The following is a 114486-nucleotide window of genomic DNA, read 5'->3' on the forward strand; positions in this document are numbered from 1 at the left end:
CAGAGAGGTAATAGTCAGGCCATGGTAAAACGTACTCACAGCAGATGACAATCCGATCATCTCAGTGTATGGTCCAAATTTACATGTAGACCTAATGGATAATCAAGGAGTTCGAATCTGTATTGGGCATTCAGCAAACCCAATACATCTTTCCAGGGGTGCAGTGCCGCCACAAAAGAGATTCTTCAGTCTTAACATGTGTAATGAAAGAGAGTTACTGAATAAGGCAAACATAACACGAAAAGACAAAAAGCAATAAGCCACTTTCAGTTTCATTAGAGAGACAAGGCAAAGACGGAAAATAATCCAGAATATCCACAAACCAAATGCTTTACAGTCATCCAAGTGGTGTTTGACAAAGGAAATTCCCTAGGTGGAACCATCATGTGCCACAACTAGTGCTCTATATCTACATGACACAATATTTAATGTCTCTACGTAAAGAGAAGGAATATAATAATGTGCATTTGAAGCAGCCTGATACTTAAGATCATGACATTATAAATTTATAATAAGATGGAAAAAAAAATCTACAAGAAAGCCCTTTCATCATCATCTAAGACTTTTCTAACAATATCTATATGGGGTTGGCAAAAATCCATGTTCATAAGAGTTTGGCAAAAAAATTTAATGCAAGTTGCCAACCTGACACAATCCTCTTCCTTTAGTAAAAGTAGTTCAAAGGAGAACATTATTATTTCTATCTATGAAATTGCTAAATTAAGCTTGCGTTTGGATAAGCTTCAGCTCAGAATCAAGAACAGGGACCAATTACCCAGATAAGAAGTTTCAATCAAATGAATTTGTAACCACCAAGAAATGCTATCTATATAAAGCTTTAAAAAACTACTAATATAAACTAGAAACCTGTCACATTATGGCCATCTTAGGGAAACTTGTTTAAAATGTGCCCTTAGCAACTCCGGGTCACGTGTATGACCTAAATTTGTATAATCAAATTAAAAAAAAAAGCTATTACCAATTAAAAGAATTAACTATTTGGTGCATTTAATTGAAGGCAAACACAATTAGCTAATTGAATATTAGGCATCATGATCAATAACAATATCATATATATCTCTACTTCTCTTCTATAATTCTAATTCTCACCACTTAAGGTGTTCATTTCAACCTCAAAGCTAGATAAATACATAAATGGAGTAAACCCAACAACTAAAATTCAAAACTGTCTGTTTTAATTACAATTGTGGCTGTTCCAAGGAAAAAAGTGGATTTCTTTTTAAGGAAAAGATGGAATTGAGAGTTAGAGATTCAATCTCAATTTTCACTATTCTGAGGAGAAAAAGCATATCTACAGAATTAAATACAATCTTCCAAATACTACACCATTTTTCAACATCTCAAAGTTATATTCAAGAAAAAAAAAAAAGAATCGGTAAATCTTACAAGTTCAAGAAAACACTCGTACAAATCTTTAAGAGAAAATGCAATTCTATCCTACCGACCTCCTATCATTTCCGATGATTCTCATTCCTTATCCTCACAAAAAATATTGATAAATCTATTTGAGAGATGATGTAGTGCGATCCGATCACTCTTAGCTGGTACTCACGTGGCACCTAAAAGGTACCTGAGATGAGCAAGAAGAAGAATCCCTGGGGAGTTTACCCGATGGGGATACTCCGATGCTTAAGTTAGTACTATGTAGGAGAAGCAAAAAGGTGATGAAGGCTAAGAGTGCAGATAGCGCGTTCTCACTGTACTTGAGAGATTAGAGGTCTCAAGAAGAACATTTCTCTTCTGCCCTGAGGGCTTTTATAGGGACATTTACGTCAGGTCGGGCACAACCGCCACTGGGCTCCTGCCACAGCCGTTACCTGCTAGGGCTGCGCAGGTGGCCGTTGTGGCGTACGTCTCACCTGGGTGAATGACACGCCTCCGGAGTGACAGGCACGCCCTTGCTTGCTGTGAGACGTGGACACAAACTGTCGAAAGGACTGGGACTGCGTCGTCAGTAAGGGATATGGCATAGTCTAACCAGTACGGTCTATCAGTCGGAAGCTTCTTTGGGCGTGCTTGTGCGGTTCATTCGCGAGCCATTCTGTAGCGAACTTGGAACACTCCAGGGTTATCCTTAGTAGAATTGGCCCTGGGGATGGCTTGTCCGCTTGGGAGCTCGGACGAGCTAATGAATTTAGCTCACGAGCTAAAACTGCCTTGGAGTATCTCTTCAAACGTAGCTCGGGGAGCCCGGGGTTCGCCTCGCGATGAACTCTTTTCACGAGCTACAATGTAGCGACCTGCTTTGTAGGCCCGTTACTTGGTTGTACCTGGTTACAACGCTGAGTTGTCGCTCATGCTGATTCAGTGTCCATATGTCACCGTTTCATAGATGGGGTCAAATCACCCTCCATCAATTGCCCCCCACTCCTTGGGCTAAGAGCGCTGCCTTAGTGCAGGGAGTTTATGAAGCACGATGGACTGATTTGACCGAAATTTAAACTCGATTGACTGCCCACATTAAATGAATTTGCGAGAATTAAGAGATTTTCTGATTTTCATGACTTTTCGAATTCCGAAAATGTGTTGAGGTGGCTTTTAACTCTGAACGTTGTGCGGCCGCGATTACCTTAATTACGGAAGACGTGCCGCCAATCACCTTCGGTTTTCAGAAGGCGTGCGGTCAGGGCGCCCGCAGGCTGTTGGATTTGCCTTGATCCAGACCGTCAACTTGGAAGGGTGGAGACTATAAATAGGGGGGCCCTTGGGCCTTGCTTTCTCCCACACCATCTTGCTGTCCTCAGATTCTGAGGTCGCGCACTTCATCTAGTCTACCCGAATTCCTCAGTTTGCTTCGCTCCGTCTCTTCCAGTGAGTCCCAATTGTTGTCAACCATGTCTGAGTACCCGTACCATACCTACCACAGGGGCGATAGCCAGGACGACGATGCTCCCTCGAGCTCGGGGGGAGCCTGGGAGCAGATCCCAGAGGCTCGGGAGGCCTCCGGCGACATAGCGTCTACTTCTAGGGGGAGGGAGCCTGACACCTTTGGCCCTTAATGACAGCGGAGAGACTCAGATCTCTAATTCGCTACTTTTGCCTCCCTGGGGACCTAGTTTGCAGCCTCCCTACTGGCAACTTCCCTTGGGAGCATGGTCCCAATGACATAGTAATCTTCTAGGAACAACTCGAGGCTGGATTGCGTCTCCCCCTACACCCCTTGATAGTGGAGGTGTTAAATCACTTTAAGTCTCCATTGACCAGCTTCATCCCAATGCCATTCGAAACATGGTTGAAACTATATCTTTGTGTTATGAGTACTGTCTTCCTCTGGACCTCTATATTTTTGTCTCTATCCTCTCTATAAAAAATGCTGCTCCTGGGGTTCCTCCGGAGAGGCACTTTTACTACCTCTCTCCCCGTCGCGGCTATAAGCTCTTATACGAGCTGCCGAACAAGATTCCCACCTGGAAGCGGGATTACTTTGTGGTTCGTAAACCCTGAGGGGTGGCCCTTCCCAATTGCTTGGAGGGGCACCATCCAAGACCCCGGGGCTGAGCTGGACCCCGAAGTTCGGAAAATGATGCTATCTTGGGCATCAGTAGGCTTCCTTTGCTCGAACTACTTGGTCGAGGAGAAGCTCGTGTAGGCCGGCCTGAACCCGGGTAGGTTGTCTTTTTAGGTCGCGTGGTTTCTGTGACGACGTGGTACTCACATTCACATGCATGTATTTCATTCTTGTTGGACTAACACTGATGCTCTTCTTGACAGCCATCATGTTCAGTGCCGATTCGTGCCGCCTTCTCTCAAGCAGCCAGAGGTGCCATGCAAAGAGGACGCGCCCCGACCGGACTCCCCCCTCAGGGAGTACAAAGTTCGGGTCTACCGAGCCAGTTTTATCCTCCCCTCCGCCTAAGATTCCGGCACCCCCTCCCGAGGGAACTAATGGGGTTAACTTCGGAGGGGATGAACTCCCTCAACAGGGGGAGGCTCCCTGTAACCCCCTCCAGTCACGCCCTTACCCCCGGTTCCTAGTGGGGAAATGGGAAGGGGTGAACGATTACCTTGTGGCTCGCCGGAGGAGCCAGAAGGAGATTACTAACGATGAGGTCGCTCAGAGGGGGAGTATGGAGCCCGGGGACCTCGCCGCGTTTGCCTCTGCCCACTGCATGCTAGTAAGTGATCCCTTTCCTTTTCCCTTTTCTTCTCTTATTTTGCTCCTCTCCGCTGTCCTCTGATCTTCTCTTCTGTCAACAGGTGAATTCTACCATCCATGCCATGGCTCTCCGGACGCGCGTCCACCGTGTCGACACCCTCGACCAGCGGGCTGCTAACAAGAAACTCCAGGGCGAGCTCCACCACACTCGCAAGGGGAGCGAGTCGCAAGAGCTGTTCGTCCACTACCAGGAGGCTTAAATCGCCCGACTTTCTGAAGAGAGCGCATGTTACAGGGAGGAATCTTCAAGGATGGCATTGGAGAGGGAGCTCCTCAGGCAGTAGGTGCGGGACTTGGAGTCCACTCTTCTAAATCGGACTCGAAACTTTGATCAGATGGTGGAAGCTGAACGAGAGAAAGCGGTTTGGGATTTTAAAGACTCCCAGGAATTCCACGACCTCCAGGCGGAATATGGTTCAACGCTCTGGGTTTAAGCTTTGCCGGTGGCTGGTTTGGAAGAAGTTCTCCAGACTCAACCTCAATGACATTACGATGAAGGGTCTGTCTCTTGAGACGGTGGACCATGCAGAGGAAGAGGAGCCTGACTCCCTAGAGGATGAGGAGGCAGATCCCTAAGGCGGTGTTTCTCTGGACCTCTGGTGGCTTCCGGGTGCCATAAACCCGGTCTTTCAAAGGTCTTTGGTTGGGCGATTGTGCCCTATGATAGTCAGACTTTCCTGAGTTGTTTAGCTCATTATCGCATTGTTATTTTTCTTTCCTTTTTTTTTTTTGAAATGACAATGAAAGTTCTCCCTTTTTTCTTCCAAGTATGATATGCTATGTTTATCTTTTCTAAGATGATCTCAACACCCAAGCTATGAGGGCTACGTACCCGAAGTAGAACTCCTTGATAATTGTTACCTCGAACTGTTCCTTAAACCATTTAAGGTATCTTTATGGTGCACGACAAAGTGATTACCACGTGTGCCCGAACTATATGCTCGTTGGTTATTCTCTAGTTCGATCATCGTACTAGAACAAGCTATGCTTGGTGGGGTTTAAGCTCAACCTGTTTATACTCGTCTCTTGAAGTTCGCCCATGTCATGAAGACAACTGGGTCTGATTGCGCTGAGATCGTGTTAGATCGACACTTTGGCCCTTAGGCTCTAGGAGTGATTTATAGTTCACTTTTGAAGTTCGTCCGTGTCTCAGAGGCGACTGGGTCTTATTGCGCCGAGATCGTGTTAGCTTGGCATTTTGGCCCTTAGGCTTTGGGAGTGGCTCGTGGCCTACTCAGTTGTTACAGATAGTATCGTCTTAAGTTGACAATATTCCATGCCCGAGGTACTTGCTTCCCTTCGTGGGTCAAATAATAAAATTTTAAAAAATAGAAAATACAAAGAATCCTAAAAATTAAAAAATATATATAGAGAAAAAATTTTGGGCACATATCTAATGTTATATATTTATAAAAAAAATAAAATATTGGGTATATCTCTAATATTATGCATTCAATATATTGAACAAAAATCAGTATTATACATAAGAAACAAAAGTTTCAATGATAGCAATGTAATACAAAATTTAATGTCAACCTAGAAATCAAACTATTTTTCTTTTTGAGTGATGGGTTAGTGGTTTGGGTCAAATGATATCATAGACAAACAAAAATTAATTGTGATAAGTAAAAATTATTTATTAAATGTAAATGAAATATATAATTTAAAGGAAAAATTATAGTCAAAATCGGTTATACATTTAAAATTAGGTTTCAGGTTGATCTAGAAACCAACAAAACTCTAACCGGCTCTACATGGGACTCTTAATCCATGTTGGACACAAACAAATTCTATACCGAAAACAAGCTTTCAATTTCTCTTCTATTCCTTGTGTCTTTCGATCTCCCTCCCTCCTCTCTCACTTTCATAGTCATCTCTCCATCTCTCACTCTCTTAGTTTTGGTATGTAGCTAAATCAAAACCTCGATTTATCTCTCTCTCTCTCTCTCTCATTCTTCATTCTCACTCTCCTTCTTGATTAATATCTCCTTCTCCCTTAGTCTTTCTCTTGCTACCTCTCTCATTTTTTTTTCTTATGAACTTTTATAATATTAATAAGACTGTATAAAAGAACTAAAGAGACCAACCACTTGTACAATCAAATTATAAATTTCTATCAAGTTGGTGTAAATTTCATAGCCAAGAGTTTCTTGTCAACTTTTATAAAATTGGTGTAGTGATTTTTGAACTATAATAAGTTGGTCTCGTGTTCTTTTATATGGTATAATTAATGTCATATAAATGTGTAAGAAAAAAAAAAGAATTGAGGGAGAACGATAAAAATTACGAGATGAGAGATTGACCAAGAAAGAGAATGAGAGAGATTGGGGGAGAACGATAGGTAGAGAAAGAATGAGAGAACGTAAAAACAAAACTGAAAACCATTTTTATTTATTTTCTAATCACACAATCATTGAGCATAGAGAGAGAGAGAGAGAGAGAGAGAGAGACTAAAAAGCATTTTCTTATTTTCCAATCACCCAGCATTAAAGGGCAATTTCAATATAAGTTTTTGTTGTGTCCAACATGGATTAAGAGTCCCATGTTGGCAATAGCCACATAAGCCTCCGATGACATGGTAGGGATTTTTTATAATTTAAAAAGTAGAGTCCATTATCAGAGTTTTGTTGATTCCTAGACTAACTTGTAGTTTAATTTTAAATGTATAGCTTGTTCTTACTATAATTTCCCTAATTTAAAACTAATCCAAAAGCAAAGTTATTTTCTTAAATAGATGGTGAGTCACTGATCCAACTTTTCTAAGATACCCAGGATGTCATAATTGAATAATAAATATTTAAAAAAAAAGATAGAACACCAAAAATGAAAATGTACGGAATTTTGTCAAAAACATTTGAGAATATTTCTAATGTTATATATTCATCATATTAAGTAAAAATAATTGTTAAAATAAAAGTTGTTTTTATTTATGGTAGAAATGGAAACAAAATATACTAATAATAATAATAATAATAATAATAATAATAATAATAATTGTTATTTGGTACAAGCATTTATGTTTATTTTTAATGACATTGTTACTTTTGTTAATTTTCAATTTCTATCTTAATTATGATATATCTAAAATTCACATAATTAATATGAAGAAAAACTTCTCACGTGCAATGCATGTGCTTAATTAGTAGTACTTTAAAAAGCACGAATGGCCTCAAGACTTTTCTAAGAACAAAATTTATCCCTCTTTATTTAAATTTATTGATAAAAAATGGGAGAAAATAGGGTAATCGGTTCTTGGTATTAAATGAGTTTAAAAGAGGTAATTTAAAGATATTCAATGCATTCAATTCTCTCTCTAAATCCAACATTTAAGTTATTAACTTGCATTCATGTACATTGAATCATATATTTAAGTTATTTTTGTTTCCTCTTATCATTAAGTTCTATAAATTAAAATCATACTTAATAAATTAATAATTCCAATAATATAGAAGCTTATACTTCTAAAATCTACCTAGCAAAAATAGTGTTTTCATCTAGGTGGTGGTAAGAAATTAAATTATTTTGGGTCAAATGGGTTAATCCATGTTGCCATGATTAAATAATAAAATTATAAAATAGATAAAATAAAAAAAATAGAAATTAAAAAAATGGAAACATTTTTAAAATACATATTAAACAATAATAAGTATGATAAGAAATGTTTTTATTAATGATGGAAATGGAATGTAAAATTTAAAACCAATTGGAAATAAAAATATTTTCCTATTCTCTCTCATTAAATCCTATATTTAAGATATATATTTCTCATCCTTAAACCTACGATATTAATTTTAATAGTATAAAAATAAATATTTTGAAAAGTAATTTGAAAACAAAACCATTTTCTTTCCTCCCGGTGGTGGAAAAGCAATTCAACCATTTGGGGTCAAATGGATTAATAGATAAATCTATAATTAAATAATAAAAATTCAAATAAATAACTATGAAATGTAAGAAGTATTTTTATTAATGATAAAAATGGAATGCCAAATTCAAATTCTACCTAGAAATGAAATGATGTTATAATCAAATAATAAAATTTTTAATAATAAAAAATACAAAGAATCACAAAAATAAAAAAAAAAAAGATAGACAAAATTTTGGGCACATATCTAATGTTATATATTTATAAAGAAATAAAATATTGGATACACCTCTAATATTGTGCATTTATTATGTTGAAAAAAATAAGTTCTATACAAAAGAAATAATTTTATTAATGATGGAAACGTATTACAAAATTTAATGTCAAGTTAAAAATTAAACAACTTTATTTTTAGATGGTGGGTTAGTGGTTTGAGTCAAATGATACCATAAACACAAAAATTAAGTGTGATAAGTAAAAAATATTTTATATAATGTAAATGAAATATATAATTTAAACAAAAAATTATAGTAAAAATCGGTTGTACATTTAAAATTAGGTTGCATGTTGGTTTAGAAACCAACAATACTCTGACAATCGGCTTTACATTTCAAATTATAAAACCCCCCGGCTATGTCACTAGAGGCTTATGTGGTTGTTGCCAACATAAGACTCTTAGTCCATGTTGGACACAACAAATTACCTATATCAAAAGTAGGTTTTCAGTTGGACACAACAAAAAACTTATACTAAAATTGGCCTTTAATGTTGGGTGATTGGAAAATAAAAATAGGGGTTTTTAGTCTCTCTCTCTCTCTCTCTCTCAGTCATCTTTATCTTTCAATGACTATGTGATTTGAAAATAAATAAAAATGGTTTTTGGTTTCTATATTTACGTTCTCTATATCAATTTCTCTTAGTCTCTTTTCTACCTATCGTTCTCTCTCAATCTCTTTCATTCTCTTTCTCGATTGATCTCTCATTCTCCCTTAATTTCTATCGTTCTCCCTTAGTTTCTCTCCCGCTCTCTCTCTCATTTTTTTATTTTCTTACACACTTTTATAATATTAATCAGATCATATAAAAGAACATGAGACCAACTTGGTATGGTTCAAAAATCATTACACCAATTTAACAAAAATTCACAAGAAGCTCTTGGTTAGGAAATTTACACCAATTGGAGAATGATAAAGATTGAGGGAGAAGGAGATATTGATCGAGAGGGAGAGTGAGGGAGGAGAATGATAAAGATTGAGCGAAAACAATAGAGAGAGGGGGAGAGAGAGAGAGAAGTTTTGATTTGGCTACAAACTGAAGTTGAGAAAGTGGAAGAGACAAAGGGAGTGAGAAATCAAGAGATGACTATGAGAGTGAAAGAGAGAAGGGAGGGAGATCGAGAGATAGGGGGAGTGTTGTTGGTTTATGGACAACTTGTAGCCTAATTTTAAATGTACAGTTGGCTCCAACTAAAATTTTCCCTAATTTAAAACTAATCCAAAAGCAAAGCTATTTACTTATCTAGATGGTGGGTTAGTAATCCAACTTTTCAAAGAAACCTATGATGCCATAATTGAATAATAAATATTTAAGTTTATTTTTAATCATATTATTACTTTTATTAATTTTCAATTTCTATCTTAACTATGATATATCTAAAATTCAAATAATTAATATGAAGAAAAATTTCTCAGTGCAATGCATGTACTTAATTACTAGTACGTTATAAATGTACAATTCGAACATAAACTTACCAATTCACTGATTATTTATTGGTTTTGTCAAGCTTTGCTTACTCAATAGGCGCAGATGTTGATGTGTTTGTTGACTCTTTGGCTTTGATGAGCTTTCAGAGTCTTTCTTGGAGAACTCAAACTCATCCCTCAATCTTTTGGAGCTTCCTCCATCTGTAGGTTGTCCAAATAGCAAGACCACGAGTTAACATCTACGCCCCAAAACGTCCCACAACACATACCCATCGTGTATTGGGAACATCTCTCGATGATGTACAAAAAATGATGATGTCATCATCAGGAGATATTCTCAATTCACGACGGGGATGTGTTGTAGGACGTTGTGGGGCACCCCTTGTGGGGCACAGATCGTATATGATGATATATGAAGCCCATACATAGGGGTACATTTTTGCGTGTTCTCTGATCTCTCAGTACTTCTCTTCCACTTTTCCTTTCGAGGCCCTGTTTGATGATTGTACTTGTTAAAAGAAGTACTTGTGAAGTACTTGTGAAGTACTTCTTAGAAGTATTTATTTTAATAACCCTTTAGGCTGTTTGGTAACCCACTTTTCAAATCACTTATTATGTTTTTAAATACTTATTGGGGTGAGAATGTTTGGTAAGTTACTTTCCCCATAAGTGTTTATATTTATTCAAATGACAATTTTAACCCTCACTTCACTCATACATATATACAATACTTTTCACATGTTATACTACATATTTCAATTGAGAGCCCACATGGGCTGTCATGTGGATCCAATTAATAATAATAATAATAATAATAATAATAATAATAATAATAATAATAATAATAATAATAATAATAATAATAATAATAATAATAGTAATAATAATAATAATAAAATAAATAAAATACTGGTACACATGTCCTTCGAAGAAAGAAAAGAGGTAGATAATTCCCGCCATTTTTTTGTATCATCTATAAAACACGTACTTAGTACTCAGTAGCCACTTTAAGAACTATCTAAGCATGGAGAAAGTGATGGAAGCCCTTCTGATGTCGACGAGATCAATCCCATGGAAACCAATCTCATCAAAATGAGCATCAACATGGACGCCATGTTTCAATAACATCTCCACCAACTCCTTCTGTCTGTCGGTGCTAACATCCCCACCAAACCCCCTCACGAAGCACTTCCCCAACAATCTAATTCTATCAGTGGTGCACCCTTCCACCATGGGGTTACAGAACTTGTGGTCTCGATCCGCTCCCACTGGCAATATCGACTTCCAATTCTGATTCGTCATGGACAAAGGCAATATTAGATCGTTGGCATATTGCAACTTTGATCTTGTCCTCTTTACCCCACCAAACATAGGCTGGCTCAATATCAACCCACATAACTTCACTGGCTCAAGGTCTAGTCTTAACAGCTTTTCAATCGTTCTTCCTCTGAAGCGTTTTCGAAACTCAGAAGCAGAGAGAGAGAGAGAGAGTTACAGAAGAGCAGAGCAGCGTAAGGGTGTAAGGGCGTGAAGTGGATTCTGGAAGGGAAGTGGGAAAGGGATCGGGCGAAGAGGGACCGAGCATGAAGTGGATTCAAGGGGAAGAAGATGGTGAACAATGTTTTTTGGGTGCAGGGGTAATTTAGGTATTATAAAAAATTTATTAGAGACTGATTCGTCCTATTTTTTTGAAGTACTTAAAAAAACCAATTTGAAGCCACTTCATTAAAGAAAAGTACTTCTTTAAAGAAAAATAAAATTTTCCCACTTTTTTACCAAATACCCATAAGTACTTAAAAATCATCTTATGTCTTAAAAGAAATACTCATTGAAAGAATCACTTATTTTTAAGTGTTATCAAACAGGGCCCTAGTCGCTTGGTGGCAGCTTCATCACTCGCTCTTCTTTCTCCAAGGTCATTTTCCAATTTCTGCGTATTGTATAGTTATGATAGAAACGAAGGTATCTAATTGAGCTCGTATCGTTTGTCCCCTAGGAGAGGCTAGGAACAGAAAAATTTCTGACCCATCCAATCAAAATCGAACGCGTCACTCCCTCCCTATTACAATTCAAACTGACAGAATCCAGTCTTAACGACAACCTGGACTCCAAGATATGAAATCCAATTCACCCGTTCAATGCTTTTTTCTCTTTTTCTCATTCTCTCCCTCTGCTCTTCTCCTCCCTCCCCACGGTCCCTACATAGCACTGAACCGCTCCCCCCCCTCCCCAACTTGAATCTCCACCGCCGTTGGAACTGTCGCTGCAACCCTTGCCGCTGCTTCTCATTCCCTCTATCTTCTCTTCTCCTTCCTCCCCACTGCCTCTACATGTACAGCACCGAATTTCCATTGCATGCTACCATGTTGCTAGAGTCTGTTACTTGCAGTTCTTTCGGAGAACAATGTTTGAGATCGGCAACACAACTAGCGTACTGGCAGGTGGTAGACTCCTGTCCATCCCGATGCCCTTTTGTATAACTACTCTCTCCCTCTTTCTTTCTCCTGCTGCAACAGCCAGCTCTCAACTTCTGTTCATTCCCCATCTCGAGCCCAACTCTCCCTCTTCTTTTTTTCTTCCTCCCCCTTCACCTCCGGTTCCACCCTACCATAGAACTCATATAACAGGAGAACGATGCAAATAATATATTCTAGAATGTATTCAAGAATCAAAAGAAAAAAAAATCATCCAATGCAAATAACAGGAGAACGATGCAAATAATATATTCTAATTTCTGCATATGGAACGATTTTCTTTACCATAAAAATTTCAGACTGTGAAGTTGTTGGTTTTGACTGTGGAAGACGCATAACTACAATTTCCCTATTTACCTTTCCTTTTTCTTCATTTTTTGGTAAATTATTAAACATTTCATATTCTCCCAGAAATGGTCATGCATAGGCATTTAGGCAATCCCATTCCTTGCAACTAGTGCAACTCGATCGATTGAAAATAATTCTAATGGGTAAACTGCAGATTGGTACCTATTCAAATTCTTTGTTTCTCAGAAAATGGCTACCCTAGGAACTTTAACGGAAACTCAAAAAGATTTTACAGAAACAAAAAAAGGCGAAGTCTCGTTATAATATGAGGTATACAAATTCAAAGAGCAATGGATAGACATCTATCAAAGGAATTGGCACCGTCATGATCAGAATCCGGTGATGACCTTACAAACATACCCAATTCAGCAACAACAAAACAACCAATACCGAAAGAACATTCAAACCAAACGTCAAACCCACACTTTTAGGATGACATTACATTCCGACGATCTTTCCCCTTCCCTTCGTTCTTCACTTCAGTGATCTTGACCTCAATGTTCTCGGGCTTCTAAACATGTTGTCTTGAGAGACAACAGAAATGGCACCGGTGTTGGCATTTTCTAGGAGCGCAAATTTCCTCATGAACTTGTCGACCCTCCTCTCCTAATATACTTGGCTCCTTCTTTCTCCTTTTCCCTTTTGCGTTCCCCAGCCGTTGATGAAGAGCACATGATCGTCCTCAACCTAAATGTGATGTCACCGAACTTAAGTATACGAGTTGGGATATTCCTTTACGTTTGCCAAAGTAGAAGCCATAGTCTTAGCGTCTCAAACATAAGTGCGTGCAAGAGCGTTAAACGACTTCTCAACTTCATTGGAGACATAGAGCATGTGCTGGAGCACCGAAAACAAAGGATTGTCAAAACCCATGAGCCTCAAATCCATTTCCATTAATTCACGAGGGTTGCAGCGGTGAGACTCAATCTGTGTGTTGGTGATGTGAAGAGGCGGTGAGGCTCAGGCGTAGATTTGTTCATGGGCCGGGCCAGGCCGGGTTGGGCTTGGGCCGGGTTTTTACTCTTCATAAACAGGATTTTGTTAGGCTTGAGCCTGAGCCCGACCCGACCAACGGGCCTACAACTTGGACCCAAGCTTGAAGCCCAACCTAACAGAGGACTCACCGCGTTTGTGTGTGTGTGTGTGTGTGTGTGTGTGTGTGTGTGTGAGAGAGAGAGAGAGAGAGAGAGAGAGAGAGAGAGAGAGAAGACTCACTGCTGGTTTGTCGGAGTTTACTAGTTGCGCCGATGAGTGTTTGTCGGTTCTATGGCTGCCTAAGAGTGTGAGGATGTGATGTGAGTCACTGTGAAGAGAAGAGAGGTTCGACAGTTCGGCTAATTTGAAAGAGATGAATGAGGAAGAGGGGGTACTTAAGATATTAGGGTTTTTGGGTTTAACCTATAGGTCGGGCCAAGCCAGGCTCGGGCCGGGCTATTTTGGCAAATCTCGAGCCCGACTCAAATTTATTGTGGGCTGGGCTTTTTGGCTCGCGGGCTCAAATGTATGTTTAAGCCCGTCTGGGGGCCGAGCCGGGCTGGGTCGGCTTGTCGGGCCATACGGCCCATGAACAAGTCTACTTAAAGGGAGAGAAAGAATGAGAAAGAAGTAGGTTAATCAGTTCTTATCAATTTTTGAAGTTCGGACCGTAGTTAACAGCCTGGACTCCGTCATTTTCGAAAGAAAGAGGGGAGAGTAGTGTGTTCAGCTCTAATTGGATGGGACAGAAAAAATTCAGTTCCCTAGGGATAAATGATTAGAGCCTATCAAATTCGCTAGAGCGACGTCAAGATTTATGCGGAGTGACCCACACTTGCCAATCATTTACTGTTTTTTAAGCACTTATTGGGTGGGGATGTTTGGTGAGCTACTTTCCTATAAATGATACTTTTAGCTCTCATTTCCTTCATGCATATAAACAATGCTTTTCATATAATTATAATATACATTTTAATGAAAAATCACCACATCACCACATCATAACACGCGAGAGCTTACATGGGCCTACACATGGAGTTCTACATGGATAACAACAACAAAAATCATAATAATAATAATAAGAAATAAGAAATGCTTCTAGAAAGCACTTTCAATTTTTCACAAAGTACTTCCAGAAAGTGTTTTTAAGGATAAGTTTTTACAAACTACTTTCAAAAAACACTTTTAAGGCGTAGTTTTCACAACATACTTTTAAAAAGTGCCTTTAAAGACCAGTTTTCACAAATTACTTCTAGAAAGCACTTTCAAGGTGCAATTTTCAGAAAATACTTCTACAAAGCGCTTTTACGGCATAATTTTCACAAAATACTTCCATAAAGTGCTTTTAAGGAGTAATTTTCATAAACTATTTCTAGAAAGTACTTTTAAAGCACAATTTTCACAAAATACTTCTAGAAAGTGCTTTTAAGACACAATTTTCACAAAATGCTTCTATAAAGTATTTTTAAAGAGTAGTTTTCACAAAAAAAGTGTGAATATTTGTAAAAATGCATCTCACTTGGACATGTACAACACATCAAGTGTAATCACATCAAATGTGTATTATATTAACTATACATATAAATCAATAATTGGAAATTCAGATTATTCTAGAAAATAAAACAAAACACCACCAATACCAAATTTCAAAAATAAAATAGGATGACTAAATTATTCAAAAAAATGAAATTTTGGGTCATTCAAAAAAAATATTAAAAACATCACCAACAAAAATTCATGAAAAAAATGCAACATGAATTTAACATCACCAAATAATATAAAAAAAACATAAAATAGGATAAAATGTATTATACAAATTAATAAGAATGCAATAATTGAATTTGGATTATTCAAGAAAAAAACACCACCAATATTTTATTAAATAACAATAGGATAACTAAATTTGGATTATTCAAAAAAATGAAAATTTGGGTCATTCAAAAAATATTAAAAACATCACCAACAAAAACTCATGAAAAAATGCAATGTGAATTTAACAACACCAAATAATATTTACTAAAAAAGCTTCACCATTACATTGAACAAATAAAATTTGCAATTTGAATTTAACAAATATTCATATAAAAATTCATGAAAAAATGCAATCACAATTTTGAAAAAAAAAATCAAATATTCATATAAACATCTAACGAAATATTAATCAAAATTTAATAAATAAAAATCACAAATATTCACACATCAAAATGCAATGTAAATTTAACATCACCAAATATTCATCCAAATTTAGTAAATTTTTTGCATGATTTTTAACAAAAAATGCCCAAAAAGCCTACTTATGCATAGGAGCAAATCCATAGACAATGAAAAAATAAAAACAAGCAAAAAAGTTCGGATTCCTCGTATGAAACCAAAAAAAAAAAATTGAATCAGACAAATAATCATCAAAAAAAAAAAAACAAAAAAGAACACCAAACATGGAGATGAGGAGTTTAGGCGAACTAACCTTTTTGTTGTTGGCAGTTGGACGATGGGATTGTTGCTGTTAAACTGCCAAAAAGCAAATCTGCGAACACAAAGAAGAGAGGAGTTTGACTTAAAAAAAACATGAAAATAGCTTTAAATTGAAGAAAAACTTCACAGAAATATAGAAAAAGGCAAAATGACAAGTCTGCCTGCCGTTTTTCCTCTTCATCAATCATTGCCGATGGACCTGCAACTGAAGGTGTCACTCCCTAGTTTGTTGTGTTCAAATGGGAGGAGAGGGAAGAAAGCCCTCAAATGGGGGTATTTTGGGAATTAAAAAATTAACAGAGATTGGTTCATCCCATTCGAGTGGGAGAAGCACTTTCTAAGAAGTGCTGAAATAAAACACCCTTAAGGTCACTTTTTTAAGAAGTGTTTCTTTAAAAAAAGTACTTCGTCACTTTTTTACCAAACACATATAAGCACTTAATAACCACTTAGGCTTCATTTGGATCCGGTGTAAATACACTGGTGACATTTTATATTGAATCGCATATATAGATGACTGTTACATTTTGAAAACCATGATAAAAAAGTGTAAAGTTTTACATTGATAAAATCGATGTAAAACTTTATGCTTGATGAGGTTTTACATCGACTCACGATGTAAAACTCCACTCCATGCAAATGCCAACAAATCTAAACCGGAGTGGAGTTTTATGTCGATCATAATTACACGCTCCTTCCAAATGCCTACAAAATCAAATTGATGTAAATTTTAAATCAGTTCTTGATTTACATCGCTTCAAAATGCAACCTTAATGTGTGGTTGCAGCTGTTAAAATTACTTTTTAGAAGTGAAATCAAATAAGGTCTAAAGGGAGCTAACAAGAGAAAGGAGTCTCCTCAACTCAGTAAAGGAAAAGGGTAAATTTCTTAAACTACCCTTAGGCTCCGTTTGGTTTGTGGGATGGGGATGAGAAAAAGGGAATATTCCAAAAATATTCATTTTTCTCTTATTTGTTTTGAGGAAAATAGAGGGATGGGATGAGAAAAATGTGCAATGCCAGATCCGAAAATCGTGGAATCAGGGTCACACCAAAACAGTGCGACCCTGGTGGAAAAACTCGAGAAACCACTGTTACCATCGAGGACGAACATGGTGTTGCCATTCGAGAAACCACTGTTACCAAAAATGCGCTGCCAGCTGGAAGTCCGAGAAGAGCAGTGAAAGAACTCCTTGGAACTGGTGCTTCTTGAAGAACGTCTAGATCTGCAACTCCCAGATCTTCTTCTTCCTTCGCCCCCTTCCCCTCTTTGTTCTCCCTCTCCACCTCCCTTGAAGCTGGTAGATCAGTTAACCTGACTCGCGTTCAAATCTAAGAAGGAGTAAAACAATGAGTTCTTCTCAGAAAAGCTTCCGAAAGAACTTGAAGATTTTGATAGCCAAAGTTGAAGAAATGATTCTAAAATTTATTCTGGTGGAGATGACCCTTTCGCATTTTCTTAACAAAATCGCAAAGGTAAACAAAATTTTCTTTATGTTATTAAGAGGGTTAATCATCATTTTCTCTTCACCACATAGCGGAGCTTCTGGGTTTTTATCGGCAGATTGGCAGGAGTCTCTCAAAGAAGATGGTGAAGGAGGAGGAGAAGAAGAAGAAGAAAAAGAAGGGGAGGGACAGAAATGAGGGTAAAATTGGGTTTAAAAAAAAACAATATTATCATATGTGATGAAATATTAATGGATGCCAATGATAAGAGTAGAGTTAATCAATTGTAAGAACAATAGGGATAGCATTAGACAATAGTAAAACACCAAGGTTACTTAATTAGCTAAATGATAAGGATAATTTAAGAAATTTGCCCAAAAAGTCTGCACCCGTTGGCATAGCCTTGTGATAAAACCGAAGCATTCTGCTGTGAACCAATGATAAAGGTTTATTACCGGCATCAAATTTATTTACCGGCGTCGAATATCATCATTGGTTACAGTCCGCTATACAGGTAAATCGTTCAGCTAATCCGAATTCGAAATAACATTAAGGCCACACAATACATCAAGGCCGTTATTTCACAGTTACAGCCCAAGGGTACGACCTCGAACTCAGCTCGCACCTGAAATGTGTTGCACGTGTACCTTGGAACGAGTTGATTTCGCCAGCTTGTCTAGCGATCCAACCGTTCTCAGATCCGGTCACCTCGTTCTGGTTAGCGGTCCGATCCAAAACACCAAGCCCATTTCCTGTCTTCCTGCAACTGCAAGAGAAGAAGAAGGAATCTCATTCATTCAGGTATGCTTTGCCTGACGGTTATTTGAGCTTCTGCTTTGAGGGAAAAAAGTAAGAAAAATCGTTCATTTTTTCTTTCTGAATTTTGTGCATAATTTTTCTTTTTTAAAATTTTCTGTGCCAAAACCCTGGGTTTCAGATATTTGAATGCCACTAGAAAAGAAATTTAAAGCTGGCACAAGATTCTTGTTTTCTGCTTTTCTTTTCACCAAGTTATAATTGAGGTAAAGGAGTAAAGCCTTCATTTCTCTTGTCTTCGGCTAGCGGCCGTGTGAGGAGAAACCATTAAAACTCATGGGAGGGGAAACTTTAATTCTTCCACTTCACTTAGCTCCGATGGAAAAGAAAAGCAGTGTAGAACCTTTTGCTTACTTTTCTCTTTACTCTCTGCATTTATGGATATCTTTGTTAAGTAATTGAGTATGTCACTGCATTTTCAGATCTCCCATGGCTGCAGGGTCGACTGAAAGGAGAAGGGAACGAGGTTTTCTTATGTGCTTTTAAAGGTGAAGAACCTTGAGTGGCGTGCCTTCAAAGTGAAAAGGTAAATTTTATTCAGTTTCAGATTATTGGTCCTTCATTTGAAGCATATGTTCTGCTTTCTTGGTAGTATTTCCTCTGTTGCTAGTCTTTTATTATTTAAAATTTTGATATGTGTATTCATAAAAACCCAAAAAAATGATATTGGAATTTTAAAACTGACACTTCCAAATCTTCAGTTCCCAAGTTTACAACTTAAAGGCAATCAGGTACGTCATTTATGACATCCTTAGTTAACAATCTATAAATATACGCCTGTACATGTGGCTTGTGGGCGGATATGCCATTCTGCACCCACCTCTAATTTTTGTTGCACTGCTTTCTGAATTTAGTTAAATAGTGTGAATGTGCGATTAAAGTCATATTGATGCCTTTAATTGTTTAGAATTGTCTGCATTAATTTTAAGACTAAGAAATGCCCTCTCTTATTTTACACTTTCAAATTTGACCCAGAGCCGAAGGAAATTTATTGTTTTGTCTGCTATATTTTAACAGTTGATTCTTGATTAAGATCTTATTTGCTGAAAAGCAATGAATTCCCCTGCTTTTCTTCTTTAAATTTAAATTCTATGCCATGCAGAGTTCATGCAAAGTCCACCTTGTGGCATGAATGACTACTCATCTCCAGTCAAGGTGCATCAGATACTATAAGTCAGCACCACTTTATTGACCTGGTTAACAGATCTATGAGTGTTCAAGGAACTAAGATGAGAAGATATACTTGAATGAGTTTCTTTCTCTTTCTCAAGGTTATGGAGGAGTCTGACAAGTTGGTTGTGTCAGCTTCATCACAGTCCTTTAGCTCAATGGCAAGCTTATGTTGGGGTTGGATCCTTCTCGTACTTGGTTCAGTTTCATTTTTGGGCTTCTTTTATGCTGCTATCCTATCCAAACTTCTCCCTCAATCTGAAAATCAGATTTTATCAGCCATTCAAAATGACAGGTGATACTTCATTTGCATGTCATTGTTGCGACACCACCATTGGAAATGGTTATGCTGTCATTTCTGTTACAAGTTCTAAGAATGATGTTATTATCTGTTTATGTGATTTTATTCATTTATTTGTCGTTCTGCTTTTTTGCTTTTCTCCAACATAGGATTTGAGTATTTCTAATCAAGGCACACTTAGTGGAGTTTGTAACACTTATTTCTTATCATTCTAAAAACACCTTAGCACTTTTTTTTGGGGGGGGGGGATTATTTTGTTCTGGCGAGCTACTGTGTCTAAATTACTCAAGTACAACTTTACACTGATTGAGTTAGTACTAGTCAAATCTAGTTAACGATAGTGAATTTCTTATAAAAAAATCAGAAACCTGATTTTAAGCTGATAAAATTGGTAAAACGAATTAACTATCTTATTTGAGAAGTCTCTTCTGAATGTAAGGAAGTTCTGTAGGTTCAGGTTTGCTATTCTGGTAAAGCTGGTAACAGTTGATACTGCATACCCTACTAGCATTCATATCTTATCTTAACCTATTACTCTAATATACTTTTTTTAACTTATTTTTGTAGGGAGAGGTAGATGGGGAAGAAAGAAAAGCTAAAAACATTTGAAAATGCAATTTGGTTTAATCATAATTTTGAGCCATTGATCCTATTCATGTACTTCAAAATTTTTATGTGTTTTCCCCTTTAAATAAAGTGTCTTTAAATTGGAATATTTGCATTTACAAATACAGAGTATTTTCTAACAAGCTTTGTTTGTTGAGTCAGAAGGACAAAACTTGTTTCTTTGATTTGACAAAGCAATATGAGTCTAATGTAAGTTATGATATGATCAAATCCATGCTGAAACTTGACTGCATTGTTCAGATTGTATATAACTTTATTCAATGGGATGGTGCTGGGAAGTAAAATGTAAATATTGTCTTATGTGCTTCCTGTATCAAAACAAAAGGAAAATGAAATAGCATTCTAATCATTGAGAAAAAGAAAAAGAGAAAAAAAACCTTGCCATTTTTTATTTGTCAAAGTCAAGTTCCATGTAAACTTGCAACATGCTTAGGTTCCTTTTCAAACTTGCTTTGAAAATTCATATTTATATAGTGTTTTATGAATGGAGAACTCTGAGAGTACTTCATCTTTACTGAATCAGTACAAAATCTCGTTTGAATTCTTAGAATGCAGCACAAAATTCAAATAAAGTTGGGTAAAGTGAATATAAGGATAGAGTCCTATGGCTACACTTATAGAGAAACAAAAAGCAAAGCAAAGATTTTCTTTTCTTAATTAGAATGATTATTCAATCTAGTTAGACATTAAAAATTGATTAGGAGAATGGAAGTGATTAACAGTGGAGCTCCTCTGAGTGTATCTGTTAGTGGGGTGATTCTCAGATGAATTTTCAATGCTCTTGGTGTGCCTATTGATAATTTAAGTCCTATAGTCAATAAATACTTGCACATCTTCTATTCATAGATCTGCACCTTCTTTTATACAGTTTGATAAGATCAGTTGCCACTTCTCATATATAAGATTAAATATCAATACACATTTAGCACAAAATAATACACACAACCTGTTGTTAGTGCACTGAACTATTGGCCATGAGGGGGTATTTTGTGATGCATCTTTCTGTAACCTCCCACTTGTAACTGTAGCTTCAAAGAGACTGTAGAAGGTAGGAAATGTCACAATTGTAACATGATGTGTTGATGGTCAAAGAAAACTGTCACTTAACCAACCAGAGGAAAGGAAAGGAAGAAAGCATTGTTAAGTTTATTCACAGCTTTCTAGGTTGCTTAATATCGACCTATTGGTATGTTTGGTTCATCTGATTCTTATGCTAAGTTTAATATTTCAAATCTCTCTTTACCCCATAAATTTTCTTGGATGATTAAACATTTGCAAAGGTGCACATAGGGTGTGTGTTGGCTTAGAGGGGAGGCTTATTTTGTTGGGGGGGGGGGGGGGTACACCACAACTCACCTGTTTTTTTTTGTTTGAAGGATCAAAAGGAAATTTCATTAAATTGAAAAAAGGAATTACATCCCAACACCATTGGTTGTCATGTTGACACAACAAATACACACTGGAAATCAAACTGAAAAGGAGTCTTCATTACAAGGCTGTAAATCAAGGGTATTCTAGAATCTTTCCAACAAATCAGCTTTGGATACTTGATCAAAATCTGGAAGTCTAAGGATCCAGTCTGAAATCAGATTGCTCACTGCAGCTACCAGATATTCAATGCTTTTTGACCTGTTCTCAAAAACCCTTCTGTTTCTCTCCTTCCAGATAGACCAGCAAACTGCAAATGGAACACAGCTCCAGAGAATCCTAGCTCTCTCTTTCTGCCTCTGAGATTTGGCCATTTGGAGAAGATCTCTGCTGGAAACATTGGTTGGAAGACACTCCTCCAAATAAAAAGGAAAAGAACTTCCAAATGAAGCTTGCTCCACTACATGAGAAGAACAAGTGGGCTGTTTCTTCCTCCTGATTACACAAATAACACCAGCTGGCCAGATGCAATCCCCTAGATTTCAGGTGTTCAGAAGTGAGGATACTGTCATGCACCACCTACCAGGCAAAGGCTTCTACCCTCGGGGGGGCTAGGTTGCCCTACACTCCATTTATCTGGTCTGATCCCATTCCTTCTCTTAATAGTGCCTTGTAGAATGACTTAACAGTGAATCTGCCTTCTCTACATTCTTTCCACCATATACCCTCTTCTGTTGACCTAGTAATGCTGGTCCCTTATAATTTTTCCAATAGCATAATGCACTCTTCCACTTGGTCCAAAAGAAGCTTTATGAAGTTCGGATTCCAAATCAGTTGCACCCCTCTCCACATCTCACCCTAGTGCATCTCAACTGGCTTTTGGTCATGCTTTGATGAGTTAACTTTGGATTTGATGTTCCAAACTTTCAATATCTAATGTACCATATTGTAGATTGTAGCTATGATGTTAGAGCTTAAATAGTTTAACCTATATAAGTCTTAGACCTATAAGGCTAGAGTTTACATGTCAATTACTTAATGCTCTAACCAACTGAGCTATTATAATTTTAGAAATATGGCATTTTGTTCTGGCACACATTTCACCTTGCACCTTGTACCTTACCTTACACCCCAAGCTCTAAGAACCCCTTGTGTTTTATTGCTTCCTTTCTTTTAGAACACTAGAAAGAAGGGAGTGGAGTTATAATCTTTGTTTGAGGGTGTATTCTTCATATTCATACTTTCATATGCCAAAAATATTGATAATTGTTTATTTTTAGATATAATTTTTTTCCTGAAAGGAAGTGATATAGGAGCTGACATGTCAGATCTGAGATTTTCTAAATATATATTGATAGGTAATGTGATTATTGTTGTAAAATTTTGAAGCTTTTTTTGAGTCATTAATAGTTTTCCTAACTGGTTAAGAGTTATTTTAGTCAGTCTGAATTCTTATATATATATATATTTTTTTTGGGGTAAACAGTCAGTCAGAGTTATGTTGGTAGGCCATGATCATGGTCATAATTCAAGCTGGATTTGTTTTATTCCTAGTCCTAAGCCAACTAGGATTTGTCTTAAGTCAAAGCCCCAGTCGTTAGCCAACTAAGATTGGTTCTATTCCTAGTTGGTGCCTTAGTAGCATTTCTTAGTTGATTTTGGAGTAGGAAAACAAGGGAGAAGGACTAGCCAACCTTCCTTTCTTTGCCTATAAATATATGTAAGGCCCTCTCTTTTTGGCATTAGATTATAACATTTAAATTCTTTACATTCAACATTGCGAGTAAGTCTAATTCTCTTGATGGTACTGATTCCTTCTAGAAGCTATTAGTTGCTGATTCCTAATAGTATCTCTAAGTGCCGACTCCTAGAGAAGCCTAGATGCTGATTCCTAGCCTTATTTTCTTTTTCTTATTTTGCAGATCAATCCTGCATTACTTGGTATCAAAGTAGTTAGTCCCTCATTAAGAAGTAATCTGCACTTCCATGAAAATGCACAAAGTTCATCAAAAGATGTCGGTTTGAGTCATTTGACACATTTTCTCATCCTTCCTTTTCAACATCAGGTAATAAAGGTTGAGTGTCTTACTTCTAATATTGTAAGTTATTCTAATTTTCTTGATGGTACTGATTTCTTCAAGAAGCTATCAGGTGTTGATTTCCGAAAGTACCTCTAGGTTTTGACACCTAGGGAATCCTAGGTTTTCTTTCTCTTATTTTGCGGGTCAAACCTGCATTAACGTGCACTCCCTTATTCCAAATAACAATCTTCCCTTCCATGAAACAGCACAAAATCAATCAAAAGATTTAGGTTTTGACTCATTCCTCATCCTCTAAGACTCATATTGACTTGGAGTTGAATCTGAGCTTGGATGTATGGAAAGCATTAGATCTTTAAAATAAGAATGATGTTAGAATCTGAGTACACGAGATGAAAAGCTACTCAGGGTTTCTGAATTTTTTGATATCTTGTCTCAAAATGTTAGTCTGAGACTGAGTAATCACCATTCTTGCATTTTCTTTTTCTTCTTTGGTATTCTATGCTTAGTTTAACAAGATTTAAGTAGGAAAGTACTTGAAACCAATGTGTAGGTAAAGTGACTTGCTCTATTTCAGTAGATATCGCAAAGGGGAATTATGGAACTGTAGGCCACCAATAATGCAGATATTGCACTTCTTATTTTCAACATCAAGATCTTAAGAAATATATTATTCCTGTAAGTAAGATAAAAGAGTATCATTATGTTAAGGAATGATTATTCTTGCCCCCTTCCTCTTTATGTACTTATTTGTGTATATTTCTTTAATTTGGAATTGAAAGAATACTATTGCTCCCTTTCCAGAACTTGTATCAATAGCAATATGCCAGTCAAGGCTTGAACACCTTCCTCTTCTAGTACATTCTCTTTTTCTTCAAAGACAAGTTTTGCTTCACAACAAAAAAAGGTGCCAAATAATTAAGAACTTAAAAAGTCAAAAAGAAGAATACAGTCATTTGCAATTCTGGTGTTTCTCTGTAACATCTACAATGGGCTAAATTTTCTAGGATAGCCCTGACTTTGGCCTTATTCCTAAGCTTCTAGCTCTATATTTGTTGCTAAGGCCTGCCCATAAGCCAATGTCAAGATAGATATTGTTTCTTGTGTTTGTTCAGGAATTTAAGGACTTGAGGCCTGGCTTTTCCCAAAATATGCCGATTCAATAAATTTCCAATAAATTGAATGCTCAAGCATAGAATTGAACTCTACCACTGATCCATTTTATTTCAATTTGCTTTTTTCTGACATGGTTCTTCTTCCATAGCAGGTACTACTGCTTATTGGTTCCCCTGACACTTCCTATGCTTGTGATTGCTGTATATTTCCATTGGTTGAGCATGAAACTTTTCAAGCATGCATGAATTATTCATCCTCTTTGGGTTAAGAACTTGTAACTGGGAAAGTTTTGAATATATGCCATGTTTAATGTTGGCTTCTCCATTCTGGTATAAAGCCAAGTACCAGCATTACATTTGTGTATTTTTAATACCAAATTACCAATAAAAGCTTCTGGTCACCTCTCCTGGATACGTCCATTCAAATTTGTGTGGTAGGTTTCTGGTCGGGAGTGATGAGATGCCCTAACGCCTAGAGCTAATGAAGATACAGATGCTTCTACTTTCTATTGTTAGGTCTGGATTTCTATTTGATGTGAAATTCCTTAACTTTCTGATTCTCTTATTTTCTATTAAACCAAACACAACCTTAAGTTTGAAGTATTCAATTACATTTCTGGCGGAAACTACTGTTTAAAGGGCGGTATGGTAAGTTATTCTATTTGTTGTAGGCCTGTACCCCATATAAATTCGCGTCTGGTCATCCTGTGTCTTGTCATCGTAGAAAACATGGGAAGCTTCATGTATTTGCTGTAGCCCAAGAGTTTTCATTCCAACTGGGTTAGATCAAGAAAAGTGGTCCATGTACTGTTATTTTTGATGCAGGTCTTGGCTACTTTTGGTTGACTTGGGCCAACCATGGGTTACAACATCTCCTATAGTCTCACTAAATGGCCCTGTACCGTACTAATGGCTTGATAAATTGGTCCAAAAATTACTAGCATGAACAGATCATCAATCTTTTCACCACAAAAAGAGGAAAGAAAAATTAATCGTGGATTGACAACGATCTACTCAAAAACACATCTTGAGTAGACTCTTAATCCAACCTAAAAAACCAACCTCGGATCTCTGACTCATTGGAGTAGAGACCTGGGATCAAATCCCAACCTTGGATTACCTCCTCAAGTGACCTTATCACAAATTTTGGATGGGTACCATAGGTACCCTGAACTTTCAATTACAACACTTCGAGTACTTTGAACTCTCAAAAATAGACATTTAGTTCATCCGTTAGTATTATGTTAGTTAAACATTATATAATGCCAAAAATGCCCTTCTAATGTATTTTTAAAGTCATTCTCAAACCTCAAGTAACCAAATGTCCCCCCACGATGATGTTCTTACATGGACAATAAATAACATTTTCAAAATTTCTAATGATGACATTCTTTGGTGATGATTTTACTTTGTAGAATGATTTTAAAAATATATGAGAAGGGTATTTTTTATATTATGTAATGTTTAACCGATGGAATACTAACGGATGGACCCAAGTGTCTATTTTTTAAAGTTTAGGATACTCGAGTGTTGCAATTGAAACTTTAGGGTACCTATCTATAGGGGTGGCCGTGAGCCAAGTTTCTCACGAGCTGTCCAATCTTAGCTTGTGAAAAGGCTAGCTTGGCTTGGTCTAAATCGAGCTTCGAGTTGAACTTGAGCCTAATATAGTCTCATTTGCTAATCGAGCCAAGCTCGAGCTTAATAAAGCTCGGTTCGTGAGGCTTGTGAGACTAATCGAGTATATATGTATATAGGGTGTCACCTTGACTTGGCACTTTGGCCACTAAGGAAGACCTTGGTTCAACGCCTTGGCAACTGAGGGAGACCTTGGTTCGACACCTTGACGTTTGAAGGAGACTTCAAATTGGCACCTTAGCAACAAAGGGAGACCTCGGCTAATAGGGAAACCTCAGCTCAACACTTCAACAGCTAAGGGAGACTTCAGCTCGGCACTTCAACAGCTGAGGGAGACTTGTAATCAAAGGCAACCAAGCTCAAATTTCTGAGCTTTTTACTTGAGCCGACTTCGAGCTCAAGTCTCTAATTTGAATCGAGTTTGAGCTCGAACTTGATAGTTTATGAGCGAGCCGAACTCGAATAGCCAGGTATTCAGCTTGACTGGTCTCGAATGCAACCCTACCTATCTATCACTACCCGGTACCTATTTGTATTTTACCCTTCTTTTCAATAGTTCTTTCATATGAGCTACTGTGGTAAGGATGTACCAAAAAAGTGAAAAAAGAACTACTTTGGTAAGAGTTAACTTTGGCTGTTGTGGGTCAACAACCTATGATGTTGAGAGCATTTTTATGTTGGACACGTTCACCAATTCACAAGAAAAACTTTGGTTGTGGCTATGCTGTTGGGAGCGTTTCTGGGGATGCCACGTTACTATGACAATGGGCAAATTTGTAATTGCCTTCTATTTTACTTTGATCATAGTATGCCACGTTACTATGACAATGTCCACTCTAAAAACGCAGTTGGTTCCCAACAGCCAAAGCTCTCTCCATTCACGCCCATGTCTATGTTTATTGTTAAAAAGAAATAGGGAGTGATTACTATTTTACCCCTTTATGGTAACATGGCATTCCCAAAACTGTTCTCAACATCAGGGCTGTTACTCCAACATGTGCTGGGTCAGAGAAGGCTTTAGCCACAAGTTGCTGTGTCCGATAGTGTGGCCGATAGCCCCATGAGGAAAAAAAAAAAAAAAGAAAAAGAAAAAAAAAAAGAAAAATATAAGCCCAAGCCTGGAAATTCCTAGGCTGGGCCAGGCTAGAAATGATCAACAATAACCGGTGCTGATGCAACTGTAGAGTCATGTTCCATGTGCACAATGATGTTTTACACAGCAGATCTGGACTCAAGTGGGATGGTTTATTCATGGTTCAAAGCATCGATATGATACGCCCGATATAGAGTGTATTGTATCATGTCTTTTGAAAAAGATACAGTCCAAAATGCCTATTTTTAAGTGTTTCGAACCCCCAATTTTTTTAAAAATAAAAAACATGTTAAAAACTTTCTAAAAAACCAAAATTTGAAAAAAAAAATAAAAAAGAATGTTTTGGCCATTTCTATGTACCGATGTGATACGATAAAAAAAAAACTTGTATGATATCGATACTTTGAACCTTGGATTTATTCTTAAACTGTACCATTACCAAGTATGTGACTGATCCTCTTGGTTTACCAATTATTATTATTATTATTATTATTATAGTTGGGGTCCGGGGTTTATCGGGGCCAAGAAATTATTATTATTATTATTATTATTATTATTATTATTATTATTATTATTATTATTATCTATGAAGTAACGGTCGCCTTGCCGGGGCCAAGAAATTTTCATGGGTAGAAGAGATCCTCAAACACCGTATGACGACATCTCCGAAGAGGGTTTTGCAATCCGGCTTATTTCTCTCTATGGCCAATCCAGCATGTCCGGGCATGCCTGCAGGACGTTCGATCAATTACCTGAATCAAAATGCACACGCACGGTGAAATCCTTCAACGCCCTCCTCTCAGCTTGTGCCGATTCTAGGAATTTCGATAAGGCTGATCAGATTTTCCGTGAACTTCCGTCGAGATTGTCGATAACCCCGGATCTTTTCTCCTACAATATTATGATCCGGGCTCTATGTGACAGGGGATCGTTGGATTCTGCGCTTTCATTTCTAGATGAGATGGAAAAGAATGGTGTTGGCCCGAACCTGATTACTTTCAACACCCTTCTGAATGCGTTCTACGGGATAACCGGTTTTCTGATGGTGAGGAGATTTGGGTTAGAATGGAAAAGAGCAATTGTGTTCTAGATGTCCAAAGTTTTAATGCTAAGCTGCGGGGCCTTGTTCTTCTAGGAAAAACATCGGAGGCGGTTAAGTTGCTTGATGAGTTGAAGACTAGGGGAGTGAAAACTGATATCTTTAGTTTCAATGCTTTATTTAAAGGGTTTTGTAATGAAGGGTATTTAGAAGAAGCTAAGAAAATTTACAGTGAATTGGAGAAATGAAGCTTGTGGGTAAGGAGGTAAGCAAAGAGCTTTTTGACATTGTCTTAGCCATATGTGCTTCCCAAAAAGAAGCTGGTTCTGTTGCACATTTCCATGTATTTATTTTATGAAATAATTTGTTTTTAAACTAGTTTCTGATTTACTTTTGAAACTCACAACAAAAAAGTTCAATCAAGTTGTGGATAATTACATGCTAGGATCAGTTTTCATTCTGAATTTGTTTAAGTTTACATAACTCCATTGATCTCAGTTTATCATTTTAAATTTGCTTGTATCTGAATGATCCTAAACAAGCATCAATCTCTCACCCCCCCCCCCGCCTTATGAATTTGCTGAAATATAGATGACTTCAGGTTAGCATTTGCTTGGGTAGTTTCTTATTACTGGATGGAGTAGTTTTAGGGTCGGTTTGCAGTAAAACTAAGGGCTGAAATTAAGTTAGACTGATCATAATAAATCCCTGAAGAAAGATCTGAATTTGATTTGAATTGCCCTATTGAAATCATATAATAAAACAGATTAGTGAAGGTCCGTGTCAAAGAAATCATGATGTATTCTTCAAAACATAAAGTCATGTTTATTTATATGTTATTCACCATGGATCAACACTTGTTCTTTATTTATATGCATTAATGATGGATGAAGCAAAAGGATCTAAATACCAAGGGGTCAATCACCTAAGTACTCCCATGAGTTTTATGAAAGTAAACAGATTAGATAAATAAACATAGATTACATTTGCTTGGTGGGATCTTCATTTCACTTCTTGAAAGGCACCTTCAACTTCCCAACCGAGTACTGAATTATTTCCCTTTTTTATAATTACTAAACTAGTTCAGAACAAGTCATATCTAAAATACTGTTGTCAGTCATATCTAGTTCATATGAACTCAATCACATCTTTTTTTTTTCTTGTACATGTGCAACATGTGCATGTCTTTTACTTTTTGGAAGTTGATCATATTTTTCCATTTTAACCAAGGAGACATCATCTGTAACTCCTCATACAAGACTCTTCACTATTCCGTGTAATCTCTTTTAAGGACTTTTCAGCTTTATGGGTACTTTGTTTTTACAGTTTGCAATCTACATTAAGCACTTTTGTATATAGTGTACCAAATGAGGAAACATATCTTCAGTTGGCAACCCGTATCTGACTAGTTGACTTTGTCCTTAGGTGACAGTGGCACAAACTCGTTTTGGGATCATAAACAATGACTATTCCTCTGAAAATTTTATTATAATTTGTTTTTTTTTTTTTATTTTATCTCTTGTATCCTCCAAGTAATACGGGATTTGCATGATATGTTAGTTCTAAGGAGACTCACTTTCTTATCTCAGGCTTCATTACTTTCACTTCTGCCAAAATACTTAATGAGGATAGCAGGAGTCCCAAAACTGACTGTTAATGTATCAGTACATCTTGTCAATTGGGTATGCGTGCTATTTCCATTTGAAAATCTAGTTAACTTCACTTTCAGTTTGTATTATTTTGACTCCTTAGTCCTTATGGATGCTTATGTATATCTGCAGTTCCATGATAACTTCCATCTTAAAGGCCCAATCAGTTCAGATTTAGATAGATCCTTTAAGTCTACCCTTGCCCATGCCCTTGAAACATGTACATATTAAATTACTGAATTTTATAGTTTATCTACTTATGAAGAATATCAACCTGGCCCAAGCAGTAGTTAGTTTTCGGCATATTGGAATTTGGCATTTGGCATCCAGAACAGACATATATTTTGGGTATTGGGTATTGGGAATTCTAGCTTTCATGTCTTTTGTTTTTAGTTCTTCAATCACAGACACGTGTAATAAGATAAAAAAAATAAACATGGCTTGTTTTTAGCAAGGTTTAAAATGTTGATATCGATGGAAATGTTGCTTAACAAAATATAGGACATATGTTGGAAATGTCGAGGGGAAATATTGTAAAAATTAGAGACATTGTGGAAATATTATGAAATATGTGGAAATATGCAAAGATATTTTGTAAAATGATAAAAGAAGCATTAATACATATTTCTAGACTATTATCTTATTCCCAACCATTATATAAAGCTAAGAAACTAAGATCAATAACAAATTAGTAAATGATGATTTACTGATTTATTATGCATTTTGATGTTTTTACAAGGTTATCTGATATTTTCTTTTCTTATTTTTAGTTCTGATTTATTATAAATTCTAATATATTTATTTCACACTAGTAAATAGAAATACATTTATTCTGATTTTTTAAATATTAAAGTTATAATACATTATGTTTTATTATAAATTTAATAAACTGATTCTCCTTTTTGTAGTATTAAGATTATGATAAATTCCTATTTCTTATAAAACTTAATGAATTTATTATGATTTTTAATACTAAATTTATAATAAATTATGATTTAGTATAAAATTTATTAACTTTGTTCTGATTTTCTATTTTAATTGTAGAATATGGTTTATTATAAAATTTAATAAACATTTTCTGATTTTAATAAATATTTTAAAAAATACTAACTAGTTAATATTTTATTACTTGAAAAATATTTTATGTTTTATATTATAAAGTAATTAATTTATTCTTTTGTTTTTATATTTTGTTAATTCTTTTTATAAATATTTTATTTGAAATATTAAACAGAAATATTAATGTAATAATCTATATTAATATACTGTATTATATTAATATAATATACTAATATATTATATTTTTAATGTACATTAGTCGACATCTTGTCGATATAATAGGAAAAACTGTATTTATTTTGGTTATTTGGACCGATTTGGTCAACATTTCCTAAAAAATAGGAAATGTCAACCGACATAATGTAATTTTTATATTACCATCCATTTTCATGTTGGTGAGCCTCGACATCGACATATGTCGGGTGACATTAGCGACATTTGGCGACATTTGAAACCATGCTTTTAGTTATTCACAAAAATAAACACATAACAGGTTGATAATAAGATAAAAAATGGCAATCCCATTGAATTAGCGATTTATCTCTCAACAATTAAACAGAAATCAGAGTCAGATTATCAAAACATTTGTAGATCCCAAATTCAGCTCCCAGCCCACCTTGGTGAACAAGACAACAGCCTGCAATAGCGCTCATAATTCAGCTCCCAGCCCACTTTCGTGAACAAAACACACTCCACACTTTACTGTAACAAAAACACCTGCATTTGTCCTTAATTTAGAACCATAAGAACCAAGGTTATTAGAAACCACTCCATCACAAATTAACTATAACAAATCCTCTGGGTAGTAGTTCTCAACCCTGTAATTGGTCCCAGCATCAGATCTAAAAAGTCCAGCAGCATTAGAACCATTATCTTGATTTGAGGAATTAAACACAACGTTATTCACACAATCAATCACTTGTTCTTTAACAACATTCTGAAAAATTGAAAGATTCCTAGCCATCCAAATGTAATAGAAACATACTTCCAACAACTCTAGACTGATAGCTTTAGATTGTTCCAACAAACTGTTTATCCAAGGCATTTTCTATGATGCCAGAAAAGGTATGATGTCTGAAAATCTTTAACAAATTCCCCCACTCCCCGCTGGTGAATTTTGATTTGATTAATCACAACTTTTATTTTATATGTTGATTGGTTATTAGTTTTTAAGGCATCATGCCTCTTTGGTATCATAGTGGGACTCCATCTGATTCAAAATGGCATCAAAGAAAAACCCATTTGATGACTCTGAGAGAATGATTCTCCATGAGAAGAAAACCAGCATGCTTTGGTGAAAGGACATATATAAAACAAACGGATAATAGAATTTATCTGCTCAGAGTAAAATTCACACCACTTATCAGACATAATTGTCTGACACAAAAAACTCTTTAGTCCCAATAAATCCTATCACACAAAAAGACCTGAAAATGGGGAGGCACTCTAAGCTTCTAAAGTTTTCTAATTACAATTTAAGGGCATCAGATAAAACCACCTTTCAAGCTTTCCAGATACAAGAATAAACCCATTTATCTTTTTGAAAGACTGGAATTTGACACTGTCCAAGCCAAAACATCTGAATTTCTATTTGTAAATTTTGAATAACAAGATGAACATAAAGCCCGGAATCTGACCTTCATTCACCCCATAAAGCCTGCCACCGTATCCTAAATTAGTAGGATGAACATAACCCATCCTACATCACCAAGCTAAAACCAAATGCTCCAGAAATCAACTTCACCTTCCTTATTCATCTGTTCCGTCAAGATCATCCTGATTGCGCTGGCACATGAGATCCTCACTGTTGGGATCAAGTATCGAAACCTGCTTTCTCATTTGTAAGTCCATAACACCTTCTGGCAAATTCCTCCTCCCCACCCAGAAAAGAAAAGAAAAGAAGAAAAGAAAAAACTCAAAACTCTTACTAGCCTGCACTTCCTTGTTAACCACCTTTAAATTAAAATTTCCTTCTTGACAATTTGTTAGCATCAATTTAGAAACACCAGGCTCCTGACCCTTCCAATTTCATTGTCCTTATCCAGCTTCTGTCTCCTTTTATCTCTTTGCCTAGAGGATTATTCATGCAAAAATACTTGGAGAATCTTAAATTTGGTCATCCTTCACAACACATCAAGAGCACTCCCCTAATTTGTGGTGTCAAAAGACTTTTTCTTTGACTGACAAATATGAAACATCTTTTAAATTCCATATGGACTTTGTCTTTGATGTAGCTGTCATCTGATTCTCACAATGTTCCAATGAAAACCCCCTTTGTATTCCCTCTTGCACACCTTCTTAAAACTCTTCTCTTAGCCAGGTCCCCCTGAGCCGATTTTCAATCTACTAAAAAATTCAAAGCTTGAACCAATCAAGCACTTGTAGCATTCTTAATCTCTTTGCTGCATTAAACAATTTTCCTTTCCATCTCCAATTGTCTACCTATAGATGCCACCCCCTCTCCAGTTCAACTTGCCAAAGAAGATTCTTGAATTGACTTCCTAATCCAGTGCAGATCTATCCCAACCCTAGTATTAAAAACTGCTACAACTTGTGTCAAAGGAATCAGAGAGAAGAAGTCATCACTCCTAACTGTTACAATTAAATTTGTTTCTTGAATTTTTTATTGGGGCTTTTTAATTTAAGTGATTGTTCCATCCCTAAGCCTCTTATTAATCAAATTAGTAAGACAGTATTTTATTTTTTGTTGACATAAACCCTGATTTTCCAAACCTATATAATGCTCTAACAGACATACCAAAATCTTCCCCATGTAAGCCCCTATAAAAACCCATGAAACTGTCAATGTGACCTTGCCAAATACTCTTCTCTTCATTCCCCATAACTTAGATTTATTCCGAAATCTTGATTCCCCTAACTCATTAAATTGCAGAACCTTAGATCACTTTGACCATCCCACATTTAACTATTTACTTAAAAGGACATTGATCAGATGGAATTTTCTCCCAGGAGATTGCATAGGAATACCCATTAAATAGTCTATGCTACCACAGCTGCATTATTATGCAATACTTGTCATATATCCAATGGCTATTCATGAGAGAAGTAGCATGCAGATTTGCATCATAACTGATGTTGAATAAATAAAGGGTTCATGCAAAAATACACCACATTTTGTTATTGGTGATCTTTAGTGCATGGAAAAAAAAGGAACTGAGGTATTCCATGAGATAAATGCTGACTGGACCATGCCATACAAGTCCAAGATCATCGATACCTGTGCCACTTCCTTGGAAGAGATCACCACAAAGCATGACTAGCATATTATTGGTTAATAAGCATATTGACAAGCATATTGCACTAAAGTTATCTTAGAGTCATTTTAAAATGTGCAATAATTAGTGCAATAGGTGATTATTTTGCCTTGAACATTTGATTTATAATAGAGCTCATAAGTCATTGGTGGACAATTGCATAATTAAAAAGGTTTAAAAAGAGAACTGATATCATTATTTACCTTCTCCCTAACTATTCTTATCTGCATTATTATCTAATAAAGAACATCAAAGGAGAAATCACAGATGGGACTACTACATGGGAAAAGACTACAAGCATGTTCCCTAACTATTCTTATCTGATTCTTCGCTCCTGTAACACCAAGTTTTCTTTTATGTTATCAATTGTTTGGTAGGTTCACATAAGTTTATGTTATCAATTGTTTCGTTGGTAGGTTCACATAAATTTATTTTATCAATTGTTTTATTTCTAGTTGTAAATCATGTTAGCATTATGTATTGTACTTGTGTCTTTAGTTGTTTTATATAAGCAAATATTCTGAGTTTTCAGCGCAACAGGTTTCATATAGTTCTTTGTTTATTTATTGAAGCTATGTAGATCTGATGCAATCTATTGGACATTTTGGTTCAGGTTATAATTTATGCAGTGCTGTATTTAAAGCTGAACAGAGCTTAGATGTCTGTTGGAGTCAATCAGGAGAATAAAACACAAAGATTATTAGATATCTTAAATTATGATAGAAGTGGAAAGAAAGGAAGATGTGTTATATTATTTGACAAATTGAATTTTTTTTTGAAGTTCTTGTATTTTTTATGTCAATTGGATGTTGCATTTAATAATTCTTTAGTTTTTTAATTTAATACATTAATTTTGTTTCAAATTACATTTTTATTTAATTTATTTTTAATTATCATGAGATTTTCACTAAGCAGGTATTAAAGTGATGAATTAGTAAAAGTGCTATTGCAAAAAAAATTGTCGGAATAAAACTGATATAAAAATGTAAAAAAACACCTAAGCCGGCGGTCATATAACATCTAACCCAGCGGTTTGAACCACCACCTAAAGATGGCGGGAATGTTTGAAAATAACTAAAGGCGGCAGTCTTTTAGGACCTAAGCCGGCGGTCAAAATTGCAACCTTATTAAGGCTACCTGGCAGTTCCAATAGACCGCTGCTTTTGAACAATTTGAACCACCTTTGCCCAATCATCAAAGGCGGCGGTCATTTTAACCTAAATCGATGGTCCTGATCTAAGGCGGCAGCTTTTTAGGGAGCAGACGCATAACTGCCGCCTTAGACCTAAGCTGGCGGACTTCAATCCTAAATCGGCAGTCATACGTCTGCCGGCTTGTAGTGATAAATAACTGATATGATGCTCTTGTGCATTAAAAATTAAACCATAGTGAATAACACAATAGTGAGCTGATATTCCGTGTTGATTGTGTTAAAAACTCAAGAACCCATTGGGAAACTGGTAAGTGATTTTGTGGTGTCACTGGAATGTATTCCCAAATTGTTTGTGCCATTAGGCAGTTAAAGAATAAATGTTCCAGATTTTCTTCCTCCATATTACAAATTTGGCACAAAGGGGAATTTAAAATATGGTGTTGATTGGGTTATTCAACTATGGGGGCCAAGTAACCAAGCCTATTGCAGAGGGATAAGAAAGGGCCTAGTTCAGAAATGAAGTCACATCTACCCCTACAGAATGCGCCTCAAAAATGATCTACAGAACATCCCAACCGTGTATTGGGAATATCTCCCAATGGCAAGTATGGGAGATGTTCTAAATGCACACTGAGATGTGCTTGTCGTTTTTGGGGCGCGTTCTGTGGGGGGCAGAATGGCAGATGTGAACTCCCCAAAAACTGGTATGAGATATGTCATTATATCTCCTATTCGTTTAATGAGGCCTCTTGACAGAATATGAATCACTTGAACACTCTTACAGCCCATGAGTCTTTTGGCTTGGCTGTGAAACCCAACGACTACTTTCTGCTTCTATACTTTGCCAAGATTATTTGAGCCCATAATGATTGATGACCTGGAACCTAGCTTCTAGGTCAATAAAAAGCTGGCCCCAGTTCGTGCAGATCTTCACTACGCACTTTGTCATCAGCAAAAGGTGTCCCAGAACCGAGGAAAGTATCTTCTGGGTAATCCAAAGAGAGGGAGAACCCATCCGGAGCTACATCAAACGATTCAATGAAGCATGTTTACAGATCTCTCGGTTAGACTCCGCGGTACAGCTCGCTGCGAACAAAAGAGGGGTGACACACAAAGAGTTCAAATGGCACATGGTGGCCAGCCAGCCAGCAACCGTGGCCAACTTCCTCAAGCTTGCGGACAAGTTTATGAGAACAGAGGAAGAGATCAACCAAAGAAACGAAGGCGGGGTTGAAAAAAGAAAAAGAGAGGGCGAGCAACCCTCCAACCTCGGTGACAGAAGAGGCCATAACCGAGAGGCGAAGCCAAGCCAGCCGTCCCGAGCTCCCTTAGCAGTTCAGATGGATTACACGCCATTGAACGCAAGGCGGACCAAGATTCTGATGACGATCAAGGACGCACCTTACGTAAAGTGGCCACCTCGCCTGAAGAGCAACCCCAACGAGAGGAACAAAAATTTGTATTGTAGTTTTCATAAAGATCACGGTCATAGCACCAAGCAATGTAATAATCTCCGCGACAAGATAGAAGGACTCATCCGTCGCGGGTACTTAAGAAATTTTGTACACTACGACAATAGTAATAAAGCAGGTCGGCAAGGGGAACACGAGAAGGATGTCCCCGAGCCGAGCAACAGGCCAACCGAAGCCTTGCAGCGACCTCCCCCAGAAGAAAGGCCAGTCCGAGGAACCATCCATGTGATAGTGGGCGGTTCGATGGTGGTAGGATGCACTTTGGCGACAGCAAGGACGTCAGTTTGCAAAGCAGCCCGAGAGGAGCAGAACCCTCCTAAGAGGCCGAAGAAGGGAGAACTGATCTTTTTTACAGAAGATGACGCACGAGATGTTCACTACCCCCACGACGATGCGCTCGTCATAAAGCTAAGGATCAACGACTTCGAAGTCCGGCGCGTACTGGTAGACTCAGGCAGTTCGGCGGACATACTATTCAAATCGGCGTTCGACCAATTGCAGTTGCAGAAAAGTGATTTGAAACCCACTCACACTCCTCTGGTAGGCTTCAGCGGAGAGGAAGTCAGGCCCTTGGGAAAAATAACAGTAGCTATGGAAGTCAGCACATTGCCATGCACGGTAAGACTCAACCACAATTTTCTGGTGGTCGCGACCCCCTCCCCATACAACGCCATAATAGGGCGACCAATTACGCATATTCTGCGCGCAGTGGTCTCCACCTATTACTTGGCAATAAAGTTTCCCACAGACTTCGGTGTGGGGGTAGCGCGGGGCGACTAACTCGAGTCCCGCAAGTGCTATGTTGCCTCCCTAAAGGGAAAAAACAAGGCAGTCGACGACCTCGAACTAGAGTGACCTACGGAGCAGGGCGGGGAATGAGCTTCGCCCACTGAGGAAACAGTCGCAGTCCCGACCTCGGCCACAGATCCGACGCGAACCCTACAAATCGGCGCCTCCGTCAAGGAGCCTTTGCGAACTGAATTGGTGAGTTTCTTACTCCAAAATTTAGATATTTTTGGATGGTCCGCGGCAGATATGCCCGGTATTGACCCTGGCCTCATAACTCACAAGCTTAACACTGACACTATAGTCAGACCCATTAGACAGAAGAAACACAACTTAGCCCCGGAGCGCTGGAGGGCAGTCGACGAAGAAGTCGAAAAGCTCCTCGCAGCGAACTTCATAAGGGAAGTTCATTACCCGAGCTGGGTAGCCAACCCAGTGCTGGTGAAAAAAGCCAACAGCAAGTGACGCATGTGCGTCGACTACACCGATCTGAACCGAGCTTGCCCAAAAGACTGCTTCCCCCTACCCCGAATTGACCGCCTCGTGGACGCGACCTCGAGACACGAGCTGCTAAGCTTCCTGGATGCCTACTCGGGCTACAACCAGATTAAGATAGACCAGTCCGACCAAGAAAAAATCAGCTTCATTATCGAGTTTGCCCTGTACTGTTACAAGGTCATGCCCTTCGGGCTAAAGAATGCTGGTGCGACCTTTCAAAGACTTATAAATAAACTTTTTCGGCCTTTAATTGGCACAAAAATCGAATGTTATGTAGATGACATGGTCGTCAAAACACAGTTTTTGCGAGAATTAATAAAAGATTTGGATTCTGTCTTCCAAATTCTGCGTCACTATAACATGAGACTAAACCCAAACAAGTGTGTATTCGATGTCACCTCGGGTAAGTTTCTTGGGTACATTGTCAACCGGCGCGACATCGAGGCCAACCAAGACAAAATAAAGGTCATCCTTGATATGAGACCACCTCGGAAAGTAAAAGAAGTTCAAAGGCTAAACGACTGCATAGCCGCTCTAAGCTGCTTCATGTCCAAGTCGACAGACCGCTGCCTACCTTTCTTCAAGGCAATCAAAGGCAAAGGGTTCGAGTGGACCCGAGATTGCCAGCTCGCATTCGACGAGCTAAAGACTTACCTTGCCCCGTACCAACCTTAGCCAGACCCGAGGAGAGCGAGGTCCTAGAACTATACCTCTCGGCGAGCAACGAAGTGGTCAGTTTAGTATTAGTAAAACAAATAGATCGGGTCCAGTGGCCCGTCTATTATGTTAGTAAAATTCTGCAGGGAGCAGAAACAAGGTACCCGCAGATTGAAAAAATTGCCTACGCATTGGTGATATCAGCTTGGAAACTCCGTCCGTACTTCCAAGCTCAAACCGTCGTTGTCTTAACCGACAAACCCCTAAGACAAGTTTTGCTGAAGCCCGAGGTCTCTGGTAGGCTGATGAAATGGGCCATTGAACTCAGTGAGTACGATCTCCAGTACAAACCTCGGATCGCAATTAAGGCCCAAGCTCTGGCAGATTTTATCGCCGAGTGCACTTTCAGCCACGAAGCCCTACAGGTCGAGCCTGAGATCCCCAGTTCGAGCGAACCCAGAGCTCCCGAGCCAATAGAGTCTGAACCCCGTGAAGTAGTAGCCAGTGTGGCATCTCTCCTGGTCAAGTGAAACGCGAACTGGGATGAGGAGCCATGGGTCCTTCACGTGGATGGTTCCTCTAACCAGCAAGGCAGCGGGGCTGGAATAGTCTTATGCGGCCCGGGCGGCACAAACTTAGAATACGCACTACGCTTTGAGTTTGCGGCATCCAACAACGAAGCAGAGTACGAAGTACTGATAACCGGGTTGAACTTAGCGCAAAAGGTAAAGGCAAAGCACTTGGTCATCTGCAGCGATTCCCAACTCGTGGTCAACCAAGTTATAGGCGAGTATGAAGCACGCGAGCTCTCCATGACCGCATATTTGGCGAAAGTAAAAGAGTCCCTGCTCAACTTCCAGTCACACTTCATCAGGCAAATCCCGAGGTCAGAGAACACTGAGGCCGACGCTCTGCCCCGGTTTGCCAGCACAAGTCACAACAACATGAGAACCGTGTACATAGAGGATTTACCTCGGCCTAGTATTCTCAGGGGGGCAGAGGAGGTCCCTCCCGTCCTGGAAGTAGAACCGAGCTGGATCGATCCACTTGCGAGCTTCTTGATAGACGGAACCCTCCCTGCAGAACGCAATGCTGCCAAAAGGGTGCAGCGCCAGGCAACCAAATACGTCATAATAGACGAACGGTTATACCGACGGTCCTACACGCTCCCTTACTTGCGTTGCCTGCGACCTGCCGAAGCCGAGTTCGTACTCCGCGACACTCATGAAGGCCTGTGCGGTGGACACTTGGGAGGTAGAGCACTCGCCCAAAAAGCACTTCGACAAGGATACTACTGGCCAACGATGAAGGCAGAAGCTGCCGAGCTCGTCAGAAAATGTGACAAGTGTCAGAGGCACGCCAATATCCACCATCAGCCTGCCTCCGACCTCAAATACCTCGCCTGGCCCTTTGCACAATGGGGCATCGACCTCCTGGGGCCATTCCCACCAGCAACAGGTGGAAGAAAATTCCTAGTTGTTGCAGTAGATTACTTTACGAAGTGGATAGAAGCCGAACCTCTGGCAACTGTTATGGCCCGAAACATACATAACTTCTTTTGGAAGAACATAGTATGTCGTTTTGGGTTACCTCGGGTACTAATTTCCCACAACGACAAGTAGTTCGAGGATATCAAGTTCCAAGAGTGGTGCCAGAACATGGAGATTAGGCAAAACTTCACATCAGTCGCGCACCCGCAGGCAAATGGTCAGACGAAAGTAATGAACAGAGCCATCCTGCGCGAACTGAAAGCACGTCTTGATCGAGCTAAGGGATTGTGGGCCGAAGAGCTACCAAGTGTCTTGTGGGCTCACCGAACTACAGGAAAAACCATCATGGGAGAAACTCCCTTCAACCTCACCTACGACACTGAAGCATTGATCCCGATGGAAATTGAAGTACCAACATTACGACTAGAAACATACGATGATCGGACAAACGGAGATGAGCTATGTACCAACCTTGACTTACTGGACGAGGTAAGGGACCTCGCGCACATCCGGACAGTGGCATACCAGCAGCAGGTAGCTCGCTACTACAATGCCAGAGTAAAGCAACGAAGCTTCTGAGTCGGCGACCTAGTCCTTCGTAAGATTATGGTGCCTAAACCCGGCGTGGGCAAACTTGGACCAAACTGGGAAGGGCCCTATAAAGTAAAGAGAGCGCTCGGGGGGGCATACGAACTCGAAACATTGGAAGGCAAACAAGTACCTCGAGCATGGAACATTGCGAACTTAAGGCGATACTACCTATAAACCGCCAAGCAAAGTGGATGAAATCAGGTCCTATGGGCCATGATGCAGAGCCAAGAGGAACCTTGGCGTAAACAAGCAAAGAAAAGTCGGGCATATTATCAGCTCGGCAAAAAATCTATTCGCTGCAAAAGACTCGCGGCAAAACAGGTCGCGGAAGTATAATAACCCGGACAAGAAAGTTGCATATTATCAGCTCGACGAAGAAACAGTTCGGGAAAAAGGAACACGGGCAAAAAGATTATCTACTCCGTTGCAAGAAACAGTACATTGGCCATCATAAGGCACCTAAAAAAAAAGAATATCTTTACATGCCCGGAGCTACTTCTTCGCCATCAGAAGGCACTTCAACAACACCCGAAGGCCCTACCTCTCCTTCAGAGTCTGGCTCGCCATCGGCAGCATTGGCCATCTCTTGAGTTATATGCGAGGTGGATATGGCACTAACATCAAGGTCGGGGTACGTGTTTCAGATCATCCACCGGCTCAGTTTGAACCCCCTTCTGTAAGAATCCACCATCAGATCGTCAAAACGCGGAGAGGCAATGTAGTCTTCAACGGCCTTCTTCTTGGCGTCTTCAATGCCTTGGGAAAAAATCTGCGTTTTCTCCCCGATGTCCTCCTGAAGATATTCACTTGATGCTGCAAATCCAACTTCAAGTCTGCCATGTGCTTGACAACGACCCCCATGGCCTCGGCATCACGCTGAGACCTCACCTGCCTGGCCATTGTGACGCGAGCAGCCTCTTCGGCAGCATAAGCGGCCGCCTCAGCAGCTCGGGTATTCGCCTCTGCAGCACGAAAAGCCTCTTCAGCAGCATGAGCGACAACCTCAGCAGCTCACGCTTGTCCCGAGCTCCTCTCCACTTGAGCTGCTAAGGCATGAATTGAAGAATTCACCTACCAAAAGAAACAAGTGAGCAATAACAGCAAAAGCGACAAAATGAAAGAGGTAGACGAAATCTGACTTACCACCATAGCATGTGTTACGGTGCGGCAGGCGACCTGGTTCAAAGGAAGATCGGTCCACGCCGCGATCTCCTCGGGGAAAGTAGCCTCCCTACTCTTCTGAAGAGCATAGTTCGGCGTCAACACGCTCCTGAACTCCCCTTGAGCTCTCCAATCCGAGGGCCTAGCCCGCGTATGAGCGGACCTAGAGTGAGTAGAAGCACTTGAGTATGCAGGAGTGCCCATATAAGTGGTCTCAGCGTAAGGCGCCCCGGCAACTTCATGCATCGGTGGAGTCACCTCGGGCTCCCTGGGCAGATCCTTCGGCGTGTTGTCTGGAACTTGAGGCTCCTCTTCCGGGGGCAGCTCGGTACGAGTTCGCTTGGCGACCCGCTTCCTCCTCTTCATACCTTGGAACAGACGCCCCTCACGAGTTTTCTTCTTGTCCATCACACCTGTAGAAATGAGTTTGACATCAGAAAAAATAAAGGAACAAAGCAACAAGAACTGAAGAACTAGAAACCTACCCGAACACAGGCCGACCGCAATAAGCTTGGCCTCCGTTAAGTAGTAATGGAACTTCAAACCTTGCCGTGCCCATTGCCGGAGGTCCTTCACCATCTCTTTGTCGAGAGTAACACCTGAATCAGGAGCGGCCTCAGCCCACCCGGTCTGAAAGGGTCATCCTTGTGCACTTCGCACACCGAACTAGTCCCGCTTCCACGCTGGGACTTTATTAGGAAGATTGTGCAGAAGCTTAAAGCCTGGGCGAGGAGAAAGGTAATACGCCCATCTTCCCCCAGGAAGGGAACCCACTTGTCTCTTGAGCATTAAGATGGAGGAGAATATCTCTAAGTCTAAAGGGAAATTCTACTTGCAAAAAAGGGAGACTGTCCCCACCAGGTTCCAAATAGAGTTCGGATGAAGTTGGCCAATGGTGACACCGAAGTGGTTTATGACTTCGACGAGAAGGGGGTGGAAAGGAAGTCGCAACCCCGCAGTGAGCTGCTCTCGAAAAATCACGACCTCATCAGGACCGTGTTCCCAAGGAAAGCTACCCAAAGGAATAAAATATGTATACCCCCAGGCAGATTGTAAGGCACAAGTATAGATTGATGCCCCTCAAGCATCATAGTCGAGGGAACAAACTTGTCTAGCATCCGACCTCGGCGAGAGGTAGATGCCAAACTTCTTGAAGCGGCTCGACCTACTGGTTCATAGTCCTCGAGTTCCACCTCAAGATCACTGAGGCAGTCGGGGGATACTGCTCGGTTTGTTGAACCTACGTCGGTCCTACTTGAAGAGTCATCTGAGCTATCAAAGCTAGACATTGAGGAAAAGAGGTGGATTCAGGAAAGTACTCACCGGAAGAAAGTTTCGAAGGCTCCGGAGATGGGAACAAGCCAAAAAACCTTGGAGGCTATGTAACCATCCTAGACGCGAGCTAAAAAAATTTGGACGCGAGCTGAAAAGTTGGATGCGAGCTCAATAGGCAAACCGCATAAGTGACAAATCGACTGGGGTCCCCCACTATTTATAGCTACAGTAACCAAGAACCGACCGTGCAGATCAAAGACGATCCGACGACCCACATTCACGTTGACCGCAAGTCCCCTGAGGTTGAGACGTGATTGGCATACATCTTTCCGTAAAAAGCGAAACGTCAGCACACGTCTTTCTAAAACCGACGTCGCGCTGACGCATGTCTTTCTGAAACTGATTGTGCCGCACGTCTCCCTGACAAATGCCAGTGCACGTCCAGCAGTGGCGCACTTTTTTCAAGTTTGAATGACCCGCTGTCATGTCTCAGCGGCTCGAATTTTTGAAATTCAAAACGCGTTGTCAGTTTCCCGCCTTCTCGGAAACCGAAGAACCCTCGTAAAGGACGGGACAAATCCACCTACCACCTCACAAAACTCCCCGCACCAGGGCAAGACCCTTGGCATGAGGAGTGGGGGGCAATTGATGAAGGAAGATTTGGCCCGACCTCACAGTTATGCAACACGTGGCAAAAACAACAGCTCGACACAAAAGCAAGCCTAAGGCGCGAACACCAATGGGACACCAGAGGACCAAACTCCCTACTGGGGGCCCGAACTTACCCTTGGCCCCAAACTAGAAAGTAATCCGAGCTGGCCTACCTCGTAACAGTTCGGGATACACCTCGCCGAACTGGCCGACCTTGTAACAGTTCGGAATACACCTCGCCGAATTGGCCAACCTTGTAACAATTCGGGATACACCGCTGAACTGGCCAACCTTGTAAACAGTTCGGGATACACGCCGAACTGGCCTACCTTATCAGTTCGGGATATGTCTCGCCGAACTGGCCAACCTTGTAACAGTTTGGGATACACTTTGCTGAACTGGCCCGCCCTATACGTACCTCTGAACTCAAGACTTAGCCTCGCTCACCACTCCGCATCACCTTTTGGGCTCCAAAACCAAACAAGTCGTACCATGCCTGACACTGAGGAAGTCCGTACCCGATGGTGCCGCACCTGACTGACTTGGGATCTGACGCTTGACGGCCGCACTCTAAACGGCCACCTGCCACCGCCATCTCCAGTTAGAGAGATGGTTAGGCAGTGACGGTTCTGTCCCAGCAGAAAGGACGATGACCGAATTGACAGACGCAAGGGTAATCATACCCGACCTAACAAGGGCCTCGGAGCGAGTGCGCGAAGTGATTATAAGAACCCCCTGCCCCCAACAAACAAGGTATGTGAACTTTGCGCTATCTGGTCTACACTTTGCCTTTGAGAGATTACTGACTTGAGCTTCGGAGTTATCACACCGGGTTCCCCCCGAAGCTCTCTTCTTTCCCGTTTCAGCCTCCCCGACGCTCCAGCTCAGAGGCGAGTTCGTTGACAGATAAGACCGACCGGATTGCGCTCCATCAATTATCAAGAGTGCCTATCATTTTAATAGAATTGACTTCATTATACTATATTCAATATTTGATTGGTTAATTGGCAAAAAAGGAATAGAACTTCCTGTATGCTCTGAATCATTTGGGTATTGAAGATGTTGAAGACTTCATCGGATTTGTTTTAATATCCAAGATATATTTTTTTTGTCCTTACTGAATTAAACACTATTACTAGCAATCCAAATAAAATACCAAGCTACTCTAACCAGGAAGTTATTTGTTCCATTAAGAGCCTATCAGAAAAATTATTAGCCAAAAAGTTTAAAACATCAAAAAAGGAAGGCAAATAATTCAGGGGAACAGAGATGGACCAAGGGCTAGCAAACAATATGGCTCTTGCAAAAGGACAATAGAGAAACAAATGCAAAGCATTTTCCATTGGGTATTGACACATGGGACAATCTGGTTACTCAATTATTCCTCTATTTACAAGATCAGTTTTACACAAAACAAAGTTTCTTAACAATCTCCAGAGAAAAAGTTTGAACTTTTGGGGTATTTTAAGCTTCCAAACAGTTTTGAGCCATTTAGAGTTAACAACAGAATCATGGTACTTTTTTGTTGTAAATTGTCCATTTTTGGCTCTAGTCCATATGAAGGTATCATGTTGTCTATTAGAGATTGGTGTGTTACAAATGGACTTAGAGATATATCAGGGAATATGGATTGAATAGCCTCTCTTTTCCAGTTAGAGGAGCTTCACTCAATTAACTCTTTGATCATCAACTGCCTGTTTTCTTTCTGTCTTGGACCATATGACATGAAGAAATCCCTGTTGTTTAGAATCCACTGAAAGTCTCAAACCACTAGACTAGAGCCTTTGCAGATTTTGATTCCTAAGTCTGGGAAAAGATTCTACAGGGCCTCAACTATGACTTTCCAAACTTTAAAAGCCATGGCAGGGACTTTCCTAGGCAGAGTGTCTTTTCCAAGAAGGTATTTGCCTTTTAAGACTTTAACCCAAAGGGAGTTTGGTTCGGTTAGGAAGTGCCAGGCCAATTTGGATAGGAGTGCATTATTTCTCAGGATCAAGTTTCTTAGTCCTAATCCTCCTTCATCTTTTGGAGCACACAGTTTATTCCAGGCTGCCCACCTGAGACGCTTCTTGTCTCCTTTCTCATTCCACCAGAATTGTCTCATTGGCTTTTCCAAAGCATTGCTTGTTTTCTGAGGCAGTTTCAAAACACTCATGCAGTAGATGGGCGTTGAATAGAGAACAGACTGAATTAAGGTTTGTTTACCAGCATAGGAAAGAAAGTCTGCTTTCCATTTGCTTAGTCGATTTTTAAATCTATCCACTAGGAAGTCAAATGACTGACTCCTTTTGCTATTCCCAAGAATGGGCATGCTAAGGCATTTACAGGAAGGATCAAGAGAAGCCATTCACAATTGCCTTTTGATATTTTTGGCTCCCTTACTAGGAGCATTTTTGCTGAAGTAGAATCTGGACATCTGCCAATTTATGGTGAGACATGAAAGATCTTGAAATGGATTTAACAAGTCTTTAAAGTCCGCCACTTCCTCCCTAGTTGCCCTACCAAGAAGGAGGACATTATCCACAAACATGAGATGACTTATAGGAGTAGTATCTTTCCCCACTTTAATCCCTAGCATTTTGCCTTCAAAATTTGCTCTTAGAATTAACCTAGAAAGACCTTCCATGGCAATCACGAAGAGATAAGGTGACAAAGGATCAGCTTGCCTAATTCCCCTAGTGGGTGTGAAGAATTCTTCTAAGGATCCACTAATGAGGATAGAAAATTGAACTGAGGAAACACAGCTTTTGATCATTTCGCACCAGTCTTCTGAGAAACCAAGAGATGAGAGAGCCCACCAAAGGTAGTCCCGTTCTAGAGGATCACCTAATACACTGTTGATGGGTGTATGCTGACCTACCATAGATAAAGTATCACTCTTCCACCCATTTAATCTCGAATGTATCATGTAGAAATGAAGAGAAGGTTTGATGGGTGACTCTACCACATATTACTTAGGATAAAAAAGGTCATCTACAAAGAATGAGAGATCTGTGGTCCCAATCTAGATAATTTGAAAGGAACTATTTTCTTACCCATCGAAACTTGGTCTAGAAGATTGGAAAATGTTTGAAGACAGAAAATGAGGGTTATGGAGATAGAGGGTCTCCCTACAAAATACCCTGCATTGGGTGAAAAGATGGTAAGATTTCCCTATTAACAATAGCTTGTAATGATACTATTGTTGTGCATGACATAATGAGTTCATATCAATGTTCAGGAACCCTTATACTACACAAAGTTTTTCAAATGAAGTCCCATTTTAGTTTATCATAAGTCTTTTCTAAGTTGATTTTGATACCAAGAAAGCCTACTCACCCACATTTCCTTCTAAATTAGTGTACTTCATGCATCAACACTATATTTGTCTTGTATACTCCACCCCGAAATAAAGGCCATTTGAGCAGGGGAAATGATCAAAGGAAGAAGCATTTTATACCTATTTGCAATGACCTTGGTTAGACTTTGTAAATAGTGTTACATAAATTAATAGATAAGGATGGCAATGGGGCAGATTTGGGGGTGGTTTTGTAAATTTATTTATCTCATTTATTTTATAAATTTATTTATTTATCAAATTAATTATTATTTAACTATTTACAATTATTCCACTATATAAAACAAAAATACAATGAAAAAAGTAATCTCTCCCTCTTATACTCTATTGCCCAACGGTCGTGATTATTTACTTATTGTTTTATTTTATTAAATTAAATATATTATTATGCATAAATTTTTATTTATTTTAAATAGATATTTTTTTTTTCAAAAATTTTTTAATTAAAAAGTTTACCTTTTGCAAATTTTATAATAATTTACCTTTGACAAGCCACTTACCATCATCATATTTTGCCCCTACCCCTCTGCTAGTTTAATAAATACACCAAAAAACCTTTTAAATTTTCACGTCCCACTCGACTAGGAACTCTTGTTTTTATATAGTAGAGTAAGATGACTGTGTTTTGGCTGAGCCATTGTTATGATTAAACAAAGCTATCAGTTTTGATTATTCGATTCAATTTTAGTTCACAATATGATTCTATTCAAAGCTACTAATTTGTGAAGAAAAAAATTAATCAGATTATATTCAGACAATCGATTTATGAAAGTTTGTAAGGTAAGCTTGATGCATTCCGCACTTGAAGTTGCAAGTTGGCTTACCCTGCTAATTTACTGGCTAGGCAATCAGTTCAATTTCACCCCTGAACCATTTTTTAATCCACTGGTCCAAACAATTGAACGTTGAACCATTCGACCCAGACAACAATTTCTTTTGCTGTCTTTTTGCTTTGTAAATTGCAATGGATTGATCTATTTAGACCAGATGGTTGAACCATTGTGGCCAAAGCAGATCCAGTTTCAAGTCGGTTTTTAAAACATTGCCCCGTTCCAAGTTAGCTTTTAAAACATTACCCCGAAGTAAATCCAAATATAGGGGTGTCTTCAGCCTCAAACATCAACTGCTAGCAGATTATTGAACCCTTTTGAAGTTCTTTTTAGCTACTTGTTGAAGACCCCTGATTATTGCAAACTACTCGGAATGAGTGCTTCCTTGAGCTTCGCATGTTCTTCCATCATCTCTATCAATTATGTATTATATGGAAAATTCCTGATCAATAACCCGAACTTTAGGAGTTATGCCAAGTCAGTCCTCGAACTTTAAAGCGTGTCTATGCAATACCCCAAAATTTCAGAATGTGTTTAATAGGTCCCTACCATTAACAGTCCATCAGTTCTTTGTATCACATGATGACATGTGCCACTTAAAACTTTTAAAATATCAAAGTTACCCTGGAAAGAAGACATTGTTCATTATCTTCTACCTTGAGACTGAAGAGTTGCACCATCGCTACAATGGTGTTGAAAATTGACGATGGTGCCAAGAGCAGATTTGGATGAACCAACAACGGTGCCGGGAACTGGCCAAGTTCCGGCGATGGCTGAAACCACCATTGCTACAACTTTCTATATATTCTTTATTTTTTTAGATTTTATGTAGCTGATGAAAATTTCCTATATATTTTAAAATCCATCTTGGATAGTTTCTACAACCTTCCTATCTCATCTAGGATGCAAGGGGAAATGATGTCGATCTTAGCATTTACAATGGACAGGTTCTGTTGATTGTTAATGTTGCATCACAATGGTATAACCTAGTTTCTTCTTTGCTTATTTCAGAATTTATTTGTGTCTGGATTTGACTTCATTAACCGATAATCTATCATTCTACAAGCCAGATAACGAAATTGCTTTGAATCAAGGTGGAATGACAACATAGTTTAAACAGGAGTTTTGTTTAAATTGGTTTATGTGAAAGTGGTATATAAAGAAAATTATATGAGACCTGATGGATAGCTTTGACATTTCCAAAATCAACTAACGGACTATTAATGGTAAGGACCTATTAGACACATCCTGAAAGTTTGGGGTACTGCATAAACACGTTTACACATTTTAAAGTTTGAAAAGTGACTTGACACAACCCCTAAAATTCAAGGTACTGATCAAGTTGATCTTGGGTGGGCTCAAGTTGAGCTTTTGTCAAAATTTGAATGGACCCACTCTAAAGGCCCAAGTGCAAAACTGCAAATCAGTGTAAAATGCTAAACCAACCCGAATTTCACCTCTATCAACCAATTTCAGATTATATGAACCATCTTGGGTCTATACAAATGAAATTTCTATTTGGTGTTTGACTGAAGAGAAGTGGGGTCGTTGAACACACGAAATCTTTTATTTTTTCCCCATCTTTAGGGCCCGTTTGGGAGGCTGAACTGAAGAATTGTGAAGATTCAACTAAGTTACTTACTTTAATGAGGCTGAAATGTTCAGCTAGTCAATAGCCCTAACATTGACGAACAGAAGGCCGATTTTAGTTGGAATAACTGAACAAAGCTCATGGGCTGTTGGTGTGACGTCTATTTTAAATTGACGCAATGACTTGACTTTTATTCAGTCAAAAAAAGAACGAAAAAGTAAATACAGACCCAAATACCCAAATATGATCTTTGTGGGTAGAAAAAGAAATCGGGAGAATAACAATTCAACCAAGAGTCAAAATTTATAGGTTTAAAATATATTTGAAGTAGGTGATAAGCCCAATTAATGCCGATTTATGAACAGGTATGGATGTATAGGATGTGGTTTTTGATATTTTAAATATTTATAAATTTACAGTGGAATTCAGAAATCTGCGTTAAGGCCTGTTCGTACTTTTCCGAAAGAAACTTAGAAAATTTATCAGGCGGCTTCAATATGATGGCAACTCCGGGAAATTATATTGAAAAGCAATTTTGAGGATCTCTCACGGCAGCTTCCAATATGATGTGCCCAACGGAACGCTGGGAAGTTCTTTTTGCAAGCTTTACAAGGCGGGTAGCAGGATTCTTTTATCCTATTACCCATCACATATTAATAAACAATCCGGTATTCTTCCACGCTCCATGGGCGGCTGCAAGTACTGTGAGGAGTGGTCTCCGGAGCAGATCGGGTCTCTTAACAAATATGTGTTTTGGGGTCAATAAGTTCAAAACGTGTTGCTTTGCTTGCTTTTCTCAAAAAGCAAAAATAGCATTTTAAATCTGCTACCCACAAATTGTTCCCATATCTCACTCACACAATACCACCTCGGTTTATTGAAAACATTAACCACCAATTAGGGATTGGTCTGAAGTTTAAATTTGATCTAGTCTAAATCAAGCTTCATGTCAGTTTGAGCCTAATATATAAGCTCAATTTTGAGCCAAGCTCAAATAATATGTAGCTTGATCTGTGAAGCTGGCAAAGCCTAATCAAGCCTATTTTCCCTACTCAGCTAATTCCCCCCCTAGTCTCAATCTATTTGTGCTCACTGGTCATGATTATACACCGGAAGAGCTTGATTTCTCAAATTCAAGTCAAGCTCGAGTTCAAATTTGAGCCTTATGCTTTGCTAAGCCAAGTTAGAATGATCTAATATTCATCTTAGTTCATCTCGTATCTATCCAACCCTATAGTCGACAAATAAAATCATTTTCTCTTTTAGACTATGTAGTGGTTCAACTATTAGAGTTAAATGACTCAATCCATAAGTTATAATTATAATTGAATAATAAAATTTTTAAATATAAATAGAATATAATAACATTATAAAAAATCAAATACATCTTTAATATTATATATTCATTATATTAAACAAAACTTCTTTTTATTAATAATAAAAATGGAATACAAAATTTAAAGCTTCTCCCCGAAATGATTTTTTTTTTCTAAAATAATGCAAGATAATAGAGAAAGGAGGAGGAGGGTTATTTGTTTGGGAGTGCAATAGGAAGAATGATGATGTGGTCCCCACATTATGTGATAGAGAATTGAGGAAGGGAGCGAGATGGAATAAGGCTAAGGCTTGGATGATGATGACAAGAATTGAGGTAGGAGGAAGGTGGTGCAAATTGCATCAATTTTTGAGATGCAAAATTTACATTGTTAGTGAATACAGATCAATGAGAAAAGAAGTACAAATCTTGTAATAGGTAGGAGTACAAATCATAGTTAAGAATAAATAGGTGCAAAACTGGGTTGGGTCCAAAAGTTATGTCGGGTTCAAATTTGCCCTGCAGCCAAACTCAACTTTGATCACAAATCTTTATGTAAAGAGAAGATTGACATTCAATCAGGGATGCCAGGGGATTGAATCAGATTTGAATCAGGCTATTATCCAAATCTGATCAAATCTCATCTCATAAATATTTATTTGAATTCAAATCCGAACAGGATGTTGAATATGATCTAACCCAATTTAATTTTTTTTTAATAATAAATTATTAAAAGAGAAAAAATATAACAATTTAAATAAAAAAATATAATTATTTTTTCAACTATTTTCATCATATATATATATATACATGTCTTTTTAATTTATAAATATACAATATAAATAATATATATATATATATATATATATATATTTATTTATTAGATTGAATAAGGGGTATGATCTAAATTCTATCCGATTGGACTTCAAATCAGATTGGATCATCTGATCTATTTGCACCCCTATCGGATGCGAAAGTAAAGATAGCGAAAGCAATATCATAAACTTAATGGGCAATAAGGAAATATGATTAGCCAAACATAACAGCTAATAGTCATCATGCTGCAAAACCACTAATGATGCCCGGGGCCATGGAACTAATGATAATGTCCCACAGGAGTCCTTGTATTAAGTAAAATATTGCATTAATGAATTTATAAGAATACTTGATTTTTTAAGATTATGTTCAACATTATCATTCCTCACAAACCTCACAGCAACGGGAGCCAATACAAATTCTTTCTTTCTCACACGCGGAGGAGCGCGCTCCGGGAAGAGAAGGTCTTAATTCTGTGGGACCGAGCATTATCATTTCGATATGTTCAACATTATCATTCCTCACAGCAACGGGAGCCAATACAAATTCTTTCTTTCTCACACGCGGAGGAGCGCGCCCTGGGAAGAGAAGATCCTAATTCTGTGAGACCGAGCATTATCATTTCGTTAGATTAGAGTCCCATAACTCCCCGTTTGCCGGTTTTTACGTCGGCTTCATATTGAAAATCGTCTTCTGGGGATTTTCCGGTTGTGGTGTCCGAGTACATGCACAGGAACCTCGGTAGTGAATCCATTATCAAGGTCATGATTTCAGACGGTCATCTCACTCAGTTGAGCTCACCGGCCGGATGTCGTTATTTTGGTTCTTCTTCTGTAAATCCGTCACGATATTGCTGCCTGATCATATTCCAAGTTTAGGTAGACGATTCAAACAGCAGATTTTCTGGGGCTTTTGATCCACTCTCTGTTGATTATTGATAAAAAAATTTTCAAGGTACACTTCTTTTTCTTTGTATTTTATCTGTTGGTGATCAGATATTAGACTAAAAAACATTAGTTCATTTGGAGAAAAGAGAGAGAGTAGGCAAGGTCGTCTGAAATCGACGTACGGTTAGCTTTTTTTTTTTTTATATTTGTTTTCTTTTTTCTCCAAGAGCTGCGCAACAGGGGATTTGATCTCAAGTCTCCGCTACAATCAAGTGACCTTACTAATCAGCCATTTGGCACCTTGCAATTTTGATGTTTGTGTTTGTTAATGGGTATCTATTAACTGTTTAGGTGGTGGTTGGCCTTGCTTCTTCCAATTTTGATGTTTGTGTTTGTAATAGAAATGTTTGTTACTAAGGTATTTGTAAAATTGAATTCGTGTATGCTAAATTTGCAATTTGCAAATTTGATAAATGATTCTCAATTTAGAAAGAAAAAAGAGATTAATGATTATCAGATTTTTAATAACATAATAAATTACTATTATATATATTTGTAATTTTTTCATAAAAATATTTAATAAGGTTGATTGGCCATTCAAGTGTACTTTCGTCAGGTAAAATACTGAAATGTTTATGCAGACAACTTCTATTAATGATCAATAACGGTTTCTTTTGAAGGCTACACAACGGATAGACCTATTCATGGGTCGGGTGGCCCAACGGGCTTGAACATGTTTATAGGCCTGCTGGCTTAAACTTGGGCCAAAAAGTTCGGCCCGCAATAAATTCGAGTTGGGCTCGGGTTTTTTCAAAATAGCCCGGCCCGAGCCCGGTTCAGCCCGACCTAAAATTAGACTTAAAATGGGTTATGTGATTATGTCCATTTGAATAATTTTTTTTTTATTTAAGAATGTAAAACTGTGTTTTAAAACGTAAAAGAAAAGGAAAAAAACCATCTTGTAGGGCCATTGTTCATTTAAATAGGAAAAAAGAAAAACCATCTGAATTTTTAATTCTAATTTGAATAGGGAAAATTGTAATTTTTTTTATTAGGTCAGGCTTCAGGCTTTTTATCAGAGCCGGGCTCGGGCCCAAGTTATAGGCCCGTTGGTCGGGCCGGGCTCGGGCTCGGGCTCGGGCTCGGGCCTTGCGTATTTCCATTAATGATGAGTAAAAGCCCGCCCCAACCTGGCCCATGAACAGGTAACAACGGGGTAACCTTTTTTTTTATCAGTAAAAAGAAATTTCATTAATGTAGAGAAATTACAGGGGTTACAATTTATGAGTAGCCTCGGCTACCTCATTACAGTGCATCCACTAATAAATTTACTTTTCACTTTTACAATTGGGCCCAGAAACATTGATCCCTGTTCATCCCTTGTTTAGCTAGCTGGTCTGCAAATCCATTTGTTGCTCTATGGGCCCACTGAATTGAAAGCTGCATATCCTTGGATAGACTTTTAATCTTCTTGATGTCATTTCTTAATATCCAGGGTGTGCTATCATGTTGTTTTAGCCAACTGATAATAACTTTGGAATCCCCCTCCACAACCAACCTTTCCACCCCATCTCCTTAGCTTTTCGTATTCCATATACCATTGCCTTTAGTTCAGCTGTAATGGAATTACCCATTCCAATGGGACCCGAATACATCCCCAACACATTTCCTCTTTCATTTCTTATAACCCCTCCGATTCCAAATATTTTTGGGTTTTTGAAACTGGTGCCATCAAAATTCAATTTGACAAATCTTGGTTCAAGGGACACCCACTCCTTCAGGATCTTCTTTTTTGTTGAGGAAGAAGAAGCAATTAGCCTCCAATTTCTAATCATATCATCTACTGTAAATTTTGAAAATAGGTTCAGTGTTTTCACCCATGAGATCACCTTCATCATAATACTTTCTATCATTTCTGCCTTGCATCTTTCCTTATCTTCAAATAATCTCCAATTTCTTTCCTCCCATAGTACCCATAGTATTGCTGCCTTGTGCATCTCCACATCATTCTCCCTCTTTGCTTTGGCCATCTAAAAGTAGATGGTGCAAACAATCTTTCCAAGCTCATCGGTGTGTCCCACCTACATCCAAATAGGTAGAAAAACCAATCCTAAATGTTGCTAGCAAGAGGACAAGAAACAAGAATATTAAAAGCATTGTCACCATTTGACTTACATAAATAGCATCAATTTGGTGAAAGGCACCAACCAGGTCTATTCCTCTGCAACAGATCACTAGTGTTAATTGCACTATGATATACTTCCCAACAAAAAACACCCACCTTGTGAGGGATAGGTCGACACCAAATTTCTTGTAAAGGGAAGGGCTCCTCAGGTTGGGCAGGAGAAGACAAAGACTTGAAAAAATAGGCACAATTGAAAGCACGTGATGGATGGGGAGACCAAAGCCTAGTCTTGTTTAGAGGTGTCAAGCCACACCCTATCAAGCACCTGAAGTAGAGAAGACAAAGACTCCAATTCTGAATCCCTGACATTTCTGCGAAGTCCCAGGTTCTAAGTCGGACCATACAAGGGTGGGGAGGGGGCAAGAAATTCAGCAATGGGTCTACCTTTGAGGGATGAAAGAGAAAAAATGGAGGGAAAGAAGGTTTTTAAGGAAGATTCCTCCACCCAAACATCTTCCCAAAATTTGATTTTATTACCTGAATTAAGATAAAATCTGATATGACTAAGAAAAGAGGGGAGAAGTCTGTGAATTGCCTTCCATGGTGACAAGCTCGATGCTTTGCTGGAAACTCCAGCATCCCATCCATTCTCTAAGAGCCCATGTATACTGGTTACCACTTTGTGCCAAAGCCTATTTGCTTCACCTGGGAATCTCCATAACCACTTGCCCAAGAAAGCTTCATTCCTCTCCTTAAGTCTTCCAATGCCCAACCCTCCCAACTCCTTCCTTCTAGTCACTACTTTCCATCTAACTAGATGATCTCTCTTCTTCTCATCAGGTTCTCATAGGAAATCCCTCATTATCTTCTCTAATTTCTTTCCAATAGCTTGAGCCATACTAAACATCGAGAGATAGTAAACTGGGAGATTTGCTAAGGTGGCTCTGATAAGAGTAATCCTTCCCCCCAATGAGACATAATTTCTCTTCCATACTGCCAGCTTCTTTTCAAACCTCTCTATTACTGGTTCCCAGAAACCTAAGCTTTTTGGGTTTGCACCTAGAGGGAGTCCTAGATACTTCAAAGGCCACTCACTCCACATACAACCTAATTCCCTTGCCTAAATATTGATCTCTTCTTGGTTAAGGTTAATTCCAGCTATTACACTCTTGATGATGTTCATTTGTAGGTTTGTCACTTTTTCAAAAAGGTTAACCACCAACCTAAGGTTCCTTGCTACCAACTCATCTCCATTTTCACAAAAAATGGTGATGTCATCCGCAAATTAAAGATGAGTAACTGCAACACTCTCCCTTCCTACTCTCTAACCCTTTAGCAATCCTGTTACATCCGCCTTCGAAATCAATTTGCTAAACACTTCTACTAGAATTGTGAAGAGGAGGGGGGAGAGGGGATCTTCTTGTCTAACTCCTCTCTTGGCATTAAATAAATCATTTACTATTCCGTTGACTAGTTTTGAGAAGAGACAGGACTGTAGGTAGCTTTTAATCCATCTACACCATCTTGCTCCAAATCCATAATTCCTAAGAGCCTCCAATAGAAAATCCTAATCCACAAAGTTATAGGCTTTCTCTAAATCTAATTTGCACACAATGCTTTTCTTCCCAGACTTCCTGAAATCCTCCACACATTCATTAGCTATAAGGATTTGATCGGTGATTTGCCTTTCTTGGATGAAGGCCCCTTGAGACTGAGAGATAATTGCTGGGAGGACCTTTTTTAGCCTCAGGGAAAGGACCTTGGCAATGATCTTATATTGGCTTGTTATCAAACTGATCGGCCTAAAATCCTTGGGATGGCAAGCACTAGATTTCTTTGGGATCAATGCTATGAAGGTAGCAATAACACCCCGACTTACTACCCCTCTATGATAGAATTCCTTAAAGACTTTCATCACATCCTCTTTCAGCTACTCCCAACAATCTTGATAGAAGGCCATCATGAATCCATCAGGCCTAGGTGCCTTAGATCGATCCATTACGAAAATTGTTTTTTTCACTTCACGCTCCTCAAATTCTTTCTCTAGATTTCTGCTCATCACCTCTTCTAGAATTTGCCATTCCAATCCTTCCATCCCCCATCTTCCTGATGTAGGCCTTTTGAAAATTGATTTAAAGTGATCCACCAAAGCCTTAGCAATCTCGTCTGATTTGTTAAAGTTCCATTTTCCATTTCTAACACCGAGATCTGATTCTTTCTTTTTCTCCCATTTGTTATCATGTGGAAGAATTTGGTGTTCCCATCACCTTCTTTAATCCATCTCACCCGTGATTTTTGCTTCCAAGATATTTTCTTTCTTCCTCAATTCTATTTATCAGTTTTGCCTTTCTTTTTTCTAATCTCCCAAATTTATTCAATTTCCATCCCTTTATTTTTTCTTTCAAATTCTTGGGTTTCCTGTGGAATCTAATACCTTTCCAAACAGCTTGGGTGTTGTCTTCCTTCCACCACTCTTTTATTTTTTGCATAAACTCTGAGATTGTAAGCCACATGTTCTCGAATCTAAGGCTTTGGTCCCTCTCCCCCCACTCTTTGTTGAATACAAATTGGCCAATGATTCGAAGTGATTCTAGGTAATATTCTGCTTACCATATTATTCCAAAGTTCCTCTCACTGCATAGACACAAGGAATCTGTCCAATTTTGAACATAGAGGATTTTCTTGACAATTAGTCCATGTGAATATTTGTTGACCACTTTCAATCTCCTTTAGCTCAAAGTTTTCTATAAATCTATTGAATCTCCTCATGCTGGTGGATACCCTCTGTCTCGGCTTATTAGATTCATCAAGATGTTTGATCACATTAAAATCACCCTCAGACACCATGGTCCCTGCCACAGTCCTCTCACATCAGTCAGCTCTTCCCATAGCTCATTTCTTTCCCTATACGAATTAGGTCCGTAGACGTTTGTGAGAACCCATGTGCAACTGTCATCTACCTTCCTCAATTTTACCGACACCGAAAATCTTCCTATTAATTCCTCTACGCACTCTATTGTCTCCCCATTCCACGGGGTTACTATTCCTCCCGATGCTCAACAAGATGGAGCCATAGCCTAGCCAATCCTTTTGCTTCCCCGGATACTTCTTATCATTTTTCTATCAATCATCATAGCCTTAGATTCTTGTAACATTACAATATTTGGCCTTTTTTTCCTCAATAATTCCTTTGCAATCATTCTTTTTGTTGCTCTCCCCAAACCTCTGACGTTCCAACTCACTATCTTCATTTCACCTTAGCTCTAGTTCCTTTTTACCCTTCTCACTCTCTTCACCTTCCATTTCTCCTACCCCTACTCTCATTCTCCTTTGCTCTTTTCCCCCAACAACTGCTTAATTTTTCCACCTCGATTTGCTCTTCCCTGTTTTACCCCATCTGGTCTTCAACTTCATTTGGGTCTTGGTTGGATCTGACTAATAAATTTTCAACCCCATTCTTTCTGCCCATTTGATTAACAGGATCTCCTCATCAGATTGACCTTCTTTTGAGCTTTTCACATCTGCTTTTGCTTCCTTTTCTCAACCTTCACTTCCCCCTTTCTCCACTACTAAATCCTCTGTACCTACCACTATTTATTTTTCCACACCCTTCCCCCTAGATCCCAAAATCTCCAAGTCTTCATCCTTGGCACTTTCAGTATCATGGGTTTCTCTTATGTCATGGTATGTAGCTGAAGCATCTGTAAAGGCACCACTAGCACCATTAGTAACCCAAAGCAAATTCACATCGTTACCTGACAAACCTTGTGCCTTTGTGGTGGCTAAGAGGGACATACTCGATGGATGATTTCTAAACATAGCCCTGGAATCTGGCTCGGCAAGTGCTTCTATTAGGGAGTAATCCATCTGAATCAATTGGAGTTGACCTGGTTCTGGTGCTTTCTTCTTGTTTGGTACTATTATGTTTGTCTCCTGGTTTGAAACTTTCATTGTTGCTAATTCCCTTTGATTCTGCAGTTGCATGTGGTCAAGGTTCTTGTCCCTTGAATGCAAATCATCCATTTTACCCGACTGATCTTGAAATGGAGTATGTCCGATACATGATTGGACTGGAGAATAATAACAATCCAGTTGGAGATTGAAGAATGCCTCTAAGTTGAGATCTTCAATACCCTGATCCGTAGCTTTGTTCTGGTCTTGATCACTCTCATCGCAGCATTTTTCGTTCGAGTTAAAGGAGTTGGACTCTTCTGAACTACTCTGTTCAGAGTCACTCTCGTAGAACTTCTCCTGGGTTTTCCTTGAGAATCTCGAGTTGGGGCACTCCTCTTGTCTCTATTGCAATCTCCATATCAGGCTGCCCCCCTTCTGCTTTCTGGATGAGTTCAAATGGGCCGGAGAAGAAGATATTCCCTGTCTATTGTCTATTAGCTTTTTGGTTGAATGGCTCACGTGGCTATTAGAAGTTGCTTGTGCCGGCTCGCCCAACTTTTTGGTCGACTGGCTCACGTGCCTGTTAGAGGTTCCTTGTGCTGGCTCGCCCAACTCCTTGCAAACCTCGTAGCCAGCTCTTCTCTTGGTTCGCTCTAGTGGTTCATTTAATTTTGAAAAATCTTGTCTTTTCTTAATGAAGTTAAACCCCGCATTTTTTGCCCCACCACTTGAAATACTTTCTTTTTCTGGACACCAGTCTGCCCACGGACTTGACACTTTGTCTTCTGCCATGTCTCTCTTCTCCAGCTGTGTACTTATTTGGAAAGTTGTCTCCACATGTCACCCATCTGACCACATCATCTTCTTCAACCTTCGAGCTTCTCCTCCATAGCGTTGCTTCCAATTCCGAAGCAACCCAGACTCTGCTCCACAAACTTTTAGCCTACAAACAATCATAGTTGATGGAGCCACCGGAACAGTATTTGCTTCATCAAATTCTTCCTCTATCCCCAATTTTTCTAATCTCTTTCTTCTCTCCTTCATCTCCTCCTTCGAGACCACATTGTTTTTCTTCAATCTCTCTTCATCTTGTTTCTGAACCTCCTGTTGTTTTTGTTTCTCTATCATCCAGATCTTGGTTACTCTTTGATACAGTTCATTAGCTATCCCAATCCACCCTTCTAAATTTTTACCTTCTGGTATAATAATTATCTGTTTTCTTCCTTTCTCAAACTTCTCTTCCAATGTTATGAACCATCCTTTTGAGTTTCTTCTTCTATTTTCCATGTAAGTTTTATTTGGTAGTCTTAGGGTGCCCTTCCATTCTGCTAGCCAACTTACATTCGTTGCTCCATCAAGAAAGCCTTGAAACCAAGCGATCACTGCCCCTACAAGATAAACTGTCCTTTTTCTACCTTCCCTGATCTTCAATGTTATCTCTTTTTGGTGGAATACCTCTTTCATCAGTAGTTCTACACAATAGGGTAACCCATCCCCCTACCCATAACCCCCCAACCCCGGTGCAACTGGGATTTGACCCCAAATCTCCATTACAACAACATGAGACCTTACCAACCAGCTGGTTGGCATCTTGCATGATTAATAACAGTGATTTAATGGAAAGTTAATTTTAAATAACAAATAGGGGTTCTCTAGAGGTTTTGAACAGTCATGCTAAGTTTAAGAGAAATGAGAAAAAAAGGACACATGCCCCATAAGCACAACACATGCATTGGAAACATCTCTAGGAGTTTGTGTCTGCTCCTCATAGAGTGCACCTCACACCGACCTCACAAGCAAATCTCCTCATAGAGTGCACCTCACACCAACCTCACAAGCACATCCCACCGTGTATTGAGAACATTTCCCATACTTATGCATTATTATTCATGGGGATGTTCCTAATGCACAATGGGATGTGCCTGTGAGGTGCACTTTGTGAGGAGCATATCCCAATTCGATTGATGGGGATTAGGCTATATTTGAGATTGCTAATTTGATAAATAAAGCACTTGAGTGCTTGGTGAAAAACCACTTATTTAAAAAAGGGGTAGTATATGTATTTTTAAAATGACATGGCAGGTAAAGACATGCCTGAAAGGAAATAAGCACTTAAAAATAAGTTCAAAAATTGGGCTTCTTAAATAAGTGCTTATTTTCAAAAGTAAAAAAAAAAGTACTTATTGGAACTTATTTTCATAATGCAAATAAATGATTATTGGTGTTGTCCCAACCCAAAATAAGTGTTTATTCAAATAAGCATTCTCAAACATGAGCTTAAATATTTTAATTAATTTGATAAATTAAATAACTTAATACTAATATTAAATTCAACTAAAAAATAATAAAATTATTAAAATTAATCTTTTATTAATAAAAAGTAGTTTAATTGAAATAATGAATTTTATTTTTTAAGTAGATTATAAATCGTGGGTTGAGGTTGGAATGTGATAGGCTATTTTTTTTCTTGTCAATTTCATTTAATAAATCCAATGCATCCTACTGTTCCCCACCAATAGTAAATTGCTGAAACTCAGTTGTGCTTTCCAACAATTGTGGTTTAGTATCCTACTTTATGGTAATAGCACTGTCCTTCCTTGAACTTTTTGACATTGTTACATCTACACCCTCCATTATCTTGAGCTGACGAAAGTGGGTAAAATGACCAAAATACCCAAATTTGACTGTAAATTGGCTTCTAAGTTTGCCCTTCCATTCCATATTATACTCACCATAAAATTCATAAAATTTGTGTTGTTTCTACAATTTCTGTATAGTTTGTTGAATTTATATATATATATCCATATATATATATTGAGTTTTTTAGGAATTTTTTGTATTTTATTTGTTTTTTTTGCAATTTTTTTTTTGCTTTTTTAAACTTTATATATTTGAGAATTTTATCATTTTATGTATTTTTCTATAATTTTGATTTTTTGATAGAAATATATTTTTGAAAAAACATATCATTTTTTTTAATTTGACATTTTACTAGTATAATTAATTAAATTTTTATCAATTTTTGCGTTTCCTACTTTTTATTTTTGTGTTTTAAAAAAAATATTGATCATGGTAAATATGATCAAAGTGGGTGGATTCTACCCAATATCTAAGGATGATATAGATGAGTCTTTTCAACATGAACATTTATCATAATTCATAAGGTAGATTACTTTCTGTACTAAACCACAACTGTAGGAAGAAAGTACAGGGCATTTTTCAGCAATTTAACAATATATATATTTGGAAATTGGAAATTTGATGAGTATGTACTGTACCGCAGGGGAGGTAACAGAGGTTTAATGGCCTAGTCACAATGGCGAGAAAAGGGCATAAGGATCGGAAAGTATAATCACTATCACCGTAAAATTAGCCGTGGAATTCTGTCGGAACTGGAACAGATGGCAAGAATTGTATCTTAATAATATTTGAACGACTGAAGGAACATGTATCAAAGCTGTGGTCGTTCGTCGTCGTCGTCGTCATCGTCATCATCATCATCATCATATCCAATTATGTGGGATCAGCCACTTGAATCCTGTTTCGTCGTCATTACGTTGTATTTAATGGCATGTCATGAGCGATTAAATCGTTTCTTACCAGTTCGACCAAATCAACCCAGATGTGAAGATATCGCAGTACTTGTCTAACTTCAACAGGCCTGCTTAAAAGAAAACTCTCTCTACAGCCTTTCTTCTCTTTCAGTGGAGCCTTTTCTTTTATCGTTACCTCTGTAGCCTTTCTTCACTTTTAGTCAAGCTTCTTTTATCTTATTGGTTGGGAGTAGGGGGAGAAGAACGTTTCTCAGATATCTTTTTTAGAATGGAATCGCTAGTGGGAAATGAGTTTGATGTTCCATCGAAGAACTCGTCGGAAGAAGCTCTAAAGCGATGGAGACAAGCTGTGACGATCCTGAAGAATCCGAGGAGGAGGTTTCGGTATTGTGCCGATCTAGAGAAGAGACGACAAGACGAACAGAAGAAGTTGAGTATACAGGTGCGGTCTCTATCAGTTTCCATTTGCAATTCATTTGTCGTTAATTTGTTTTATTTTGCCTTAATCTCATCGATTTGTTATCATTCAATTTGCATTTCTCTGAGTCTGAAAGGGCAATGCCAAAAAAAGAATGGGCAGTGTAGGAGACTAGGACTAGGAGAGTTGTCTATTAGGGCTACATTGGTTCCACTGACAGGAATTCAAATAGTTCATATTGGCTAGTTTGAAGTTTGAACTTTGAAGGTTCTCTGAGAAATTCAACAGGAGCCTCTGGAGATTTATAACCAGTGGTGATGCGTCTACAGTTTCTTTAATAATATGCAATGTATAAAAACCAGAGATTATGTCCATTTGGGAGGGCTTTCATACAACAGCTTATGGCGTTACATGAGCTGATAAACCCGAACACTATGAAGGCGTGTTTGGTGAAAAATTAAAAATCCTGTAAAGTGTCTCAGTTAACGCAGAAGCCCTCCCAAACGGGAACTTCGAGTTGAAGCCTGAAGGAAGAGTTTGCCGTGTTGCGGGGGCTCTGACCTTCACAGTTAATATCAGCCTTTTGGCAACAACTTGTGATATTTTTGACCCATTCTTTTCCATTAATTAATTAATTTTAGTTGCATTCCAGTGTCCTTTTATATTTGAAGAGAGAAGACTTGTTATTTGTTAAACATCACTAAGATGCCTATAATATTGGTATTCACAACAGAATAAGCCAAAGGCTTGTTGGATTCCACGTTTTGGTTTTTTATTATTGTTTATTTATTTATTTTTTCGTGGTAAGCACTAAGCACTAAATATTAAGAAGTGTTTGTTTATAATATACATCGGGCTCATTAATATCGTATTGCAGATACAATACTAACCTGGATGGGCAAGAAAGAAAAAACTAAAACCTCGATGGTGAGAATCATGAAAAATATGATGCGCAAAATCATCGTCTGGTCTACTCGAGATTGGGGTTGGGTGTTAATCTAGTCTTGTTTTTCTTTTCTTTTTCTTTTTCTTTTCGCGGTTGTTAATGTAGACTGCTATCTTGGCCCCATTAAGAAAGGTGGTTCTAAAAGGAGAATATAGATATGTATAAATCAGATTACATAGCTCACAGCCACTTGTTTTAAAAGAGCATCAAGGACGAAGTTTCTTGGAACTTGCTCGTGGGAACATTAATTGAAAAGTGGGAAAAAGTGGGTGTATAAGTCCTTTGTCTTGGTGGTTATTGAAAAGCTTGTCTCAGGTGATGTGGCATTTGATGGATCACACACGCTTCCAACTAACCCATAATTTAAAATGTCATCCTCTAGGGAGTAGTAGTCACTGAACTAGTGAAACCAGCTCCACTAGAATCTTATTTGTGACTTGATTCATAAAGAATAAATACATTTTATACATTATGTGTGGCACAAAAAATCCTATCGGTTTGATATCTTTCTATAGATGCCTGAAATTTCAAAAACTTTGTGCCACAATGTGGTTCGTAGGCAATTTAGAATTTTTAGATATATCCTTTGTGGTGAGACATAAAATGTAATTACAGAGTTTAATGGTTGTTATTCAGTAAAAAAATACTTGCTTGAGTGTCAATGCCACATGGATGGCTACACATTTAGATGGAAAGACCAATGATGTATGGTTTGAAATTGCTAACTACATAAAAAAAAGTGGCAAAGAAAGTTTCAAGAGAGTTCAAAGGGAAATGACAAAATGCCAAAAAAACTTGATGATGGGATGAAGAAGTTCAAATTTTAATTAGAATAAAATTAACATGTTATAAAGATTAATAAAAAGAAGGCATATGATGACTTCTCATAAGTTAGCCACTAACGAGGGGGGGGGGTGGAATTATAAACTAGTAAAAAGAAGAGAAAGGAAATGTAGAGATTTAAACCATATTGGGTGCATTAAAGAGGAAGAGCAAAGAGCTTTGGTAGAAAATGAGATCAAGGAAAGATGGAAAAATTATTTTGAAAAAAATATTAAAGACGGGGAGGCATTTGCTTATTGTAATTGTTTGTATAAAATTACTTTACATTTTCATAAAATTATTAAATAAAGAACATGCAGATAGTGCTAATGGAGGAGAGATTAGTAACTCTAATAGTATTTAAAATAACATGGACCCTCACAAAATTTGAATTATTGAAATATTATAGGCATTAAATATGATAATGAAGGGAAATGAATTAGGACTTGATGATATTTCACTAGAAGTATTAAAAGACAAGGGAGAGGTAGGATTATTATGGCTAATTAATTTATTTAATAAGATAATGAAAGAAGAGAAGATGCTCGATAAAAGGAGGGAAGGAGAGAGTTCCAAATAGATATATGGGCCTAATTAAGGATATGTATGAGGGTGTGACCTACGACCAACGGTAGAACACCTATAGGAGGGCAATGTTGTAAAAATATTATGATTTATAATTTGAATTATTTTACTTTAAATAAATGGTAGAACACCTGTAGATTAGAAAACCATTATATATAAATTATTTTACTTTCAAGTCAAACTTAACTTTATCATTGTTTTTTATCAGAAACAGAGAAAATATTTCATTGATTAGAAGAAAATATGGTTATAACAAGAAGCTGTGAAAGAAACCCAGCTTTAGAAAGCTAACCCAAACCAAATTTACATTCAAGCCCAAAACAGATGTGTTTTTTGTACCCCTTGCTTAGCTAACCTATCTGCCAAGCTGTTAGCAATTCTCCTCATCCATCTCGCTCAGATTGACATGTCCTTTGAGAGCCATTTAAATCTCCCGAATTCATTCCTCAATTGCCATGTCACCTTTTCCCCCTTTTGCAGCCATTTTATCACAGTTTTCAAGTCTCCCTCAATGATCAGTGTGTTAATACCTAGCTCTTTGGCCTTTTCAACCCCATACACTCCAGCCAGAAACTCTGACCTTGCCACATCACCCTGTCCCATAGGACTGAAGTATAGAGCAATGATGTTTCCATCTTCACCTCTAAAGGTCCCCTATGCCTGAGGGGCCCGGATTACCCACACCACTCCCATCAAAATTCAGCTTCTTCCAGTTGCCTATAGGGGGAAACCATGTCTCAAAAGATTTCTGTCTTGTAGATGAAGAGGTAGCAATAATACCGTAAGCCTCAAAGAAATCTTCAACCTTAAAATCTGAGAACAACTTCATACTTTTTGCCCAGTGTGACACTCTCAACGTTATTGTTTCAACCAAGGCTTCCTTGCTTTTTTTTCTTCCTTCAAATATTCTTACATTTCTTTCCTCCCAAACAGTCCATAATAGTGTTGCTCTAGTATACCTCCACAAGATCCTACCCCTCCTTTCAGTGTAACTAATGCCAGTAGGGCTAAACAAGCCATTCAACCAATCAGGAGAAGACCACCTGCAATCAAAGAGGGAAGCAAACCAATTTCAAATAAATCTAATAAAAGGGCAGGGGACTAGAAGATGAAGTGTAGTCTCACCGTTCAACTTACACAGGACACACCAGTTGGGGGACAAACACCAATTTGGTCTTTTTCTTTGAAGTAGATCATAAGTATTAATACAACCATGAAATACTTCCCATCAGAAAGCACTGACTTTAGGGGGAATGGGAGAGTACCAAATTTCCTTGACTGGGAAAGAAGGAGAAAAGGTGGCTGGTGGCTACCAAAGAATGTAAGAAGGATTTAAGAAAATAACCCATCAGAATTAGGGCCCCAAACCCTAGAATCTGATCCACCTTCTCCTAAGAATATTGAATTCAGCAAGCCTAACAATTCAGATACACTAGGAAGTTTAGAGTCTCTAAGGTTCCTCTTAAAGCCAAAGTTCCACATCAGCCTTGGGGGGATGAGAATGCTGACTTAGGAATTCAGAAATAGGCATACCCTTGAACCTAGAAAGATAAAAAAGAGAAGGCAATCTCTCATCCAAAGGGATATCCCCAATCCACACATCCTCACAAAATTTGGTTTTTTGACCAGAAGCCAAGTCATAACTGATATGATTTAGAAAGGCAGGACGGAAATCATGGATGGCCTTCCAGGGAGCAGCTAAGGTAGCTCTATGGATACATCCAACATCCCATCAATTGCTTGACATGCCATGAATGCTTGCAACAACTTAACTTTATCATCTTTGGCTTCTATTTGTATGTGTTGGAAAACGTGTGATTACTGGTGTAGATGTATATTTGGTAGTTAGCATTTATATTTGGTAATTGTGTAAAAGTAGAATTATGTGATATGTAATCCTAGGATTGTGGAAAAATATAATCCCTTAAATATGGGGATTAAAAAGGTTAATCCCTTAATTATAGGGATTGATTCTCTTAATTATATGGATTGATTTAGAAAGTTTTTTTTCTATTTATTGCAGTAGCTTACTGTATAAATATGCCGATTGACAATGGAATTAAACAAATCAGTTTTCTACCATTTCAAACATGGTATCAGAGCCAGGTTTGCCAACCTTGAGAATTTCTTTTCGGCCTTCATTGCCAGTTTTTTCTCTTCGTGCTTTTCTGGTCTTCAGTGTTGATCTGTAACCAGAAGTGTTTCTTTATTCTCCTTTTTTCTGGCTAGTTCTTCCCTTCTTTATTCTCCTTTCCTGCTAGCCTTATTCTTCCTCCATTAACAATGTCCGACATGACTATAACAAGTGCTCCCGTCCAAACCGATGAAGGAGCAACGAATTCTCATCCTCACACCGGTGATTTGCAGAATATTCAGGCAACATATAGATTGAATGGCCAGAACTATTTGAAGTGGTCACAACTAGTGCGTACATATTTGAAGGGAAAAGGAAAAATTAGTCACCTTCTTGGGACAGGGCCAAAGCTGGGCGAGTCAAATTTTGATGCTTGGGACGAAGATGACTCCATGATTATATCATGGTTGTGGAGTTCAATGACACCCGAGATCAGCGATACTTGTATGTTTCTTCCCTCTGCAAAGGCTATATGGGACGCTGTCCGACAAACCTATTCCAAAGCCCATGACGCTGCTCGTGTCTATGAGGTCAAAGTGAAGACAGTGGTGGCCAAACAAGGGAGTAGAAGTGTTACAGAGTATGCAAATCTACTGCAAAATTTTTGGCATGAGCTTGATCATTATCGGGTCCTTGAGACAAAGTGCCCCGATGATGCTGTGATCTTGAAGAATTTTATTGAAAGAGATAGGGTGTATGATTTTTTGGTTGGATTGAATGCTGAATTTGATTAGGTCCGAATACAAATTCTCGGCAAAGGAGAAGTGCCTCATTGAATGAAGTCATAGCCCTTGTCAGAGCCAAGGAAAGCCACCATGGAGTCATGCTTGAGCCTAAAGATCCCGAAGGCTCAACCATGGTGGCAAGGGGAGGAAATTACAGTGGTTCAAAGGGTGACAACAATCAAAACTTGGCTTGTGACACAACCATCCGTGACTCTAACGATAACCTCTGGTGCACCTATTGCAAGAAGCCCAGACACACAAAAGATCGCTGCTGGAAACTTCATGGGAAACCATCTTTATCTCTCAACAAAAGTATGTTGTTGATCTTTTGAGAGAAACAAGAAATATGGCATGTAAACCAACTTCCACGCCTATAGATCCCAATCATAAACTTGGAGAAGCCAGCGACAATGCAAGTGTAGACAAGGAGATGTTCCAAAGACTGGTTGGAAAATTCATTTATCTTGCACATACATGGCCAGATATTGCATACGCTATAAGTGTAATAAGTCAGTTTATGCATAACCCTAAAGAAGTTCATCTGCAGGCTACTCATCGAATTCTGCACTATTTGAAAGCTAATCCAGGGAAAGGAATTTTATTCAAAAGAAATGGGGGATTGGCTCTTGAAGCATATACAGATGCCGATAATGCAGGATCTCCAGTAGATAGATGGTCCACTTCTAGTTACTGTACCTTCTTGGGAAGAAACTTAGTAACTTGGAGGAGTAAGAAGCAAAATGTAGTGGCTCGGTCAAGTGCAGAGGCAGAATTCAGGGCTATGGCACAAGGAGTGTGTGAATTACTCTGGTTGAAGATAATTTTAGAAGACCTGAAGATTCCACAAGAAGAGCTTCTGAAACTATATTGTGACAACAAGTTAGCCATCAATATTGCTCACAATCCTATTCAACATGACAGGACGAAGCACATCGAAATTGATTGACACTTTATAAAAGAGAAACTGAACACCAAGTTGATTTGCACTCCCTATGTATCTCAAAAGGACAACTGACCGATGTACTAACTAAAGGGCTCAATAGTATAGACTTTTAGAAGAATTATAGCCAAGCTGGGAATGGAGGATCTCTATTCACTAGCTTGAGGGGGAGTGTTGGAAAACATGGGATTACTGGTTTAGATGTATATTTGGTAGTTAGCATTTATATTTGGTAATTGTGTAAAAATAGAATTATGTGAATATGTATTCCTAGGATTATGGAAAAATATAATCCCTTAAATATGGGGATTAAAAAGGTTAATCCCTTAATTATAGGAATTGATTTAGAAAGTTTTTTTCTATTTATTTGCAGCAACTTATTGTATAAATATGCCGATTGGCAATGGAATGAAGCAGATCAGTTTTCTACCATTTCAAACAGTACAAAGTGTTAAATTCTATTGTTTTAGGTACATATATGTTAGATATGTATTGAAAATAGTGTAACAACCTAGCAATCTTGGGATATCCCCGTCTAATAACAACCTGACAATCTTCTTAAACAATCAAGTCAGTCCAGCTCAGTGTGTAGTCCAATCTTAAACCATGTAGAGGCAAAATATTTCTTCTCACAAGGAGGTTGCTTCATCGGTTGGACTTGAATATTTAAGTATGACACTTCCCATCTGATCTCTAGAGAACACCCCTACCCCTTGGAAGCTTAGATTACCAAGAAATAACTCATCAAGATTAAGCTTTAATATTCTTGATTTCAATGTTGTTCGTGTAGCATTACTTTCTTGTCTTCAAGGAGTGTACAACAAGATTAATATCATATTATATTTATGTTTGTATTAGGTTTCATGACAGTTATGGGTTTCTTTTATTTGTTCCTTTAATAGCATTACTTGGTGTAAGTGTAAAATCTTGGGCATTGATTAAAAAAAAGGACAAAATCTTGGTCTGTCAAGTGTGAAAATGCAGGTTTAAGTTTGAGAGTGGCCACTTTGTGCAAAAAATGTCAAAGGTTAGAACTGTATCCAATGATCCAATCTACCCCTCCCAAAACCCCAGATAGCTGGAACCAACATTGGGTAATGACCTTTAATCAAGAGATGCTAAACAAAGTGGTTGTGACAATGAAACACAATCACTTTTATACTTCTGCTTACTTCCAACTGAATCTTATTGTTTTTTTTTCATTAAAATTTGTAGTAGCCTTACTATTGCTATTATTTCCTGCCAGGAGAAAATACGAGTTGCTCTATATGTTCAAAAAGCAGCATTGCAATTTATTGATGGTATGAACTCCACCAAACTACCAATAATAAATCAAACCCTTCAATATTTCCACTAAAACTTTATTTTTTGACTTTCTTATTTTACTTTTTGTTCTTGTATAGCTGGTAGTCGAGTTGAATACATGCTCTCAGAAGAGGTTAGACAAGCTGGATTTGGCATTGACCCAAATGAACTTGCATCCATTGTTCGTGGCCATGATTCCAGGCGCTTAAAGCAACATGGAGAAGTGGGAGGAATTGCAAGAAAAGTTTCAGTATCACTGGAAAATGGTGTTATTTCAAAGGAATTGCCGGTGAGGCAAAATATATATGGATCCAACAAATATGTTGAGAAACCACCTAGAAGTTTATGGGTGTTTATTTGGGAGGCACTACATGACCTAACTTTAATAATTCTCATGGTTTGTGCTGTGGTTTCTGTAGGTGTTGGAATTGCTACTGAAGGATTTCCAAAGGGTATTTATGATGGGTTGGGGATCATACTTTGTATTTTCTTGGTAGTCATGGTTACTGCAATTAGTGACTACAAGCAGTCCTTGCAATTTAGGGATTTGGATAAGGAAAAGAAAAACATTTCTGTTCATGTGACAAGAGATGGATATAGACAAAAGGTTTCAATTCATGATCTAGTGGTTGGAGATATTGTTCATTTATCTATAGGAGATGTAGTTCCAGCTGATGGTATGTATTTATCAGGTTATAGCCTGTTAATTGATGAGTCAAGCTTGTCAGGTGAGAGTGAACCAGTGAATGTAAATCATTCAAAGCCATTCCTTCTATCAGGAACTTCAGTGAGAGATGGGTCCGGCAAGATGCTAGTAACAGCAGTTGGTATGAGGACTGAATGGGGGAGGTTGATGGAGACTTTGAGTGAGAGTGGGGAAAATGAGACACCACTTCAGGTGAAGTTGAATGGTGTTGCTACCCTTATTGGGAAGATTGGCTTGGCTTTTGCTGTTATGACATTTCTGGTGTTGGTTGTAAGGTTTCTGGTAGAGAAGGGATTGCACAGTGAGTTATTGAAATGGTCTTTGAGTGATGTAGTGGAGATTCTGAATTATTTTGCTATTGCAGTGACTATAATTGTTGTTGCAGTTCCAGAAGGGCTGCCATTGGCAGTGACTCTAAGCCTTGCATTTGCAATGAAGAAATTAATGAGTGATCATGTTCTAGTGAGGCATCTCTCTGCATGTGAAACTATGGGTTCTGTTACTTCTATTTGCACAGATAAAACAGGGACATTGACAACTAACCATATGATTGTTGATAAAATTTGGATATGTGAATCGGTAAAAGGCAATAACATCATGAATGCTTTAAAGTCTGCAGTCTCTGAGGAAGTTTTAAGAACTCTTTTGCAATGTATATTTCAAAATACTAGTGCTGAAGTGGTGGAGGGGAAGGATGGGAAGACTAAAATATTGGGTAGTCCAACAGAATCAGCACTTATAGAATTTGGCTCATTTTTGGGGGGTGATTATGGTGCCCAACGGCGGGAATCTAAGATAGTGAAGATTGAACCTTTCAATTCGGACAGGAAGAAGATGTCTGTTCTTGTAGCTCTTCCAAGAGGTCATTTTCGAGCATTTTGTAAAGGTGCATCAGAACTTATTGTACAAATGTGTGATAAGATTATTGATAGCAAAGGTGAATCTGTTCATTTGTCAAAATCCAAGATAGATAGTGCCATGGAGGTGATTAACAGTTTTGCTTGTGAAGCTTTGAGAACTCTGTGCTTGGCTTTTAAGGATTTGAATGAGAATAGTGGAAACAACATCCCAGATCATGGCTATACATTGATAGCAGTTATTGGAATTAAGGATCCACTACGCCCTGGTGTCAAGGATGCAGTGCAGACTTGTTTATCTGCAGGGGTTACTGTGCGAATGGTTACTGGTGACAACATTAATACAGCTAAAGCAATAGCAAAAGAATGTGGCATATTGATAGAGGGAGGCTTGGCTATAGAAGGACAAGAGTTCCGTCAATGGACTCCCCAGAAAATCAAGGAGTCAATATCACTTGTTCAGGTTGCCTTGTCATTTGCATTACAAATTTTAATTGTGGACCTTATTCAGTATTTGAAAATGCTAGCATTGTATCCTCAGGTAATGGCACGATCCTTGCCCATGGACAAACATGCCTTTGTGGCTGAGCTAAGGAATCTTGATGAAGTTGTTGCAGTGACGGGTGATGGTACAAATGATGCCCCTGCTTTGCATGAAGCAGACATTGGACTTGCTATGGGTATAGAAGGAACTGAGGTTTGTTTTATATCTACACTTATCTATATAATGGTAGTGGCTTTTAGTTTAGGCACAATTTACTTCCTGCTTTGTTCCTCTTCCAATGGTTGCTTGATATTTCTGATATTTTTTGTTTTCCTCTCTCTATTTTTTTTCCTTGTGCATTAATTAATGCTATTAATCTTCCCATGTAAACCTAGAAGTAGACAATGGATGCCATGGTCACTAGGTGCTTGGCAAGCCTCTGAAATATCTTTTTATTTGTTTTTTATTTTTTATTTTAGTCTTCTTGGTGTAATGATATGATCTTGGGTTGTCAAGTATGAGAATGTGGATTTGTGTCTGAGAGCTGCCACGTCATGCAAAAAATGCCAAAGGTTAGGACAGTATTCAGTTTACTTCTCATATGACTCCAGATAGCTAGGGCCAACATTGGGTAATTGGATTTAGTCTTCTAGTCCGCAGTTCAATGTTTCATGGTAGGATTATGATGTTCATTTTGGGGTTGTCTTCTTGATTTTTGGATGTTTGGTGAACTTATGTATACACTCTTTCTTATCTTTTCCTTATTGTTAGAGAATAAAAACCCATTCAAGGACCTTACCTAAGAGATCAGATTGGCGCCCTACAAGCGCCCCACTTGCACATCTCAGCATGCATTAGGAACATCTCTAGTACTTATAATGAGAAGATGCTCCCAGTACACGGGTGGGAGGTGCTGTGGGGCACCAATCGATCTCCTCACCTAACAACTTATGCTTTTAGGTTGGACAGCTCCTTGGCACTTAAGATTACTTTATAATTTATTGTCTATAAAAAGAAAATGAAAGTAAAACAGAAAAATTGTCTCTGTTATTCAACTTGCTGCAGTAAAGAGGTATTATGTAAGGGTAAATCAGAAGGCATGACTTTTGAGGAACGGGAAAAATGTGAGGTTGTATTTGGAACAACCTTAGGGATTAAGTTGTAGCATCATTAGGTGCATATGGGTTTTGGGTCATCAAACATTCCTGGGATTTGGAAGAGTTTTGTGGAGGTGTGTTAGAGCTGCTTTGGTGTGGACTGTGTGGGAGGAATGAAATGCTAGAATCTTTAATGACAAGGAGAGGGATCAAACATGTCTGTTAGAAAGTATCTTATGTAGGGCCATAAGTTGGGTAAAATCCTTGGATCTGTTTTCCACCTACACTTTCGATGACATAAGGAGAAATTGGGAACAACTAGCTAAAAGTTCTGCAATCAGTAGCAAGCCGGTGGTGGATTGGAAGCCTCCTGATGCCGGCGTCATTAAACTAAATTTTGATGGCAGTAGTTTGGGCAACCCGGGGCCATCTGGAATAGGGGGAGTCTTCAGAAATGATGAGGGTCAGATTGTAGCTCTATTTTCTGGTCCTATAGGATGGGGAGACTCTGTAAATGCAGAACTCCTAGCTGTGTTACAAGGAGTAGAATATGCAAGAGAGTTGCCAGTGGAGCATTTAATGATTGAAGGTGATTCCAAATTGCTTATTGGATGACTAAAAGAACCAGAGACGGCAGCCTGGCTGTACAAGGGGGCTTTGAGAAGATTTAAGTGGTTGACTTCAAATATTTCAGCCACAATTCAATGGGAAAGAAGATCAGCAAATGGGCTGGCAGACCTTCTAGCTAAACTAGGTGTACATAGGAATCATCCCTTTTGGGCGCAATTGTAAGCTTTATGATGTAGTTTGGAGGCTGCGCTCCATGCCTCTTTGTGGGGAATTGAATGATGAATACTTAGTTCTTTATTTAATAAAATTTCCATTATTGTTGGAGCTAGCCGAATAAGGGTAGATTAGTCATTTTATTTCTGTTAAGTTATGTGCTTATGTGGTAGTCTTAATAGAGACTTTTTGTCCCATACTTAAGTGGGGGCAGTTTAGTCTTTGTACTACTAATTAGAGGCTAATCCATATTAAGGGTCGACTGATAGGGTTTAATCTATCAAGTTTGACTGTTCTCTTCATCTTCTTCTTCTCTTCTCCTGGTTCGAACTACTGTAGCTACAGAACAAACATGGTATTAGAGCAGGACGTTGCTCTCTAAATCTTCTCATAGATTCGTGACCTGCTCCTTTCTGTTCGTGACCTCATTTTTTTTCTTCTTTCTGGGCTGAAAAATGGAGAACACAGATTCGACCTAGGTCTGAGAACACCTCAGTTCTTCTTTCTCTGCGCAGAACCTGACTGTTTTTTTAAGAGAACAACTTCAGAACAATTCAGAAGTGGATGGTCGATTGATGCTCTCCATCGAAGGTTGGTTACCTCCTTTTTTTTGTGCTGTTGGTATTTCTGGGTTGAAAGCCTTCAAAATCTGCGGGGACTGATCAGAACCTAGAGAACTAGGTTGTTTGTAGCCTTGGTTCTTGGAAAAAGGTCCAAGAACAGGCTGTGTTTACAGTGGCCGAATGGTGTAAGGGTATGTTTGACCATTTTTTTGTTGGTCTGTAGTTGTTTTGAAGCCCTTGTTGGTCACAAGTGACCTGAATTGAATGACAGGTTACTGCAGTGGCAGTAGTTGATGTTTTCTTTGGACTTGTAGTGCCCTCTGAAAAGGTTAGACAGATTTGTACCATGTGTGACAGCTATGGTTGTGTGGTGGTGCTTGTGATGCTCAATCTCTATTGAGCAGCTTCAAGAGGGCTTGTATGCAGTCATTGAGTTGCTGAATTAATGTCAGTGTGATTCATGATTTTGTGAAATCAGTAGTAGTGTGAATAAGAACAACAGTTTGTGTACCTATCAACTGTGTTTGGGGACTGTTGTAGTGTCTGGAACATCAAACTCCTGACAGCAGTACTTAGTTGGCTACCGGGAATTCAGATTAGAAGTAGCATTGGAAGAGCATCATGGCAGCAACTGGAGAAGGTCATAGTGATCAGAAACCTAGTGTGGTGATTCCCTCTGACTATCTGGGTGTGTAGATGACATCAATTAAACGTAATGGTGAGAACTATGTACCATGGGCCAAGTCGGTGGAAGTTTTTCTCAAGGCAAAGAGGAAAGTGAAGCATGTGAAGGAAGATAAACCACCTGCTAACTCTTCAGGATTTGATGACTAGGAACAGGAAGATGCCCAAATCATGACATGGTTATGGAATAGTATGGAACCCAAAATAAGTGCCAACTTTATGTTCTTAGATACAGCTAAGGACATATGGGAACATGCCAAGAAGCTTTATTCTGGGCAGGATAATACTACAAGGGTATATCAACTTTATCAGGAGTATTTCGATCTGTAGCAAGGGAATAAAACCCTAGAAGAGTACTATGCTAGTATGAAGAACCTCAGAAATGAACTCAATGTCTATCATCCCTTCACTCTAGATGTTAAGGTTCAGCAACAACAGAGGGAACAACTAGATGTCACTAGGTTCTTAAATGTATACCCATCGTGTCAAGCCTTCTATGGGAATAAATTGAATCATTTAAGTTCTTGTGTTTCCCAAAAAACATCCATCAAAGTATTTGATGGAGTTTTGATGAGGCAACAGTATCTGCACTATCTCTGCTATAAGATGGAGAAAATTTTGCAACTGTGAACCACTCCTTGATTATGATGGAGTTGGTGGAGATATCTCTTTATTCAGATCGTGGTGGTACCAACGAGCCCTTAAAGCATCTAAACCCTAGAGTAGCTAGTTTGAAACAGTTATCTTCCCTTGTATAATCCTTAATGTTCACCATAGAAATTAGTACACAATGAACAAAAGTTTCCTTGGTCATAATTACAGTTGCATCATGATCTTGTCAATATTATTGGTGGTTATTTGGTTCAACTTTTAATGTGACATTTATGCTTTTGATTGATAACCGAATTATTATTTTAAACAATGAAAACAAACATAAAATGATGAATTAAATGATTATTCCCTCATGTTTCGCTTACGGTTAACACCTCCTACCTTTCTTGCAAATTTCAGAATGATGTAATTTCTGCTTATCCATGTGTTGCATCTTGATGTATGAGGCCCTATAGCTACTACTTCTTTACTTAGTCGTTGATATTTTTTAACTTTTGTTGATAATTTTTCTTGGTGTTCTTAGGTTTATTTGATGAAATCCAAACATCAAGTATGTACCATTTTTTACAACTTTCATAAAATGGTGTGTATGCAATTTGAAAGACTGATTAAAAGTTTTCTGATTTGACAATTGGGTTTTAGTACTTGTTTACAGACCTTCAAGCTTTTCTGAACATGGGATAGAATATCAGGCTGTGTGGGGACATCTCAGCAAAATGGGGTTCCTAAATGAAAAAAAAATTAAAGTTGTTCAGTCCCTCAAGTTTGGTATGAATGTACGCAACACTTTCTAGTTACACATTGTTCTTACTACCTCTTTTCTCATTACTTGGCTCTCCTTGGGTTCCTTATTTCAAGTTTTTTATTGAGTTTGTTTTTCTAATTGACATTTGTTTCCTATTCCACCTAAAGTCTTTGGTTGTATTTGCAATGTTCATGTTCCTCCCTGTTCTCGGTCTAAACTTGATCCTCGTGACCTCAAGTGCATTTTTTGGGCTACTTTGCTTTTTAGAAGGGCTATAAATGTTATTATCCTATTTCTCAATGAAAGTTTGTGTCCATAGATGTATCATTTTTTAAGCCCACTCGTTTCTTTACTCCTAAAGTCACTTCTCTTCAAGGGAGAAATATCCAATGGTGGAAGAGACGGTAATTGGTTTTCTTGCTCCTATTCCTGTTCATCCCTTGGTCTTTGACTCTAATGGGCCTTCTATTGTCCCTATGGAAGGTGGACAGAAAATCAACAAGAATTTACAGGTGTATGGCAAACACAAATGAAGAAAATAACCATTATATGAACAATCACCACAACATCCTCCTTTTCGGATGAGAAAAAATTCTTGTGAAGGAAGTGTTCATGGGTCTTGATCATAATTTTCAAGGTGCTAAGGCGAGGCTAGGCGACAGGGGGTCGCCTAGTCGCCTAGGCGATGAATTTTTTTTAAGTAAAACCATATATCCTAGGGTAGTTCCTAGGTTCCATAACCATCTTTCCTTAATAATTATTCATAATTTTCATAAGAAAAGTATAAGTTTCATGTTTAAGTCTAGAAAATCAACATTTATGAGAAGAAAAAGAACAAAGTAAAGAAAATTCAAAAAATATAGGGAACCCCTACTTTTGTTATAGGAAAGAAGAAAAGAAAAGGAAGAAGAAGAAGAAGAAAATGTGTTGATTAGACAAAATTTTAAGTTCTTCCTTTGCTTATAGGTTCAGGTTTTGAAAATTTTGAGGGTTCAATCAAGGATCAAAATTTCGATACGATACGCCCCATATCGGGTGTATTGTATTGTATCTTTGGGGTCCCGATACCTGTTTGTAGGTGTTTTTGGGGGACCCATTTTTTTAAATAATATATATATTTGAAAATGAAATTGAAAACCAAAGAAATAAAAAAAAAATAGGGGGAGTATCGTTATAAGTACCGATACACCTCTGCCAATACACAAAGGTGTATCAATACTTTGAGCCATGGTTTCAATACAACAGTTAGCAATGTTGCATTGATTAAACCCTAAGAAAATAAGAAAATAATAAAAAGAAATTAGTATATAAACACATAAAAGTATTTTATAACCCAGTGCACAAAACAGCTAGGCGAATGGGCGTGGTGAGCCTCCAAGGGCGCCTTGTCGCCTAGGTGTCGCCTTGACAACTATGGTCCTGATGGAGATACTCTTGATTGAGTAAGGTGGTTAGAGTCATGTTTAGTAGTTTGTTTTGTCAAATTTGTGCTAGATGAGGAGGAACTTATGAATTCGGTCCATGCAAAATTGCAACCAAGAAGTATTAAAGTTAGAAAGTTAAATACATGGTTTTTCCTCTTTATTTTGAGCTATAAGGCTGCAAAGGAATATTTGGATTGTGAATGGAATTGGTTGGTTGGAGCCATACCTGAGGTGGGTGTTAAAATTTTTGTATTAATCAACATTTTTGGTATTTTTCTTCATGTATGGTGCTTACAAATGACCTGGGTGGTGGGAGATGCTTGTGGGAGCTTAAAAAATTGATCAGTGGACAAATGGATAGAATGTTTTGATAGTGGCATGAATTCTAATTGAAGTAGAAGAGGTTCACTTTGTTCCATTGTCCTTGGTGCTAAACTTAGCTAAGGAGATCTAAGATTAGTGGTGGAAGGTCGTTCAAAGGTGGGGGATGAAAGGTTGTGATTTGAAAAGGATGAATTCGAAGGGTCAATCGGTCAAGGAGGTGAAAGTTTGGAGGTTGAATACAAGGGATTTTTGAGAAACATTTTGATGCTGAGGTGGGCACGTATTTAGAAAAGTATTTGGGGTTTGATTTTCATAGTAAGTTGAAGAGTTGTGAATTGGGCTAGAGGGTTTAGTTATTTGGGTTGGAGATACATCAAGTTTTCGGTTTGGGTTTGGGCAACCTAATTGTGCAAGGAGTCTCTAATCATGTTGGTTGTAAAATCTCATTTGGCTCAACTGTTCTAGGTTAGATCGGGTTTGTTTCTGATCCATCATATTAGTTGAGGTTTGTAGGGTCGGCCAAAATTCTTCTTTTTTTTTTGAATGAGAAAAAGGCGCTTGTGCAAGATGATGGCGCTAGGTTGTCATCCATTGTTGGTGAGGTTGTAGTTCCACTGGTGCTAGGGCAAGAGAAATCTAGGGTCTTTAGAAGGTTGTAGAGGAGGAGTAAGGTTTTTGTAGTGATTTTGAAGGGGCTTCTTTATGTAAATCTATGAGATTGGTGGCAGGGGATTTGGTAAGGTTAAGTGATGAGGGAGGAGTTGATGGTTGTCAATAAGTAGGAGTTGGTGTAGAGGAGGGGCAAGTAGAAGCTATATTTGGTTTGTCAATTTGGAAGGGTGTTTCTCAGGCCTATTTATTTGGTTTCTTGGAGGTTGTGGAGTTGGCTTGTGGTGATAAAGATGTGGTGGAGTACCATCAGCCTGAAATTGAGGTTAGGGCTTCAAAAGTCATAGGATCAAGAGATTTTTTTTTTTGAAGTTTCTATTGGCAGATTGGGCTTAGGCTTAGGTAGGAAGGTGGAGGGTGGCTAGGATGTGGACCTAAAAGGGGATAAAGTGAAATATAAAGTTTCAGGTTTTCAAAAATAGATGAAGGGCCCAAAAAATTGACAATTAGTACATATATTGAAGATTTTTTCATGGCTAAAAGAAGGAATTTCTGGTGCTGGCCCTTCCAATAAATTTAAAAGGGTATATGAAAGTCAAAATAAGTGATATCAATCAATTTCAAGAATATGAGCCGAAAGGGGTTAGGGTTATCTTTGATGGTCAAGTGGATTGCACTTGTCAAGATATCGAAGAAGAGTTGGTGAATAAAGACTTCGATGTAGGAGTGAGAACAAAAGAACAAAGTACAAACAAGTTAGAACAAGGGGTTCAGAAAATATAGACCTTTATGGGTAGAAGGAAGAGGTGAAGAGGTCTCAGAAGAATCTCTTTAACAGAGAAAGGCGGTTATGGATGAAACTCATGTTATGCTGGGCGAGTTAAATTTGGAAAAGGTGGTTAATAGGGAGGTGGAGGTGAGTAAAATCTTAGGGCAACTTTTTTTTTTTTTTTTTGGTTTTTGATAGATAAATCTTAGGGCAACTTTCCTTCATGGGGGGTGAGGAATCTGCAAGAAAGGTCTCTAGTGAATTAGTAGAAAATGGAGGTTGATTTTCGAAGAAAGGGACATTTGCAGGAGCTAAGTGGGGATGTTTCTTATTTGTGTTTTTTTCTTTTGTTGTGGAGTTTGAGGGATTTATCTTTATTGGGATGTTTTTGGGGGGTGATTTCTTATGACTCTTGTTATACTTCTTTTTTCTTCTTAATGAATTTTATTTTTTTATTTATCTTGGGAAAAAACTCCTTTGGATTTAGGTATTTTTCTTTCCTTATCCATCTATTTCTAGTTTATCTTCTAATCCTGATGCTCCTAATCTTGCTACTATTTCCTATTATTAATGTTTACCCTCCCTCTGACCTTGATTTGCCCATTGTCCTCATAAAGGGAAAGAGGTCCTGTACTTGTCATCTTATTTCTAACCATGTGTCTTACCGCTCTATTTCTCCAACTTACTATACTTATATGCCTCTAGTGAGTCCATTTATTTGCCCACTAGTATGTTGGATGCACTTTCCAAACCTAAATGGAGATGAGGACATTGGAGCATTAGAAAATAATGGTACTTAGGAATTGGCGGATTTGCTTCCATTTGAACATGCACCGATCTCCCTTGTTGTGTTGAGGATTTCCCTTATGAGCTGTCTATAAATCCAGGCTCCCAACTTTCCCTATTGCAGCCAATCAATCAACAATTTAGAGTCACCCTCTATCTCAATTTGGTTTAACCCCAATTGTTTGGCATATCTTACACCTTGAAGCAAGGCCATCACCTCTGCTCTCAATGAGCCTCCACTCCTATTGGTCTTGAAAACATAGCCACAATTCTGTCATTTTCATCGCTGAATACTCTTCCTATACTTGAAGGGCCTGGCTTACCTCTAGAACTCCCGTTGAAGTTCAATTTCACTATTTGTTGTGTTGGTGGGGACCATAATTCCTGCACAATAGGTTTTGTGGAAGTTGTAGATGCCACCACTTCCTAATTCCTATAAATGCCTTCAGCTGAGAAGTCTTTAAACAAATCCAAAGTTTTCAACCATCGAATAGTCATAATGATTATCCTTTCTACAATTGCTTACTTGGATTTCTTCACTCCTTTAAAGATTCTATTTTTCCTTTCTTCTCAAACTGACCATAAGATATCTGCTCTTGTGGCTCTCCACATTAATCTTCCATGTCTCTTCGGTTGCCTGAAAAAGCTTGGGTCAAAACGGCTTGCCACATCTAGGGGAGGTGTCCACTTGCAACCAAAGATAGAAGAGAACCAGGCTCAAATAAAGCACACAAATGGACAAGAAATTAATAGGTGTGTGATTGTCTCACTAGAGCCAAACAAAGGCTACAAACATGGGGTGATAGGCATACATTCGGCCTTTTTCCTTGCAACATATATAGAGTAATGATTTTTTTGAAAATCACCTCCCAACAAAAAGCTTGAATTTTTGGGGGTACAGGATGACACCAGATCTCCTTTGAAGGAAAGCTCCTTGTAGGGTTTGATGATTGAATGAGGACATCAAAGAAGGAGGAACAACTGAACAAGGAATACACCGGATGGAGAAGGTTTCCAAATTCTACTGTCCAAACAAGATTAATCTAGGTAGGTTGACCCTAGAAGGTTAATTAATTCATCCACCATTGTCATTTCTGACTCCCTTAGACCTCTCCTCAAACCCAAGTCCCAAGAGTTATTAGTAAAAACTAAAGAGATCACTTTTCTTTTATTTTTTGATAGTGAATAAATAGAAGGGAACCTTTCATTAATGGGAATGTCTCCAACCCAAACATCTTCCTAGAACAACACTTTATTTCTTGCACAAGCATCAAATTTGACGTGAGGAAGGAATGAAGGTAAAATACCATGATTAGCTTTCTAGGGAGAGCATCGGGAAGCCCTGGGGTTGACTCCTGCATCCCAACCATTGTTTGCCAATCCATGAATGCTAATAATCACTCTATGCCAAAGTCTGTCCTGTTCCAATGGCAGTCTCCATAACTATTTCCCCAATAATGCTGTGTTTCTTAGCCTAAGATTTCCTATCCCTGAGCCCCCTTCATTTCTACTTATAGAAACCACCTCCCACTTCACTAGGTGGTCTATTTTGGTGTCTCCTAGTTCCCAAAGGAAATTCCTCATAATCTTCTCTAGTTGGTCTGCCACTTTCACTAGTATCCTAAAGGTATATAGGAAGTACACTAGTAAGTTAGCCAAAGTTGACTTTATTAGGGTTATCCTACCTCCCAAAGAAATGTAGTTTCTGTTCCAATTCACAAGTCTCTTTGTAAATCTCTCAATCACTGGATACCAAAAACTATTAGGATTTCCCCCCAATGGTAATCCTAAATAAAGTAATGGCCAATCCCCTACTTCACACCCCAATAATCCAGCTAGCCGAGTCACCTCTTCACTCCCTAAATTTACTCTTGCCACACAACTCTTGCCCCAATTAATCTTAAGGTTGGAGATGCTCTCAAATTTATGGACTGTCCTTTTTAGGTTCATAAGTTCTTCTGTTTTCTCTTCACAACAAAATAATATCATCTGCAAATTTTAGGTGTGTTACCACCACTTCATTCCATCCAACTCTCCAGCCTCTAACCATATTGTTGGCATCTGTCCTTATGATCAACTCATTCAACACATCATATACTAGAGTAAAAAGGAACGGGGATAGAGGATCTCCTTGTCTAAGGTCCCTTTTGGTAGGAAAAAATCTCTTGCTACTTCATTTACCATAATTGAATAATGACATGAAGAAATGCAACCCTTCACTTATTTACACCATCTTTCTCCAAAACCCCTACGCTTAAGAATTTCCAACAGAAACTCCCAATCCACCATGCCATAAGCTTTCTCTAAGTCGAACTTGCAAACCAGTCCCTTTTGCTTTTTCCTTCTTCTAAATTCTACACATTCATTAGCAATGAGAATTTGATCCATTATTTGTCTCCCAAACACAAAAGCCCCTTGATTTGGAGAAATCATCGAGAGAAGAACATATTTTATTGTTAGGGCCAAAACCTTGGAAATGATTTTGTACATGCTTCCTTTCAGACTTATGAGCCTAAAATTCTTTGGCTGGATTGCATCCACTTTCTTTGGTACCAAAGCTCTCTCCAACCCTCCACTTATTTCCCAACAATTTTGATAGAAAGCCATTGTAAAACCATCAGGTTCTGGGGCTTTAGATCTCTCCATCGAGAAGACTGCATTTTTCACTTCCTGAACCTCAAATTTCCTTTCCAAGGAATCCAACAACTCTCTCCAACCCTCCAGTCCAGGCCCTCTAAGTTTTCTCTTGACCTCCTTGGACCCTCATAGAGGGTTTTGAAATGATTAACAAAGGCTTGGGCTATGTTCTCATCTCTTGTCAATACTTGCCCATTCCATTCCAATTTCAATACTGAGTTTTTCCTCTTTCTCCCATCTGCCAACATATGGAAAAAACTGGTATTGCCATCCCCTTCCCTGAGCTATTGACATCTAGATTTTTGTCTCCAAGTAACCTCCTCTTTTCATAGAATGTCTTCTAGATCCTTTTTCAACCCCCATCTCTCTTTCCTCTCTTCTAAACTCAAACTTCTCTTAGCTTCCTCACCATCTAGTTCCTCTATTCTTCTGAGAATTTCCTGTTTCCTTTCTTCAGTCTTTCCAAAAATCTCTTTATTCCACATCTTAATTCTTGTTTTCAGCAATTGCAATTTCTCATAGAATCTATAACCCTTCCATCTGAAATCCACTTGATCTTCCTCCCACCACTCCTTCACCTTCGGCAAGAATGCAGGGTGTAGAAGCCACATATTCTCAAATTTAAAAGGGCAGGGGCCACCCCCCAATCTCTCTTGGGCAGTGGTCTGAAACAGGTCTTGGTAGTGCTGTAACTACTAATCCCTGCCAAACCACTTCCCAATGAATTGTGAATAGGAATCTGTCTAACTTACAACAAGTGGGAGCCTCTTGAAAGTTTGACCAAGTATAATTTTCCCTCTGAATAGGAAAGTCCTACAACTCAAAGGTCTTTATGAAGAGGTTAAACTTCCTCATACTTGTTGTAACCCAGTGATTTGGGTTGTTTGATTCACTCAAAAATCTTATGACATTAAAATCTCCTCCCAAACACCAGGGACCCTCCCGTAGACCTCTCACTATTGCTAACTCCTCCCAAAGTCCTTCCCTTTCCTTATAAGAGGTGGGTCCATACACATTAGTTAAAACCCATTCCCAATCATCCATCCTCTTCAACTTAATGAACACTGAATACTTCCCAATTAACTCCTCAGTACACTCCATCTCTGCATTTTCCCACAAAGTTATAATTCCCCCTAAAACTCCCCAAGATTGTGCATATGCCCAACTTATGTCTCTCGTTGACCATATACTTCTTGCCCAATTCCTGTCTAACCCAGACAACTTAGATTCTTGAATCAACACGATATCTAGTTTTTCTGTTCTCAACAGATCCCTAATCACTCCTCTTTTTCTTGAGCTTCCTAACCCTCTTTCATTCTAGCTTATCAATTTCATGGAGACCGCGACAAAATACCCCTTAAGCAAATAAACCACTCACTGCTTCTTCTTCTCCTTTTTCCAACACTCTCTTTATCATAATCCACCTCATATTTTAGCCTTTCCACCTCACTTAATTTTTTCTTTATCTACTTTTTTACACCAGCTCCTTTAGATCTAGGCTCCTCTAGCTTCTCTTTCCCCTTTTTCTTTCTATTGGGACCCTTTTTCTTTGTTTACCCCCTTTTTTTTGTGCCAGCTTTTGCATTTAATCTGCCATCACCCTATACTTCCTCTTCAACAATAGGATTAGGAGTGTCACCCTCTTCATCCCTTTCAATTTGTTCAGCCATCTCTTCCTCCACCTGAATTCTAAACAGTTCCATAATCAGCTCCCAAATTCTATCCCCGAATTCCATGTCTACCATTTGTGAAAACAAATCTCCAATTACCTCCGTTTCCTGCATTTGGTCATTCTGATTGGAAGACTGCAAGGTTGGGTTAGTCTCCCCTGTAGACACAACATACACAGGACTAGAAGAAACATTAGTAGCAACAAAAATCGGATTCAAAAGAGACTTTTGTAAACAGGTAGGATTTGCCGGAGGATTTGGTGACCCCTTAACCCCAATCTTTTGGCTAAAGTCAGAGGTGTTACCTTCAAAACCACTCTCTAGATAGTTAGCTGTGGGAACAGGGCAGTTTGTGGCTCTACCAAGATGTGCTTGGTTGACTTTACAGCCCTAACTAATATCCTGTATTTGGTCTTGTTCTAAACACAGATCTCCGCTATTCTTTGTCTTAGATTTTGCTTCCCCCGAAGTGGTGCCTAATCTTCCTTCCCCTTTGTCAGGCTGGACTAAGTCTAGGAAGTGTAGTAGAGAGATCTTCATCAAACAATAGTCTCAAGCCATCTGCCGCTTCTTCCCCAAGTCGAGAGTGGCACTTACTTTGAACACTTACAAAGCTAAAACCTTCAGAGTTCTCTCTTTCCGTACTGTCCTCTAAACTTATCCACCCTGAATCTAATGTTTCACCCCTGTTCTTTGTTCTATTGTACCTTGGATTTAGCTTCTCTGGACTAGTAGAATAGGAAACCAGTCTCGGCACCCAAGCAAGCCCCAAACTGGAACTTCTCATCGAGCCTGCTGTTGGATAATTGTGTTTGGAGAAAGAAAGCGCCGCTGCAAATTCTGTTTGGGACAATGGTACACCCAAGCAAAGGTCCCCCAATTTTCGAACTCATGTTGTAGTCACGTGATCACTTAAGTGATCACATGACTTCCTTTTTAATGGGCCAGGCCTATTTGGTCCAACAGCTCCATTTTCTTTCAATTGAGCCAAGTTTAATGGGCCAGACCTAATCAGCCCAACAGCCCCCCCATTCTCTACTAGAGTTATGTGTCTATTTAGTTTTTCTTGTGACTGGGCCAAGCCAATCGAAGGCCCACCCCTGGCCATTTGTTTGAATTTAAACCTGCCACACCTTCACCCTTTGAATTCATTAAAGCCTGAGCGAAGGTTTTACACCTACCTGTTGAAGCTCTGACCTTTTGCTTTGAATTACCATACTAAGAGGTAGCTTGATTTACGCCTTTCCAATTCTCAGTCATTTTAGTTTCCTTATTCATGAAACTTCCTAATTTTCTCTGTTCTCCTCTCTTTCCAAGGTTTCCTCGATACCAGGTTTTGGCTAAGTACCTCGTTATTTGACCTGGTGGTGACATGCCTTGGTGATGAGCTACTTGGTGGCGAACTGCCTGGGGGCGAACTGCCTGGTGGAGAACTGCCTGGAGGCGAACTGCCTGGTGGCGAGCTCCCTGGTGGCAAGCTCCCTGGTGGCGAATTGCCTGGTGGCGAGCTCCCTGGTGGCGAACTGCCTGGGGGTGAACTGCTTGGTGGAGAACTGTCTGGGGGCGAACTGCCTGGTGGCGAGCTCCCTACTAGGTGGCTTGTGACTTAGAGAATGGTGGAGCTCCCTGGTGCAGCGCAACCTGACTGTCCTCTGCACGAGGTGGTCTTCTTTCCTTTGTAGGTAGTGGGAGCTGAGGGACATTCGAGAACTCCATCTTTTCATCCTCTTTGTAGGCGGTGGGAGCTGAGGGACATGCGAGAACTGAATCAGAGGACTCGGGGGTATTTTCCCGGTAGGGGCTCTCCGATGCTTAAGTTAGCACTCTGATTGTAGAGAGCTTTGAAGATGATATTGGAGAAACGAGAGAGCTAGAGAGCAGGGATTACCTCCATTTTTTTCCATACCCTTCCCCTTTGGGGGGTGAGGTCTTTATATACCGGAGTCCTCGCGGGTTAGGTGGGTGAAAAGCCTCCAAACGGTAAGACTCGTCACATCCTGTCAGAATTGGGGTACGGTGGTGAACTCCTCGAGGTCGTTAGGCTGGCGTTTGTGTCAGGCGGCCAGGTCGGTGCCTGGGCCAGGTTGTCAGGGCGGCACCTGCGTCAGTCGGCGGGTCGGTGTCTGGGCCAGGTTGTCAGGTCGGCACCTGTGTTAGTCGGCGGGTCGGTGTCTGGGCCAGGTTGTCAGGTCGGCGCCTGTGTCAGTCGGCGGGTTGGTGTCTAGGCCAGGTTGTCAGGCAGGAGATCTTCTTGCGACGTGCCAAACTACTCGTGTACCGAGCTACCCTACAAGTGGCGAGCTGCCTGGGGGAGCTATTCCGTGTTGCTTGTGGCGAGCTCTGCCGAGCTCTGCCGAGCTGCCTGGCTCTTTGGTGAGCTACCGAGCTCCTTGGCGAGCTCCTTGGTGAGCTACCGAGCTCATGGGGTATGCATGCCGAGTTTACCGGTGGGCGTCTTATGGGCGGCTTGGTCGGATCATGTGCTAGGCTGATCCAGGTTGGCCAGGTCGCGCAGGCCGCACGCAGGTCGCGCATGCCGCACGTAGGTCGCGCAGGCCGCGCGCAGGTCATGCCAGGCCTCGCAGGCCATGCGTAGGTCGCGCTAGGCCGCGTGCAGGCCGCCCGTAGGCTGCGTGCAGGTTGTGCCAGGCCGGCCAGACCGGTGCCCGGGTGGGTCACCAACTTCGTAAGTTGTTGCCTGGGTGTTTGCCTAGTTGTCACGAGGTGCCACGTGTCGCAATTTTACTAGAGGGCCAAATCTGCCCTCATCAGCTTCCACAGAGGAGGTTATCCAAGCTTTGGACATTTGATCATATGAGAAAACATCTACAAAACATGGGATGAGTTCTGGCTTCACTCCATTCACCTCTATAATCACAGCTCGAAGATCTGAGGCATCCATAGTCAAGAGTTCCCCACCAGACAACTTTGCAATTCTGTTAAAAATCTCATCCGACCATAGATGATAAGGCAGCCCCAGAATTCTCATCTCAATTCTATCTATTGGGTTTATAGTTTTCTCATTACAACTTGGGGACCATCTTCCAACCACTGCCATTCCTTGCTTTGTTACTGCCGACACAGCTTCGAAGTCCGGTCAGGGATTCCTACAAGAAGTCACCACCTTCTGCCCATCAATAGGAATAATATGCAGCATTTCTGATATCTTCAAAATTTGTTGAATCTCTTCACCCAGGGGTTTCCAATCTGTAACATCCTTACTCATGGATAATACTAATTTGTTCTCCCTGTTGTTGAATCTCTTCACCCAGGGTTTTCCAATCTGTAACATCCTTACTCATGGATAATACTAATTTGTTCTCCCACTCTGTTTTGGCTTTATTGATCCACATTCTCATTGACCCTAATCTTTCATCAATCTGAACATCCTTATCCGTATTGCTTCCCTTATTTTGTGTTTCCTTTCAGTCTGTTAGTTCCATCTTCTCTTCAAGCTTCTTCTGATCCTCTTCCTTTCTGATTGGAGAACTTCGTCTTTCATATACTAACTCCAGAAAATCCTACATTGCTTGTAGTTGTTTATCCCAACCCGATGCTTCTCTCCCTTCAGGGAAGCAAGTGAACTGTTTCTGACCCTCTCCGTAATATTCGTATATACCCACAAATCTTCCTTTTTTGTTTTCTCTTCTTTCAGCAGAATACCTTCTTCCCTCTTCGCTTTTCTTAGCTCCACTACCTTTAGGGCAACTCCTCTTCTTGTCCTAACTTCTTCCAAGACAACCATTTTTGCCTCAATCTTCAGAACTGTTCTCCATCTTCTTTATGGTGCAAACTCCATTCCCATTTCCAAGAGTTCTTTTAATATTTGGAGAAACAGTAACTATTTGTATTTGAGTTCTTTGCAGAGTGCTCTATATTCCTTCTGAAGACGCTTTACACAGGACTTCTCTACCATTATATAACAGCTTCAGAATGACACTGACACCAAGGTTAAGAGATCCAGATTCCTAAATGGTTCCTTTGGTTCTTCCACCAACAAAGCTTCAATTTGTCAACTGGAATTAGTCTAACTCCACCATCCTGAATGTTGGCTATATTGCATGAGCTAACACCTGCTTGGAGTCCATCAAGTAGGCCTTGAACGTAATCATAGAAGTAATCAGGATTATCACAAACAGAGAAGGCATGAACTTTTGCCTTCAAATCACTCAGCCATGAACTTTTGCATTCACCTTGTCTTAAATTTTATGGTTGGGAGATTGGGTTGTTTGTAGTAGTAGGTGAAATATGTCTTTGAGGTTTTGATTTGTAGGAGGTTTTGTTGTCTTTCTTTTCTTGGGTAACTTCTAGTCACCTTTTTGTATTTTCTTTCTTTCTTTAAAAAATTATTTATCTTCAAAAAAAAAAAAAAAAACTTACCAAATTGCAAGAGGAAGGTGTGTAGGTTAAAGAAAGCTTGTATGGGTTAAAACAGTCCCCAAGAGCTTGGTCCTATGCAGAAAAACCAAGTTGATATTACACTCTTTATTAGATGAGGAGATGGAGGCATTGTGGCTGTAATGGTTTATGTAGATGACATTATTGTAATAGGGGACAACAAAGAAGAAATCCAATAGTTGAAGTCCTTAGAGAGGGAGTTTGAAATTAAAGACTTGGAAAATCTAAGATACTTTCCTGGGATTAAAGTGAGCAGGTCTAAGAAGAGTATATTTATTTGTCAAAGGAAGTACACTCTAGATTTTATCAAGGAGACAGGGATGATGGTAGACTAGAAAACAAAAGAAATAAAAAAGATTGAAGAAAGAAGAGAAGAAGAATATTCTTGAGCGTAGAGGAGGAAAAGAAGAAGATGATGGGAGAAGAGGAAGAGAGGGCCAAAAAACTGATCAGGGTGTCTCTCTCACTATCTTTTATATTAAAAGAATAAAGAAGTCCAATCCCCTATATGACCTCAATAGGGACGTTATTGAGACAACTAAGAAACACAACTTTAAAAGAACATAAAAAATATAAAGCCCATGGACCAAAGGCCCAATAAATCCTAATAAATAAAAGAAGCTAAACATTCATAGTATCCACTTTCTTAACAGGTAACAAGCCGACTGAGACATCAATTGGGCAGAATCATCACGTTGGAGATTAGGATTGTCATCATTTAATTGATGCCATGAAATATCATGTTATTGATGAGAAAATGATGCCATGAGATACCAATGCCTACATAGTTAGTAGTGTAATTCAATTTATTCATGCTCCAATAACTATACATTTAGAAGATTCCCATTATCATTTTGAGATATTAAAGTCTACTAATCATTGACACCTTTGAGTATAGGTGTATACAAATGATGATTGGGTTGGATTCATCATAGATAGGAGATCAATGTCTAGGTACTATTCCTTGGTTGGCGGTAGTTTGGTTACTTGGCATGGTTAGAAACAAAATGTTGTAGCAAGGTCAAGTTCAGAAGCTGAATTTTGACCAATAATTCATGGTGTATGTGAAACCTTGTGGCTAAAATTGGTGCTTGGTGACCTAGGGGTGTGCATAACTGGTCCTATGAGTTTATCATCACCATCATCATCCAACTATATGGGGTTGGCTACATGATTCCTGTTTTGCCAATCTATTCTATTTAAAGCCAAATCCAATGTTAAATTATTAGTGCTTAAATCATTTCTTACTACTACCAATGAACTTGAATATGTTTAATCAATTCATCTATGATTAGTGCACATAGATGAGTGCTAAGTGCTGAACCTCGGTGAAAACCAATTCTAATTGTAAAATTTGAAGTCTCTATCATTGGTGTTTTAACATTGGTTGTTGCCCCCTCATGCATATCCTTAGGTCTATATACCTATTTTGAACCCTTTCTTTTCAAAGACCCACTATATTATAATTCTCGTAAGAAAAAAATCTATTCAACTTATGTTTGACCCACTATTAAATGTTATTAAGTGTTCGTCATTCTTTTGAAAAAAGGTGTTCAAAGTGATGCTAGTCGGGAAATTAAGCAAAAAGTAACATTAGGTGACAAGATGTTTTCTCTGGGGTGCTTTTATGTTGAACTTCCTATGCATCCATCTCAGCAGCCTTCTTATGGAAGGAAAAGGCAATGCCGGTTGCCTTTTTGCTTTATGATATAATTAGTTTGTTTATTTTTTATTTGCTTGCGCTTTCTATGATTTTAACTTTTTTGTTTGGATTCAATTTTAAATATAACTTTTTATTTATTTTTTGAATGGAATTGATTATATTACATACAAATTATTAAAATTTTATGATTACATATGATATTTCCTTATGAAATTAGTGAAATGTGCTTTTATGTGCAAAATTTGTTAATATTAACTTTCTTTCAGTAGCGTTCTATGCAAGATAATAAGAAACTGGAAACATGACACATGTCACCATGGATTGCATCCAACATATTATTAGATCTTATTTATTTACCCATTTATTTTATGAGTTGTGACTCTTCTCTTACTTCCCATTAATGTTTATCCATAGGTTGCGAAAGAAAATGCCGATGTCATCATCATGGATGATAATTTTACAACTATTGTGAATTTAGCAAAATGGGGGCGTGCTGTTTATATAAACATTCAAAAATTTGTACAGTTTCAGTTGACAGTAAATATCGTTGCTCTTATGACCAATTTTATTTCTGCCTGCGTATCAGGTGTGTAATCCATTGATCTTTTATTTATTTCTTTCTTTCATAATTTGGAAACCATGTTAATTTTCACAAGTATATTTCAGGAGCTGCCCCTCTTACGGCTGTGCAGTTGTTGTGGGTGAACATGATTATGGACACACTTGGGGCCTTGGCACTGGCTACAGATCCTCCCAATGATGAGATGATGAAACGGCCTCCTGTTGGGAAGGGTGTTAATATCATCACTGGGCCCATGTGGAAGAATATTATTGGTCAGAGCATTTATCAACTGGCTATCCTTTCAAGTCTTACATTTTGTGGGAAAGGTGTCTTGAGATTTCTCAGACTTGGTGGTTGGAATTCTAGTTCTGTTCTCAATACCTTGATCTTCAATACCTTTGTCTTATGCCAGGTAAAGTTTACTATTTTTAGCTCATATTTTGAAATATGAATGCTTTTCTTAATTTCTATATTCTGCAATCTCTGTTATTGGATAAATGGATAGGATTATTTTATGTTTTTATTTTTTGTTGATGGCGTGGAGATTTGTTCTGACACTGACTATATATCGAGAATTCATTAATTGTTACCTCAAATATATACATACAAAGAGAGTAAGAGACAAGAAAAATACAAGGAAAACTAAACAGAAAAAACCAGGAAAAGGAATAGATGGACAAAAAAAAAGAACCCCAACCAAGCTCCCCCAAAGGAAATGCAAATCAATCGACTTCTATACTAGTAAGTTTAAGGTCTTAGGGATATAAGAAGGTGAACAAGGTATACAGAAATGTAGAAATGTAGAAGAACTAGGAAGATAAATTACAAAGTGATTAGATGAACTTGATAGCTGTTTTATGGGCTGTGTGACCAATCATTACGTCCCACGCCTGCCATAAAGTGTATATGGCCCACAATCACTCAATCTCTCACTTTCATTTAAGGTTGGTGTGTAGCAACATGATTGGTCCCACGGCCTGTAAAACAGCTATCCAGTTCAGCCAATCCGCTCTCAAATATGAGGACCTAAATCATGTGCACTGAGAATGATGACTAAAATATATTTGTCATAGTTGTTAGGGCATCTAGGTGATCTGGATGAAAAAGAAGCACACAGGCAACTAGTCCCCTAGGCAATAAGAATTTTATAAAATAAGAAACCAAAGTTTTGGTTAGTTACCTAGTTTCATATACCAATCAGTATACATATTAATTCTCTTTATCAAGAACATTAAATTTCCTCCCAAAACATGGAAAATCATCATATCTAGAAGACAATAGTATTTTAACATATACTTGGGTTTGGCCTTGGCAGGGATATTCAAAATATAGGGCTTTCTGGGATTCTATTGTGGATAAATTTATTAAAAAAAAATAGTTATGGAAGAAAAACTACATTTCATTGGGAGGGAGAATTACCTTGATTAGATCCATCTTGTCTAACCTTCCTATTTATTTCCCCTGTTTTCAAAATTCTGAAGACAATGGCAAAGGATTTAGAGAAGATCATGAGAGATTTTTGTAGGAGAATTGGGATTCAAAGAAAGATCATTTAGTAAATTGGACTATTGTTTGTAAAAGTAAGAAAGAGGGGGGGGGGTCGTGGCAAGCGGTCGTGGCAACTTCTGTTGGAAGAAGAAAGATTGTGGAAGCAGGTAGGGGTGTCAATTGGACTGGATTTGGTCCAATCGGATCCAGTCCAATGTGAGTTCATTATAAATGGACCAGGTCTAATCCAATCCAATGATTGTTTCGGACTAATTTGGACCGGTCCAATTCAATTTCTAGACCGTCCAATTTGTTCAAATTCATTTTGATTTAGATTGGTTTCAACCCAAACCCGGTTCATTGATACATATATTCTTATCTTATATCAATCGACCAGATATTGGCTTAGTCCAACTCAATCCAATATAAATTTGTTTCGGATGGACCAGGTCCAATCCAATCTAATAAATATTTTGGACCGGATTGGTCCGATCCAATATATCTTGTTGGTCCGTCCAATCCGTCCAAATTGATTTTGGACTGAATAGGGTCCAATCCAAAACCCTTCCATTGACACCCTTAGAAGCAGGTTATCAAGAGCATTCATGGAATGAATGGGAATGGTTGGGATGCAATGCTTAATGCAAGGGATATACTGTCAACTCTGTGGAAACCAATATCAAGTTTGCTTCCTTGTTTCCTAGCATTCATATGGCATGGTTTCTCTCTAGGGACAAAATTAAGTTTTGGAAGTTCTGTGGCGGGGGAACCTTTCAGTAAAAGATAAGTTTCCTTCTGAGGTTTCCAATGAAAGAAGTGCGGAGAAGGCCAGTCCTGCTTAAAGTGAGGGCTTTTTTTCTGGGAGGTTATTCAGTCCAAAATCAATACTTGTGAGACCTTTCAAAATAAGAGACCATATTGGTGTTTATCTTCTCATCATTGCCTTCTTTGCAAGGTGAGTTGGGAAAACTCTCTCCATCTACTGATCTTTTAATTTGTTCCTTTGTGACTGGTATTCAGGAGTGGATTTCTACCTTCATTGGGTGCAGGTGGACGCCCTCTTTGGATTTGTAATCCTTGTTCAACCACACTTTCTTAATCCACCCACAAGAAGATTAAAGATCCTATGGAGATGTTCCAGAGCTGCAATCTTATGGGCCATTTGGGAGAAAAGGAATGGAAGATTATTCAAGGAAAAGATTCAAGACAGGTTTTGCTAATTACTGTGAGAGTGGCACACTGGGTGAAATTATTAAGTTTGTTTGTCTAATGACTGATGATGTCATTAGAAATTGGGGGCTGCTCGTAAATTCAGCCATTTCTAAGGTTACTGTTCCTATTTGGGATCCACCTTGACACCTTTTAATCAAGCTTAACTTTGATGGATGCAGTAGATGCAACCCTGAACCCTCTGGCATGGAAATGCGGTTAGAACATCTTGAGAGAGATCAAGATGAAGGAAAGTGCCCTTGGCACTTGGCAGTATAGACACATCTTGAGAGAGATCAATGAGCTAAAAAGAGATAGAGTTGTTTTGATCCAGTGGGTATATAGATCAGCAAATGGGATGGCAGGCAGGTTAGCAAGACAAGGGGTTGAAAGAGAGAATCTGTTCTAGGGGATGGGATCCCACTTTGATGTATTGTACTTTAGGGCTAGTCTCACTTTAGTACCCAAACTTCTAAACGTGCCACTGTAGTGCCTAAACTCTCAAAAACTTCCAATTTAGTCCAAAATCATTAATCAGTGCTAGATGGCATGTGTAAGGATACAGATATCCTTCGATTTTTGGATAGGCGAGAGAAGCATCATTTCAAAATGGACAAGATAGCCATGTTTAAATCCCTTTTCACTACAATTGGGTACCATTGTTCACTTTATGACCTAACCTTTCTTCCGAAGAACTAATGCTTCCCATCGAAAAAGTTAAATGGAAAAATGTCGACAGAGGAGACGACATCGTCGCTAGAGAAGAGGGATCTGGGTTTCAAGAGAGGGTTGAGGCATTCAGAAATAGGGTTGCTAGATGAATTGGTAGCGTTGAATGCATTATTTAAAATCCTTGATGGCGTTGAATGCTAAAATAGGATTTCTATGCCAACTCTATATGGTTTGGTTAGATTTACAAGGTTCAAAACCTGGGGGAATGACTTGGTGGAATTAATGTTTTCTGCACCTGATGGAATCATTGTGAGGTAGCTACACGTTATCCTTAAATTAATGCATGTCAGGTTCTCTAATATCACAAGTCTTGTAACAATACTTTTGATGCGCATGTTTTCTTTTGGTAATTCCTTACAGGATCATCGATCACTGCCCATTTGTCTCGCAATATTTCTAACTACATCGTAACTGCATGGGAAGTTCTGATGATTAAATACTTGTTTGCTTTGTTCTCGTTGAACTTGTTCTATCAGGTATTTAATGAAATAAACTGTCGTGATATAGAGAAGATTAACGTTTTCCGTGGTATGCTTAACAACTGGATATTCATCGCCATCATGGTCTCAACAGTAACCTTCCAAATAATAATAGTGGAGTTTTTGGGCACTTATGCAAGCACTGTACCTCTAAGTTGGCAATTGTGGTTATTCAGCATATTAATTGGAGCTATAAGCCTGCCGATTGGAGTTGTCTTGAAATTGATTCCTTGCAAATCATCCATTAAGGGGAACACTACCAAGCACCATGATGGGTATGAGGAACTTCCTAGTGGTCCAGAGATGGCTTGAAAAAGGATTGAACGTCATACATGTAGTCGGCATTGAATTAGTTATTCCATTGTTGTTTTCTTGCTTCTATTCTTCTTTTCCATTTTTGCGGTAAACGGCATTGAACTAGTTTTTCTCAAGAGATTCCTTTAAAAGTAGTTTCCAGTGGGCTTGACCTTTTAATTTGTATATACAATTCTTTCATTCAATGAAATTTTGGCTGAAATCTTGTATATGTAGGTATTCAAGATGAATTTGCTAGGCACTATTCTCTTTTTTTCTTTTGTTTTTTTATGTGTTTTCTTTTAATACAAAATTAAAAAGCCATACTAATTCCATCTATTTGTCAATATGCTTTTATTTTTTATTCATTTAGAAATTTAACTTCAGTATTTTTGTCACATTGACTTGTGTTATTAACTCCCGTTCTCTCTCATTAACCCATATATTTAAGCCATTACTTGAATATTTGGCATTTAAGTTTAAATTCAAATCAAAATTGTTTCTTCCATTCTCTCTTATTCTCTCTCTTTCTCTCTCTCTCCTCATTAATTCTTGCCTTTAAATTTCCCTGATTAACTCAATTTTTTTGGCATAAAACTACAAATAAGAAGATTTAAACCTGTATGTGGGTTCTAAATTTTAATGCTTACACATTTTTCTTAGTGCATGTCTGTCAAAAGTTAAAAAAGGATAATTGATTATTAAAACTTGTATGTTTCTAAATATTAACAATAATTATATTGATTTTATTTATTTATCGTTGTTCAATGCTTGTGTCCAAGAAGTTCACACTCCATATAAAGCATTAAGGGGTGTTAGACAACATGGTTGATTTTGTTTTTGAAAACGAAAAACAACTGCCACCAGCAAAATTCTATATCAGCTGGCAGTTATTTTTGTGTTGTGTTGTGTTGTTTTTTTTTTTTTTTTAAGAAACTATGTTGTTGAACACTACCTAAATGGATATTGGCATTGAACAGAACTGAATGGCAAACCTGGATTCATGTAGCTGACCCAATGGCTTAAGAGATGATACATGTCTATCTTAATTTTTTCAAATATTCATGCACGTCTAAACCATATTCCAATACCTCTCAAAATTACCTTTGGCAAGGTTTACAGCCCGATGCATCGGTAGCGGTGTATCAAGCTGTATTGGCCCTCTCTTTTTTTTTTGTGAACCTGATTCAGAGGGGTCAATCTAAGACCCTTTTACCCCTGAATCGGGTTAAACCCTGAAACACCCCTTGTAATGGCGTATTGGAAGGTTTTTGATACAATACATATTGATTGATACGTATCGAAATTTCAAATCGGAAGGTTTTTGATACAATACATATTGATTGATACGTATCGAGAGATACAACATAATGTTGGATTGCACTTGTGCTTTCTAGAGGTTTTATTCACCATATGACAGACTGATTTCATATGCCTCTGTCGGAGCTAGGATCTGACAACTCTTGAATTGAAATAAGATACACTGGTGGGTTTAGCCATGCACAATCTGTAGCCCTATCTAAAACCCAGCAACACTTCGCAATCTGTAGCCATGCACAAGATGACAAAAATGTAACTTATAGCATTGGAGATCTGAAGCCAGTTTTTCACACTAGCTTCATCAAGATTGGAGCAAGTGCCACTTTTTCTCCTTACCCGTACACTTTTTGCAATTGTTGAGCCAACAGTTGCCACAAAGCCTACTGAAGTCTGAAGGGCATCTTTATATAGTTTTTTCTGTGTACAAAAAGTATTTCAGGTAAAGCCCCAGGATGGAAATGCTTCTCTATCCTTACCACAAGCTTCTCTGCGGTCCTTACCACCATTAAGATGGCATTCTTGAGTTCTGACAGTTGGTTGCTGAAATCACTGTGGGGAGCGAGCCAGAGATGTTTCACCTATGTTTCCTCTGCACTACGGAATTAATAAATCCAGCATTTTGGGATTTTTTCTGAATTGGAGAGGAGAACTTGGGTATCTTTCACTAATGCATTATGGCTGATGCAAATTCAAATTTGGTTTAATTTTGCATTGATAAATTTATGTTTTTGGTGCAAACATGAATCCTGAGATTGAAATATACTGTTTTAACATTGATCAATTTTGAATAGAGGTGCCCACCTTTCGATTGTGATTTTCTGGACCGAATCAATTTATTTGGTTTTTACATTTAGTCGAACCAAAAGCGAACTGATTTAATCGGTTAAACGCAGTTCGGTTTTTCGGTTTTTTTATGTCTTCAAAATAAAAAGAAAAAAAGAACTGCGAGACAGAGAGAATGGGAGTCTGAGAGAGTGTCGCTGAAGCAGGAAGGATCGCCTCTGGCGTCGGAGGGTGGAGCATCGAAGGCCGTCGCATCGGTCCGTTGGGGAAGAAAGAAGAGAACTGGGAGAGTGGGAGTCTGAGATAATGAGAATCCGAAAGAGAGAGAGAGCTCAGATATAGAGAGAAAAAAGTGTCAGACTGTTGTGAAAACAGGAAAGATCGCCATTCGCTAGTGTCGCCGAAGCAGGAGGGTTCGCCGGAGGCTGTCGATGATTTGGTGTTAAATCATCAGCAAAGGGACTCAAATTAAGATGGAAAGTGAGATGTTACGTCTACCTCTTCAAGCTTTGGTGTTGGCATTTGGGCCTTGTTTAAGGAAATTATTAATGTAGTAGGGTATTTTAGTGGGTTGGGCAAATGCCCTCTTCGAGTTTCCTTCCTAAATCGATCATAGTTGAAGTGGGGGTGTCCTATTCGCTATTAGAATCGTAGTTGAGGCCTGAGGGTCCCGAATCCATTGATGCAAGGAGGCGATATAGATTTAGGATGGTTGAAGTGGAGTCTGAGCAAGTTGCGCTAGAAATTGTCGAGGTTGCGATTGTATAAGAGAGGAGGATGTCGTACGGGACCTATCATCCAGAGATTGCTGTGATCGGAGGAGGTACAAGGAAGGAACAAGTCCGAAACGCCAAGGACGCTTCCATTTGATGAGGGATAGGCAGGGCAGAGGCAGAGGGGGTTTGGGATTGAACGTTGCTTGCGAGAGGTCGGTTCCATTTGGCGAAGGGAGTTTGTAGATGGCCTTCGGCGCTCCGTCGTCCATCGGTCCGTTGGGGAAGAACTGGGACCGGGAGAAACCAAAGAGTGGGAGTTGAGAGAGATCAAAGAGAAAAAGAAAGGGAAAAGCCAAAAATGGCTGTTCGGCTTCGCTAGTCTGACTGCCGGTTTGCCACTGCCAGACTGGTGAACTGAAAATTCTCAGTTCGCATTTATTAGATTTTCAAAAATAAAACAATTAATATAGATATATATATATATATATATATATCGATTGGTTCCTTTAACTGAAACTGTCGATTTTTTTAAAATGTCAACTAAAACCGAACCGACCAATTCGGTTAATTGATTTTTTGGTTCGGTTTCAGTCGGTTTGAATTTTTGTTCATCCCTAACTTTGAGTGCAATTTTTACATCGTTTTTTAATATAATTTTTCTTTTTATTTTAGATGCATTTTTTAAAATTTATGAAAATTTACTTTCAATACATAAATGCATTCTTACCAAACACCAATAAAACTGAAGAGGAGTGCATATATGCACTGAACCAGTATTTGTGGTTCATATAAGCTTATTTGGAGCAGGCACTGAATTTGCATTGAACCAGAGTGCATATAAGTTCTCTAGAACCGGTGATGGTTATTTGGAGAAATGATTTTGCGGTTCATATAAGATTATTTTGGCTTTTTACTGAACACATTGTGCGGCATTTCAGGTTTCTTAACTTATGTAACACCATAAACCATTGCATGAAAGACCTCCCAAATAGACACTCAATTAAGCTAGTTCAGCTTCTTAGAGTCACTTTGGATAAGCTATCAAATCACTTTTGCTACGATACTAACGCAATGTTAGAACCGAAAATGATGGCCTTACATGTAACATATCAAAGGTTTTGATTTCTTTGTTTGAACGCAGTGCTGCGACAATGTCATGGCTAAAATGTTGTTTGTATGTAAGGTGTCTGAAGTGGATAACTCAAAACACGACTCGCTAACAATGGGTTTGGCTCTCTCAAATGGGTACCCTCTCTATCAAATTGGGATCTGTTCCTCACAGTCACATTGGGAACATCTCTCATAAATAATAATATAGAATTATACTGTGAGGTTGGTGTACTCCTCGCGGAGTGCTCCAAACACCAACCTCACCACACTCCCTATTGTACATTGGCAATATCTTCTGAATTTGTGTGTTATTATTCATGAAAGATGTTTCCAGTATACAGTTGGATGTGCTTGTGAGGTTGGTGTGAGATGCAGTGAAGAGTAAATCCCAATTGAATTCATGTAAGTTTATTTTCAACTTTTTCATTTTTTCAAACCAAATATGATGTCACAACATTCTGGCCCCTGGTTTCTCAACTCATATAACACAAATAGGCCTGTTAATGATACCTGAAAATCTGAGGCATAATCAACATTCAATCTAATTATCTCGTATTAGGATAATGTATTTATGTAATTAGATAGGATTTAGATTTTACAATTTGCATCCAATTAATATGTAGTCGAATTTGGATTTGACCCCATTCCATTCCATTAAAATCTGAATCTGACTATATTATACTATTTATTGATTTTAATATATTAATTTTATATAATTATATTTAAAATTATAAAAATATTATATATAAATTTATGTATATAATATATTTAATATATTATATTTGCATTAATTTATTATATATGAAAATTGAAAATTAATTAACTTTTTTATTTTTTTGTATTTTAAAATTTAAAGTTAAATTTGATTAAATCAGAATCCATTAAAACTCGAATATGAGATATTCTTTTCAATAATTAGATCGGATTCGTTTTTTGGAACCCTATCTGAATCCGAACAAATTATAGTCACTGCATGAAAGCCCTCCCAAACATGCAACGAGTTAAGCTGGTTCTGCAGCTTCTGTTGCTTTGAGGTGCTTGATATCTTAGGACTAAGGAGGCTGAGGTGGACGGATCAAAAAATTGATTAACAGCCGCGGTTTTGACACTCCGGATTTTTCACCAGGCTTTCCGTGTAAGGCCCACCTCGGAAAGCCATAAGCCATAAACGGGCGCCCACTCCATCTCCCTCAAGATTCGATTGGTAAGGTCATGTGGTCTGATTTGATCCAGACTTCTAGATCCGACCTGTAATGTGGATATTTGATCCGCATATTTCATCTTATTGACTCCATTTTTAGCCGGCATAGGGGAGAGAGAGAGAGAGAGAGAGAGAGAGAGAGAGATGTCTCTGGTTGATTACGCTTCATCTTCAGAAGACGAGGGAGAAGCCGGAGAACAAGGAGGAGAAGATAATGAAAAGGGCAGCCCTCCGTCTTCGGTTCCAGAGTCTCATAGCCAGTAATTCTCTTTTTTCTTCCTCGCAATTTCTCTTCTTAACTTATAATTCAATTTGCAAAGCGAAGAAGAAAACCAGGATTCTGTTTTTTTCCCTTTCTTTAGGGCTTGCTCTTTGTTTAATTTGCAAAACCCTCCTGTGATCTTTGTGTACTATGCTTCTCGTAACTTGGTATGGCAAATAATTACTTTGTTTACTTAAGCATTTTTTTTTCTTTTTTTTTTTTCCTGCTCAAGCTTCGATTGTTGCCTTTTTTTTTTCTTCATACATTTTGTATGGATTAAAATGTGCCTTGGATAAATTCGCTAAGACTCCATGTAACCGGTAACTGGATTGCTTAATGTTTCTGAAAGTCGGGAGGAATTGGAAGGATTAGAAGCGAATATTGAGTTTCAATTATGTGGGGCTGTTGGAGTTAGGACTTTCTGCTTAACAAATAGTGCCAGTGAAGAAGAATAGGTAACTGGGAACATTATATGAATCAGTCTCTGATGGTTGTGTTATAAGTAGTTCTGGGGATTACATATTTAACTAGAAAAGGGGAATTCCAAGGACTATATCAGTAATACTGTAAGAAAAGAAGATAATATTTGGTTTGAAAAGTATTTGGTTTAGTGTGGAGTTCAGAGCCTTCCACTTCTAAGAAGTACCACCCAACTACATAACGGAGAAACGACTCTCCAACCAGCCAGTTGTTGTGGCTGTACAAAAATCACTATCTTCAGCTAGAGAGCACTGCGTTACTGCACCATGCTGTTGAGGTAGGTGTACTACTTGGAGCACTATCCTGCTGCATTTTCAAGAAAAATGTGTAAAAAATTCTTTGAAACGAATAAAGTTTCTGCTTGCATTCTAGGATGATTTATATATTTCCAGGAAAATACAGGTCAATAATACTGTCTTTCAGAACAATCACAATTTAGTTTCTGAAAGAACTTCATATGAGAAACCAATAAGTAAAGAAATTCATATCAGATGCTGGATTCTTAGTGCCTAGAACCACCTAATTAGGCCTGGTCTCATTCTTGAGCAAGAGGTCCGTGAAAAGCAACATTAACTTCATGTTCCATTTAAAATGTAATGCAGAACCTTGATGTTCAATTCTCTCTCTCTCTCTCTCTCTCTCTCTCTCTCTCTCTCTCCTTTGATAGACAGTATCAACTTTCACAGCAGTAGTCAAATAAGTCACAAGATGGGGAGCCACTAAAATTCCAAGGGTTTTTCCTCTATTAATACCCCTATAAATATAGTTAAAAAATTTCTTTACCAAAAAAGTAAATAAATAAATAAAAAGAAGAGAAAAAGTACTTAAGAAACCTTTTGCATGCTTTTTTATATATGGCAGGATATGATTCAATATCTGTTGACAAAGCTTAGGTAAAGAAGAACAAAATTCCCAATATTATTGTGTCTACAAAATGTATAATACATATTGTGTGAGGACGGCCCTTTTTTGAGGTCCTTCTTTTTGGACAATATAGGGGACCTTTTATTAATACAATCATATTATACTCGTTCTTAAAAAAAATGCATATGGTGATTAGGGGTGGATTCGAACTGAGCTGAGCCGAATACTCGGCTCGCAGGAATAGTATCAGGCTTGAGCTCGATTCGAGCTAGAGACTTGAGCTCAAGCTCGGCTCGGTTCATAGCTCGCAAGTTCGAGCTTGGCATGGCTCGAGCTCGACTATAAGCCAAGTTTTTTTTTTTGAAAAGTAAAAATTACATGCAAGGTTCAAAGTATCCTGTGTATCAGTAGGGGCGTATCGATACTAAAAATCAAGCGCTCAATTTTTTTCTTAGTTTTGTTTTCAAATTTTGATTTTAGAGATGCTTTTTAAGTGTTTTTTATTGAAATAAATGGGGGCCCCGAAACACTTGTAAATAGGTGTATTGGGACCAAAAGATACGATACGATGTGCCCGATATGGGGCATATTGTATTGATACTTTGAACCTTGATTATATGTATATATATATATATATTTTTATTTTTTAGACAAACAATTAAGAATTGTAAAAATTATTTAATATTATACATACATATATATATATATATATATAAATGATTTATTTAATAGTTAATACTATGCTTGCGAGCCTCACGAGCTGAGCTTCATTGGGCTTGAGCTCAGCTCGATTAGCAAACAAGCCTATATATTGGGCTCGATTTTGGCTCAAAGCTTGGTTTAAACTGAGCCGAGCCAAGCTCGAATAGCTCATGAAAGGCTCGGCTCGTGGCCACCCCTAATGGTGATACAGGTGTACATAAGCCCTTCACTCATAGGGAAAATTTCAGCCTCAAGCATTTTCCATATTTCAATAATAAGCCCTTCTTTTGAAGCTTAAATGGCTAATATTTGTTCAATAACTACAAATAAAAGGTGTGATTTAGGGCCGATGTGGGCTAGAGAATTGAACATGTAGCCAGTCCAGATGGTGGGAGAGATTCCCTAAAATATAAGTACAAAATCAGGTATGCCACTTTTCTTGATATGTACAAAATTTAGCCTCTTTCTACAAAATGAATTAAACCACAAAATTGTTGCTCTTCAATATTTGTTGGCCAATCCAAAGATTTCCTAGTTGGGTGAAGTAGGGTGTTTCTCTACATAACACATCCTGTTTCTGTCATGTGGAAAGGTGATGTGGAAAATTCAAACTATTTATTTGGACCCTCAGATTGGACAGTTATCATTCCTCTGGGTCTAGGCCTTAGGCCAAATGCTTCACCTTATATTTGTGGTTTCCTCAAATAATTTTACCTATTTGAGGATGTACAAACAGAACAAACAAGACAGCCCTAGTAAGAGATACCCCACTTAAGGGGGCAAAGTGTTTGCACTATACAAAAGGTTCTATCCACCCCAGATTTAGCCAAATGATCTGCAATTGAGTCAGCTCCCTTGGAATCCATCAAATTTTCCAAACAGAGAAGAAGAAACTTCAGAAATCTCATTGAGAAAGTGGCCCAGTCTCCAAGCTTATTGATATTTCATCATAAGCTTTGGAAGAATTGGAGGTCCCCAGTTTCATGCATTGAAAACCATGGCTTTCATTTTTTACACTCAAAATTTGAGTTGTAGTTTCATTATGTACACTAAAATAAAGGCCTTAATGCTTCACTGAACTTTTTTCTATTTGCAGGGGATTGACATCCTCATCTACTGAGAAGCCAGATAATGCTTTACATGCATCTACACCTTCAATTGAGAAGCTTCCAGATGCTTCACTCCTTCTTAGTTCACCTACTTTCTCATCTCATCAAATAGGTGGCAGTGACCATTCCTCTAGGGTTGCTGCTGCTATGGCACAAAGTGCATCAAGGAAGAGAGAATCAAATGGACCAACTTCCTCTTATCCCCGGAGTAAAATTCCTAGAGGGAACTTACCTCATTCAAGAAGTGTGCCAGATACCATAGGTGGCCTTCTACGCCCACCTCAGCTTAATGGAAGGTTGGTTTTTACTTGTATGAGTTCCTTGAAATGGATTTGGCCAGATTTTACTACCTATAGTCAAATTTCTTATCTTATTCAGTTAATCAGTTTGATAATTTTGCACCATAAAATATGAAAGATAATGTAAAACAGAGAGTAAAAGGCATAGAGGAAGGTAGCTGGGCCAGCTCTTTACAATGAGATGATTTTGGCTTTTTTCTTTGATCATACCGTAAATTCTTTCCATATATTAATAAAGCAAGTTTTCAGTTGGTGATAAAAAAAGTGTTGCACCACAAAAGTAAAAATGGAATTTAAATAGGTGATACATTAGTTGAAAGGGTAGTGATTATACAATAGTGCTCACACACAAATTCTGTTGGAATATAAAAGGGATGAGCCAGGGAGATACTCTGGGCCAAATGTATCCAGATATTTTTGATGAAAAAAACTGTAGGCAAATAGGTGGTTTTGGGGGGTTGCTAAATGTGCTTTCTCAGCCTGTTAGGCACATTCTGGGTATCTAAAAATGCTAGAAGGGTGATTTGTAACATTCTCAACTTGTTTTAACTAGTTGGCTCATTATATTAAAATAAATACGATCAATTGAATATTTATTAAAAACTCTGAACTCTCATATTTTCTGCATCTATTTCTGTTTTATTTTTGATTGTTTTTTTTCCTTTTTGGATTTTTTATTCTCTAAAATCTAATGTAAGATCATATAAACAGACTATGAGGGTCTGTTTGGTCCACAGTCGGATTTGGAATCAAAATCCCTTGGAATCAGAATTGGAATGGTCTATTTCCCATAATCTGTTTGGTTCACACAAGAATTGGAATCAGAATTGGAATTAGCTGGAATGGGATTTCATTCCCAAGGGAGAGGGAGGGTATGGCCATTCCGATTCCAGTTCCAGACCCCTATTCCAGCGAACCAAATGGGCTCTGAATGTTTTAATTGAAGAAAAATTATGTGAAAACCAAATGCACTTGCAAAAGGTGCATGCCTTGTGCACCTCAGTCCAGGCATATGCCTTAGAGTAGGACTCCCTTTTTTGCCGATGTTGTTGAGTTGTTCATTCATCTTCTTAATACAAGCCATTTTACTTTTTTGACATGAAATCATGAAAATCAACAGCACACCAAGCCTTTTATTTTATGTCAGCAAACATTTGATATCATAACATTATCCCTGTATCTTACCATTTAGCGTGTATTATATTAAATCAATACCACACGGAGGCTTTTATTTTATGTCTGTAAACCTTTGATATTGAAACATGATCCCAGTATCTTAGATTACCATGTGTTTTGATGGTTTGACATATTTTTTGGTTAAAATGGTTGACCTTGGCTGCCTGGAGAACTCTTCAGATTTACTAGAATAAAAAAAGAGCATTTTCCCCATGCACTCAGAGTACCACCTAGGATATCCATATTTGGTTTTAAGTTTTAACTTGGGATAGGATAAGGACCTTTTTTTTTCTCATTGTAATAAAATGTCACCCACAATCACCCAGTTAAGCAATGAATTCTAACCCTTTCTCTTGTTCATTTTGCCAAATTGTTTTCATAAAGAATCTCTGACACAGAAAATCGGGCGGTATTTATTTTGTTTGCATTGTATATCGTCTGATTGTGAGAGCCTATGTCATTTTACCTAAACCAGTTATTGGATGCAGTTGTTGGTGATCATCTGCATGATCAATGTCAAAATCATCGATTGAAGAAAATATATTCTGTGATTAACTGGTCCTAGTTTAGTCTTCATACAACAAAATATCCCATCAACAAAGTATAGACAGATACCTAGAAGAAATTCTTTTCAAAGTTAATTGAGGTGTCTTTTGTGTTCATGGGTTTCTAGTTCTTCCATACGTCATTTTGATATTGACTTGTTGCCAGGCTGTCTAGGTAATCTTTTTTATGCATCAATCAGATCACCTTTATCCTCTGGAGGGGATATTCAATGTCTGATGATGTTGGTTGGCTTTTTTTATTTAGCAGGAGCAACATTGTAACTGAAGATATCAGCAAGTTATTTGTAAAAAGACGGTCTGAACCTGCTTCTCACTAGATCTCCATAATCCAGATGCAAGGGCATTTTCTGAGTTGTGATATTTAATGTATCATTTGTTGGTAAAACTTGACAAACATGTTACTAGTTGAAGGGTTTAGCATATGCACAATGTATGAAATATTTCATCCTTTTGTGGCAGCTCATTCAACCTTAGTAAACTGATTTGTTTTGGGAGTCTTTGGCGGTGGAATAGAGGTGAAAATGCTCCCATTTTGCCTCTGGTATCTTTCCATACAGAGCTAGTAGAGACTGTTATGCAAAATATGCAGATACAAGCTTTTGGATTTTATTCTGGTGGTGACATTGTTTTAAAAATAACAATAAATACAACCAAGAGCTAGCCCGTTTGGGAGGACTTCCAGGCAGCATAGCTTCTAAAGCCTGCGGTGTAAGGCGAGGCGCATGCTTGAACAGGTGTGCTGTCACTTTTTTTTTTGGAAGAAAAACTAAGGGTATTGGCTCAGTTTGGAGGTGTACAAGTACAAATTTGTGGAGTGCAAAACCTTGTATTTTGTATGTATTTGCACAGCTCATATTTGTTTTTGTACTCCTACCAAATTTGTAGAGTGCAAAACCTTGCATATGCTAGGGTTTTGGCTAGCTCTCTTTTGTTGTAGGTATATTTGTAATGGATGCTTTTTGAGAACAGTAAAGGACAGGTGATGTGGTGCACTGCTTAAATCTTTTTAATTGTTTTAGAAGTACGATTTTAAAAACCAGGAAGGACTTAAGGAACTTTATTGAGCCACCAACTTCCTTTCTTAGATCTTCTGGTTTATGACATTGATTTAAATTAAAAATTTGTAACACTAATATACCAAAACAACATACTAGCTCAATGCGTAAGTTCGTATATGAATCCCAAATTGATAATGCTCTAGGATTTTTCTTTTTTTTGGGGTCTATTAGACTTTTCTGGTCCATTGATCATCACCAGGGCGGCAAAAAAGAAAGAAGCATTTGCTGGCGGCACCCAAGAACAAAATCAAACAACGTGAATCGATTGGGGGACAGGAGAGAACACATTGGCCAACCTGTTTTTCCAGTGTGTAAGAGGTGGTAACTGAATGGTCTCCATGGTGTCGGAATTCAACAGAAAACAGTTGCTTCTGTTACCCTTCTCTGACATAACCAGCCATTGACGATGAGATGCTCGGCAGAATTTTCGTCGCATCTGAGGGATGTTCTTGACATACTTGCAATTGGGTCGTGATGGGTTGAAAAAGGTGGTTCTTTTGCCCTTCTCGTGAGAAAAAACAAGCCAGGGAGTTGGTGAAGGAAGCCCATCGTCTCTGTTATCGACCATCGCCGTCATGCCCAAAATTGATTTCACAGTGTTAATTAGCTGGTGGAAGGCTGCGTCCTCTACGTACGTAAAGATCTGATCGGTACAATTAAGCTAGGTAATTAAAGAAAACATCACTAGCTAGTAATGAAAGCCAAAACTTAGATGATCGAATATATTTAGATTTACAGGGTAACCGATTTTCTACATGTGGCTGGCCAGTCGTGGTTTCTTGAATCTTGGCAATCGTTGCCCCCACCCCCTCTTCAAGTTGGAGGCTCCAACTTGGAAAGTAATGAAGTAAACAGGTCATGGCCAACAGCTTTAGCGGAGGTATCTGAAGGCTGAAGGGCGCTAGATATGTGAAAGGTGATAATTTTGTCACAATGGATGTGCTCACGAATAAAGTGACAATCAATTTCTATGTTTTATTCTTTTATGAAATATTGGATCTGCAGCAAAACAGACGCATAGGGGCTGGTAAAGATGCATTGAGATCAAGGAGGAGATGCTTCAACCATGAGTTTAGATGTAGCCGTTTCCATGGCGCGATATTCAGCTTCGGCAGAGGATCGAGAGATTGTGTGTTGTTTCTTAGTTTTTCAAGATAACGGAGAATCACCAAGAAGCATTAGATAACCAGTTGTAGAGCGTCTTGTTATTGGGCAATTGGCCCAATCTAAATCACAGTAAGTGTCAAGTTGAAAAGATGATTGAGCAGAAAAAAAGTCCTCAAGAAATTGTGCCCTTGAGGTACCGGACAACTCTGAGAGAAGCATCAAAATATTTGTCATGGGGCTCATGCATGAATTGACTAAGGCAATTGATTGTGAAGCTGAGATTAGGGCGCGCGACAGTCAGATACACCAATCGGCCCACTAATCTGCGGTGCTGAGTTGGGTCAGAGCAGTTGGGACTATTTCGATCAACAAAGTGTTTTTGTTGTTCCATAGGTGTGAGGCATGGACTGTAGTCTAGCATGTATGTGTCACGAAGAAGATCCATAATGTATTTTTGCTGGCTAAGGTATATTCCATCTTGGGTGCGTGAAACTTCAAGTCCCAAACAAAAATTTAAGGACCCGAGATCTTTGATGCCGAACTTGTCATTGATGTATGTTTTGAGGGAGGTTATCATCTATGGATCATTGCCAGTAATGATGACATCATCAACACAGACCAAAACAACCGTCTAAGAAGCATCATTTGAGATGGTAAAAAGGGAGTAATCTGTGGCTGATTGTGTAAAACCAATGGAGGTGAGGGAATGTCTGAATTTTGCAAACCACATGTGGGATGATTGTTTTAGGTCATAGAGGGACTTTTGAAGTTTGCAAACTCTTATGTCGCCTTCTTTAGCAAAGCCTTGAGGAATGGACATATAGACTTCTTCATTAAGATCACCATGTAACAAGGCATTTTTTACATCTAATTGATGAAGGGCCCAACCACGAATTGCCGCCATGACAAGAAGACAATGAATAATAGATAATTTTTCTACTGGAGCAAAGGTGTTGTGGTAGTCAAGACCTTCAATTTTTGTATAACCTTTTGCGACAAGCTGGGATTTGAACCGTTCAATGATTCCATCAGCTTTGTACTTGATACGATATACCCATTTGTTGCCAATGGCATGCTTGCCGGGTGGTAAATCAACAATGGTCCAAGTATCATTCTTTTCTAATGCTTCAATTTCAGCTGCCATGACTTGGCACTATCTAGGATCATGAGCAACTTGATGGTAGGTGGTTAGTTCAGTCTCAAGGGACGCAACATTGGATCTAGATATGGATGGTGGGAGATCACACATGTACTCATTTAGCCATGCTAGTAGCATGGTAGTTCGATGAGGTCAAGTAGTGGAAAGGGTTGGGTTAGTGGAACTAGTGGTGGTGTCAATGGTGTGAGTGGTTTGTGATATTATGTTCAAGTTATTAGTAATAATGGGTTCAATGAAAATGGGCTCAGTAGGTGCAGGCTGGGAAGGCTCAGTAGGTGTGGGCTGAAGAGACTCAATAGGGCTTTGCATAGGTGTAGTGGGTTGAGTGGTAGTGGACTCACAAGTTTCCCCAGGATAATCTACAACTTAATTGGGTGATATAATTGGCAATACTTGAGTAGTATTTTGTTCAGCCATTTGGAATGGAAAACAGGTTTCATAGAATATGACATCACAAGAAGTAAATATGCGGTGATTATCAAGATCATACACGCGATATCCTTTTAAGACACATTTTGTGGCTAAGGCAGCAAATTTATTTGAAGGTTGAGGGTGTATTTGTGAGTAACAAAGACAAACAAAGACTTGCATGTTTTTATATGAAGGTTGGCGGTGAAACAAAGCTTCATAAGGAGAAATGACTGATAGGACCTTAGTGGTTACAAGATTGATTATATATGTAGCAGTGTTTGCATTCTGCTACGCCATTCTATTGAGGGGTGCCAATGCAAGAGGTTTGATGAATTATTCCTTGAGAAGTGAAAAATTATTGAACAGGCTTTGAGGTAAATTTAGAGCCATTGTTCGATCGAATTTGTTGTACCTGACAATTAAATTGGCAATGCACCATATGGCAAAAAGCTACAAGCAAAGAACCTACCTTCGACTTATTTTTCATGAGATAGACCCAAGTGCAATGGGTGTGATCATCTACAATGGTTAAAAAGTAATGTGCACAAGAATGTGAGAGGGTCATATACCCACTCCAAATGTCATAGCGAATCAAAGAAAATGGAAAATTACTACGTGAACTACTAATTGGAAAGGGCAACTGTGTTATCTTGGCTCAGTGACAAGCATCACCACAATGTGAGGGTGCAACAATGGGAATTCTAGAAATGTAGGAGAGACAGTGATGGGAGGAGTGCCCTAGCTGCATATGCCAGAGAACTGAGTCATTAGCTAAAGAGACTTTGTTGGAAAAGGCCAGAGGGGTAATTGTCGAAGAAGCAAGTTGAAACCGGAGATGGTAAAGTCCTCTATGGAGCTCACCCGTGCCAATTACTATCTTGGAGTGAGAGTCCTGAAGGACATAGAATGTGGGGAAAAAATATAACAACACAATTAAGTCGACAAGTAATTTGACTAACTGAAAGCAAATTGCATTCGAATGATGGAATGTGCAGAACATGGTCAAGTGTATGGTTGCCAACAGTTATAGTCCCGCAATGAGTTGCTTGGGATATATCACCATTAGGTAAATGAATGGGTTTTGTTGCAGCCAATTGTTGTTGTTCAGAAAAGAGGAAAGTGGAAGAAATCATATGATTGGTGGCACTAGTGTCAATGATCCATTCAATGGAATTGGTATGCTTACCAAAGGATGTGGCGGCAACGGATTTTGTAGGGTCCTTGTTTAGTAGTAACAAAAGGTGAGAATATTGTTGCATATTGAGGCTAGCAATCGGTTATGGTGCATCGGCTGTGGAATGAGTCTGATCAGAGGCAACATAAGAAGCAGGCTTGTCCGATCTTGGAGATGATTTGTTAGTCTTTCGCTGATTCTTGTCCTATTTGGCAGGGTCCATTCAACTCGTAGCATTGATCACGAGTGTGGAGTGTTTTTCTTTAAAGGGATTCTCGATTTTTTGTGGTTGGCATCTTTCTTTTTTCTGCATGGTTTGTTACTTCCATTGCTGGTTCTAGGGTGTGCTTTGCCAGGGGTGTTGGATTTTAATCTCATAAGAGATTAAATCCAATGGGTTTGATTGGTCAATTACATGAGAAGTTGCACCTGCACACTTGATTGAAAAATCAGTTTTTTCTCTTACAAAAACCCAGTTTTGAACTTGTCCCACATTAGAAAATTATAAGTTTTGTTTTCAGTATTTCAATAGGAGCTGATTTACACTCCTTAGAATTAGTAGAGGAGAGTATGGGGTTTCGATACCGCGCAACACGCGCGCACGCGTATGTGTGGCGCAATGAGGCGCTTTAGAGGTGCACTTTGCTCGCACTTTGCGCGCATCCGCGTGGCTCGCGATGGACGGCTTTGGTTTTGGTGCATGGCTGACCGTTGATGAGATCAACGGTCACGATTCGGTCGGGTGTGATAAAGAGGCACAGTTCAAAGTTAACAGTCACTAACTGTTAACTACTTTTTAAACAATCACAATGTTTGAAATTGTGACTATTCAAGGTGCCTTCTCTAAACCAGCACCTACCTTTTCTTCATACCTCTTCACAAATTATTTAAGGAGTATAAACCAGATTCCAAAACACACAATTTCGAAATTCACTCTGTCTCTCTCTCTCTTAGTCCGGTTTGCTACAGTCACACAGAAAGTTTCTTTGGAGACTCTTCAACTTTGCTGGTTGCAAATTCTCGCCCAAGGCTCTGTTGTATCCTGAGAATGAATTTGCCTGTAACCCATCAGCAAACTCAGTAAAACTGAGTGGGGGCAAATAACGTTCTAAAGACAGTGTCTTTAGACGTGCCTTAGAGCTTCTCCTCCAAAGTTACAGTGACTCCATTTTCTCCATCAAGAGATTGTTTTTATTGGATGCTTGTGTAGAGTGTTTTGATATAGGGGTTTTGTTACCTTAGGAGGGTTGCAGAGTAATTCAAGTAGTTCTTCTTGTGCCTCTTATTTACTTCAAATAGTGTTGTAAGTATGTAAGATTTTCTGTCTTTTGTTTAAGTTCTAAAAATTAGGAGTTTGTTTTTTTTTTTAAATCTATTAATAGGTTGTTTCATGTGTTAATTTAATTGACCGTTTGTGTTGGATCTGCCCCCAAAAAAAATTTGCTGTGATGCTCTATGGTTGGTATTTCTTTTCCAATTTTCTTATTATTTTATCTCAATTTATTAGATTGCATTGCTTTCTAATCAGTGTTTTCTGTTGAATTTTTTAGATGCTAGGTTTCACACATGTCCATTGTCTACTCCGTTCCTTCACGTGCTTACTTTTTAGGTCAGGGTTTGTACTTGTTTCAATTCAACTATTTTCAACCTCTATATTAATTAATTAATTAATGTTTTTTGTCTATGCTCTTTCTTTTCTTTTTTTAAAACTGCTTATTTCATTATTTTTTTACCCAGGTAAAGAGGTGTTGTTATAGAAGTAGATGGGATTTCTTTTCATCCAACACCAACAATAGGACTGTGTCAACAAGGATTTTGATTCTTGAAGTCTGCCCCTAACAGGAATGGTGGTGGTGAGTATTCTTGGGCTGGTTTATTAAAATATATTGAAGAAGCAAGGCAGTATTGAAGATTTGCTTGAAAAAGTAAATGAGAGGCTAAGATGTGAAATTCAGGGAAGGAGTGCTTAAAGAGATACTACAGTTGGAAAGAGTGGGATTGAGGACCTCTTTCAGTGAAGAACAGTTAGACCCAAAAGAAATTGCTTGGCATATAGCAAAAGTGGCATGAAAGATGTTACAATTTACATTATCTAGTGGAGAGAGAGTTAATTTATGCTAGGAGAAAAAACTGATTCAACACCCATACAAACCTCAGTTCCAAATGCTTTCATCATGTACTAATGCATACATATACTGGGACTCCAAGTTGAGGCTCTCACCATACCGTCTTCACTGCTTTGAGGCAATACGTGAAAAAGTGGAGCCTATTAAAACCTGCTGATATGGCTAAAAAGTATGCCATATGGCCTCAACCCTTGTAGCTAGATTAAGTGAAGAAGATTGTTGCATTTTAAGTGTGCAAAATCTCAGACCAAGAAGAGGACTTGATGCTTAGACTTCATATATTGCTAGGAAATGTTTTATGAACTATCAATTCACAAACTACAGTTGTAATTTCATTTGGTTCAGAATCTCTGAATTTTTTTTTTTAATAGAAATTTATTACTTCTGTTTTACCATCTGCAAACAGATGAGCAGTCATTAATCAAATTACCAAAATAAGCTAATAATCATATGAATTTCTCATGATCATGGCATCTCTATGACTATGAGGTTAATTACAGAAACCTTGTACAAATTAGCTCTGTTCTTATTTATGGATCGCCAGGGACGCGTATATCTGATATAGCCATCCTTCTTCTCTCCCCAAATATGAAATACCCATTGAAGCTTTACAGATCTTTTACTACAAAATATCTGACTCCACCGGTCCATCTGATGGCTTTGGAAGGTTAGGCTCCAAGGC

General features: G+C 38.6%; 2 protein-coding genes, 1 long non-coding RNA gene and 1 pseudogene across 7 annotated transcripts; all 4 read left to right on the top strand.

Moving 5' to 3' along the window:
• The first annotated feature begins 17562 nt into the window (after positions 1 to 17562).
• On the top strand, positions 17563 to 25309 carry LOC148844964 (uncharacterized). 2 transcript variants are annotated; one of them, XR_016102230.1, is made up of 4 exons: positions 17563 to 18260; positions 18698 to 18801; positions 19378 to 19740; positions 25048 to 25309. It is a non-coding gene; the product is annotated as an uncharacterized LOC148844964 (long non-coding RNA). The 2 variants fall into 2 exon arrangements; XR_016102232.1 differs by having other exon boundaries at positions 18103 to 18308.
• A 2832-nt stretch (positions 25310 to 28141) lies between these two features.
• LOC148844965 (small ribosomal subunit protein mS79 (rPPR3b)-like) lies at positions 28142 to 35375 on the top strand (annotated as a pseudogene). The gene is made up of 2 exons (XR_016102229.1): positions 28142 to 28930; positions 35262 to 35375. The product of XR_016102229.1 is annotated as a small ribosomal subunit protein mS79 (rPPR3b)-like (transcript).
• A 17277-nt stretch (positions 35376 to 52652) lies between these two features.
• On the top strand, positions 52653 to 96413 carry LOC148844966 (putative calcium-transporting ATPase 11, plasma membrane-type). 2 transcript variants are annotated; one of them, XM_088956054.1, is made up of 9 exons: positions 52653 to 53225; positions 62461 to 63173; positions 70548 to 70602; positions 70705 to 72632; positions 72711 to 72866; positions 91832 to 92003; positions 92084 to 92391; positions 95769 to 95779; positions 95819 to 95852. In XM_088956054.1, exons 2-9 carry the CDS (start codon positions 63000 to 63002, stop codon positions 95835 to 95837), a joined length of 2823 nt encoding a protein of 940 aa, XP_088812180.1. In that variant the 5' UTR covers positions 52653 to 53225; positions 62461 to 62999; the 3' UTR covers positions 95838 to 95852. The 2 variants fall into 2 exon arrangements, with proteins under 2 accessions (XP_088812180.1, XP_088812179.1); XM_088956053.1 differs by lacking the exons at positions 95769 to 95779; positions 95819 to 95852 and adding an exon at positions 95885 to 96413 and having other exon boundaries at positions 52655 to 53225.
• Positions 96414 to 101302: 4889 nt separating this feature from the next.
• On the top strand, positions 101303 to 107247 carry LOC148844967 (uncharacterized). Of its 2 annotated transcripts, none has more exons than XM_088953823.1 (3): positions 101303 to 101571; positions 104716 to 105024; positions 107014 to 107247. In XM_088953823.1, the coding sequence occupies exons 1-3, from the start codon at positions 101456 to 101458 to the stop codon at positions 107084 to 107086; spliced, it is 498 nt and encodes a 165-aa protein (XP_088809949.1). In that variant the 5' UTR covers positions 101303 to 101455; the 3' UTR covers positions 107087 to 107247. The 2 variants fall into 2 exon arrangements, with proteins under 2 accessions (XP_088809949.1, XP_088809950.1); XM_088953824.1 differs by having other exon boundaries at positions 107017 to 107247.
• Positions 107248 to 114486: the final 7239 nt, after the last annotated feature.

The sequence above is a fragment of the Nelumbo lutea genome, chromosome 7 (assembly GCF_056320005.1).
Source record: "Nelumbo lutea isolate HS-2025 chromosome 7, American lotus-T2T, whole genome shotgun sequence".
NCBI lineage: Eukaryota > Viridiplantae > Streptophyta > Magnoliopsida > Proteales > Nelumbonaceae > Nelumbo > Nelumbo lutea.

Bases quoted from the DNA above. Each gene is read 5' to 3' on its own strand.
- LOC148844966 (XM_088956053.1), top strand. From the start codon at position 63,000: ATGGAATCGCTAGTGGGAAATGAGTTTGATGTTCCATCGAAGAACTCG. The intron at 63,174-70,547 runs GTGCGGTCTCTA...ATTTCCTGCCAG, and splicing joins AGAAGAAGTTGAGTATACAG to GAGAAAATACGAGTTGCTCT. The intron at 72,867-91,831 runs GTTTGTTTTATA...GTTTATCCATAG, and splicing joins TGGGTATAGAAGGAACTGAG to GTTGCGAAAGAAAATGCCGA.
- LOC148844967 (XM_088953823.1), top strand. From the start codon at position 101,456: ATGTCTCTGGTTGATTACGCTTCATCTTCAGAAGACGAGGGAGAAGCC. The intron at 101,572-104,715 runs GTAATTCTCTTT...TTCTATTTGCAG, and splicing joins GTTCCAGAGTCTCATAGCCA to GGGATTGACATCCTCATCTA. The intron at 105,025-107,013 runs GTTGGTTTTTAC...TTTTTTATTTAG, and splicing joins CCACCTCAGCTTAATGGAAG to CAGGAGCAACATTGTAACTG.